The 125988-nt window shown below is 40.1% G+C and overlaps 4 protein-coding genes across 10 annotated transcripts in view; 3 read left to right on the forward strand and 1 right to left on the reverse strand.

Annotated features, from left to right (window-relative positions):
* The first annotated feature begins 15342 nt into the window (after window positions 1–15342).
* On the forward strand, window positions 15343–55258 carry KBTBD12 (kelch repeat and BTB domain containing 12). Of its 6 annotated transcripts, none has more exon segments than XM_085324406.1 (7): window positions 15343–15428; window positions 23524–23607; window positions 23725–24905; window positions 25854–26124; window positions 29402–29552; window positions 40952–41149; window positions 53288–55258. In XM_085324406.1, coding segments are annotated over 5 exon segments (1932 nt in total). In that variant the 5' UTR covers window positions 15343–15428; window positions 23524–23607; window positions 23725–23835; the 3' UTR covers window positions 53530–55258.
* A 16500-nt stretch (window positions 55259–71758) lies between these two features.
* On the forward strand, window positions 71759–84269 carry SEC61A1 (SEC61 translocon subunit alpha 1). The gene is made up of 12 exons (XM_085324443.1): window positions 71759–71890; window positions 73201–73268; window positions 73925–73990; window positions 74087–74165; window positions 75057–75188; window positions 76026–76135; window positions 76334–76487; window positions 77469–77629; window positions 78368–78565; window positions 79001–79192; window positions 80784–80860; window positions 81860–84269. The coding sequence occupies exons 1-12, from the start codon at window positions 71884–71886 to the stop codon at window positions 82044–82046; spliced, it is 1431 nt and encodes a 476-aa protein (XP_085180569.1). The 5' UTR covers window positions 71759–71883; the 3' UTR covers window positions 82047–84269.
* Window positions 84270–103564: 19295 nt separating this feature from the next.
* Window positions 103565–120901, reverse strand: RUVBL1 (RuvB like AAA ATPase 1). Its single transcript, XM_085324477.1, has 11 exons — window positions 120693–120901; window positions 120003–120089; window positions 119210–119342; window positions 114884–115035; window positions 113445–113534; window positions 112434–112583; window positions 111050–111113; window positions 109650–109848; window positions 107537–107639; window positions 104467–104558; window positions 103565–104154 (listed from the first exon to the last, which is right to left on the reverse strand). The coding sequence occupies exons 1-11, from the start codon at window positions 120831–120833 to the stop codon at window positions 103995–103997; spliced, it is 1371 nt and encodes a 456-aa protein (XP_085180603.1). The 5' UTR covers window positions 120834–120901; the 3' UTR covers window positions 103565–103994.
* A 353-nt stretch (window positions 120902–121254) lies between these two features.
* The window catches only part of EEFSEC (eukaryotic elongation factor, selenocysteine-tRNA specific), a 134439-nt gene continuing 129705 nt past the window's right edge, over window positions 121255–125988 (forward strand). The window contains exon 1 of one of the 2 annotated variants that reach the window (XM_085324457.1): window positions 121255–121483. In XM_085324457.1, coding sequence (XP_085180583.1) covers window positions 121453–121483 — 31 coding nt within the window. In that variant the 5' untranslated portion in view covers window positions 121255–121452. The remainder of the gene's footprint in view (window positions 121484–125988) is intronic. The other variant, XM_085324465.1, reaches the window with a different exon arrangement.

Genomic DNA, 125988 nt, shown 5'->3' on the forward strand with positions numbered 1-125988 from the left:
GGGGCCCCCGCCGGGCTGCCCCGCGCCGCGGAGCTGAAGCCGCCGACGGGGAGAGTCGGGAGCGGCGGCTCAGCCGAGCGGCGGCGGGCGCCGGGGCGCAGCCAGAGCCCCGACGTGCAGGGCGTCCCCCCCCCGCCGAGAAAGCGGCTCCCCCCCGTCTGCACCGCTCCTTGCAGGCCCCAAATCAAAACCTCCCTGTGCGGGTTTAGACGGGCAGCTCTTAAGACTTCGAAGCCACACCAAAAAGATGGAGTCTTTCAGCTACTAGTGCGGAGGAGCACCCCAATACCTTGATTTGCACTCTCACTCATGCTATAAAAAGACAAGTTAGAGTATATAATTCATACATATACACAATCTAATAGTGTGCGTGATCATCACAGACTATATACAATACCTATGTTGTTACTGTATAATTTTGAATGTATTTTACAGTATGTTATTTGCTTATGAGAATTGTCACAGTAAGGTTCCCTTGAAGTTAAAATACCTTCCCAGCTTTAAAGGATCCAGACACCGAACTTCGTCATTTAATTCTGGTAAATGCTTAGCATTTATCGAGTACTTTGAAGTACTCCCTATACTAAGAGCACGGATTCAGGCCTTTTATGTTTCATCATGATAATAGTATAAACTTTAATTTTTAGATGCCTACATGTGCACCAAGGTCTCAGGCTTTTTAAGGAAAAGCACCTATTTACAGTATTTTTTTAAAACCAGGCAATGGCTCAGTAAGTCCCAACCTGGGAACAAAGACTGAGGAAAGGAAAGAAATATATGATAATAACAATAACAATAAAGGCAAAACCTCTGAAATGATCCACATAAAAAAGGAAATCAAAAGCAGATTTTCCCCCTTTTAGTGTCATTTATATTAAATGCCTTAGAGGGTTTTTAGTTATAACCAGCAAAAGCAAGATTACATATTCCCATAACTGCTATAGTTAAAAAACCCCCAACATTTATAGCTCTTCATAACAAGCAAGATTTAGGTCAGATGGAGTCTTAAACAGAGCCCTGGGAACTGCACTTGAAGGTGTATGATTTGCTGGGCCAGCTACTGCCTAAACACTGATGGGTGGTATTAAAGAGCTATCACAAGCCAGCTCCAGAGCCTGGCGAAGTAAAGGCATGTATATTTATTGAAAGGATATAGATCAGATAATAACTGGATTAAAAGAATGAAAGAGAGAAAGAAGCTCCCTTCCCCTGCTCACACAATTTATCTGCTGGGAACACTACTACTTCTCTACAGTGATCTGTGAAACTGCCAGGAGCAATCTCCTCTTCTGCTATGAGGTTGGGAATAGCTGAGTTCCCAGCGCCACAGCTAGAGGAGGAGGAGATGAGGAAAATTCTCCTTCTAAAATCCAGGATAAAAATAGCTTCACAAAGAAAGTGACCTTTGCTGGGATACGAGGGCAAGATCCTATCTTGACGGACTGCCTTGGTCAGTCTGGACACAGATTCCCTTGATATCCAGTTAACCTCAGTGTAGTTAACATTCGAGTCAGCAGCCGTGTGTGCCAGGCCCAGAGTCTCACCGGCGCACAGGAGCTCGGCGTGGAGGAGTTGGAATCCCTCCTTCCTTGCTCCACAGCTCTCCAAGAGCCCCCAGGAATTTTGGACATTTCTTCTCATGGACATCCCTTCCCCTCACCCCAACACACACGTCTTGTAATTATTATTTCTTACAGAAAGGAATGAAAATCAAGTGACTAGTTACCTGATATTTTTATGGAGCTTAAGCTGTAAATGAAAAGCCACTTGAGAAAATTGTGTGGATTGGGACTGAAGGATTCACCCAGCCGATACCAAAGCAGCATACAGCTTCAGCAGGGCAATTATTGCATACCAGTCTCTCAGTGAGAAATCAAAGGGATGTCTGCGCATGCAGTATTTATGAGACTGTAACATCTTCTCTTTTCTCTGTGGAGTGAAATACATTTTGGAAATACAGTTTAAGCTAAATCAACTTCTTAATAAAGAACAGAAACACACTGGTGAATCTCTACACTAACTCAGCAAACGCTTAAGCCTTGTTGGGAAAGATATTTGTTTTTAATATTAAAGACTAAACCTTGCTTAATTTAAGCATCTCCAMTGACTCCTAAGGTACCCACAGGAGCACAGAGAAAAGGATTTAGCCCTCAAATAAGGCAAATTTTAGGAAAAGAATCAATTTCTCAGATAACAAAGAAAACATATATATAATGAAAAGCTGTTATCCCAGCAAGGGGAGAAAGAGAACAGGCTAGAGATGAAGGAAAGGAGAGAACAGGGTGGGTAGAAGAGAGCATGGCGGGCTGGACAGTAATTCTGATGATGTGGTAAGGGAATGACATATGATTTTCTTTGTCTGTGACTTTTATGMACAAAATACATTTTTAATGGATCATATCCTGTTGGTATGCAGAGGTGAATGGATTTTAGGAGATCCTTTTGCTCCAGTCAACAGTATCATGCCCCTAAACTGCAAAGTAGTACTTCCAGTTGAGAAGTGGATTTGATGGGGTATGTATGCTAAGCCATTTGTGGTTCTTCTCACTAGGACCATGAAGAGAACTTTTGGCTATGATGATGAGGAAAAAATAACAGAGAAGGAGGAAGCAAAAAGAAAATATCTARGAAGTATGTGGTTATAAAAAATCAGCTCCAACAGAAATATGCTTTAAGTTACAGTAGGCAGGGAGCAGCTGGAGAGAGAACAGATCACTGTAAGGCAGCAGAGCACATGGGAAACAATGAGAGATGAAGCATTAAAACCAAGTGAAAAGCAAAGAAGCCAGTGTCACTACTGCAGTCACTTTAGAGTCATTATTTCAGTTTTGCACTTCTCTCTATTTTTGTATTCATCCCTAACCACAGTCCAGTCACTCAGCTTTACTTTTTTGTGTAATCTGCCTTTGCTTGCCTGTTGGTATCACTGAATAAGACATGTATAGGGAGGAGATAGGAGTRGGGGCTAGGATTAACTGCTTTTGTTTCCCAATAACATATCTATTTTGATGCCTTCTAGACAAAAAATAAACACTGTGTCAGGCAAACTGGTTTGAGGAAGAAAATGATAAAGAACTTTTTTTTTTTTTTTTTTGATGAAGTTAAGCTAAAAATATCAGAAGAAATTATAACTAGGTTGGCACCAGTTTGCAGTTCTGCTATCTCGTGCACCTCTTCACAAGTTAGTGCCAAGGGGGATGTAGAAAGGTTGAAGGGTTAGAGCAGGGCTCTCAGCATCCCAGAAATTGTATGCAGGCTTCCGCTGATTTTCTGCCTATCGGTAATTATTTTTTTCTATTTTTGCTCTCCCTAATCACAGTGGGAATAGAACTATTAGATTAACATGCCAGTGCTTTAATACCTCTAGATGTAAACTACAGTCAAGCAACAAAGTATTTTTATTATGTAAATGAAAATAATTAGTGTTAAAAATACTCCTGTTTTTCTGTAGGCAATAAAGATTTGCAAATCTTGCTGTCATTAGAAGTCACTTGTAGAGCTGTGACTACAACAGTAGCTATATAAGTGAAGTGACTAGTATCTTGTCTGTGCTTCCCATTTAACAGGACCAAAAATACACACTTGAAAGTATGCTATTTGAATATAGGTTTCAGTCCTTTAAACTGATGTATAAAAGATAGCCCATCCTACATAATTGCTAATTTGAGAGCTGGTTGTTTTTAATTACAGAAGAAATACACATTTTTGTTTGAGTGCTTGTTTGCRTTTTTTTATTCATAAAACCCCTAGGCCATTGATACCAGATTATGAGACATTCCTCGTACAAAAAAATATAAAAGACACTCTCCAAAGGTAGGAAATTCAAAACCAMAGCCTGAAACTCTGTTCTAGAGTTTCGCCTACCTGGGGGGAAGTTGATAGAGTTATTCTGACAACACTCTGTTTCAGAATAAATATGAGATACTTTAAATTCTGGAATTTTGTAACCTTAGCAGTATCTCACAGAGGGAGATGATCCACACTAGGTCCTACAGAAAATAGCTCCCTGGTCAATTTTATCAAGTGCACAAGTCTCTGATTTTTAGAAATTGCAGTAGGTATTGCAATTCTCAGGCACTAGAGGGCACAGCAATAGCTTCTCTGTGCCCTTGGTGTATGTGGACACGAGAACCCTACCAAATTCTCTTTCCTCAAGAACTTTGTAAAAATTGTTTTTATCAGATCCCYCTTTATCATTAGCCCCCTTTTTCTTTAGACATATATCCCTTTTAATCTCTGTGACCTGTGCTGCTTTCTACACAGAAGTTTCCTGTGATGATCTATAATTAGTCCACTTTCCCACTGGATTCACTTACRTCACGAGAATAAAACTTCAGGGTTTTACACCTTAGACAAGCTGTAACACTTGAAGGGGAATCCCATCCCTGTCCTTATGAAGACAGGTTAATGAGTCTGTTATGGGATGGCATTTCCTATTCACTGTGACATGACTMTATATAGCCATATTTGATAAAATTTAGCTGCCTCTGTAGAAACAGCATTTTTATAGGAGAAAATGTAACTGGAAGATACCTTAAAGAAAAAGGTTCTAAACTTTGAATGTAAAAATGTTTAAAAATCAGGAATAAGATAATATTATCAATTTTCTCTCCATGGAATTACAGTCTCAATTTTGAGAAGTACCTGACCGTTCCTTTTCTCATTTTTATTACTGAGGATAACTGCATTATCTACTTTACAAGCCCAGCATAATTGTGTCAGGATTAAATACTACAGCAAAGAGATACAGCTATTCTGTGGCAGGTGGAGCGGTGCTTTACTTGCTTTACTTTGGTAGCCAAACTGGAAGCACTGACTAGAGAAGAGTTATTATTGTGCTGCCTGGTTTTCTTGCTGCTTTGCAGTTGACAAAGCATCATTTATCATGCTTTGCATTCCAATTTTTCTTTGCATGTTTTCCAGCTCATCATAACATAATTATGTTTCTGTTTCTTCCAGCCAGGGGCTGATACTTTCTTTTACTAAGACAACAGCTGCACTGCACAACCTTGATGAATCCCCATAAGGGTAAAATGTGTCTGTGGTGCTTGTTTCTGCCTTGGCAACCCAAATGTTCATGATCTCTCCTTTTTTTTTTTTTTTTTTTTTTTTGACAAATGCTGTTCTAAAATGCATCCAACCCTGATGCTTTCATAGCATTTCTCAGAATGAGACTTTATATTGTGATTTAGACTTGAAATATTAAACAGCCTGGCTGGTTTGTAATTTTTAAGGCTTCTTTTGTAACATTTCTTTTTATAATGTTTATAGGTTCATAAATACTGAGATGGAATTTTAAGAGGACCATGATTATTGATAGGGAAATTATTTTTTGAAACAGACGGACTTCATGTGCAAAAATCAGGACAATCTAGAGATCTGCTTTATGCTCTGAAAAGGCATCTTAAGGGAGATTTATTGGTACAGGTGAATTATTTCCTTCCTTGGTCTCAGTTTCTGCAGCTGCACTGTAAGGTAAAGGTAATTGTACTAACCTGTTCTATGAAGTGCTTTAACAGCTACTGATGGAAAATGCCATAAAAGACCCCTCATATTTTTATTATTATTTATTGAAATATTTCCTTTAACTCTTATTTTACCTCAGATTTAAAAGTACTTCAGAAAGGAAGAATAATACTTTTATTTTACAGGGGAAAAACTAGCGTAGAGGAAAGTAGGGCTCAATACTGGAGGCAAGCTGAGGGCAAAACTCATTCTTAATAGCTCCTGATTTTGTTTACCCAATTATGCAATTACTAATTCCTACCTCATCTCAAAATCTATCCATCAGTGCACTGTGAAAAACTCAAGCAGTAACTCTTGCAGTCATTATAGAGTCTCCAGCACTTTTGCAAGCACAGAGAGTTATGTGTCCTGGACAAAACCACAGCTTGGTTAACCACATTCTGCAGGACAGAAGACACCCCAGGGGGGTGTTTCATGGGTAAAAATTCATGTTCAGGGGTAAAAATTACAATAATTCTGCACAYAGAGGCAAGAGTTTTAACTTGTATGATTAATCCTATTTACACTTATGTGTGCAGTAATCGAAGGATACTTTGGGATCTTTGAGTATGAAAGTGTATGTAGCAATGTTTTAGTTCCTATCCATCATACTGATTACTGATGTAACTGGCTGAAAAGGCTCTTTGATTCTTGGTGGTAACTGTACCTGCTTAAACAGGGTTAAAGTGATCTTCCACCCATGAATTGTGACAAAGTTACTAGCAATTCTGCTGTTGCTAGAAAAGGTAGMAGGCTTGTTGCTTTGGATGTATGATGAATGTATGGATCACTAGAAGAGTTAGATACCAGGTTTTGTGCTGTTTCTTTCTTATAGCTCTATGGAAAATCCTGGTCATTGGAAATCTGCTCAGATATTTTTTAGCTTTTTCTCATTTGTCTTTGATTTCTTTACTCAGTCCACTTGCACATATTCAATGTATGGCTATGTAAGACATGCATTTTATTTCTGATTCATGTACAGTAATTACTTCCTAACATCTGCATAACAGATTTTGTAAGTAAAGTAACTCTGCAAATATTTAAAAAAAATCAATGTATGAAATCTTTGAAATCTCTATTACTGGGTTTTGTTATCCACAGCTGACTGGATCCATTCCCAGCCAGGAAGCTGGTTCAGCAAAACAGCTGCATTAGTTATTTAACTGGAGGCCTGATCCTACTTTTGCTCACACTGATGTAAATCAGGAGAGGTTCTAGAGAAAATAAAGAAGATCCAGAGTGTGAAATGCTTATTGGAGGAAAGTAAGCCTCATGATATGAAACAACTAGAAGAATTCTAGCAGATAATCTGTGATGCTGTCTTAAGATACTGCATTAGGTCAATCTTACAAAAGCCTACTACCAAATGCTTTGCTTACTCCTCAAAGTATTCTCTACTATATATACTGTGGTAGTACCAACTGGCCAACAAAATCAGGGCCCAGCTGTGCTCAGTGTTCTACCCTAGTAGTGCAAATTCACGTCACTTACTCTGTAGTAAACACCACACTCAATACTGTTTGCAGCTGGTTCATACATGTTCTTTTATTTATTTTTTACACTATTTATGATATACTACTTGTTACAATTGATAGCTTCTAAGGCACCAAACCACACTCACTGGTTTTCCTCCTATCCTGAATTAATGCATGTGCTAATAAACCCAGATATGCACTTGGAGAAAGGAGATGTTAAATGAGAAACATTACAGGGAAAAAGAGGACAGAGCATCCACAGGAGCTTTAAGTCTTTCATATATAAGATGACATTACTCTATCTTAAGACAAAAAAGRATTGTTACTGTAGCCTCATGTGCTTTAGAGATGGACATCTTCATACCTTYAACACTCTTCTTATTTGACCTTACTTGTAAATTAGCAGCAYGTGCTGGTTATTAACATCAAAAGTTGCAGTATGTAGGAGTACAACCCCCCTACACTATCAGCCTGTTTTCCTCAACATGAGATATCTCTTATATCTTGACYATAGTTTGTGATTCTCTTGTAGCAAAGGTACCTGTGGCTTTGTTTCTGCTGCAGGCTGATGCGTGCCRTTACAGATTCCTGTTACAGATCTACAGGTAAGGCTCCCTGAACTCTAAACACAGGAATCTTCAAATTCACAGTAGTATGCTTTGATGTCAGCATCTGTGTTCATTATTTTTACTTGTTGAGTTTTCCTGGTACATCATTGCATCCTCTCTGGAGCTGCAATAGCTTTTTATTACAAAGTCTAAGGTTTGGAGATATTACCTTGTTACATAGAAGAGAAAGCGCTAAGCTCCCGTATATAGATACACAGTAGCTGCATGAAACTCCATCATTCCCAGATCTTAGGGAGTTTTTCAGGAATAAGACTGCATAGGGAAGGCTGCAACATTTAGCATCTGAGCCTACAAGAAGAGAGTACAAAGCAGTTCTATCCCTGCTGTCTTGTGCAACGTGCACGAGACATGCTGAGCAATGCACGTGTGGCTCAGTCTCAGCCGGACACCTGTGCCTGCGGCCTCAGCTCCTGCAGTCATGTAATTACAGCAGCACCCATGCTTTAGTGAAAACAAAGATAAGCTTCTAGCTTTTGATGTTGTGGGGGTAAGCCTGAAATGAGACAGGAGTGAAACCAATCCAGCAATGCCTGCCTGAGTCCAAAACCTCCCTTTGCAGCCCAGTTCAGCCAGGTACCCCATACAGCACCCCGACAGTCCTAGGTCTCTGCCATGACSCAGCTGCTTCCACCTCTGCCCCCAGATCCTCAGGTTCTTCAGTGATACACGCTGCAATAAACACTGAATTCTGGGTCAACTTCAGTAATTTCAGAAARGTAGGTTTCTGCTTGATTTGAAATCTGTGAGCATGAATGATTCACTCAGCATAGTACCCCTTGGCCATTCATATCTATAYGGTGATAAAATATATTTTTAATTATTAGTCTGAGGTATTTTTTTTTTACTAGACAATACCCAACTGTATTGTAAGAGCTGTTGGGAGACAGCCAGAGAATTTGGCAGCAAGATATAGAACATTTGGACTCTCGACACTTAGGAACATATGGAAAGAGGTTTGGAATGCTGCCACATGAGGGTAACTTGGGAGATGCTGAATTTCTTCATCACTTTTTTGTGGACATAAGTAGAAGAGATTTTACTTTTTTGAAGGGTCCTAATTCCTGCTCATTTTCCATGATACCCTGCTGCTCTGGAATAAACCACTACATTCAGTAGAAAGATCCGAGTAAAAATAAGCTGGATGTTTATGGGGACATACAGATGGGTAATTCAAACGGTGACAATAYTGCAAATCTTCCCAAATTTTTACCTCCTAATTCTTAAGATGCCTCCTAGGTGAACTCATAAAGATACAGTCCGGCAAATCAGATCATGGGATGAAAGAGGTTGTACGGTGCTGGGCCTGAGACAAGATATGTGCCACTTACAGAGTCCTTGAGGTCCTAGAAAGTGGTACATGCTTCTTGTTCCCCCTGTGACCACCTGCCTCCCCATCATCTACACACATATGAATGGACAGGCAGTTCAAGCCAGCTGGCTGCCTCTGGGAYATAATTTAACTGTGTGGGTTGAAGATCCAGCACTAAACTACAAATGCCAGTCACGGTTGGAGCAGCAGGGAAATGTGAGAGAGGAACTATCTCCAGTTGAATGCTCAGGACTGACATATATGACACTGGTGTCATCTTCATGCCATTTTAGGGATAGTGCCTCATGCCCATGATATGGGAAGTTCAAACCTCTCAGTGATACTGCATCTGTTTGTCAGAAAAGTGACGCATAGTTATTTCATATTTGCTAATTCCTACATCATAACTGATGCTTGGGAAAGGGTTTTTTTATGCATTTTTTGTGATGCACTTGAGCAGCAGGTTGGGGGGCTGTGGCAAATGCAGAGTTTATTCGCATGCACAAACCTGTAAGTTCTGCTTAATTTGCACCACTGACACATGGATTTTGCAGCTTAGTGAATACTAATTAATCTCTCAGACTGCTAGGAAAGCATCATCATCCTCTTTTAGCGATGAGTGATGAAGGCCAGGAGAGATGAAGAGGCTTGCACTGAGTTACAGATAAAGCCATAGCAGTCAGAACTATGGTATTCTTTGGTGTCTGGAATAATACCTAGAATAAACCACCAAAGTGTGCTAAGACCATATCCAAACAGTAGGAAAGAAGCCGTTAAGGTCTTGCCCCTCAATCTCTGTCTCCAGTAGCTCAGATCAGGGCATACTGCAGCTCTCTTCCCACCTGAGTGATCAGGTTTCCTTTCCATGTGAAGGCAYAAGGCGGATGGGAGGGTGGCGTATGCCCAGATCTCACTTTAACATGGAGCTGGAAAGCAGCCAAGGTATGCATTCAGTTCTGAGAATTGGGAAGCACTCCCAGACCCTGAGTTTCGGTTATAGTCTGAATGTTTCTTGTCCACAAATTCACTGTGATTTTTTTACTTGACTTTTCATGTGACAGTTTGTTTCAATACAAGCAACCAAATAATGACTGAACTGGGGCAAGTTCTTGTTATTCCTTTGCTGACAACATACTGGGGTCACCAGGGTAGCTCTAGTTTATAAAAGGGATATGAGAAAGCTAAGAAGGTGACATCCAGGAATAGCAATTGTGAGTGAGGAGGAATTGGTGACTAGAATGGGGAAAAGAGCACCTCCTTCAAAGGAATGCAAAGGCCTGTCGCAATAGCTTTTGAGAATTAACCGTGTAAGTCAGGAGAACAAAAATGACAGGCAAACTCCAAATAGTTTGAATGGGATCTACTTTGGAATGAAACTTCTACTTCTCTGAATAAAATCTGGGAAAGATCTGTCGGGTTTGGAGCATTTTTTGCATCCTGTTACTGCCATATTTTTAAGCCAAGTAAAATCTGATTTGGAATGTTTACAGTATTTTRCCTCTTCTCACTCAACATGCTTTTAGAAACATTACAGTTACTTATTTTCTGTGCAGCCACAATGGACTCAACTTCTGCTATTCTGACTATGCATTTCCCTTTCTGAGTTTCAGTTTTGGTCTGCATCCGGAAATCTTCTTTTTGACCCTAGCACAGTTATAACCATTATTTTCTTAGAGACATTAAAAGCACTAAACTAATGTACAGAACAGTATTTCCACAAAACCGATGCAGTCACATGCTTCTTTGCATTTTCCTTCCTATCTCTACTGATCTAAAAGAAGAAAATTTTCTCTCCTATCTCATCAGCCCCTTCCTGGTGTCTGATTAACTTGCTGTTATCACAGGTCTTCCTTTGCACTATTACAGTTCCATTTCAAAAGAAAGAAACCTGATGTTAAGCTCCTGGATTGTGGCATCACAGCAAGAATCAGGTTTCTGTTTATCACAGGCTGGGCCTTCATTGAAAATCAGTGGATATTTTGCCTAAAAGCAGCAAGCAGTGCAGTATAAATCAGTAATAACTGCTTATCAGAGGACATCAGGAAGGAAACCCCAGAAAAAGACTGTAGATGACAGAAGCATGAGTGTATAATCGGTTTGGGAAGCTTTCTTTTGCATTTTTTAACGTTCGCCTGGATTTGAAAGAGACACTTTCTTTAAAAGATACAAAGACACCTACAAATTAAGCAACAGCTAGCTCCTAATGTGTGAAACTGCAATTTGCATACATCATGGCAGCTGCTGAGTTGGTCCTTATTACCTCTACTGGAGTGTTAATTCAGCCACAACTTTCTCATTTATTTAAATGAAAAAGCAGCAGGTGGCTGGCATGCCACATTATCTGCAAGGCAACCTGGGAATCAGGTTGGTAGAGCCAGAAGGAGGTTTCAGTTCAGAGGGACTGTGGGGGTGTTGGTGTTGTTCTCTGGACCAGGGGACACAGGTAAGTTCAAGATTTCTCTTGGTCTGCTCTAAAGGTCAAATGCTTAAAAGTGTAAAGACCCTTATGGGGGGAGGGGGGAATTGATGTTGTACTTTGACTGGAATAAGGAAATAGGTAATAGGATTAAGCTGGATTCACTGGTTAAGTAAGTCTCTGTTCTCACTCCCTCTATATGCAAACTGGCACTGTATATATGGGTGTGATAACCAAAATACCATTACTGGCTCTAACATAATGCAAGTAGAATAACATCTATTTGTAGAGCACCTAGCATAACATAGCCCCAAAATGCAATCAGGGTCTGAGCGCACTGCTSTTCTCCACACAGCCAGGTGGATGCTAAAGCCTTCTCGGTGTGCAGGAGTAGCTGTGCCACTGAGCAGCAACATTGTCATCCCTGCTGCAGCCAGCCTGAAGGCACTTAAACACATGACTTATGCTCCGTGGATGAACTGGCATCAGTAGAATTACTCACATGTTTAAAGTAAAGCAAATGTGAGACACTAGTCCCAAAGCCAGTCTCGCTCTCTGGGAGAAGAGAATAGCCCCTGTATCTGAAGGGATAGGATTAAGTCCTACAAACAAGGACATACTTGGTCATTCTGGGCCAATTCCAGGGACATATAGAGGGAGAGGTACTGGAGTAATTTAGACCTTCTTCTAATCTCTCCAGGGTATATGTTGCCTCAATGCGTATGTTTTCTCTTTTGTTTCTGTACTAACCCATCCCAGTATAATTCCCATGTGGCCCACATGATTYCACAGTTCAGGAGACCCAAGGAATTTCTGGGCTGGGATGATTAGAGAAGTGGACAAGTTAGGGAGTCATTCTTGGGCATGGAGTCAAACATGAGACATTGTTGTTCTAAGCTACAATTTTCTGCCACCACTTAGTGGAGCATCTGTATAAAATCATGTATTTGTCAGCAGGGAATGAGCCAGAACAAAACCTCAGAACAATGACAAGAGTGATAGAGGATATACATTGAAAGCAACATGCTAATCAGTGGCAGTAAGGAAAAAATGCATCCTGATAGCCATCGCGCACTATCCAGAATTTACCTAAGCTAMTGTAGATCTCTTCTCAATTATAACTCATTTTTGGCTTGTGTGTCAATTTATTACAAATGATGTAAAAGACTTTTTGTCTATGGACAGTTTCCATTTGTACTACATAATTGCCTGTCAAAACAGGTTTTCATTTTTTTGGATGAACTGTGTATCTCATATCTGTTCCCAAATTCTTTACTCATACAAACAGTCTTGGACGCTGGTATGACTTTTGCTTAAAAAGGAGGCATTTGTCCAATATCTTAATCACTAGAAGTGAAGGTTAGAAGGGAATTTATTTGTTCATGCAATGTCAAAGTGTACTGTATCAATGGCATGCAAAAATTGTACTAAAACATAAATTCAGCACATAGTCCATAACTGGTATATTTGCATCAAATGTGTCCCTTTTATCTCATACCTACTTCTCATCATTGTTTGAAAATACACTATGTTAAAAGATCATGTTTGTTATTATCACAGATTTTTTTTTTCCCCTCTGCTATTAATTTACTGAAGTTCAGCAAAAACTTTTGTCTTCGCCCACTTTGCAGCCAGTATTTTTATAATTAAAATCACCATGACAACAGGTAATGATATTGGAATGAAAGGCTTATGACTTAATTACATGAAGAAGGTGAAAACGGGCTTAGCTTACAGCAGTGAAAGCTTTAATTGTAGCAGAAATATCCTGGGCCTGATTCACTATTGTGTTACTCCATTTGTGTAATCATAAAATGCTACTGATAGCAGCGCAGCAGCTCCCCTGCTGTAAGATGGAGTGCCACAGTGCTGACTCAGATCTCAGGTTTAATTTCAGTGAAGTGCAAGAGAAACATTCAGAGTTCCCTAAACGATTGAAAGGAATTTGTTTTAAAAGCGCTAGTTAGTGTTTTTGTGAAACTGGCTCATTATACAAATTAGCTGAAGAAACACACCCATAGAGGAAACATGATTATTACGATGGTAGCAGAGTGGTTTCATATAAATAAAATTCATTCCCCAAGCACTCCGTGCTAACCATTGTGATACTATAAATTGTTCTATCTAACAGGAGAACAAGGCAATTCAGGTGATAGGGTTCACTTTTATCATAGCTGTTGCATTTTGTTAGTTGAATATTCTGTCTTGGGTTCTATGAAAACTATAGTATCAGATCAGATATTTTTATTTCTGGATAAAGCTGAACTTTTAATAAGAACAATCTGGGAGTTCAGGCTATATATCTTTGTAACCTGATATCAGAAAATTTCTGACAGGAATGAACTTTAATCATTTTTTTTTAATAGTTTCACTCACAAATTACAAGAAACGTGCCTTTAAAAATGATGTACATCTATATCTGTCACCTTAAACAATAAAATGTTATTAACAGTTGAACATTCCTGAATACTCCCTCCACTGTTTTTGAAAATATCACATAATAAAACCAGTAGAATAAAAATCTAGATAAGGAAACACTTTCCATTTTCAATTTTCTCAGGAGCTATTATGATCAATCAATCAATTAGTACAGCAAATAAATAAATTAATATCATTTAAAAAAACATTCTGAAAACCMCTTAATGTCTTTCTCAGCTAAAAGTATAGGYTTAACATTAATCAATTTTATAACCCTAATTTTTGCTTAATCTTTCTTCCATCTTTGCTTAAACATATGGAAATATAAATATATTATGGCCCTCTCTATTCCCCTCTAATTTAGAGTACAACACCATTGGAACAGATCTGCAGCTGATGTAAATCAGTGCAGCTCCATTATTCTGGACCAATTTAGGGGATCTGTTTCTGATTTACCTCAACATAAACAAGAAGATAATCAGACTTTATATCTGATTAAAAATATAAAGATAATATTTATATTCAGTCAGGAACCTTTTTTTTTTTTTTTCAAACTCTGCTCAGCCTTTGTACAAGGAAACGCTTATTTCCCTTAAAGTGTCATTTTCTGAACAACTTCAGCTGTTAGCAGCCCAGCAGAGCAGAAGAAAGAGTTGGGGGAAGCTCCTCTGAGACGCTCTGTACCTGAGGAGACAGTGGCCTCAATTCTGAGTGCAACGTGAACAGGACGGACTAGCAATGGCGCTGCCTCCTGTTCGGCACCCCGACTCGGTGATAAATAGGGGTCRCTCTGGCCATCGCCTAGGTGGGAACTGCTCCAGCTGCCAGAAACAACTGTAGCACAGAGATGGGCTCGGTKGTGTGCCCACGGCAAGGTCTCTGTGGGGGCGGGACAAAACTCTTTACGTGGTATCTGCGCTCGATTCCCAATCCGGTGAATTCCCAGGGGGATGGGCATAGCATCAAGCAGCGAGGACTGGGAGATGAGAGAAACAGAATCAGGGCTATTAGGGCCTGAAAGCACCTAGATGTCTGCRATATCAAAACCACACAGGGAGATGCTTCTTTTCCCACCTTGTGCTAATTGCACACAGAGCCAAATTGTCAACAGGTGAATCACGTCCAAGGGGGAAACTTAAGCTTTTGTTACTACAGGTTAAAATGGCCTAGATCCAAATAAATCCGTGCGGTGCAGGCCTATTCCTAGACTCAGGTTTGGGARAAATCCAACCCTCTCTTAGTAAAGGCAAAGCCTCTGTCTGTGTTTTCCCATAGGGAAAGTGGACCCTTGCGTATCCATATCCGCTGTCTCGTCTCCCACGTTAACCTCTGCCGATGACACGAAACAGTGGCTGCGCCGTTCCACAAGGATCTCACTGTTTTATAAGAGTTTAATTTGGCAGGTGGCAAGTACTCGGACAGTACGAGCAGGGGCAAGGAGAGCAACATCAGTGCCAACCCCAAGGCTTTCAGCTGAGTCCTAATGTGCCCTGCGCGTGACATTAAAACAGCTCCCTGTGACAGCCCGGAGCCCGGCTAGGTCTATTTATAGCCCCTGGCACCCCCACCGCGCACCAGAAGCTCCGTGCTGCTATACGAGATCTGTTTCCCTCCCTTTCAAACCCAGTCTCTCCCACACAGTCTCACAGACACCTGCTGCTCCGAGCGTCAGAAAGGTACATGTTAAATCTTTTCCCCACTCGGAGCAGGAAAGAGACGGGAGTTCGGTGTTGAGACAGATGRGCAATGTGGAAACATCAGGGCCAGGCTGCTTTGGATTTTGCTGGGTATATGCGAAATTTATGGGCAGGGGTCCCTAAATGTATGTCTCAGGGAACCCTTAAGGATGCCAGAGACGGGGCCTGTATACAGCTGTGCAAGACAGCTACGTGGTGGGGAGGCCGTCGGGTCCGTCATTTAATATCTGTCGATGCTGAAACGAGCCCTGACAGCTCTCTAGAGCGCCTGCCATCCCTTTCAAAAAGGAGATGGAAGAGATTCGTTGCAAACAAAGTTAGGACAATAAYCCCCAAAGAGTATCAAACCCAGGGTCTGTTTGTAGCTACGTGGGGTTTGCCAGTAGTGCGGAAATGGAATCTGCCTGCGGATGCAGAAATTTCGGCATGCGAGTTTTGCGTGCGGGGCAACTTTGCACCCTCCACAAGGCTGCAAACATCTAGACTTGTTTCCACCAAGAGGTTCTGAGAGACTCTTGCTKTCCTATCACGGTATCTGTAGGTGCTTGGGACTGGTTTTGACCATTAAGAAGCTGAAAATTTTTATCATGATGGTTCAGAGGGGCTTGCCGATTCAACGCATATTGATGCATGTTAGTGCAGGGGCCGTTTTGGATCTGCTGCTGTGTTGCAATGAGTTTGCTATGAATTTTCTTTTCTGTAGGTATGGACATACCCAGATATTTGCCTGGTAGTGATTGAAACTGAAAATAGAGAAATTTATGGGGAAGGCTGGCTTCAAACTGTAACTAATGGAATGCTGATGTCAAGTTATAGTCTGTAATATGTAATTTATTCTCATTTCACTGCTGAGTGACAGGGATATTAAAGCCTTCACACACTGGCATTTGCTAACCAAATGGATACATATTCTACAGTTTTACATAAATATTGGCAATTAAACTTCACAATCTTTTCTGGTACATATTAAAAAAAAAAAGGCAAACTGAATTTAGTTTGCACCAAATTTTTAAATTATGTTTCTTTTAATTGTGCTATAGTCCAATTTAAAAAACACAGTATGATCTAACAGCTCCAGAATGCCAGTCTTTCATATACTATCCAGTGTATCAAGCATGTTTAGATAAAAGCAAAAAGAGAAACCCTTAAGACCTCTGCCAGGTTGCTTAAAGAGCTAATGAAGTAAGTTTTAGAAATATAGTTTCTTTCTGCTGGCATCTATCATTGGATATGTAAAATACTTCTGCATGCTCCTTCTGCATATGAGCACTTTGCCATTTAAATTAGTTTTGATACGTAAGAAAATGATCTGCACATGGGAGCTGCAGAAGAAATGGGCTCTGTATATATTTAGCTTCTATTCTTCTTGTGCAATTAATGTACATAATCTGCTCGGACTGGGATTTGTTTATAGGAACTTGTTTGTGCACAAAGCCTCATCCATTTTCTACTGAGGTCAAAGGGATCTTTTTGACTAACACCACTTTGAATCAAACCAAGATTAAGGTCAGGTGAAGGCRTATTTGAAAAGGTGGCCCACAGGGTCTTTCATTTTCAGCTTTGATTTTTTTTTTAATGAATCTATCAYAGTTTAAAGAAGAAAAAATTGTATTTTCTGAGATAGAATCAATATTAATCCAATTCTACAGATAGGTCTCTGCCTTGGCAGTAAATGGAGCTCAAACTGTCAAATTTTTCCAGAATCATAAGCTACATAAACACTTTGAAAACTGATCAAAGCATCTTCAGGTCTCCAATGGTCAAACGTGCTCCCATACACTATTTCTGAAGCACTGCAGGCTGCTTAAAACACCATTGTTACGCGTCAAGTTTCTCCCAGCAGTAAGAGCAAAATGCTTTAAGACTCGCTTTTTCTTTGCTTTAAGCTAAAAGCAACAAAATTAGAAAGAAAAAATAAGCAACTGCAGAAAGGACACGTTATGTTACAGGTAACAACCTGAATGCAAGTGTCTTGCAGCCTCTGCCGACAGCACAAGGCTCCCAGCTGTAGGGATGCAAATAGGCTCTCATCAGCCAGTTGTCCATATGGTAACAGAGCGTGTGGGGTTACCTTTACTGCTTGTAGGCTGGCAGCTTGTCTTCCTGCATCGAAAGCTTCCATTTATACCACTTGCACRCTGTGACCCACTAAGAAAACTCTCATGAGTATGCCTAGCAACAAGCTTTTCAGCAGAAGCTGGTTCATGGGTGGATATCATGAGACCTTAGGTTGCCTTGATTCAGTTGTCTTGGTGTCAGATAGCATGTGAAAATAAATAGGTGCCACTGGGTTTGAAGGAGAAAAATAATTTAWATCACTCACAGAAGTATTTTCACACTATCTTATATATGCCAATGACAGAATTTGATTTGCGATGTTCACACTTTYGAAACTTTACATCCTCCTTCCTGTCCAGCAACAAATCAATTCAGATTATCTAAAACACACATGCTATAGGACTGATTCTGGCCCCACTTAAATCAGTAAGAGTTCTTTTTCTGACTTCAATGGGAAGGAGATCACTTCATCTGGTAAACTTTCCAAAACTGCCTAACTAATACAGGTACTAAGCTCTAATATATAAGGTGATGCAGACACCTCAGTTCTTAAACTGTGTGGTGAGCTGAAATAGGACTTGGGTTTGTTTGTGTGTGTTTGTTTTTAAACTTAGATGCCTTTGAAAAATCTGAAAATCCAAAATCTCTAAGTAAATAGCAAATAGAACTTGAAAACTTCCATAAAGGTTGCTTTGCTGATACTAATCATGGAGACAAATGGGATAAAAATAGTAAATGGATGTTTGTCACAGTGAAACATTTAAGACACGTATCCGTAYACCCTCTCAAACCACACAAATTTTATAAGAAAAAATGTCAATGTTCTCATACTTAAGTGCTCTGCCACAAATTTGTTATTTTATCTAGCCAAAAGGGATAAATATTTATTTCCTGAATTAATTTCAAGTCAAAGCAAGAAAGTAAGTTTTCCCTGAACCTGAGTGGTCTTTTCAGTATAGATCTCTAGACAAACACTAGAAATGCTTCCCAGTTTGACCACTGATAACTGTTATTTGAATGTGCTTTTTCAGACAGTTGGGCATCCAAYGTACACTGATTTAGTTGATTTAACCATGGTTTGTTTCTAATGATATCATGGGGGACTGTACCTACAACTTTACTCAAGACAAAGTATCTAATTTCTCCCCTATTAACTCTGAAAAAATGAAGAAAATCAGATTGAACTGACGCAATTTGTTCTTAATAAATAGGTGCTCTACCTGCTTTTATCACCTTATTGCCCTCTAAATTCTTATAATTTGGTTGTGTAATAATTTCTTCCAGCATCTTTGTAGGTATCAGATTATGCAAGCTGGTCTATAATTCCCTGGGACCTCCCTTTCTGTATCTTATTCTTATAACTTCTTTTTTTCTGATATCAAGATTAGTAKTATTATTTGCCTTTCTTGAGTAGTGCAGGATCTTTTTTATGGTTTAAATTCTTGATCTTAAATCCCAGTGCAGTCTGCATAATTAACCACCCAGATTATAACGTTATAATCATCTGGATTCTGATTTCTGCCTCACTGTGACTGTCAGCCAAATGCCATAATGCATACAATTACCAGATTTGCTTCTTAGCTTACTGGTCACAAAGGAAGCACAAATAATTCATAGGCAGAAGCTCCAGTTCTTTGATGTGACTGAACTATGATCCATTCAGCACCTGAAGGGAGGCAGGCTGCAGATAGGGTAACCTCATTAAGGGAAGGGGAGGAAGGAGGAGGAAGAGGAGGATGCAGGATCCTCTGTGCCAGAGCCCATGGCAGCAGCCCTGCTGCCCCATGCTGGGTCCTGTGACCTTGCCTGAGCCAGGTCCCTTAGCTCCCACCCTCCCGCCACRGCGCTGCGGAAGAGCAGATTCCTTACACTGCAGCTGGAGAGAAAGACGAGACAAAATTCAGACAAAATAATGTCTCTAATTACAAGGTAGCATTTTTTTAAGAGGTTAAGGGAAATTCCTGGTGAGATAGTTCCATCTGGTTTACAGTCCCTTTGCGCTGGGGCAGTTCAAAGAGGTTATAGTGTAACTGAGAAGTGCGGATAGCATTTATTTATAGTTTGATAGCCTCATAAAAGCTGTAGAGCTGAGCTCACAGCAGTGTACTTATTTATGTTTTAAACTGCTCATGTAGCACCCTACTGCCTTGCAGAGTGTGTGCCGTAGCTCCTGCATAAAATTATATATGACTCTTTATAAGATTCATGAAACAAAGGCAAAAAATATGAAATTAGACTAACAAAACAGATAGTATACAATAAAAGTAGCAGCCAGAACTACAGAAAAATAAACAGCACAGCTCTGAAATAAAGTAACATCAAGAAGATTTGCACCGGAATCTATTTTTCACAACAGAAGGAAAAAACCCCAAAACTCTTAAGAAGCAATAGCTCTGATTTCAGCTCCTGGTGACATTACAAAGGAGTCGAGTCTTGCACTGAAGGTTTTATAATGACAACCCAGCCTCTGGCACAATCTCAGTATAGYGTCTCACTGTAAATTATATTTGTATCACACTTATCCTTTCTCTTAATATCAATGTACCATCTTTTTCCTCTGTAACCCAGAGGGGAAGCAAAGCAGCACCATTTCATTATTACCCTTTAACAGTCTTTCCAGTGATATAAGGGGGAATATTAATATTCCTCCAGTGACCTCAGCTAAACACTACTAAAAGCCAGGAAGAGAGTGACAAGTGTGTAGCTAATGTATAGGGCTGAAATCCTGAACTTAAAGAAAAGATTTCAGCTCTGGGTTTCAATCTTGGTTTCTYTTTAACCTTTTAGCTTCACTTTCCTCAGCTGTAGAATGGGGAAAGCAGACTTACATAAAAGTTGACAGTGTGATTTTATTGAGTGGAGCTCAGTAAGGAGCCTGGAGTGTTTTCAAATTAAAGTGACTAAGGAGGTATATTCTTAAGAGGAAAGGCAAATATTGTGGGTTTTTTTTTTTAAAAAGCTTAAGGTAATCAAGCTCTGCCTATAGCTGTGACCCTGTATTTACTGACTGTGGAAGCAGTGTTGCTTTGCAGAATCAGATCAGGTGGGCAAAGAAGAGGTTGAAGGGGTACAAGGTGGAGACTCGTTGCATCGCTCAGCCCAGGGCTGAGGTGATGGTTGGGTATGGACCAGGTCCAGGTAAGAGGTGGCCACCATCCACCATTTGCAGGCCACACGTTACTCTTGATGCTGGGGAGGAGGCCTGGAGCGCTGCTCCTTCATAGCAGTCCTCCACTGGCTTTGTGGGCAGAAGGGTAGGAGACTACATCGCACGTGGCACAGATGGGCACTGCCCTCCATCTGAATGAAGGGTGTAGGATTTGTCCCTGTGACTTTTAATTACTCTACAAGATGATTTGTGCCTAAAATAGTATACAAACGGTGTAAGCTATACTGTGCTTTGAGATTCTTACTGTTAATGTCTTACTGAAGAAATTGAGGAAAAAAYGGCTATGAGCATGTTGTGCTAGATATCCTAATATCCTTAAATGAACACACAAAACTCTCAAATCTGCTGAGCAGTGTAATCAAAGTGTTGCTTTGGAAAAAAGCTAAATTAACAGTGAAAAGACACTTAAAGGTGACCAGCATAGGAAGCAAAACGGTAACACYGTTCTACACGCTGTTTCTTCCTGATATGTATAAAAATGTGGAAAGGATGACGGTGATTAATCATCTCACTTGTTTTTCACATTAGAAATGCACATTTTGTCCATCATGGAAAAGATGGAGGATGTGTGAAACTATGACATCACAGGAAAGAAAAGGAAGAAGTTGATCAGTTGGGAGGCAGAAGTCTGTTCAGTCAGATTGTTTTAAATGATTTGGGTCTTGTTTGTATTTAGTAACACTGGCATCAAGTTGGGGAATRAACAACCTGATAAAACCTTACAGCTCATCTGCTTGAGATGCGCAGTGTATTATAAGCACACACATGAGATAAGTATAGTTCCTTTATCAAAATGCAGGGAAGATGGAACATTACRAAGTAATAAAATAGCAAGAGGAGAAAACAACAAACTGGTCATCTAATTATCATAAAGAATTTGAAAAATAATAAAAAGAACAACTTCTTTTTCAAAAAAGGCTTCTACTGACTGATTGACAGTTGATGCAGGATTAAGACCTAGGTTTTCTCAAATTTCAGTGTAGCTAGCAAAAAAAAAAAAAAACTGTTCTGCATTTTGGAAATACCATCACTTTATTTTTGTACTGAAAGTACCATAAGAAGAGTTTAGAATTTAGCCCACATTCAGGCTATGAAGTTAATATTTTGTCTTCCAAATCCATTTTTACATTCTGGTAATAATCCAGATTCATTTCTCAGATGTGTTGCTTCTAGTCCCTGATTTGGAATGTGGAAAGAAATGATAAAATCAAGGAATTACTAGTCTTCAAGCATGCCTAGCTTTTAGTTTATCTCCCAAAGTGAAGAATCCATGTAATTTCCAAAGCAGAAGGATGACCATTTCCAAAAACAACTGAACAGCTAAAAGAGTAGGTCTGAGACTGATCCTATAGCTGTAGAATTCTTTTTCACCTGGGAGATAAACTATCAACATTTAAAAATTTTTCAGTCTATTTAGATCTGTAGAGAGATCTGGACTGTTTGTGAAAATGCCTTGAAGTGGATTTCAAAGAATGTCATATGTTCATTTTTTATGTTGATGCATATTTCTTCAATGAARCCAGAGCTACTCTTTGTGAACTGTTTTTTCTCAAGTCATACAAGAACCCGATCTTGCAAATATTTAAGCTGGTGAGGAGTGTTACTCATTTGAATAGTCCCATTAAGCAATTTACATCATGTTTAAAATCTGTATGAAGCGTGGTTATATCCTAGCTTTYGGACTTGTCTGTGTATCAGTGATTTGTGACGTGATTCCTTAATTCATTTCTGCAACAGAGCTGTCTCATTACCACGTTACAGACAAAAACTATGTTAAGGACCGATACTCCTCCAAGTGATAGGTAAACATTATTCTCCCATTAACAGATTTACCACTATACCTCCAATTCTCTGGCTAGTTAATTGGAAAGTGGACAAAATTCAGTAAATGGCCAAGAAATAAACAGCAATTGGATCATTGTATCTTTCATATTTTCCCCAGTAAATAAACACAGAGGCAGTAAGTAAATAATTATAATTTAGTTAAAATCCCATCTGATGTTATTGTAAGCAGAACTAAAACTTCATCGCTCTGTAGCACCTTACCATGCAGCAGCCTGCTGAAGGGCCGGAGGACAGCTGCCCCTTTTATGAATTCTTACCTCAAAATGATCAGTATCAGCTCCGTGGAAACCAGTGGTCTATACCTCGATGTGAAAGAGTGAAGAATGTGGCACATTATTTAGACCCAATTGCTTTCTGCCAATTATGCTGTGACACTCTAGGGGTAGAAGTTATTAACCCTACAGGTAGAGCRGCTTTGTGTTGAAGGAGTTTCTGTTGTATAAATTCCATAGTGAAGGCAGATTGGTAGGTGGTGGGGAGGCATGACCCAGAGGAGCCAGGGCACTGTAATTAAGTAGGTAGGTTTGACAGTAGCTATGTGGCTTCCCTCTTCCACCTCCCTCCTCCATATATAGTAAAAAAAAAAAATCTTTTGTACCTCATGCTCTCCCTTCCCTGCTCTCTGGGCCACATTCATCTCTCACCATTGCCTTCAATCTCTTTCCCAAACATGCTGGAGATCCAGCTCTTTTTCTTTGCACCCTAGAACTGCACTCAGTATTGGATCTGAAGTTGTCTCTCTCAAACATCTGCTTGACTAAATGTCTCTTTCAGCTTCAGGTGTGGAGAGAAAGCTACCAGCAAAGCAGGGAAGGATGGGGCAGAGTCAAATCTATTGCTACAATAAAGAGCTATAGAACTATACATTGCAGTTTAAGAACTTGGCTGCATATTCAAGATTTAAAAAGAAAACCCCTCATACTTCTGCAATCTGACTATTGAAAGATGTATCAGTTCCAGACTCAAAATAACTTAGAGTTCCAGACTCTCTTATTTGCTTAGGTACCAAAGCTGGAGTGAAAAAATACATACTGTTTCTACAGTTGGAAGCAAGCTACGTTGGAAAAGGAAATGTTATATGCTTTGGTATGTATTACTGATTTATATATCTCCCTATAGAATGACTATCTTTAGATACTAAGAGTAAAATTAATTTGCCCAAGAATTTGTTCTTATTAGACAATGTTATGTTTCTTCTTCTAGAAACATTCACAATGGAGACCTTATTTGAAAGCAACCTAGCATTCAAACAGCCCTTCCAAAAGTTAGACGAATTTTGAAGAGATTTTAAAACAGAAAGCTTGGAAATAAATCATGGATCCTAAGACTGARGAGAAAAGAAAGCAGCACCATAGCTTGACTTTACTGGAACAAGTAACAAGAATGAAAGACGCAGCAGAGATAATTGATGTTGTTCTAGTTGCAGAAGGCGAGAAATTCCCTTGCCATAAGGTGGTGCTGGCTGCATTCAGTCCGTACTTCAAAGCCATGTTTACCTGTGGCTTGGTTGAATGCACCCAAAGAGAAGTAATATTATATGACATTTCTGCGGAGAGTGTGTCCATAATACTCAATTACATGTACAGTGCAGATTTGTACCTCACTAATCAGAATGTGCAGACTGTTGCAGTTGCTGCGTATTTCATGCAGATGGAAGATGTCTTTAGTATATGTCAGAAGTACATGATGGACCATATGGATGCTTCAAATTGTGTGGGGATTTACTACTTTGCAAAGCACATTGGAGCAGAAGATCTATCTGATCAAGCAGGGAAATACTTATATCAGCATTTTGCAGAGGTGAGCTTACAGGAAGAAATATTAGAGATTGAAGTCCAGCAACTGTTGACACTTATAAAATCAGATGATCTGAATGTTTCCAGGGAGGAGAGCATTCTGGACCTTGTCATTAGATGGGTTAATCACAGCAGAAAATCACGTGTGGTACACCTTATTGAGCTCCTGAAGCAAGTGAGACTGGTACTTGTCAGCCCTTCTTTTTTAGYGGAAGCCCGGAAAAGGAACACAATGATCCTGTACAACTCAGAATGCAATGATATGTTTGAGGAAGCATTAGAAACCATCAGGATATCCAGACAGCCTTCTCTCAGTCTGCGATACGGCATGGAGACTACCGATCTTTTACTCTGCATTGGCAACAATTCTCTGGGCATTAGATCAAGACATGGTAGCTATGCAGATGCCAGTTTCTGTTATGCTCCAACAACACAGAAGACTTACTTCATTTCCTCTCCAAAGTATGGAGAGGGTTTAGGTTGTGTTTGCACTGGTGTTGTCACTGAGAATAAYGATATTATTGTGGCAGGAGAAGCAAGCGCCGTCAAAATGTCTAGACAAAAGACCAAGAACATCGAAATTTATAGGTGTGTACCTTCTGTCAGAAAACTTTTGATTTTTTTAGTCCAAATAATGTTTCTGGGGATAAGAAAAGGCCATTAGACAAAGCATTCTTTCCCTAGAAGCTTGCACAGAGATTTCAGTTACTCAAATCAGTTTGTCACAACTCAACTTCATGGCACGATGAAATTTTACACATACAATCAAATCCTGATGCCTTTTCTCATGAAAGAGTATTTACTGTGGTGGCATCCTTGTGTAAATAAGCTTGATTAGGTCCTCGATCAATGTATGTGGACTTTGTATTCTCCTAACTCAAATCAACATTTTGCTAGGGTTTTCTTTCCTAGGTCATTAGCAAAGGGTAGGAGTCAAGGGAATCAGCTGAGAAGTCCAGTAAGACAAGGATGATACTCTTCTATAAAATACTATGTTGATGATACCTCAGAGGTAAAATGATAATGGCTGACAACTTAAAACTCTCATTTTGTTTTCACTTGTGTCTTTTTCAGATGAACCCATTTTAAAGGAAATAGGAGCTTTTCTGGATTCAATTAAGTAAAAAAAAAAAAATAAATAAAAACAGCATTTTCAAATATAGGTGCCTAAATTTTATGAAGTAAATCCATATTGAGGCAGATGAAGGGGCCTTATTTTCAGCAGTGTTGAGCTCTCACTCTTCTCACTGACTTCAGTGGAAACTGGGAATGAACAGCACATGCAGAAATAAGGGACTCCTATATTAATTAAGGTCAAATATCTTCCAAAGGGTGCCTAAAATTAGGCTCCTTTGTACTAAAAATATTTGATCTTGCAAACATTRAGCTCAATTTTATAACTTTTCTGTGAAGAAGAAAGCTCCTCTTGTCATTGCATCACTGAATAAACAAAGAAGATCAAGAGGGTAACATTTGAAAACAAGCTGATATGACCTTGGTGAATCAGGGCATTCACAACTTTGGATTTTCCTACAGATACCACCGGCAAGGAAACCAGTGTTGGCGCAGTCTGTGCACCACTCAGTTCCGTGAACTCTATGCACTAGGCACTATCCATAACGATCTCTATGTAATAGGAGGGCAAATGAAAATGAAAAATCGCTATCTGGTCACAAACTGTGTGGAGAAGTATTCCATGGAGCAAGATACCTGGAGAAGCATAGCACCTCTTCCCTTGCCACTAGCCTGCCATGTGGTGGTAACGGTGAAGAATAAGCTCTACGTCATGGGTGGCTGGACACCACAGGTTAATAAAAGTGCTAGTTATTTTATTTTGTTTGTTTACTAACAACCAGAGCTATGCTTGGTTAATAATTTTATGGTGCTTCTTGCATAGGAAAATTACATCAGTGATATGAGAAGAATAAATTGCTCTCATTCCTCTGACATCTTTCATAGGAAAATCAATTAGGGTAAAGGCGAATAAAATCTGTATTATATCACCTTTACTCTAAAAGCCAATTTCTGGAAGGGCAGTTTTTTCATAGAGACTTTCACTGTAAGCAAGAATCCAAAATGTATCTCTTGTGTCAATATGAGTTCTATCTTAAACAGCTACTGAGTTAAATATTGAAGACTGAATTGAAATAATTGGGATGATATTTAAGTACTTATTTGGCAATTTTGTGTCATCACAGACTGGGAAAATGGATTAACTTCAGCCTTTCTGTATATATTGTCCTCTTAATTTTTCTAGATATCAGGAAATAATGGTCTTTAAATCACACAGAGACCTTTAACAAGCCCTATATTAAAAAGGCACATATAGAGGTGAATTTTGGGATCAGATTCATAGCAGACTCATATCTGAGTTCATCTCAATTTCTCAGAAAACCTTTTTAATTAACTAATGTTCCTTGTTTTTCATTATATCCTATTTTTAATGAAAAGTCAAAGCATTATTTGGAGAATAGACTCCTTTAATCCATGTATTTGTGTCAGTTGTGTTGCTTGGCCATGTAGAGTATTGATGGAAATTTTCAATGGGACCACAAATACCATCTTCARTAATACAAACAATATATAGAACTATGCTGCAAGGCAGATAGACGGCAGAAACAGTGCTTACCCTCTTTARTATGTCCAGTGTGAAAGATTTTTTTAAGAGTGTAGTCCATTTTTTACTTCCTGCTTGGTGCAGTATAATTTTAATCRATCAAGTTAGAGCCCTACATCTACCTGACAAAGACGAAGCGCATCTGTAATCTTTATTGCTGACTAGTATTTTCAGAGTATTATCGCATCTCATTGGTTTGTGATCTCTTGAAATTAACATTAAAGTATTTAAAAGTGAAAAGTATTCAGCAAAAAGTATTTCTACCTCTATGGATATTTTGAACACAGAAGTCCCCAAATGGAATCAACAGAAAGACCAGAGAGTATTCTGATACTAAAACAACTGAGCAAAGTACCTCTCTATTTCAAGAATTAAAATACGGGAACATCCTTAATGTAGAAACAGTTTGTCTGTAAAAAGCTTGAGCTTAAAGACTTGTTACATAACAAAGAGAGATTTTTAACTTAGACAACCATCTTTGTCTTGCTTAATAGTTCTCCAGAACAGATTGTAAGGGGGGAAAGCAGCTTGGAAACACTAGTCAAGAATATTGAGCCAAGAATCATTTACAAAAATATAAGCACCTGGAAAACACGTGAAGCTAAAACCTGCCAATCAGTTTGATCTGTAACAATACATGAGAGTCTGGTTTTACATGCAAAATGACAATACTAATTGACTAAAAACTATAGCTTTGTAACATGAGCACATACCTGAGCAGATCAGAACAAAATTTGCAAAAAAAAAAAAAAAAAAAAAAAAAAAAAAAAAAAAGTACTTTAAGACCAATGCTGCAGAGGGTGCTGAATTCTTCTAGTATCCTATATCTCCTCACATTCACCTTTTAGATGCTGCAATTGTATTTGCGAGGCTGTCACAGCTGCACTATGAAAGCATATTGGTTTGTCAGGTCAGGAGTTGCCTTTATATTCAAGCAGCACTGAATGTTCTGTCAATCCTTAACAAATACTAATGATGCAGCATTGATAGAGTGCTGTAAATGTATGTGTCCATTCACAGGACATAGATAAATACATGTTCCCTTCCCATTCAGACTTTGCAATTGAAATAAGACAAGACTAAGTCAAGCCAGGACATAAAATGACAGCTTAGGAGGGCAAAGACTTGACTCACCAGAGCACTGCTCCAGCTTAGCACTGGTCTATCTTCACTGACGCCAGTAGAGTTAAAAACCCAAGTGTACTGGCTGTGAATTAAGCCCTGGTAACTGGGGGCTCTTAAAATGGCATGAAGCATCTGCTGAGGGCTGAAGGGCAGGTTTCAGATCCTTGAGATAGAAGGGACATTTATTTTTTCTGTATATAAACAACACTGTGTATACTCTGAGATGGTTCACATTAAAGTTACCACAAAAATGAGGTAGGATGTGAACTTACATTACGTCAAATGGCATCTGCTCGTCAGCATACGCACTTACTTTATGGTAAAAATGACACGGCTTACCCCACTTCCAGTGAATACTGAATTTCAGTGTCTCWCACTTGCAGAGAAAGGGCACGCTCGTGGGCACTTACAGGACAGTAACCAAGGGATTATATATTTACTTCCTAGTTTTCCTCCTCCTATCATTTCCATCACATCAGTGTTGGAAAAGTTTTTTGGGATAGGAAAATAACAAGCAAAGCAAGAATACATATAGCATCTTCACTAGTAAGCAAAGTAGTTCTCTMCTTTTCATTATCTCTGCATGAAATCTTTCATCTGGAGATATTTCAGAGCCCTCCTCCACAGGTTATTGCTTGCATTCCAAGTTACCATATCAGAAAACACAATCTTAGTTCCTGTCCTATGCCAGAGAGGAAGAAAGAGGGAAAGAAGACTAGAAAGAAAAAGAGGAGTAGGAGTGAGTATAAAAAGTATATTATGGTAGCAATGATACARTGTAAGGTTAAGAGCTTATTATTAAAACTATCGAAGGAGAAGACATAGCAGTTGAACGATATTACACCGTTTAGGTTGACTAAATAAACATGCATGGTAGCTGAGAATAAGTTATATACATAAACAGGCCTGAGAAAGGCAGCTAAGTACTTCACTGAGACTCGCAGTACAATCTGAGTAACAACGTAAATAGAAATTCAACCTTTAGCAGTAATAAAAAATATCTTATAGWAGGTTTTCCTTTCATTATCAGGACTTCACAGGGGCCTTGTAAAAGAGGTATGTCCTGTCAGAGCTGGACCCATGAATGTTTTGTTATTATCCAAATCCTCAGCTTTATTGCTACAGAATATAAACGCCCTGTTATTCACTTGCCTTCTACAATGCACTTCCAGCCACAAGTCATGGTGCTGTTAAACTGTAGTGAGTATGAATCACTTCACAGCTAGAGTGGCTGTGTTGATGTTATTTATCTGCTCAGCTGTCTGCTGTGATTAATTGCATGCAGGCGTGTGCAGAGGGCTCCAAATGTTGTATTATTATATGGCTGTCATATTTCATACAGATGGATCTGCCTGACGATGAGCCGGATCGATTAAGTAACAGAATGTTTCGGTATGACCCGGGCCAAGACAAATGGACAGAGCGTGCACCAATGAAGTTCTCCAAATATCGCTTCAGCACAGCTGTAGTCAACAGCGAGATTTATGTCTTGGGTAAGAGGAAACAGATTTTTAACAGATAGCACAATGACTTTTTCTTTTTTCTAGCAATTTGCCTCAGTGAAGCGAAATATCTTACTTGTACCTTTGCTATGTACAGTAAGGCAGAGTATGTTGGACTAAACGGGTAGTATTTTCTGGAGCTATTTTTTTCCCACATAATTTCTTCCTTCCTTAATTCATGTCGATTAAATTAGTGACAGTTTAGTGCTTTGGATTAATGTAACAATGATACTTTGCTTTTTAAATCATTTTTCTTTGGAGTACCAGTGTGCTCTATAACTAATAATGAATTCAAAAAGATGGGTAGAGAAGCCTTGTTAGCATCATTTTACAGACRAGCAATGGAAAGCTGAAGTAACATACTCAGCGTCATAAAGGAATGGCACAGGAAAAAAGAGAATTTGGATCTCCCAGTCAAAACCAAAATGATTTGTGAATTCTGATAAAATTTAATGAATAACGATTCATTCTACCCGCCTCAGTGTAGATAAACCTTCTTTGATAAGTCTAAATCTTTCATTTCGTCATCTTTAAAGTGATAGAGTTTATGACAGAATTAGTATTTGCACGAACTCTGTTTCCAACTTCTCTCTAAACCAACAGAAAGAACACCACTTGTTTCAGAACACTAGCAAACATCTCAGAAAACCAAGACAAGCAAGGGATTTTTATGAAGAGAAAATGATTATATAAGGCAGGAAAGTGTGGATGGAAAGAAAGGCATTGTAAGTATTGGGCATGATATAGAGAAACCATTGAAGAGGCATCTTGGAAGGAGAATAGGAACCAGGAAGGTGACTAAGAATGAGAGAATTACATCTAGGAGTATGACTGGAAGGTGCTTACAGAGGTAGGAGAGAAGTTTGTATGATCAGCTAATCCACARATGGGCTGTGGGTAACTCACACTCTTCCATGCTCCAGGGTCCTGAGGGCATGAACAAGGCGGCAATTACATCGGCACCTTTTAATCCYTGCTGCTTCAAATTACTCCTTTCAAGCTTATCAAAGTGGGCACAATAAATATGGTCTTATCAAATTAATATATTTTTTATTTTAGAGATGTTTTTGTTTTGTCTGGGGTGTTATTTACCATGGATAATGGAGAGTGTAGTCCTGACACATAACACAGAAGGCATTTTGCAGAAGGCTTCCTGGAGATGTGCATCTACGAAAGGTGTCTTTGGAGGAGCAGAAGGGGAAGATGGTTTTAATACGGCATTTGTCTTCTTTTAGAGATGCTTCTTTCTCTACAGTGGCTTGAGCCAGACCCACAGGCACAGCCAGGAGAAAGAGTGAAAGAGGCACACATGCAAAAGAGAGTTTCACAAACAGAAAATTATTGTCAATAGTTACTAACAGGTGAAGTATGCAGTTCAATAAGGCAAGTGCTGGCTACTTAGGTTCSAAGGCGCTCTGAAAATGTGGAGGTTTAATACTCTTTAGAAGGTTAAATATATACCTTATTTATTTATACAGATAATGATGCTGTAACTGGGAAGCAGAAGCAGCAGTAACAGTTGGGAAGAGAAAAGCTCTATTCATGCATTTCAGTAACAAGCATTCTGAGATCAAGACCAAGAATTCTGTGATGACACAAAGGAGTCAGGGAGAAAAAAGGGACCTGTCTTCGGACGCTTGTGATAAAACAGGCTGACAGTTGTTTTCACAGTAACTCTGATACTGAAACATGGAAAAGCAGTGGCTAATAAGGAAACTGCATCCATTTTCTTCCCTCAAAATCCCACAGAGCAAGAAGCATATCTGAATGAATACAATAGTGAAATGTATAGATTGTACACAAAGCATAGTTTTAGTCTGAGAAGTGATTATTAAAATGGCATTAAGGAGTTCCAAGTGTATGTGTATCTTAGAGACTTTCACATGAGTTTCACTAACATAAAAAGCATCATTTTACTACGTATAGTTGCCAAACTGAATATTAACTTGAATTCTTTCTTATATGCCATTAACTACCAATACTAATTTTTTGGTGGGAAGATCTTTTTTAACAATTTTATTGGCAGATAGGCTGGAATATAATCTAATTCTGTTTCCCATCACCTTGTTGGTTCACATACCTTTCCATGAGCAATCCTTACTCGAGCAGTCCTAGGGGAATAAACGCAGTTAATCCTGTGATTAACAATCTGCTGCACTGGACCCTTTGCTCCTGTCACTAAATATGACTAAGCATATGCAAGAGTAGTGTCTGATCTTACCTTTAATAGTGTAAATTTGGGTAATTCTGCTGTAATGAACAGACTTGCTTATAATTTATACCAAAGATAACTGAACTCACAAGCTGCTCCAGGGAGTAGATTTTTGAGAAAGATTGTGCTATTTTTATGATGGCATTTCTGAATGTGCCTCTGTTCTAATGCTATGTCCACTGCAAGGTGTAACTGCAGCAAATGTAGACTGAGTTAACTTCAGGTAGCATGAGTATTGATTGTGGGAAGACATTTTACATAGGCTACAACACTAGGCTCCTTTTACAAACTCCTGATTGTCTATTTTCAGAAAACTTGTGAGGATTTTCCTATCTGTAAATCTGTAAAATTTGGTTGAAACTCACCAATAGGCTCAAAAGCTATTAGAGGGCAGACAAAATAATGCAAACAGACACAGATCACACACGTACCAAGCGCAAGTGTGTAATTCTTGTTTCCTTAGGAAATCATATAAAATTAGAGCTAATTTTTAAATCAAAAATCAAAGCTTATACAGAGCCAAAAATGATTTGTCAAAAAATTCTACCTTTGAATATGCTGTTTTAAATCCACCCTTAACTGCATGGGTGGAACTAAGAAGATTTAAGTATTGAAATTGAGAAGACAATTTGGGTGGGAAATTTTAACCAGCATCAACTGAAAATTCTGTAGAGGAGACTAAAGCATTTTCAAACACCTCTTATAATGATGAAGCAATTTTCAAAAGAATTCTGTCTGGAAACAGCTTTACAGTCACTAATACTGGCATCTCATTCTGCTGGTATCACACATGGTCTCATCTCCAGCTGTAAACTCACACATGCCAACTGTAATTAAAATCTTACACAGAAAAGATGCATTTCATGCTTTATTCATGGTGACAAGTTCTTGTTACCTTGTGAATTCTCAGACTGTTGGGCTGTGAAACGGGTACAGTTTTCCTTTGGAAACAATTGTGATGGTATTCCAGGCAGGGTGGACAGACAGTTCATGACATCGAAAGGAACATATTGAAAGCGCTCTTAATCTGGCTAATGTAGTACTTCATCATGCAGATGACATTCATGAGAGAAGGAGAATGGAAAGAATTGAAGTTGATATTGACAGACCAAAGAATAGCAACTGTCATGAGAATGGTAAAACCATTGCAGACTGTTCAAAGCTATGGATCCTTTGGAGTTTACACTGTTTCACAGGGAACATCGATGCTGTCAAGGCCAATTTGTTCAAAAAGACACATTCTGAAGAGGATCACAGCTCCGAGGTTGTCCTCACATACTGATCTTAGAGGTGGCTATACTCGGGCACCATAGCTAAGCTTTTTTGCTACAGACGAGATAGAGTTTTGTGGAGTTTCTACCATTGCCCTTTACACCCTCTCTGCCTCCAAACAGGGATTCCACACAGATGGGTTGTGTGTGTGTAGAACTTGAATAATCTAGCAGGCTTCCACAGAGTCTCAGTTGTGGACTGTGGACTGTGGACAGTCAGTGAAGTGGCAATTCAGAAGCACAGCAATGCTTTGATTCCCAAAAGAATCGCCCCGTTTTCAGATCTTACTTGTTCCTCATGTAGAGCAATGTCTCCATGTGTTTCTTGTAGCCTGCACTGATTTAAAAGGTCCACTGGGGAGTTCTGGGGACAGATGAAGGAGAGGAAGGGAGGAASGATAGAAGTAGGAAAATGAAAGATATTATCTGCATTCTATGAGGACCAAGTCTTGCTTCCCGGAAGTAAAAATATAAAKAAATACATAGCTGTAGCTGAGTACATAAAGTAGTATTGCAGAGAGACAAGACTTCTTTTGAGCAACTCTTGAAAAGTGACATATATCTTTAAAAAAGTAAGACCGTCATCTCTTTCATCGGTACAGTCTCTGTGGACAGTTTGTACAGTTCTCAGCACATGCAGGGTTAGTTGGAACTCCAGAGCACAATGAAAAATCACTGCACTAATTTCATCCTCTCCTCTTGTCTCTAAAATATGAATCTAAGTTCTATCACAATATAAGGCCAAAAACACAGGTGGATCACTAGCTTTGAATAAGATATCATAACAGATTCTTTGATATACAAGTCTAATTTTTACTCTCATCCATACAGGTGTAAATTTGCTGCAAGTCTGCTGATTTCAATTGTGTTGTGCCAGATTCATTTTGTTCTAACCAAGATCAGAATCTGACACTTAGCCTTTGAAGTGTTAATTTTTGAAGAGTCCCATTGGCACAGAACATAGAGTACATAGTCACTGTCCAAAACCCTTCCCAGTCTAATTGCCACCTCCAGCCTGTAAAACTCTAATGACCCAAATGGAATTATTCTAGAGTCTCACTGATGGAAAGAAAATGAGAAATAGATTAGAGTTTTTTGTCTGAGTAATAGCATTGTTCGGGAACCTGTACCACAAGTCCTTAATCAGCAATCCTGAAATATAATTGTCTGTTTGTTGTGTAATGTTCCTAGAGAATCTTTTGCTATTTATATGGTGTACATAATCCTTATAAGTAAATGAACAGCATTTCCTGAGGCTCAAAATCCTTTCTCCTATTCATTCTATTTGACTGGTCTTAGCTCTTTCTCTCCATATTTTCCCAGGAACATAACTATATTCGTTAGAAAGCCCAAGAAAGAGCAGTATTGTGTTCTTAATGACAGAGGCAATTGAGATACTTTTGGAAGAAAACCAGATGGGAGGGCTCTATTTAAGGTCATGCATTTTAATCTCTTGCTTAAAAAAAAAAAAAAAAGAACTTTGCAGCTGAGTCTCTGAAAACTCATTACAGCTGATGGATAAATTAGAAGAAGACCTGCCAAATGAATTAGCTTGTATTAAAAAAACATTCAACTACTGTCTCTGGAATACAGGTCACTAGTAAAAATATTGTATCACTATGACAGCTTTAACTATGTGTTGCTTTTATGTTACATAATACYTGTTTTATAAATAAGCACACACAGAAAGACTTAAATAAGAAATCCTATTAGTAAAGATCTAGGAATCAAAGAATTTTTGTTTATCCYCCTTAGTTTGGTATCCCACCTCACTAAAATCTGTTTTTTCCCTGARTTCTTGTTGAGAGCTTATTTTAAAAGTTTTAAGCAGTTAAATGAGGTTTAATACTGAATATCTCCATCAGAATATACTTATTTGAATATGGACTATGAGGTCTCTCTGGAATGGAAMACTTGTGTAGGAGGGACTGGAAGGAGACGTTTTAGCTTTCATACTTCAGTATTAACTGTGTTTGAGTAACATCCTCCTTTCAAAATAGACATGTCTGTAAATACGCTTTGGACTTCCAACAAGTGGCAGATAATGGGTCTGATTCTGCCCTGTTATACCTGAGCAACAGTCCTTGTAGTGCTAGTGTGCAGGGAGGAACCTAAGGCAAAACCTGGTCTGATACATGAGACAAGAAACGTTCMCTATTCATTTAAGGATTATCAACTGAAAGAAGAAGAAGGTATTACAGGAAAAAAGAAGGAGCTGGTACTGAAGTGCTGACTGTGTTTAGGAAGACAATCATTTGGTTTTCTCAGCCCTGCTTCTAATCAATCTTTTGATCTCATGTCTCCCTACAAGCTACATTACATCATCTGCTTTGCTCTGTGATAGTAAAGAATGACTGTGCTTCTCATTTTCATTTTCCTAAGTGCCTGCCAGGGCTAGCTTTATTGCTCCCTTATTTCTCCATGAAATCAGTTATATAGTCCTGCTTTAAAGAGAGTGAGAGAGTAATGTAAGTGCTGAGACTCTCAGCTTGAGTGCTGTTTAAGAGTAATGAAGGGAAATGTTACATAAAAGATTAGCRCTATTAAATCCATTGTGCATTCCAGAGATCAATTTAATAGTGAATTATTTTAYGGGAGGAGAAGGAGAGCAGGAGCTTACATTTCACTCGCTTATTGGCAAACTACTCCTTTTTTCACCCATCTTCAGTTTCCTTTAATAAAAATTCAAGCAGGYACTAGTAAGAATGCATCTTGCTCAGTATTGTGATCTGAGGGCTTAATCACATGGCAAAGAATTAGAGCATCAGGGCTCTGAGTGCACTAATAGGCCTTAATTACCCTGACCAGCCTTACCTGGGGCCTCCCACCCACAGCCTCTGCTCATGGGGTGAGGAGTGTCCATTTAAGCTAAGGCCTGGGCCTTCAGTCCCTGCTTTGTCGTCTTGGCTTTGCCTGGTGGCTCCTGGACTGCTGACCTACAGCCATCGCTGTGCAGCTCTGCTTGCCTGCCTCTGGTGCTGTGGATCTGCGCCCCGACAGAGAGGTCATTGTACGGCTCACCTTCTTTTAGGTAACAGCCTGCTCTTGCTGCTTCCTATCAYATTGCCCCAGCTGACAGATTGTAGGTTATCTCTAATTTTAGCTGTCTCTTTGTGGGAGGATCAAATTAAAATGTATAAAGACATTTAGAGTCYTTACTCTGAATCCTCATCTTCATTCCCCTCTAAGTGAAGTATGTAGGCTCTTTTCAGTCCTCTCTGGGTCATGAACAATCTTTTAAGTATCATTTTGGTAAGCTATCCTGTCTATGCATTGTGCGCTGAGCAATCTAGAGTTGGATTTGGACCGCTAACCTGAAAATTAAATTGTCCAGGTTGGACTCAGTTGCCTGGCACATCTAGCTGTGTGAGYGCTCAGTTCTTATGGTTCACTGTAGCTGTTTAGCACTAGTGTCCACTTCTACAAGTGTCAGTTCCAGTGATGCAAGCAAGGTCACTGGGCAAGTGCAGGTAGGAATATTACCTCTCTGTTTCAACCTGATTATATGTTAGTCCTCTCCTATAGATACATGTACACATATATATGGCACCTTTAAGGCACTTAGCCCCTTTGCATCAGCTGAACTATTACTMGGGATGTCATCTACCACTTCACAGGCATTCCCACTCTTCTGCTGAAAGGGTGTCCTGTTATTAGAACAGATGTGATTCAAATTGCATTTAGTCTTCTCAAGTAAGAATGGAAGAAGGGGGAGGCAGCTGACCTAAAGCAAAGCAATATGTTTTTCCTTCAGCCAGTTATGAACAGTGTGTGGGTATAGCAAGGCACAAGAGTATCTCATTGAAATTCTGAAGATGTAGTAATCACATCACCTATCTTGCTTTGCCTTCTTGCATCAAAGGCTTTTCTTTTTTTTATCCTAATTCCTTAATAAAGATCATATATTGTATTTATATATTTTACTAATGGAGCTTCATGTTAAATTTAAAACCCATTAGAACCACTGTTTTCAGAGTGCCCTTGAAAGTATGCTTGATTGTGGAATCATCCAAGCGTGATATGGAAAGCTCTCAAGCATTAATGGGCTTGGGAACACAAAGGTGGCTTCACTGGCTTATTTTAGTCTTTCAGTGGCATCTGAAATATCTCCCAGGGAAAGCAAATAACATAAAAAGCCTAACATGTTTAAAGGAWGTATTTGTAAAGGGGGCAACTGATTCTGGGATTAAATCCTCTTGTGTKATGAATGTGAAAATGACAGAAATGTTCAAAACTCCCAGTGAGAAATCCATCTCTCTCTGCAGAAAGGACATATAATTGGGCTATGTGCAGAGAACTAAACCAGGTGGTGTTGAATTCACCTAGTCTGTCTGTGATAACAGGGGAGAACACGGGTTAACAACGCGAGACCCTCCACAGGGTCCATTCCAGTTCTTAGCAATTTTGTCCTCCTGAACGCCTTTGGGGACTTCTGGGAGGTTGGGACCACAGCATTGATAGTTCTAGGTGGTTGAAGATACAATCACAAGTGCAAAATTCCAAATACACAAAAATGACCCCTTTTCCATGTACTTTTGGCAGATCACTTGGCACAAGAGTATCTCTCAAGCGACCTGCAACACTCTGCTCTTTTTACTGCTTTCTTTCTTAGCCCCTTCAAGGTCACCTCCATTTCATGCAGAGGCCCATTTAGGAACACACTCTCTTGTTCAACTGCTTTACCAGAGAAGATGAAATCAAATAAAGAGAATCTTCATGGTCTTAACTGTAATTTCATATGTCTACATTTGTACTTCTAATGGTTTCATAGATCTGTATAAAGAAAAAAGTAAGACAGGATGTTCTGGACCTTTGAGTGACTGAGTACAAAGCTTGGTGAACTGCCTGCCATGTGAAGTTTCTTTTTTTTTTTCTGCCAATTTGAAATCTTGTTTGGTAGACACATTGCAAATATGATGGATAGTCTGGCTAACATCAGAAACCTCCACCCAGTTGCAGATGTGGGCTGATTTAAGCTTGAGAAATTTTCTTGCTGATTTGTGTATTCTATTCTTTGGGAAAAGCCTTGAGTCCCCACAGAAAGGGGGAGGGGGGATAGAGTATTGCCTCACAGGAGGAATTCTGAACTACTGCATCTCGGAATACGGCAAAGCAATGCTGGTAGAATCGAATATTTTCAGATTCCTTTGTTGCTGATATTTCAATGTTAGCATTGTTTTAAAATAGGAGATTGAAATTCTTTTGTAAGTTTGATTTCTTCTTGTTTGGGATACTATTTTTTTTAAGCTTGAAAATTAATTGATTTGCTTCTCACTTTCTATTTGCCAAGAACTTAGTTTTGTGTTTATTGTAAAATTAACCTGAAATTGGATTTACTTCAAATGGCTGAGGGTGTAAATAAAGTGGAGATACTTTGTACCTTCAGGACTGTCTCTCTCTGAGTATAATAGTGTTAAAGCAATTAAACTACYGAATGAAGGTTTTGTAAATGCTTGAAAACATACAGCAGCTCTTAAGCTGTTGTAAAGAAGCTCCAAAAGTCACTAAAGATTATTTCTCTAATAATTATATAAGGTAAATATTTGAAGGCTGCTCCCCTGGGTTGCCAGCTGAATGCCTTCACTAATTGGTGATGGTTAGGACTTTTTCCAAAAGTTACTAACTGTGCTGTATCAGTACTATACCTGATTACCTGATTATTTCTATTCTTTCCTAAATTACTATGCCYCACAATTATTGAACTTTGAAAATAACAACCAAAATTCAATAAAATAAATAAAAATCAATTATGCCTCTAGAAAAGTTCTGAGGCATTTTGGCTACTGGTACCCATGAAATGATAAGGCATTCAGAAAAGCTGTTCAGTTGACTCTGATATGCTGTATGTGTGCCCTAGCTAGTACCATTCTTCCTCTAATTGAACAATATGTTCTTTCATTCTTCAGATGAAGRCTCTGTCTATGGGTGAGTGGATATTCTTCAGAGTAGTATAGTAACACCTGACGTAATTTTAAAAGAGCTAGCTTGATAAGAAGCAGCAGTCTGTCTTTGGCATCAAGGAGCTATCTTTTGAGCAGACTAAATTTATCTGTAGGGAGCTTTAATAACAATTTTCCCCATTTAACTGCCTTGGGTATCTCCTCCTAGGCTATGCTGCATTCTGTWGTCTGTACATACCCTGTTAGCAAATTAGCTTGCATGCTGTTGCCTACTACTGAGACTCTACCRAAGGATAATATAAAATCAAAAAGACTTTATGATAAGCAATCAATTATAGCCTTCTCGCTGAAGAATTTTTCTGATTAGCTCCTAAAACTTTCCTTGACAATGTTGTCCATCAAATTCYGAGCTGCAGGATAAGTATCTTGAAAGTCCCCAGCTGGGTTAGAAATAAATTTTCTGGGTGCCAGGGCTCTCAACTCATTATACTTTAGTTGATAACCTTCTTTGAGTGATAGTTAAACAGGGCTATCACCTACTAAATGAAGATGTTGACACTGGATGTCAAAGTAAGCACTATATGCACATATCAATTCAAAATTCAGATTTTGAATTAGATCAAACAYCAATAAGTTCAGCTGAAGGACGGCTTCCCACTGCTGATAATGGACACTGAGTTTGGTTCTAATCTTGCTGCCCTGATGCAGGCATGAGTGCTTTACCTGTCTCAAAAATACAGATCTGGAAAAGAGTGAAGGCAAATTCAGAGCATTATGGTCCCTATTTAAATGTTGCCTCTTGCAAATACCTTTGGAGGGTGCACAAAACGTTAAAAAAGAACACAATCCAAACAAAGGGGTAGATGGAAAACCATATGTGAGTATAACTTCAAGCACTAGGGGTTTGTTTATCTGATAGATAATCTTAATAGCACTGTGCTGGAGCAATGTATTTTAAAAGCAACCTCACCAACCCTGCACAGGTTATTTGCAGTCATTCCCTTTTCCATATGCAAAGGTACAATTACATGCAGTATCATCCATTTGGGATTTGCACAACTGAACGGTCCTACAAGTGTATCTGGAAAGCTMGCCCTTCATGCATACTGCTGTCGTTCTATATTTAAAAGTGGTCACATACACGCACATGCACAAAAGAACTGCTTTAGCATACCATTAGTGCTCATTACAGGGTATTGTATCCATTGGCACAGATGGAAAACCTGCTAGAATATGTCAGCATATTAATTCTGGAGAACTAAAGGCTGTGAATTCAAAACCTGGATTTGATCACTGGAAAGAATTTGAAAATGCAGTGTTTACACTATGCTTTCAGTGTACAGTGTTTGCAGTGTGCTCTGAGATTACAGGTGTATCTGCAGCCTGTTGCAGTATGTTYCAGCAAATGAAAACTGGGATCTGTTTCAATCCTGACAGACAGATTTCAGGCATTCTAATTAACCCTTCCACTATAGGATTTGTCACAAATGACTCARTTGGCACTCCTGCAAATTGGATGATTTTGTTTCTTGAAGCTGACTTCCCATGAGAAACGGATGAAATCTTTTTCTTGTGTTGAAAAAGATGCAAGTAAATCCGAACAATCATTGGTTAATAAGTTTGAAGGTCACACCCACTAACAACAGTAACAGAAACAATTTTTGATACACTGAAACTTAATGCTAGTGATTTGTCCAGCACACAGAAGAAGCAATTAAAAGAATTTCTACTGCATAATCAGAAAACAAGACAAAATACCTTTGCTTTTCGAAGACATGCTGCTTGTCCTTCTTTTGATACCAAGCTTCAGAAAGGTGCTTGCTTTAATGTCTGTAGATAATGTGCAGTGACTTCTGCTCTGAGTTTACTTTCTAGCAAGCTTTTGGAGCTGAAAAAGGCAAAAGCAATGCGATGAGGACATGTAAACAAAAAATGATGCAATCAGCAATGTATTTTTCAGTGAAAGYGTGTGGCTGCTATAGCTGAACTAGTTATCTTATTTTGCAGGAGGGATTGGTTGCCTCGGTCGTGACAGGGGACAGACACGGAAATGTCTTGATGCAGTGGAGATTTATAACCCTGATGGAGACTTTTGGAGGGATGGTCCTGCTATGCCTTCTCCTCTCCTCTCCTTACGAACAAACTCTACAAGTGCAGGCTCTGTGGAAGGGAAGCTGTACCTCTGTGGAGGCTTTCGTGGAGCAGGTACTGAAATGAATCTGAAGTTCTTTACATAGCTCAAATTTCACTGTGAAATTGTCATGAATTCATGACTTGTCATCAGGTGGTACAGGCATGCCCTGGAACCACAGAGCTGATTCAGCCCTTTGGACTGCTGACTCCTAGTGTCAACATGGATTGTTCCATACTGTTTGTCCTCCCCCCCATTACTAACAACAAAATTTAAGTTTGTGATCTATACTATAGCTGTCCACATCTATGGTCTCTATAGAATCAAGGATCTACATCCAGAGCTACTGAGATTAGAATCTTAGCCTATGTTAAAACATTAAGCATTTGGGCACATTCTTCTAAGTTTAAGGCATTATCCAGCTGCCTTTAGCCAAAGTATCTGATTCTGTTTATTTACTTGTATGATTTCCATTATTGTCATGTTGAAAGAACTCATATATCTAATGAGTTCTTTGGGTAGGGAACTGAGTTACAAAGAGACTAAAATTCCAGATCCAATGATTTCAAATAATCCTAGCTCTATGATCACCCTTCTAATTCTTCCAACTCCAACTGTGCCTGATTCCACTCTTTGTATTGCAGCTAACTGTACTTGTATAGGTTTGTGTGCGTAGTCTTTACTAACTAAATCTCCAGAATTCCTAATCATTATTGTTTTCACTATAAATGCAAAGAGTCTCTTAGACCATACACACTTATGCTCTCCTACTGTAGCACCTGCTGCCCTATCTCCTCTCTAGGAGAAAGCAGTAACACAGATATATTGYGATGGCTTATAAATGTCATGTCAGGCTCACTGTTGCCCAGAATTTCCATATGGTATCATTGGGTGACATATCCTTCATGTTACACTGACACTAGTTTCACTGACTTTTACTTTTATAACAAATTCTAAACTTAGAGCTGTTGTACACTAGAACGATGATTGCTTTCCTGTTGGTTCACAAATCGCCTTCCCTTTCCTTCATTTGTTTTTCTTTGAAGAAGTTGTTTCCTGAAAGCAACTGTATGGCTGCTAGCAAACAAAAATTGTGCCATCATATTTTTCTTTTTCTCAGAAGTATTTGGGGAAAAAAGCCTAAAGTTAGTGGGTATAAATCGCAAAAGGCTGATCACTTGCACTGGCAAGCGAAGTGATTTCATTCAGGATGACTAACAGATCAGTATGGAACCTTCTGAATAAGGTAGCTTCAAAGCCATAAAACATTCTCTACATAACATCAACTTGTTCTGTCATTGAGTCATGTGCAAAGAGTGGTAGTACTGGGAGAGGCTGAAAGTCCCCCTGTGGGTTTCAAGATGGCCATCTTCTTTATGTTTGTATAGTGCCAGCACGATAGAGCCCTGATTCCTGACTGCACTATTGCAAGTTACATAATTATGTGCAGAACTCCCCTGCACTAAGAGTATTGTTTAGATTGCAAATCAAAAAGTTAGAGTTAAAAAATGCCAGTTTTACAGTTACCCATGCAACCTATTCTGACATTTGTAAACAAGTTAGGAAATAGTATCTGATTGTCTTGTTAGACGCTGCTGTGATATCTATTAACAAGGGAGCCAATATAAGATTCTCACTAGCAACTGTAAATCAGATATATCCAAATGTTTAAGGAGCCTGACAGGAAGCTCTGCCTAAAAGAAAAGGTTCTTAATATGATTTTCAATTTATTAAAGGAAAAGGGATTTTAGAATCTTCTTCATAACAATCGCAACTTCCATTTACCATCATCAAAAAGGCTTGCACCCTAAGTTACATGCACTGGACAAAACATTTGCTGTTCCCATKACAGAAGTAATGTCCATTACTTACAATAGGAGATGATTAGCAAGCCAGAAGGAAAGATGGGTAGAGGTCATATTCTAAGCCTAAAGAGATCTAGCCTGCTTCTCTCCCTGGACCCTTCATTCCCTGTATGTTTGAAAGAGTGAAGGATGTGGGTGAAGGGTGGACTGAAGAACAGAGGATTATTGGTGTCATATGGGATCTCTGAGAGGATGGCTTTTTCACATTTAGTTCTTCAGCAACTTGAAGATATTCACAGAATAAATAGCATGTGCTGCTGTTTTAGCAGCAGATAGTTATTTTAGAATGTCCTTGTTGCTTGCTTTTAGTTTATTGGGTTTCTTGGCATGCCACTGAAGATTTTATGAGGGAGGCAACCAAGAGAGGATATTCCAGTTTTATAAAACATTGTAATTATTTTCAGCCAAGTGGTGATTTTGGAACAAGCTGGAGACACAGCTGTAGTCCAAGTTTTGTACCTGCTGAACTCTACAGGACCGCTGTGAACCCTGCAAGTGGGTTCACAAAAAAGTCTTATGCAACATATATGAGGGACAGCAACCAATTCTCCATACAATATCCATGCCCAAGTCTCTAGCTTCAACTTGCCTTTGCATTTACTTAAAGCCATTCTTGATTCAGCAGTGTGAAAGCTGGCCTACTAAGGAGGATGTGGCATTTTCATTTTACTCTTGTACGCTCCATGCTCTGTATGCATTTCTGTGTGAGTACTGACCCAAATGGATAATCAGAGACATTGCACACACACACGACGCTGAAAAGCTGCTCTCTACTGCCTGAAAGGTGTTAAATTTGAATGGAAAGACAAGCACTACTGCCCTCTCAGCTATCATAATTTCTGAGTGTCCCATATAACACTGCATGAAGTTTTATGATGGCAGGATTCCCCTCTCTCAAACCTTTAAGTCTGTTTGAAGGAGGACAGCTAGAGTAGCATTAATAGCATGCCCAGGAGCAGAGGAAGGAAAAACTGCAGCTACTTAGTCTGTTAAGGGGAAGCTACCTGGCCAGCTCAGAGTAGCATTTGAGTAATGCTAAACACAGCCTCTCAAAAGGATGAGTGTGCCCTAAAGTGTTCCCAAGCTTCATCAATGGAAAGCTTCCTCTGAATCACAAGGAATAGTGTTCAACATTAAGTTGTGTTGACGGACACAACTTGTGTCCACAGCTTGTGTCTCGCAGCTTGTGAGAACTCCTCTGCTGACGTTTCAAGTTTTAACCTTGTTYGAGGTCTGGCTGTGAAAGGGGAAAGCGAACTCATTCAGCTGCAGTTTAGACACTTATGAAGTGCCTGCGTTAGGAACTTGGTCACACTATTCCTGCGGCATATAGAGAAGCACAGACACTTCCAGACAGTGATTCAGGTCTTAATACCCTAAACCTGCTCTGAAAGACCAGAAAGCAATTCAGAACACTGATGGTCTGACTCATCTCTTGATTGTCAGTGTTTCTATGAGARTATGAGGGATCCTAAGTTGCCTTACCTAAAACAAACACACTTGGAGCTTGGTGACTATGGTTAGATGATAAAAACCACCGAAACTCGTGCGCTGTATTATTAACCAACAAATAATATATCTGTTATGATCATGACGAGTACCCCCAAATCCTATCTGTTTGCTTYGAATTCCAGTTTTCTGCTTTAACATGACTTGCAAAACTTCACCTTTCAGCCAGCAGTTTATACAAATTAGTATTTCAACTAAAACTATTATTAAGGAAAATTAATCTGCTTGTCTCTGACACTCAGCTTCAGTGCATGTAGCCCCACGTCATAAATGTTGCCTGTCATTTGTCAGCACTCAGCAAAATACTGAGAAACATTTAAAATGGTTATTTTTGTCTATTAGTTTATAGTTCCGCACAGAACACAAACGCTAATCACTGTTTGAATATTCAAAATGACAGAATAAGCAATAGCCAGCTAGTTTTCTACTAATTGTTAAAATACGTTGCTGCATTTACTGCCATAGCTATAGATTTTAAACTAGCCTTTGCAGATTAACTGCATAATGTTCTTGTGGACACGTTTTGCTTCGCCTTTACATAGAAGTAAAATCTGACACCTGCACAGGTTGACAGCTATTAATGTTAGTCTGTGTCTGGCAGAAGCCGTCTCATTAGTATGCCTCACTGAAGGATGTGGTAAGCAACTGTTAAGGTATGCAGCACCACACGTTTATAACATTCCTGCCAGACTGGCTCCCTTTTTCTTTGATTGTTTCTTTGAATTATAAATATTTTTATGGTTAAAATAATGAAGGCAATAGTGTGTGTCTGTGTTTGCTGGGACTGTTTTATTTGCTTTCTTTGTTAGCTTAACAGAGGCACAGGTCTGTTGACTTTGCCTTGTTGCACCAAAAATACGGATTTTGTGGACTGTTTCTGGAGACTGGAGGTATGTGAAAAATCACTGGGAATMTGATTTTTTGATTTTAGTTTTAGATTACAGACGTTGGGCCAACTGCCTGGCTCATAAATTTGAACCAATAAATCCAAATCTAGACTTAATTTTTGCCTTGAGGACTTAAATTAAAAGGCTCTTTACCATATAGCAATTGACATCAGCTGATGTGCAAAAGGACAACTACTTCATTTCAAATAATAAAATACTTAATAGGTCTTTGTTAGTGGTACATATTATTTAAAAGGCCTTATGATTTCATCAGCTAACTGTGCTTGATGCGGAACTGTCTCTCTGAAATGGCAATTATGCCATTTCCATCTCAAATACATTTTCTCTGCTGTAAACTGTATTTATAATTTCCCTACTATATACTGAARACTTCCATAATGTGTTTAGCATCACCATCTAGTCATATGTAGGACCAAAGCTGCTCAACCCAGTTCTGTTATTTACTTATTACTGACATAAAGCAGAAATTCATCTTTCACTCAGGTAGTGGTACAGGCAGTTAAAAAGTCAGAGAAAGGAAACAGGGAGGAAATATGTCTGAATTTTGAACATAAGAATCTATAATCTCTTTTGTCTTTGCAACTGTGTAAGACAAGATAGGTGATACTGTGACACTTGCAGAGTCCTAGCTGTGTGTTGTGATTCTACCAAAAAAAACAACAACAAAAAACAAACAAACAAACAAAACAAAACAAACAAAAAAAACACCAGAAGATATAAACTATCCCAGATGCATTTGCTGTCCTCTTCTTCATTTACATAAATTGCAATCCATACATTGCAATAGAAGCTAGCTTGCGGCTGTGCAGAACCATGTAGTAATTACTATATTCCAGCTGAGCTAATGAGTCTGTATCTCCATGTCATCCTCTCCCGGCAGTGGACTAGCTTAAKAGTTATTTATTTTGACTAATCTGCCATAAAGGTTGCTCTCCTCAGTCTCATCCATTATGCGATTTAGCTGGAGAATCATTGTTATTCTTTTTTTTATTATTATTTGTTATAATGGTTATGGTACATTACTGGAATCAAATTAATTTTAGAAATATTAAGGAGCTTGGCATAGTAAATACTGCACTTGTGAAGTTTGGGGGATGACAGGGAAAAAGCCTGTTTCTCAAGCACCTTGCTATGCTCCCTGTTAAATAAAGCAGAAGGGCAAACTCTTAGCTGCCTATTTGCAGCACCGTTTGTTTCTCTCAGAATTTACTGGGCAGTGATGAATAATTAAAGTTCCTCTGCCCACAGTTGTTACCATTTGAATAAATACTCCCATCAGTGAAAGCGACTCAGGGTCCTGTGTTTTGCTCAGCACAGAAGTCTGCTGCCGGCTGCCTGACGTGCCGCAGGCACTGCCCCGTCTCACCAGCCTACGTGCCGAATCCATCCGGAAAGCTGCCGGCCCGCCTTTCGCCCACTTCTCCCGGTGCCCCAGCGCAAGCCGCGAGCTTGGAAACTGGAGCGGCTCCCTGTTCCCAGGGAGGGCTGCCTGTTTGCCCGGCCCCCGTTAGCTAGAAACTTGCTGCAGTAAATAAGGCCAATGCAGGTCAGGATGAGCAGCACACGCTCACTTCAGATCTAAAGTTGACCCAATATCTGCCAGTGCTGTATTAGTAATTCAGTCACGCTTTTTACTAAGGCTCAGTTATAGCTTATAAAGGGTTAATAAATGATTAATAGATATTTTAATGCATTTTAATTAATTGCTGGAGAGGTCAATAGGTTGTTCAGAAACATGGCTTACAGCCATGTATGACATCTTCTATTGTGTTCATAACTGCCTGTCATGCATACTGTCTAAACATGCTTTATATAATCTATTAATAATTTATTAGCCCATTGTAAAGCATTTAGAAACAGTATCTTCGGATGGCCTGAACCAGTAATTCTTGTTTCGGTCTTGTAATCTTTACTCATATGAATGGTGCATTGACTTCAACAGCACTGATCTTGGTGCTACTGAAATCCAATTCTGCCATTGCCTTCAGTACAAGCAGGACCAGCCTCAGAAGACTGTCTGAGACAGGCCTGGTCTATAAGCTGTAGATAACTGGAAGAATTTTTAAAGATGCAAGAAAAACAGTTGAAATAATTGAATTAGAAGATCCTTTCTACATCACATTCTCCTTTTTAATTTCTTAAATTTTAATATATATTGATCTGAGTAAAGGAACCAACCATGACACTATGGTCCTGAAGAATTACACAACAGAGCAAGAGGATATAGGTCTGGTCTATGAGAGTATCTTACCTTACTCCCTGTAGGTGCTCTGAAAACAGTAAGCTGCCACAGTTGTAAATTCAAGTCCCAGCCTGACTTCCAGCTTTCCCTGTGTCTGATGGGATACAGTAGCTTGATACTTARGGCTGGCCAGCATGTTAAATAGTCAAGCCAAGTTCCCTCTCCTGTGTATTCCCTGTGTGTTTCTGCCCACAGGCATAGATGATGGATGTACTTGACCCGGCAAGGGGTGTTCTCTGTGCTGTGCTAGCAAGACTGGTGGAGTTAGGGGGTAGCTCACATACACAAATGGGATTGAAGGCCAGAGACTTGATGAACTTACTCTTTTTCGTACTGCAAGCAGGAACTAGTACATCTGGTGCTAATGATCTAAATGCACTTTTATCTCATTGGAACACAAACATGAATTCCCAAGTCACCTAACTTCACATCATGTAATTATGAAAGCAGCTATTAGTAGCAAGGAAGATAAGTAGCAGAGGCTTATCCCATCCACTTGAAATTGTTGTGTGCTCTCTGGTATAGATAATGGTATGTGAAAACAGATACAAACTAGCACTGGAGGCTGAGTTGCTTCAAGGCAGTTCCAGCATGGCTGCTAGATGACAAGGACTGGGGAAGCTACAGAAAGAAAAACCTGAGTAAACATTTTCTGGTCAGTTTGGGGATTTGACACTGGCAAGCACCTAGTGATGGCTGAGGGCTTTCTCAGTGGAAAGAGGAGAACAGGCAGTTAATAATTTAACTACTAGAGTTTTAGTGGCTTTTCTTTTTAAATTGATTTATAGTTAAAAAAGATAAGGCACATCAGGGACTGTGAAAGCTAGAAAGGTAATGATGCTAGGACAACCTGAGGAAAAATGCCAGAACTGGTATCAGCAGGAGCTTGGGGAAGTAGTCTATATGAGAATGTCTCAGGGCACAGAGTACAGGGACAGTGTGACAGCAAGACTGTACCAATATTACACAACAGGATTCCATGCAGAGGTACCTGGCCCTGCTCTAGATAAACTTGGTTATGTGCTGGCCGCCATACAACAATACGTCCATGTGGCTATGCTGCACCTGGCACCCAGGTGAACTTCCCGAAACTACTTTGGATACTTCTCCCTACGCTGATATACGCAGCGACTTCAGGATTTGTGACTTGCCAAAAGTCTCAGTATCTCCATAACTCTGTTTCCTCATCCATAAAATGGAGGAAACTATACTAGCTCACATCAATGGGCTACTATAAGAAATGATTAAATATTGACCACACTTCAGCAAACTTGCCACAAATTTAACCTCAGTGAACTGAAATTAAGCATAAGTTCTTTTTTTCTCTGTGAGTTCAATGSCCTGGACACTAAGCAGGCAACAGTAGTGTAAATTGCTTGGTACTGACTTAATAGTATAATAGCTGTATGGTTAATGGTCTAGATGGACCATAGATTTTCCACCTGCTTAATTCTTTTATGTCTGTCTCCCCGAAAAAAAAAGAAAGAAAGAAAGAAAAGAAAAAGAAAAAAAAAATCACTATTAATTGTATTGGAATGCTCAATTACAAACAGGAAACAGAAGAGAAAACCCAAAGAGATCAAAAGTCATAATAAATACTATATTCACAAGGGAAAATTGTCCCTCCTCCAATTATGTATGGAATGCAGTTTAAAAAAGAAAAAAAAGAAAAGAAAAAGCAGATCAAATATTTATAATGTTGCCTGCAGGCATACTGTGGGTCTTCCATGTATGGTCCATCCTGATTTATGGTCCACTCTGATTCAAACAGGATAAGAAAACATACAACGTAAAATAAAGTCTGGCCATATTTGGGGAGGGAAGGAAATTTGAAAATACACCTTTAAAAGGAAAACATAATTGTGTACATGGAGTGGAGGCAATYACTTTACTGAAAATTATTATCTGCACATTCAGAGAATATGTGTGGGGAAAACTGTTTTGTTTACAGACCAGTGTACAAATGAGAATTTAAAGACAAGACTCATATATTTTGCTTGCCAATCACTGTAATTGTACATATGAAATATGATTCTAACATTTATCAATTAAACACATTTTCAGGTCTAACTGAAGTTCTTTATTTCTAGTAAAAGACAGGTTTGTAGGTTCACTATTAGTCTTCAGACKCTACTTGTATTTTATAGAAGTATAACTGTACTAGCAGAGCTATGATTTTCTGTTAAAATATCACAATTTCAGGTRTGGATAGATTCATGCCAGAATAAATGTTCCTTATGATGATTTAGCCTTYTTGTGTTCTGAACAGGAACAGGCCATACTGCTATAAACACCATTACACTGTTTTAAAAGGGTCTGTATTATGTCTAGGTTTGTATTTTACTATCTGAGTGATTCCAATACAGCTACAGTGGTTTAACTCTTAGGCAGAAAAACATAATGAAAAAGTTTTAGAACTTGCCTTTATGGCTAAACAAGAATCTACAGAAAAACTCTACCTCATTATGAGGAAAACGTGAAAACATTTGGAAGTGAAAGCCTTTCATTAGGTAAGGTGGTTGTCTGGTAAGTGATACAGAATAATGCTATGTGTGACAGGGAATTCTATGAGGTGGCTTTTTAAAAGGATAATCTGTATAATAAAGACAATTTCTATTTGTAGATGACACCTTACTCTCCTTTAAGCAAAACTGGCTGCTAGGATACTGTCTCTTTTAAAAGAAAATTACAATTACAATAAGATGAACCACTGAGGCAGAACTTGAAATTATTTTCACCTAGGTAAGTTTTAGACTTAAAACTGAATGTTGGTATTAAAGCCCAAATACAGCATTAAAATTGGGAATCAAAGGTGACAATCTTCCAGAATTTCTCTTTGAAAAACCCTGCTTTTTCTCCTGCCCTGCCCAAGAAAAATAACAAAAATCAAAGGACTTCAGAGTTGAGCTGTTTTAACTCATTCTCTTTTAAAAAGAAAGAGAGGGGTTATTTTTGAAATATGACTGTATTGTGAGCAGTGCTTTTCCTTGCATGAACTTTCTGATCCAAAGGGTGCTGTTGCCTTTTAAATTAAACAAGATAAGACTAGAGGAATGATTGTTTCCCTTATTCCAACAACATAGACTCTTTTTATCTTCCAAGGGTTAAGAGTTAACCAGCACTCCACGTACTGGAAAGCAGAAATTGTAGAGAACAGTACAAAACCAGTTAAAACATCCCACAGAAAAAGGAAACAAAGGACCCTAAAGGTTATGAGTCACCAGTGTCAGGAAAAGACATAGCAAGGCTTGTAAGGAAGGGCTGCTGAACCTGCCTTTGATGTTTTAATTATAATTTTTTTTTCTGAAGTGTTCCAATCACCCACAGAATGTTTTAGACAGTTCCAGTGTTTTATTTGTTCCTCTGATTACCTCATTTTTGTCTTGATCTATGCCAAAGAAAATCCAGGCAAAATAATTTATTGCATAAAGGAGATGATCTAATAATAAATACAGGGACTGGAGCCTCCCATGGTCACATCTTATGTCTGTTTGTGTCTTTGTATTTGCCTTTTTAGAAAAAAATGTTCACTCTTGCAGGGTCATATAAAAATAAGATCTTTGCTGATATGTGCACACCATTTGTTTCCAATCTATCAGTTGTGCTTTCTCTCTCCATATGTTACTGAGTATTTCAGCAGTTTACTGTCTTCTTCTATGGATGAATGCTGTTTTCCTACCTACTATTCTCATTTTTTTAATGAATTACCCAAATTTGATAACCAAAACAGCACAATAACTTTTTTTTCACTTTCTGTGAACAGAAGAAAGGAATGGAGCAAGGACTATTCAGATGAGGCTAAATTCTGAAATCTTACTCAAATTTTACTCAAGGAAGTTCCCAGAAATTGATGTAAGTCATAGCGGTCAGGACTTGGACCAAAAAAAATTATGGATTATTTTCATTCACATTTATTTTGCCTTCTTCCACAAGTGAATGCCAGACAGCTGGGGGGGGGAGGAACAGGGGCTGAACTATAGGATAGAAACACTGCGTTATACTCCTTACTCAGGTGAGAGAGAGTGGTCAGAGCTGGTGATTGGTTGGTGAATCATCTCTTTTGATAGACAACTAACCAAAAAGAGCATATATTTGCATAAAACTAACTCAGACATCCACAATTCCCACACGTGYGCAGGACCTACAGTAAAGCAGAAATGACCCCAATTAGCTCAGTGAGGAAACAGACTCTGAGAACTCAAGAAGTCTTGTTTCCTTGTGATCTCCCCCATGCTAAAACTACTTGTAAAGGAGCCCTGGGAGCATTTTGAATCTCATGACACTGAGTCATAATAGCATCAATATTGATTTCGCACTGCACCTAAACAATAACGTTACCTTATAGGTAAGAGCAGTAGACCCCCAAGACAGTCGCCTTCTGGAAGAATCTGTGGCCTGTAAGAAATAAAATATACATCTCGTTTCTGTTCTGTATTTCAGTCCTCTCTCCTTTGTTCTTTTGCTGTCAGATCCACTGAGGGGTAGTGTCCAAACAATGAGATGCAATCACTAGTAGTAGAGGATATTTTTCGAGGTAATATTAAAAAAGAAAAAAAAAAGGATTGAGCATTCTAGAAGGAAGAGCTGAACAGGAATGCTAGTCTAGACTCTACAGTTCAGCCTGTCACTAACCTTTCAAGTCTCAATACACTGTTGAGTATTTAATGTTTCTCACTGTGACAGTGGTTCTCCTGTGGGCTGTGAAATGTCTCTGCTTGACAGTCTTTGAGACCTAGCTTCTAATAAAGCTATCCAGAGGTTCATCAGAAGGAAGGCAGGGAGACTGACAGTGAAACATATGCACGGCCTTTTCTCCAAGTAAGAAAAGTTTAGATTAAGGTTACTTGCTGTGAGAAAGCAACTTGGAAATGAAAAGAAAAARTGAGGCAAAAAGAAACTCACTTTTCATTTTCAGGAAAGAACTTGGCTTTGAGTAACAACTGCTGGAGAGTTCAGACTTGTGTTAGCAAAGAAAGGGTTTTCCTTTTTACGAGATGTTTAATAYAGCACTGCTGGCTGACATCACAGTTCTCCCCTGCATGGTGATTCTTTTGTTGTTTTGTTAGTTTCAGTAAAAAGCTTCTTTTCTTAAGATTGCCTGTGACTTAATAGCATTGTTCTAACTTGACTGTTCATGACAACTTCCTCAGCTCTTCAGAATAGCTAAAGTGTATGTAAGGCCCTGGAGATTTATTTCTGCTCTGTTCCTCTCCCAAATCACAGGATGTCCAAATTTTGCACCCAAGCAAAAAGCATTATAATGGCATGCTTCCAGGAGCCTGAGAGCTGCATTTTATTCAGGGGCAAAGAAAAGACAACATTCGRCATGTAGGCATACTCATCTTCATTAACAATAGGCAATGCTCCATCTTAATCTGAGCATTTGACAGTCAATCACACAATGAAATGCCACCTGCACACTTGTGCCAGGACGGAGCACTTCACGTTTTTGTCTCCTCAGCTGCACCTGCAGTTCAGAGCGTGAGGACTGAATACACTGCATAGATCTCCACCTGCACTATTTAGTTTGCTATACATTGACAAACTAGCATACTCCTTAAACGGTATAGCTGCTAATAGCACAAAAAAGTACCTCTTACAGAAAGATAGCAATTCTAACTGTGCAAACTTTTTTGATCCCGTTTGGCTTCACTTCTGATTCCTGCTGTTGTTCCTACTGTTTTTCAGCTCGTCACGAAGTTATTACCAAAGAGATCCTTGAGCTGGACACATGGGAGAACCAGTGGAATGTGGTGGCCATCAATGTCCTCATGCATGACAGTTATGACGTCTGCCTTGTTGCGAGACTGAACCCACGAGACCTTATCCCTCCTCCACCAGATTTAGTGGACCAATARAAAAGCAGTGACTCCCAGCACTTCCAGACTCTACAGACACTGAAGAATTTGGAGAAACACGTGCTGAAGTGACTCAGGATGATAGCTGCATCCCACGGAGAAAGACCTGCAACATGTGCTTAAGGAAAGAACTGCCTTTGAACTGCACTTCTCAGATAATGCTTAATTTGTCAGTGCAGRTACTCTCGATTTCTGTGCTTGAAAAGTCGGAGTTCTTCAACCTTTGTGTTTAGCCAAAGTGCACTGTCTCTTAACAGTATTCTATTCTGCTATGCAAGCTCTAGTGTTTGGTGTAGACTGGGCTTCTGGGAAGCTTTGCCTCACAGGCACAGTGGCAGCATTCCACAGTGCAACAGCACAGACGAAAGCAAGCTCTAGCCAGAGAAATTCTTCCTTTGCTGTATATCCCACTGAGTTGCACTGAACTACTGAGGGGACTAAAAAGTACCTGAGGTCAACTGATGAAAACTAATCCATTTGTCCCAGAAGGATATATTGTAATTGGTTGATCCAGGAGCAGAGGGAAAGCAAAGAAGAGACAAGGAGGACTCTGTCTTAAAAAAAAAAAAAATTAACAGTTCTGTTCAGAAGCCAAACACACCAGCTACTGAAAGCAGTATCTAACTCATGGACAGGACAGTCAGAGATCCTCTTTGTTGGCAGAGATGAGCCTGTTCTAGTAGAAAACAGTCTTCTGGGAGGTTTGCTAGTTTATCAATACCAAAGAACAGAAGAATTCTAAGTTTTGCATAGATCCTACCTGTCATGAAATCTGGTTTGATCAGAACCTAAAAGCTCAGTTAGAAAATCCTCTTCCTTTGAGAGAGATGGAAAAGGGGACAGAACTAAAAAGTAGTAATGAAACCGGTGTTATCAGCATACTAGCTCTGCAACCACAGAGAGAATACATGTGCTAAACGGTTAATGTTTATAGAAATGTAACTGTTGCTGTAAATGTAAATGTAGCTGTTTTTATAGAAGTTGCTTTAATGAAGTAACATAAAGTAAATCACCAACAATTTGGCAATAATCACGGGAAGAGTAGTAGTTTAAAAGACGTTTCTTAAGGCAGCATTATGTTTATAGGGCTAGATCACAGTGAGTTAGAGAAAAACTTAAGTGTTACTAGTACCTGTTATCCTATTTTAATTACTCATGACTATTCCTCATCTTTTCTAGTGCCTACCTTATAGTATATCCATGTTTCACTGCCTGGGCACTCCAAACGAGAGTCGGAAATCTCAGTTTTCTTGAGTCAAAACTGCTAATAATAGTATGCTGCAATAGACAGAATGAAAGTCAGAGGTAAACACTGTAAAAGTAAGCTATAATACAGCACAAGAATGATCAGTAATTCATTCTTAGCAAGAAGTTGCTTTTTATGGTTACAAAGCAGCAACAAAAATGGAAGGAAATAATTAGCAAAGAAAAGGGGGACTGTCAAGTAGTTTGTGCATAGTCACTTGTAGGATTTGCATTTTGGAGCATCTCCATTTTCTTTTTAAATCACATATTTGGCTGCAAAAATACTAGCAAAATACACACACACACACACACACACACACGCGTGTGTATATATATATATATATATATATATATATATATATATTTTGCCTGCAATGCTTATGGCTGAAAAAGATGATGACCCAAAAGCCCTTTCTCCTCTCTGGCTTCTTTGATTCATGAACTACTTTCTACAATATCCAGTGGGAATATTAAACTGTCTTATAAAAACAATTAGCAAGAAGGTCACTAAAGTTTGCCTGATAACTATAGCACCACACTGAGGATTGCTCAGGCAATAGGGAATTTGGGGGGGGGGGGAGAACTAAGGAAAACATGCAGGAAAAAAAGTAGGTCTGTGAACCTAATAACTAATCTCATCTCCCTTTACGTTCCAAAGGCAGAAAGAGTATAGTCTAAGCACATACTCCTGTGTTCCTACCATTTCTGTATTATCCATTCTTTTTTTCTTTCCTTTGTTGATACATAGGTCATCAACTCTTTAGGAAAGAACTGTGACAAACATGAACTTCAGTGGTACAAACTAGCAACCTGTTCTTAAAATCTTAATCACTCTGGTTGCTAAACGCTGTCTTAGGTATAAGATCAAGAAGGCAAAGAAAATCTGCATTAATATTACAAAAAAAAAATCAGTAGAGAGTTCTTCCAGTTAACCATGCAAAACTGGAAACACCCTTGTAAGTCTAATTGTCACTGCAAAGTAGAAGTAACCTTTGTTGTAAACCTTTGTTGCTCAAGTCAGCAGGAAGCAATGCTCTTCAGTGGCCACTCTCTTAGCCAAACAGCTAAGCGTTTTCTTGTGATTACCACAAACTCTGCAATAGCATCTACTGATTTTGTTTCTATCACCTTTTCTGTTTAAAAGTGTTTTTTTCTTTTTTTTTTTCCTTTTTTTTTTAACTTGGGTCTCTGCATTTTGGGCCTTTCCTGAGCTCTTCATTTTAAAACCTGAGTTAATCTACTGGATTTTGCCTTGTGAAAGACAGTCGACTTAGAATATTTCAAGGAGGAAAAGGAGATTTTTGCAGGCTTGCATTAGTCAAATAACAGTGGCATTATTTGAACATATGTGTGGAACATGGTTGAGCACCTCTATTATTTATTCCATTAGTGAACTGGCCACTTCTTTCACARTTTGTATGTCCTGGTTTTTAGGCTGACACTTTGTGACTTGGAGGAAAACTATGTAYTCTGTGAAGGTCTGCCTTGATAACCAAAGGAGAACAACGGCTTATGTTTTATACACTGACTTTGCTACCAGCTAGATTGAGCAGCAGTGGACAGAGGGTTTGGGTTTGTTTTGTTTTCATGAGCCACTGGAATGCCATCTGCCCCTGCACACACTGAGCACTGCTTCATGCTCTGCCCGCAAAGTCCAACAATTAGCAGGAATTCTTGTGTTTCAGTTTCTTTTTTTTTCCCATATCTGAATGTCTAGAGTTATATATCAGGGAACTGTTTTCTTCTGGATCAAATATCTAGAATGGGGGTAGAGACAAAGTAATTTAGGTACTAACTTCTTAATTCTATGGAGGCCCCATTTAGTTCATTGTTGGCCCTGGGGGTCACCACGATTTCTAAACTAATTCTTAGAAATGAATGCCTCACTGAGGAAGGAAGGAAAAAGGAGAAGGCATGCTTATTGAGAAATGTAGGTCTGAGCCAAAATCCTTCCTAGAGTATGTCAATTTTGCATGTCCACTGATATATTCATGGGTAATCTCACATTGCTGGGAAAGTCCTTATGAGTCTTCATTTTTTTTTCTATTACAAATCCCAGTGCAGAAAAAAAACCTATAGAATATGAATTCTCCAAGCATGTGACCTTCACTGAAGTAATAGTTTGCTTCAGCCACTTTCTATCTGAGGAATAGTTAGCTGAGCTTTTAATCAAAGCTGTGCTGACATCATCCATAATACCAAAATGCAAATAAAGCAGCCCTGGCAATCTATAGAACTACGTAAATGAATGGGAGGGTTGTTATGCAAAAGCATTCATTTAATTTKTCATTATTCGTGAAATATTGAAGTATATCACTAGTTGTCAAATATGAAGAAAAAGGTTGGAGAGGCAGCTGGTGATGTTGCACAAGGGAATAAAAAGAAAAATGAAATGCTATAAAAGGCTAATGGAGGTTCTCCACTTTTATCCTCAACTAATGCTTTATTTTGAAAATGTACGTGCATAACTGATTTCATGAGGATTCCCTTTGACCTCTAATCTCAGTTTTTGTACATGTGGTCATTGTAACTGCCCACACATGTAATCCATCAAGTATCTGACTACCCATTCTAACATACCACTATGGYGATTGCTTGTAGTTCACAGTCACTGCCCATACCAAGTAAACATACACATACATTTTGCACCTGGGAAATATTGAAGTTTATGGGCCAGATTCTGTATTGTGTTCCAGCTGTACTGGACCATTCACAAAGCCATGACTTGCTAGCCAAGAATTGCTTTGGTACGTACAAAGCTGTCAGAGATACCTTGTGCACCAGCTCTCCCAAGCACATCCCAAGCAAGAGGCAAAGGGAGCAGCAAAACTGCAACACCAGTAACATCAATCAGAATGTTCTGATACGCAGAGGAGCCTAGGTGGGGTGCAATGATCTTCCCCTTCTCTTCTAGGGTGAGTTCAGATGTAAAAGGACCCTGAAATGTGTAGTGAGATTCTTGAAGACCAGTGAAAATAAATGCTAGAAAAATACATGTATTTTAAATGTTAAAATTTATTAAATCTTTATTTTATTGCTTTTTTTGCTGATCTGAAAGACAATAACATTCTTTTAATAAGCTCTTTACCCAGTGATTGCTCTCTGAGCTATAGTGATGGTCTCTTTCACAGGCTCTTCTCTTAATGGAATATTGTAGCTCTTCTGAAAATTTGTTTCATGAATCACAGTGCTTTGAATCACCTGGTCAGAATTTCAGCTACTCTTTTGCAAATTTCTGTGTCTCTTCCTACAGCTTTTCAAGTGGACTCTAGCTGCAGCTTCAAAGAAAAGCTACTTCACCCCCAGTTGTGCTCAGCTGGAACTAGTGCATTTGCAATTTACTATCATTTGACATGTTGGGTTTGAAAGCAATGTATTGGAAATTGGCTGAAATACACAAAATAAATGTACTTCAGAAGTACACTTTCCTTCTTTTCTTGGCAAACGTCTCCTCTGTGTGTGTACCACCCTGTCTGGGTGTCTGATGGAATGATTTAATAATAACCCATGATTTCAGCCACAGTGAAGGTTGCACAGGGGGCAATGTAGTTATGCTGCCAGAGCAGACAGAATCAGCATGATAGAAAGCTGTGGCTCTGTAAAGACTGGCCAGCCTTGACCTAAGAAATTACCTTCAAACTAAAATGCATGTAAGTTTTCTAGGATGTATATTCATGTATTTTATATACATATGTATAACATTATTTTTAGAAGGTTTTTTTTACTAACAGTAGCAGGATTTTTTTTTAACACATACCTGGCAACTCTGCCTTCTGCAGAGCTCATCAGAGTACTTTTAAAAAGTGCTAGTCTTTAAATAGATGGAACTATTCCAGACTTCAGGTCGAACAGAGGCTTAAATTTTTGGCTGGACTAAGGAGCAAATGGGGAAATCTTTCAGTCCTTACCTATGCCTCCTTCATTCTCCAAATCTTAGCTTTTCAAAGCTTTGTACAAGCCTGCCCTGTATACCCAGAAGATGGGAACGGCTGCTCTGGGTGCTCAGCAGGCTTCAGACTTCGCAGGAGCCCATTAATCCAGAAACAAATCAAATCTGAARAACAGAAGGAAGGCCATACCAACTCCCCGGATTTCAGAACCCTTGTCTTTGGGCAGGTTCAGGCCCCAAACTAAATTTTGTGGTTCAATTTCACTGCAAATAAAGCCTGCCTACTTTGTAATGTTACTGGTCTTTTGGTTACAGCACAGGTTTAAAACCAGGTGATCTGTGTCCTGCTTAGTTTTGCAGCTCTCTCTCTGAATTATGCTGGTAAGTTTGACACTAAATGCCTTGCATACTGCTCGTGCCATATCTGTAATGACTGCGAGTGCAAACCACGATCATTATCTGTGATACCTGAATACTAGCTGTTCCGCAGACAGATTGAGGCACAGAGGGAGGCACCTCCATTTTTGCAATATAGATCAGGTCTTAAAGTCAGATATTCTCTTGCGGTTTCAGTCAGGGCAGGTTTCATTAAAGGACCTGGTCTCTTAATTTATCAGGTTTTAATACTGCTATTTTTTCTGGATTTTGTCCTTTTCCAGTCATTCTTTATAAAAATACAAGTGACTTTGCCAGCTTTTCTATGAAATGCATTATCCAAACTGGCCTCCTGAGGCTGTTGGCTTTTCATTATTAGGGTCGAAGTACAGCCACTAAAATGACAGTCAGCTGCACTAATTTATTTTCTGATTCAGCAACTTCATCCATACGTACAGTAATGTGAAAGGAAACCACTTCCCACATATACAAATTCCTGACTCATTCCTTTCAAATGTGGCTGAAACAACTACCAAATTCTAACAGAAAATGCTATGATACCCCTTAGAGCTAGACTCCTGGGCTTTCCCTTGTATCCAGAGGAGAATCACAGGGAGGCAGTGGTGTAACGAGGGCTCAGACTGGAAATCTGAACGTTTGGGTTTCATTTCCAGTTCAATCACTATCTCCTAATCTTGAGCAAACTGTTCTCTGCACTTAGGTGTATCCATGAGTAAAATAGCCATAACAACACAACTCTACCTTATTTTGGGTCTGCCTTACTATATTTCTAGATGAGATGGCTCACTGATGTCTTTATGTCAAAATTCAGAGATCAAAAAGCATAATAAAATAGCAGAACACTAACGTTATTGCACAACTGTCATCTATCTGCTTTTTGGTAATATGAGTGTCCAGGGCATTCAGAAACTGAGTCCTCCTGGAAAAGGAAAGACTTGATATTGCAACCATGATATTTTGTTCACGCTATCATAGGTAAACAACAAAGGATATCAAATCATGCAATATGTTAGGCAGAGGAAATCTAAGGCTTACCGCATGTGTTTCATACCTAGTCACACTTCTACACAGGCAGAACTAATCTCGGCAAATTGAGAGGTCACTGACTGAGGCTAAATTTGAGCAGTAGTAATTATAAGAAGGGGTGAACTGTATGTTTCTCAAAGCAGTTTTGATTTAGTAAACTATGCCATTTAGACAGCCACAATTGCTAACAGGCAAAAAAGAGAAGGTGTTTTATAGAAGTGTAGCAGATTTACTGGATAACTGAGACCTGAGCTGAATAYAGACGATCTACCACACATCTTTGATTAGGAAAGCAGCTGTTGGAAGTCTTCTGGGATTGCCATAAGGAACCTGGATGTGTAATGCATTTAACTGGCCACTAAAAGGCAGTGTTACATCCAAGAAATCACCTACAGAATACTCAGAAGRGGGTTTTAGGATTTTGCTGAAGTGTAAACAGTGTAGGATCTACTTGCTCAGTTACYGAATTTATACCAAGGATTATGTAGTCTTCCCCATCTGTGTGCACRTCCAACTAATCATAGTTGAACTGGTTGGTAATTTACAACACAGAAGTYGTGAGAGTCCAAAAATCTTTCAGGTTATGACAAGTTTTGTAGTGTACAGAATATTTGTTACTAAACAACCAGGGAGATGTATTGGTCCCACAATTAAAAAGCAGCAGCAAAACAAACACATGCAGTTGCTTGCAGGACAGAACTGATCTTAATCAGAAAACTACCTAATTTTTTTGTTTTCTTTTAATTTATTAGACTGAAAGCCTGTGTGTGACAGTTAACTGGCACCTTAAAAAATTAGTTTATAAGGAGTTACATGAATAAAAATAGGACATATCCCTCTTTCTCTCACAGTGGTGTAAATCACGTATAAATAATTTTAAGTCAATGCTGTAACAAAAATGGAAGTGAGACTCAGATTTAAGATCTATCTGAAAATCTCTCTCTACTCAAGGAGGCTCACTGTTAGAATCTCACCCTCTATGTTGAGGATGAAAAGGAAACAAAGCAAAAGATGAGATGTGAGAGACTGGTAATAGAGTACCAAACCTCTTCTTCTACTATGGGGCAAATCTAGTGCAAGTCAAGAATTCCCTATAGATGGCTGTCTACTGACCACTGCTAMACATATATGTATATAAACATACACATACAAATATACATATATGGCCTAACTTCCAGTGGACAGATAGTTCAACTACTGGAGAGGAAAACAAAACAAAACAAAACAAAAAAACAAACCTCCAAACACAGTCACGGCTGGTTGCTGTGCTGGGACACAGAAATACAAGGTCAGGGTCTGAATAACCTGCAAGATTCACCTTCCAATCGCCAAATGAACAGTCAAAAGAAGTTTGCATTATGTTTGTTTCTACCCATAACTGGAAGAGGAAAGGTTAAATGTCTTTCAAGAGTGCTTAACTCTCGCAAAGATGGAAAGGAAGAAGTCAAACTGGAGCAGTAGTAAAGAGAAGGGGAAGAGCTCTCAAACCTGTCTTTAAAATCATTTCAGATGTTTATTCCATCATTCTTCATTCTGCTCCTACCCTCCAGTTAATTCACTCAGAAATACCACATTAAAACAAGGGTGGAGTTCTTTACCTCAGGTCAGCTCATGTACTGTAATGTGAAAGGCCGTATTTAATCCAGGTCTCAAATGTCATATTGGACAATCCAGTCTTTATTATTTGTATATATTTTTCTAAATTCCTCCAGAATGACAGGCTAGATGCTTATACTGATAGCCTAACAAGCTTTCTCTGAGATAATGTGTTTCAGTTCTATTCCTGATTGCAATGACAGTCATCACCTACAATATGACAGTATCTACCTAACCATCTCCCTAAAAAAACAGATAATCTTTGCTTTTCCTGGAAATCAAACCAGTGGAAGGACTGATCTTGATAAGTATTATATGTAGAGATGRCTATTGCTATTCTAATACATAGAAAATAAAGACATACTTAAATCCATTGTCCTCTTAAATAGACAAAGATTAAAATTGCAATGGCAARTATTGTACTCTGTGACAGTTGGTGGCATGGCCTCTGTCTTCCTTTTTTGCCTTTACGAAGGATCACAAAGTAACACTGCATTGACCTTGTCCCAGTGAATCATATTAAACTGTATGCCTTTCGTAAGAGGTCTTTCCAGATTGCCGTGAAGTCTTCAACTATACCTTATATTCAGAAAATACAAAGGTCTAAGGATTCTTAACGTGCTTATTCCTTGCAGGTATTTTCAGTAAGGATGCTCTAAGGACAAATTTTTGCCTACTGGAATCAATGGCAAAATTCCCATCAATATTGGTATGACTAACTTTTGCCCTATGGTTATTTGAAATGTTTGCATAAGAATTACCTTGACTCATAGGATAAATTTAATGGTGGGTTAAAACGACATGACAGATGTGTAAGTTAATGTGATTGCCCATGTTACACTAATATTATTGTGTGATTCCCTCAAGAGTCTTCTACTCTCCTAAATTTACTTATTTATTAAGACACCTATCCACGTTCCATCCCTCTACAGTGCCTTTTAAGACTGTAACGCTTGCCTAACCACTAACGAGAGTCTACAACAGCACAAAGCACAACTCAAAAGGTAAGAAGATAAAAGTGTAAGAAGAAAAACGACTTTTAAAGGTGGCTGATACATTCCAGTTTCTCTCTTCTGTCAGCTGGGACACACTTGTACTTAAGTGTATGTTGATAATGAAGCTATAGCTGTATTGCAGTTGTGAGGTGTGATTTTAAACTGAATAGACGTACCCAACCCAGATCTAATGATTAGCAATGAAGATCCAATGGCCCAAGTGTCAGCTGCCCTAGCAGTTCTGTGTGATCTCCAGCTGGACTGAACAGCCCACGCTGAAGCCCGGGTTATTGTGTGTTCACTGCTCGTTACTTATCAGCCTCAATTAAAGCTAACTCAGGTACTCACTTACATTGCAGTCAGAACTCCTAAATGAGTATAAAAGAGAATAAGTATGTAGTCCAGCTTGCAGAATTTAAAAAAGATCTTTTCATTCAGATCATTTTGCAGTCCATGTTGCCATGAAGCTACAAAATTGCCTATGCTGGCAAAGCACAAAGAGAGGCATAGAGATGGGAACAAGCAGCTGCTAATGGGTGTGTGGTATGGCAGCTGCTTATGCCAGCACTAACACTTGAAAAGTCACTCAAACTGTGCCTTAATGTACTAGTATTCACCTCAGGTTTGAAGCTAGCCCACTGTAAATGCTGTTCATTGGAGTGCTTTCAGGAGACAAATAGTCAAAGACTACACAAAGATTGATAATTACCGCAGATTCTTGTCATGACTCACGCATTAATAGCCTACTGCTTGATACCTTCTCATGTTCTTATACAAAGATGCCAAATAGCACATAAAGAAAACCATGGGATAGGACGTTTACCCTATTTCCAGTATTAATAGCTGGTAAAACCTTCCTAAAGGTTTTAGTTAAAGGACTTTTCAAAACAAACTAAGAATTCACTCCTGCTCAGCACTGCAGCGTGAAGCAGTCATTTGACACACAAAATAATACTTATTTTGCCAGGAAATTTGCCATTTCCTTAAGCAGGTCATTCTTTAATCTGATTTTTTTGTTTCTTATTTTAGACAAGGTCCTGTAACAAAAATGTTCAGTGTAAACTGTTAGGCCGCTTCACATGTCTGTAAAGCTCAGGCATGTTAACTATTTCATTGCTCTTTTCAGTTGGCTTGGGTCTTTGCTCACTYGTGTTTAAGGACTTTAATATACTTGACCTACTGTGATATTGCACAGATCACCTTATAGTTTCTGCTTTATATACCTAGCTGAGCTAGATAAATCTTCATATGTAATTACATGGTTTACTTTTATAAGGAAAGTAAATCTTCATAAACACAAATTCAAAGGGAAGCCATAGCTTGGTTTTTCTGGAACCATCTGTGCACTGTGTATTTAAATCATATTTGTTGTGATCTACTTTACTGGATACATTGTATGCAATGCATTAGGAGATTCATGAGGATGTGATCCACTCAATGGACTTGACCTAGCTCCATTTAAATCTGCATCATTTTTAGCCAATAGAAAATAGGAGCAGGATCAAACCAAGAGTGTAATCCTGTTAGCATTTATAAAAGCCTTCTCTGAGATTAGGATATAAATAGTAATTAGAAGGCGATTAAGAAAAAGTGATATGCAATGAGTAATTTGTAACTAGTTTACACTGAAACTGTGATATTCTTAAAAGGAAAGATGGTATCAAGAAAAAAATGGCCAGCTACTGAAAGACACCGTTGCTCCACTGAAAATTACAGATGGATCATTTCTAGAGAAGGAACTAACTACTGAAGATGACAGTATAAAAATCACAACAAAATCCGCTGTGTAACCATCCACAAAGACTATCTGCTCTACTTAAATTATAGCAGGTTTTTGAGGCATACTTGTTTTTTAAAAAAAATTGGAACAAATTTGACGTCAACTAAACAGTCAAAACAAAACTGAAGTCCAATACCAGGGGAAATGTATCTTTCTGGGGAGCGCCCACAGTCAGAATGCAGAAGTGACGGTCACTGTGTTAAAGACATAGCGATTCCCTTTTGTAGGAAGCAGAAAGAAAATCYGTTAGAAATACCTACAGAGACCTCTAGCTCTATTGCCTAACATTTACAGTTGCCTACCGTACAGTGGTATGTTATGGAGATAAACAACCATGATAAAAATGCATATAATAAACTTTAGAAATATAAGACTGGAAATTCGATGCTGTTTTACTTACAAAATGTTTCTCATGCAAGTGTTCCCAGAAGCTGTTTTATAGTAAAGTTTGAATCAAATACAATAAAAATCAAATCAAATCTAAGCTCATTCATTCTAAAACAAACAAAACAGCTCAGGTTTCAATTTGGGTATGATAATGAGTGCATGCAAAAATATTCATGTATTACATATTTGATTTTCATGGAAAAGTCATAAATTTACAAGCAAACCTCAGCCACTACCTATGTGTATCACAACAGTACAGATTCATGTACAAATTAACAGTGTAGTTGTACATCATTGTGTGCATGAGGTTATTCAAATGCAGTATCTAAACACTGACCTGAACAGATTGCGTAAATGCAAAAGTCCTATGTTCATGGTATTACTAATTTTTGACTACTGTCAAAAAAATACCAGCTAGAGAGTAAAAGAATCAGGTATCATTTAAGGCTTGATAGCTTGAATATCAGCCACGCTCCTCTCATCAGTACTTTTCCATTCCCAAATATAGGTTCAATGTGTTTTTACCATGAAAGGTATTTTTGCTAACGCCTCAAAAAATTCTAGAGAAAATTAATGCCCCATGCCAAAAGCTTTCTCTGCAAAGGTGTAAAGGCTCTCTCAAAAGGTTATTTGCAATGATTTCTGTCCTAGCCAACCTCCACATGGCGAATATCACGATTAAGTCAGCAGTGACGCCCTATGTAAACGAGGTGATTATCAGAACTATATGTATCTGGTTACTAGACTGTAAGCACTTAGAGGAGACCGGCATCAATATTTCCAAGACAAGTACTTTTTCTCTTAGCATTCCAAATATTGATTTTTTTTACTATACAATGGTTTTACATCAACATTTTAAAGATTTTTAAAAAGCATATAAAAGAAAGCCAGTTCTTAATCTCTAGAAATATGAATATGTTCACATTACTTAGTTCTATTATCTTTTTACAAAATCCAATCAGAGAAGCCTTAGTAAAACAAGTAATAGGACAACAAAAAATAAGCTTTCTCTGTGGTAAACTTTTGACTTTTACATAAAAAGAGTATGTTAGTGACTTCAAAACCTCAAAAAAAAGTCAGAAAATAACATGTAGAAAGTGTGTAGATATTAATAAGAGACTTTAACCTTGCATTAGCTATTTCATTAAAATAATCTCTGCATTTGTTTGAACTGTGCTATGGACTTCCTGGTGTTTCTGAAATAGTCACCTCTTGGTTTATCATRAACTTATATAATTTGTAGACTGTCAGTTGAGAGCCAGCCATTATCAATCAAGTCTGGAACCCTGTTGCCAGCAACAGCCAATACTACATTTCGCAGTGAAAGGTGTGAAACTTCTTTGTCCTTCTTTCATATGTCTCTACTGCCTGTAGTGCACCTGCTGATGATTCAAGTATCTGTTTTACTTTATTTGCTAATCTGCATAACTCGATGATAATTTGTCATAATTTGAGCCCTTCATGGCACATTTCAGCAAACAAAAGTTAGGTTTATAACAGCTTTTTCTGAAGTAATAGCAGTGCTATCATTGCAAAACTACATGTTATGTTCTGTGTCTACATGAAATGTTGAGGCTTCACTTGAAGATAAGGGATAAAATGCTGGTCCCACTTAAGGGTCGCTACTGTTCTTTGACAACACCAAGGTTTAGCCATTGGTTCTTTGTGTTACACAAAGCGCATGTTATAAAGAAAGTCTGACTTATCAGAACCAGAAATCAGGATTGTATCTATTGAAAGGAATGCTGTTAATACYGCCACCTAAGAGCACAGCTGATGAAAGTTACAGTATTAGAAATATTAGAGATATCTTATTAAGTATTGCCATAAATGCACGGAATAAAGTGATGTTCCAGGAGTGCCTGGATGAACAAATTGGAGAAATACGGGTGTGAGTCATAGTAGGAGTTCAGGATTCAAAACATTTCATGCAAAGCTGTACAAAGACATGCAGTTAACCTCTCATGTCCTGATAATGATATTGGAAATTCTTTTGTGTGCTACAGTGTTGGACTTGTGCCTCATGGGGAAGCTAGACTTGGTTCTTCTGATGTATCTACGGCCATTCTTTTTAAATAGTGGCATAGTTATCTCATTTTAGACATCTAAATTGAAAATTTTTTGCAAATACAGTTCTGAAACACTCTATGATCCTAGGATAGGATCAAATTTTGCATTTCTTACCCATCTCCACTTAGGAGAGAGGATGGATTTCATCCCTTAAAACATTGCAGGTTTCATCTTTTGGAATGCATTTCCTGAACTGGAAATCAGCAGGGCTAGAGGGAATTTGCATTTTCAAATGTTCCTTTTACTAAGGAACCAGAGGGTTTGTTTGGCTAGAAAAAAATAGTATGTTTTTAAGTTTCAATTAAAAAGACAGTCAGCCGTTTCACACAGCATCTCTCATCACCATGTAATACTCTATAAAATAGAGTACAAGTACAAATTTATATAAGAAAACATAATTCATTGTTTCTTCAACTAGAAATGTGGCTCTCAACATCTGCTCACCACAAAGGATTCCTGTCTGCCTTTTGGCACATTGCTTCAGGTTTCACAGGCAAGCTGGGGAAGAATCTCCAGAGTAAGGACTCCATGGGAAATTCTAGCTCTGTTGAAATCAATTGAGTTTCACCATTAGCCTTAAAGAAGTTAGGAATTAACTCCCTTTTTAGGCTAGAAGGATAGTCTTTGTTCTAAAAATGGTGTTTGGTTAGGGTTCCCTGGAGGTCACTCTTAAGTCCAGTCTCACCTGCTGTGCAGACTATGAGCCTGTACTTGTGACATGAATTGTTTTACACGTGCTACAGCTTCCAGAATCCGTAAGAGCCCACGTACCTGCGCAGATRAATTGGTAAGGACATCTGACAAGTAACTGTCAAGCAGTCTGAAAGACAGTCATGTAGGTGGCAGGCAAAGGGAAGATAAAGCATGTCAAGCTTATGGTTACTCCTGGGAACATTCTGTCAGAGCATTATAGGTATAGCTGCTTTATCTAAGCCAGATATGCTAATCTTTTGCAGTTAAGGGATCTCTTATGGTGTTTCTGTACTATACAGAGAAACTTGCAGTTATTTTATAAGGTTCGCAGACCTGAGCACTGTGTGCATTACTGGGATCTSCCTGCAGTAAGTTCCTTGCAGGACTGTGGACTGTATCTATACTACCCTTAGCATGAGGAGTTCTGATCCCAAATATGACCCTTTGGCACTGATGTAACATAACTATTAAATAATGACAATCATAAAACTTGCCTACAGTGTGTGCRTATTTCATGCAAGCTTTGGCATCATAAGTAAAGCTGTTCTTCCACCTTGTGGTTAAATAGACTATTGCTTGCAGAGTTTGTGCATTAAAAATCAAGCACTGCATATGAATAATGCTATTAAACAGATACACTGCACAGAGCACTGTTGCTATCACAGAACCCCTCCTTCAGACCAGTGCTATGAATATTAACTWGCTGTATTTTGTATGGTGAACACTTGTGYGTACATGTATGTGTGTGTGTGCATGCCCACATGTGAGCGTGCAAATTAATAGAGTTAGGTTTCCCTCTAGTGGCCTCAGCYCACAGAAGTTTTGAGACTTGGTGTAACAATGACTAAAGTCTCCTTTAGTTTCTCCAGTAAAAAAAAACGTTATTCAGTGCTACATGCGAGCTTTGTCACATTGGTTTAAAAAAACAGAAAGACTTGGAAACAGAGTGCAAGTATGTCACAGACCAGAAAAAAAACGATYTCGTCAAATAGAGATTGTGGCCTGTTTCTGTGAGCAATGTCACTAGAACTAAAAGGAGTCATTTAGAGGCAGCGAAAAATTCATCTATGCTTTCTTCTCCATTTCCACTCTCTCCACCCCTATTTTCCACTTTTTACTTTCAGCTACTTAAGCAATCATACAGTCTTTGTCATTGCATCAGGGTGCAATTCAGCACAATTGGGTCCAGCATCCCCAGTCAGTCACCACACAGCAAAGCCCAACTTCAAAACCAGTAATTAAACATCAATTCTGTGCTAATGTAATAGAGGTAGCTTGAGATACATAATTTTGTAGTAAATGCAGAAGATCTGCACTGTGTGAAACACTGGAACACACTGGCTAACATACTTCAGAGCCAGTAAGTGAATATCAATGTTTTTAATGGTCCTAAATTACACTTCATTCCAAAGCAGGATTAGCTTGGTTATGTAAGAGGGACTGATTTGGTTCAAGGAAGAATAGGGAGGCATGAAAAGAACAAGCTGTTTAAAATCTATGCCTGCTTCTCAGATGTTGCTGTTCTCTAAAGAGTGGTTTATTAATTATGTGCCATCCTCCTCCTCATTATCATTCCAGTTCCACCAGCTGGCACTATTCTAAACTGATTCTCCTTGCATAGTAGGTGCTCCCCAAACACAGCGTAAAAATCAACCCTCATACATCACACTCCTTTTTTGTCACTCAATTTATAATTATGATCAGCAGTCAAAATGTTCCCAGAATAAACCGTCAAAGTCACTGAGGAACATCATTTTACCTAGAGCATCACATTGCAATCACTCCCCAATAACCAAACCTTCGTTTCTTTTGTTCATCTGATCAGTAGACTGACAGCTGATTATAAAAAGGAGCTGACCCTGGAGCCTCTCTGTTTTTTTGACTTCAGATGACAAAAAGGGAGATTTTCACTTTAAGACGCTAAGTAAACTAGTTTTGATCAATAATTTTTTATACCAAGAATTGAACTGCAGTGGCAAATTTCAGCTGTAGGACTGTACTCTCACTTCCCCTGAATGTGAAGTTTTTCAGATCCAGAATGGACAACATACAGAGGTAAGCAGAAATACTGAGTTCAGATATAAAGACAAATGCRGATTTCTGTTGAGTTCTAGTACTAGTTTGTAGATGTAAAGCTAGTGATTCAGTCTCCATGTCTAATTAGATGGATGCCACATCTAATTATAAGGTTCATTTTCTTACAGTAGCAAACCAAAGTACATTATTGTCTATAATTATTTTCAAAACAACAAGAATCCAAGAAATCTGGCAGTGGGCCCAGGCACAGATTAACAGTTTATTTTTTCACCTATCTTATATCACAGATAAAGGCTACCAGCATGAACAACAGGTGGGACTTTTACCCCATGACGCCAGTTTTTAGGAGYAGATATCACTGTGGAGGGGAAATGACGGAGACCAGTCAGGACTAGCCAACCACGCAGGTACAATGAGAACATGAAGTCAGTTGACAGTCCCACAGAAAAGGATCTGGACTTTTAGGGGCCTGCAAACTGAAACATTACTGTACATTGTCGTACTGCTGAAAAAAAAAAGAACAAACTGAGATAACACATCCTGGGATGTATGAACAGAATTAATACATATTAAGCAATTTTTATGCTCTTGAAGATTTTCCTGAGGTCTGGTTGGATTACTCTATCCTGTTTTGGACACTGTACTTAAAGAAAGATTCAGACCAATTAAAATCAAAATGAGAGTGAATAAAATTTGGAGTTTGGAAAAAAAAAACAATTATAAAAAAGATCAAAAGACAAATTACTTATAGACAAGGAAATCAAGGGAACATGGAGTGACAGTATCACACACATAAGTGATAGTAAAGAAAAAGAGAATAAATTACATGCCCACTATGGCTGGGACAAAAAGTAACCGCAAAATAAAGGAAGAGTTAGGTTAGATGTGAGGAACTATATTCCAATGAAAAGTACAGTGAAGTGTTGGAATAGGTTGCTCAAAGTAATTGTGGATTCCATCACTGAAGGTTTTTAAAAGTTGGTTAGACAAACATCTTCTAGAGACACCTAACCTACGGGCAGGAAGAACTGGATGACGTCCAGAGGTATCTTGAAGCCCTATTTTTCTAAGATTCTACTCTATGATGATAGTTTTACACCAAAAGACCATCACATCATCTTTTGTTGGAACAACCATTTTTACATAAATGAGATGCTCTTTAACCGACAATGGTATCATAGCAAGTCACGGGAGAAAACCTCTTATGCAGTATTTCCACACCTTCCTACCTGCTGGCATTTATTTTAGAAAACCTTCACCTACTCCTTGCCCCGACTCTTCACATCAGTCTACTGATGTTTACTTACAATGTAAAAATTTGCTCACAGGGTGAAAGGTCCCCTCTTGTACTTATTTTTGCAGATGCACTTCTATACAAAATCTATATATGAACTGTAATTGAGTTGTATTAACACCTCCATTTGTCCTTCTCCTTCCTCTGTTTACCTTAGTTTTCAGAGCAGTGGTAAGTCCCTCTCTAAATGCCAGGAAAAGAACACAGGACATCAAATTACTACCAGAAACAGCTCTTGTATAACATGCTGATATGTTAATGTACCAAGACTTGACACATGGCCCAGAGTTTCATATTTTCATCAGTGTTTCCTATTCTATTAGAAGCCAGCTAGATTTGGTATGTTAGGGCCTAGCCTGAAGCAGAAGGCCTCAGGTGCTATTTGCATGAGACCATCAGTGCCCATTTCGTGCGTGTGGTACACCTGCACAGGCGCTCACTGCAGAAAGAAAAGGCCATACCGTAAAGCTGTAAAAGCAGAAAATAAAGGATAAGTGTATTTATCTGTTAGATTCTCTTAAATCAGCGTCATGACTTCTGCTAGCAGAAACATGCGCGTCTCAAAACACTCCACTACCTCAACTCGTCCTYACAGGCCTTCCCCTGTGCCCGTCCTACACGGCTTTAAGATGGAGGCTCGGAAAAGGAGGACTACAGCTCCCAGCATGCCCCGCGTCATCGCCCCTCCCCCCAGTGGTGTCTTGATTGGCTGCATAGCCTCTGGGGAGCCAATAAGCATCAGAGACCCTCGGCGGGCCGCAGCGCTCCTTGGGGAGTGTAGTCCACTTTGGGGGGAGCGCAGGGCACGATGGGAGTTGTAGGCGCCTCGTCGGCGCGGCCGCGGAGGGCGGCGGTTGCTGGCGGCCGGCGGCGGCGGCGCCTGCGCAGTGGCGGCGGCGGCCGGCGGACGCGGCGCGTGGCAGGAAGCGGAAGGAGGCCGGCGGCGATCGATCCCTGACGTGTCTCTCGGAAGCCGCCGCCGCCGCCGCCTGCTCTTTGCACCCGTCGGGCGGCCGCCATGGGGAGTGAGTATCGGGGCGCCGGGCGGGCCGCGGGGGCTCGGCGGGCCGCGGCTGCCCTTCGCGCCCCCGAGACGGGCCCTCCGTGCGGGCTGCTGGCGGCTCGGGCGGCGGGGAGCCGTCTGCGGGGCCGCGCTGCCTCCCGCGGGGGCCTGGGGGCCCGCGGGCAGCCCTGCGCAGGCCGGGCTCCTCKCCCGACTTCTGACCGGGAGGGTCTCCCGGGGGGTTCCCCCCCTCTCACGGTGAAAGACTCTTCTTGTGGCCGGGACTGGCCACAGGTCGGAGCGTGCCCGTTGCCTTGCTGAGGCAGGGAGAGGTGCAGGACGCCAGGTTAAAAACCAGCGCAGTTACCGGGGTGAACCGCGCCTCCGGATCGCGGCGTTTAGAAGCTGGACAAATGAGTTACCGGTCTGCTCCCTCGAGGAGGAGCCTGATCGTCTCTTGAAAAGCATCTTAGTCGGTGTATACATTATAGTAGACGTAGGAGAGAGTCACAGCTTGATTCAAGTTAAAACCACAAAACAGCGTAACTTTTCTGGTAGCTACTAGTTTGAAATTAAACGAACAACTTCTGTGGTGTTGCCATAAAGTATTACAAAACGGACACTAAGCTTGTTGCCTTCCACAAAGAAGTAGTTTCAGTTCTCTTACACYGAAGGCTTCACCACTCGGATCAGTCCAAAACATGTGTTTGCAGTCTGAGATTTGTAGTGAGAGGTTTAGCGTTAACTTTCTTCCAAATCAGGCCTTTCAGTGTCTGTTCACAGGAGAATATGTGATTCTGTAGAGAGAACCTCCCCTTTTGTATGCTTTTTCTGAGACTGAGGCAACTTTGACTTTTCCTAATAAGCAGGTAAATCCTTTTAACTGGGAGATCATCACATGAAAAGTTTTGTAAAGTAACTTGARTTATTGCTCGTGAACTATATGTAGGAATTCTTCAGCTCTGTGGCCCAAAAGTAACCTCTGAATTAAACAAAAGCAGACTTGGGTATTGTATTTCTTAAATTTCAGATTAGAGAAGAAGCTATTATGAAATAAAAGTTCAATGATGTTGATAAACTCCTACAAAACAGCAGCAGGTTTTTTTTGTGCTGTTAGCCCTAATCAGTGAGATTAAAAAGATAGTAAATTTTTGTCGGTATCCAATCCATATTATACCTAGTAAGAGGTACTTGGAACAGATAAGAATAAAAAGAGTGCTTTGTTAATGGAGACTTTTAGAATTTAAAGTAGGTGTCCAGATCCTGTTTTCTTTGAGTTTTTCCATATGTTCTTTGTGTATTCACTGTGTCTTTCAACTAATTTTTTTACAGTTAAATTTCTTGAAGTAATCAAGCCCTTCTGTGTTATCTTACCTGAAATCCAAAAGCCAGAACGGAAGGTAATGAAAAGATTAATTAAATTTCCTTCATAGGACTGTATTTGTGTAACATAATTTGTTTACAGCTTAGTTTGCATTTATGTTTTTTTTCTGTTGGGATAATTTTCAGTATAGGTATGCTTATTTTTGATGGAGTGCTTGTCTAGTGTGTCTTGTAGCATGAATATGGTTGTAAAAGGGTATCTTTGTTGGTAAATACTCTTGGACAGGTATGGTTGTGTTTTAGCAGTGAACCATGAGTTGTTGAAAGCAGTAAATACTGGAGTGTGAACTATAGTAGTTTAAAATAGCAACCAGAACATCTTTGCTTCTTAAGTTCTAATCTAAGATTATTTGTTCAAATAAGCCTTCCCTTCCCCCCCCCCCCCCCCCCCCAATCAGCAACTGGTTCTCATGAAAATATAAGGGTTATTTCTGTGGAAGTACTAGAGTTACTTCTCACTTGTATAAGCTTGTTTATTTGGATTAAAGTTTCAGTAAAACTTGTCATTTTTCCTCAGCTTTATAAAATGTGAAAGGGATGAAAAGTTAGTTATTTTCTTCAATATGTCCTATACTTTGTCCTTTCAGAAGAGAATCAAATGAGCTTAAACTACTATGAAAGTTGACCAGTTATTGTTATCTTGACAGCCTTATTTGCTTTGTTTTTCCCTTAGATTCAGTTTAAAGAAAAAGTATTATGGACAGCTATCACACTCTTCATCTTCTTAGTATGTTGCCAGGTATGTTTCTTTCCCACGTTCTTAAGATGGAATGTTGAAAGGATGTTACAAAGTCTGTACTTTAATCCTGTTTCTCTCTGTTGTTTGAAAATTCAGATACCCTTGTTTGGCATCATGTCATCAGACTCAGCAGATCCTTTCTACTGGATGAGAGTGATTCTGGCTTCAAATAGAGGTATGGTCAGTAATGTGGAGTGAAATGCTTTGGGCTTGCTCTTACRTTACACTCCATTTTAATGAAACCAAATCAGTAAGGAGAGAAAAAGTTGTTTTATGTATTACATAATGATAAAAAATATGGACATTGAAAAAGGCACAACTTCGTTGGCAAAATGAGTTTATGGCTGGATGTATATAATTATTATTTAGGCCAAAAAATGAGGATTTTGGAAGAGGAGGTGTAAGGGTTAAGGGAAAGATGATTCCTGATTACTTGTATAGCTGCCATTACAATGTTCTGTATATTTTTCAAGATTTCTGATTCATCTTCGAAGCTATATGCTTCCATTGCAGTTTTCTGGATGACATCTTTGAGTCACAATATCTCACGATAGATTAAAATTCATAATAACTTATATAAATTGTTCAGTTTCTCACTGAGGCTTTTTACTGCAGTTGTAAGTTAAGAATTGTGACAGTTACCTGAATAAATATATCTTTTGGGATATCTATCAGTTTGTGCTGTGATGAGATCTATGTATATGCATACAACTTGAAGTAGTCACAAAAACAACTCTTTTCTTCTTTTTAAAATAATGAATAATATGAAGTATGATTGTCAAAGGCATAAAACAATGTAGGAGTTTCTTTTTTATGTGATACAGTTGTTCCAGACAGGAGCAGTCTTTCCTGCAAACAGAGTTCTTAAGGTACTGAGAAGTACTACATTGCTTAGCAGACTGACTTTAAGTAAATTCTATTTTCACTGAAAACCTTTATGGAGATTTGGAGTTTTATATTATCGCCATCACGATACAATGCCTGGAAAGTCCAACTTTGAACTTCARAGGTGGCTGGAAATATACAGTCTGTTATTTTCTTTCATTGTGCTTCCTGTGTCTGTCAGGTACGTTGATGGAGCTGGGTATTTCACCTATTGTGACTTCTGGCCTCATCATGCAGCTCTTGGCAGGCGCCAAGATAATTGAAGTTGGTGACACCCCAAAGGACAGAGCTCTTTTTAATGGAGCACAGAAATGTGAGTAACAGATGGTATTCGAGACTGAGAAAATGTTTTGGAGTATCTAACCCTAACCACAACAACCATAGACTTACCCTGCAGTTAGTCCTGAAGTCAGATGTACAGGTTTCTGTACATGTGAGCATGTGTTTACAATGCGCTAAAAATTTCTGTGTTTAAGCAGTCTTTTACTCACTGCTTTTAGCTCACTAGCTGTTAAGCTTTAGATTGGTTTGTAAAGGAAATGTATCTGTGCAATTGGTCTTGCTGCTGTAATCTCATCAGATAAGCTAAGTGATGTACAAACTATGGAGRCCCAACCTTTGAATGGTGTTCGTCAGTCTTAACACAAACAGGTTAATCTTAAGTTTGTTGTAGTTGTTCTTGCCTTGCAGTTACTTAGAATGGTTCTTTTTCAATAATAGGGGATGTGTATGCTCACTTGATAAATGCCTTTTAGATAAACTTGAATCTTCTCTAGCTATTTTTTGCTGCTCTGCAACACTTTCTGATCTGTTCATTGAAAAAAAAATCATAAATTGCTACGGTGATATCTTAATTCTGTCGGAGTTTTCAATACTTAAGGCTATCTTTGGTAATCCGAAATACTTGCGTCTGAGTGTATTTTTTTCTCTTTTTCTATTGGATTTCTTTCTATGTTGAAATGTTTGTGTTACTTATTTCCAGTGCCAGATTTTGGACAACAGATTTAAATTTGCCCTTGAATTTAAGTATCTGGTGACTTATTTTTATAGGAAGTTGGGAAGGAATACAAAAGTGCTTATATATGTCTTGATTTTGTCTGCTGGCATAAATCTGCAAAACAAATACCTTTTTTTTTTTTTTTTTCTACAGTATTTGGAATGATCATTACCATTGGTCAGTCTATTGTCTATGTAATGACTGGAATGTATGGAGACCCATCTGAGATGGGTGCTGGAATCTGCTTACTTATCACAATTCAGGTAATTTCTATTCCCATGTTATTATCCTTGCTCTGAAGGAGTAAAAAAAGCAGCCTACGGACTGTTGCCTGCCTCGYGTGTAGAGAAAAGAACTCAATGTGCCTGCTTCCTCATTTATAGTCTTTCCTTGTCTTATTAATACAAGCTTTGTAGCAAATCAAAAACGGATGTGAGTAATGCTGTGATTCTCTTCTGCAGCTTTTCGTTGCTGGATTGATAGTTCTGCTCCTGGATGAGCTCCTACAGAAAGGATATGGTCTTGGTTCTGGCATCTCTCTCTTCATTGCCACCAATATTTGTGAGACTATTGTATGGAAGGCTTTCAGCCCCACCACTGTGAACACAGGACGAGGTAATATGACATGTTCCGTTCCTTTTACTTGCATTAGGATTGAATTATTTTATGGCTTGRAGCATAATAAATCAAGTAGCTTCAAATTCACAGCCTTCATATTCTTTTATAATTCCAGCTCTTTACAGGCTTATGTAGAATGGTATAATGATCGCTTAAAAATAATTATTTCAGTTGCAGAAAGGTCTTTCTTTTTTCCATGAGAGCAAAAAACTTTTGTTTGTTTGTTTTTGTCAGCATGTTAACTTAAATGTTTCTGGCATCTTAGTTATGTAGATGCCATGCAGTGAATCTTGTTGATGTGGAAAGTGCTCCTATGCAGGCTACAAGTGCAGAGACAGTTTTGTTTTGTGGGGGTTTTTTTGTTAGTATCTCACAAGGTATTTTCTGAACTCTATTTCTTACAGTGTCTTCAGTACAACTTAATAGTGGTAGACTGCTATTATATTAAGGCTGCTGCCTAATTTACTGACAAATGTCACCTGTTTCTTTCTACTCTTTGCATTTCTTGCTCTTTGTCCTGAAGACCTTATTGTCTAAACCTAATAGGGGATTATGTTGTTTTAGGTACTATTAAGTAGAAGACAGAAGGGAGGTTGTTACATTTGCTGCAGTAAAAAATGAGTAATTCCCCAAGAATGATAGCATAAAGCATGTTGTCTCCATCTTTAAAAAATTTTTTTTCTTTCAATGACTTTGTGAATAACAGTGTTTCTGGATATCAGTGGTCATCTCATTTGATTTTTGGGTTCTGATTAGTTTCTAGGCCACTACAGTAGGATTTCCAAAAATTCCTGGTACTAATGTAACTGATATGAAAGAAGACAGTGGTAAACCTCAGAGCATGTTCACGATGAGAAAGGTTGCAGCAATCGCGTTCTGAATCCTGTATTTCAGAAATATGCCTAATAGGACAAAGCATTGAAGTTTGGAGACACCACAGCACACATAACTTGGGTTGTTCTTTTTTTCCATTCCAAGGTATGGAATTTGAGGGAGCCATCATTGCTCTGTTCCATCTTCTGGCTACTCGTACAGACAAAGTCAGAGCTCTTCGTGAGGCCTTTTACCGTCAGAACCTCCCCAACCTCATGAACCTGATTGCTACCATCTTTGTCTTTGCTATCGTAATCTATTTCCAGGTCAGTTGGTATCAAGACTTGTAAAACTATGTGATAGAATTAAATCTGTATTCTGCTTAACTATATGGGGAGTTACATATTTATCATCTAGTGCCTTCAGAAGATTTGCTTTTGGGCCTGCCACATATAGATGTTCATTTAGCACTAGCTTCTCCTAATCAGTTTCCATACTTACTGTAGCCACTCAAAGACTTAAGACCACCATGGGCTCTCTAAAAGAACAGATGAATGTGTATATATACCTTATAATTTATATATATACACCTTATAATCTATATAATATATATATAAATAAAATTATATTATAATAATGCCTTAGCCAAAATACTATGGCTTTTTGCTGGAAAATACCTTAAAACTAATCAAAACAGATTTGATATTCTTCAGCAGCTTGCTGAAATAAACACTAAGAAATTCAGACTTAAAGAATTTAATGTCTCTTTTTCTGGACACTATGCTCAGTCTTCTTACACCTTCAAATTTCTTCTAGTGTCTAGACATTTCATATCTTTTAAATGTGTGAATTTAGACAGCCCTTCAGGTTTCCAGGGCCTTGGCAAAACTGTTTAAGTGGATAGTTCCTCTAGGTATTGTATGTGATACTTGCTGGAAGTCATTGCGTTTTTTTATTTTATTTTATTTATTTTTATTGTTAAGGCCTTGCACTTGCAATTGACCTGTGGTGTATTTTCAGCTCATCAAGATACGATGAGATTTTTTCCTTGGAAAATTTTTCAGGGCTTCAGAGTGGATCTTCCTATCAAATCTGCTCGCTACCGTGGCCAGTACAACACCTACCCTATCAAGCTGTTCTACACTTCCAACATTCCCATTATTCTTCAGTCTGCCCTTGTGTCCAATTTGTATGTCATCTCCCAGATGCTTTCTGCTCGCTTCAGTGGCAACTTACTGGTTAGCCTACTGGGCACGTGGTCTGTGAGTATTTCCTTGTGTCTTTCATACAGCTTTGTAATAGTCATATTAAAATGCTTAGTTGAAGAAATGGTCTCTGTAAACATTGAAGTGCGTTACTGCAGGTGGTCTTGTACATTGAAACTCCTAGATTCGTAATTAGGAGTTATTACTCAATTTAAACTATGAGTGCTAGTTTAAATTGATAGAATATGAGACTAGTTGTGAAGAGTTTAGATGTTTTGTCTTTGTTTACCTTGGGCTCTTCTCTGCTGACGTGGGTATTTTTGCTTTTTGTTGCTGTATTCCATTTCCACGTTGGAAGCTGCTGAAAGTTGAATCTGTGTGTGTATCACTACAGCAGCAGACAGTGTACATAAAGCTGATAGATAAATCTAGACTTAGCTTAATGGCAAAGAAATAGTGAGAAAATTGGTGACCGCTTGCTTCCTTTTCTAGGATACGTCATCTGGAGGCCCAGCTCGTGCTTATCCAGTTGGTGGACTTTGCTATTATCTATCGCCTCCAGAGTCCTTTTCTTCAGTGTTAGAAGACCCTGTCCATGCAGTTGTTTATATTGTATTTATGTTGGGATCCTGTGCTTTCTTCTCCAAGACATGGATTGAAGTCTCTGGCTCCTCTGCCAAAGATGTAAGTTTACATATTAAAAAAAGAAAAAAAAAAGGTGGGGGGTGAGGAAAATACATGATAGAAACAGTGTTGTAAGAGAAGTAGGGACTTTTTTCTGAAATGGCTGTTGTGCTGATAATCTTGTTGTCGTCACTGGTATAAACAGACTTAGCTCTTTCTGATCCAGAGCCATTTAAAAATAAGAACTTTTGTCTTTTTTGGTAAGAGTAGAGATGGAGGATAGAATCAGGGTATTTTTGACCCATTTTCTTTATTCTTTTTTCGTAAGCAACAACAACAAAACTCCAAAAGACATAATTGCTTTCACTGGCATTAGGAAGCTTCTGGCGTTACTGCATGACGTCTGATCAATGTGAGAGAAGACAAATTTACATGAAAGTTGTAAACTTTTTTTAGTGACAAATGACAGCTGCATTGTGTGCAAGGCAGGTACCTCTTGAGGACTTGCTAGTCCTTACAGTCCCAATGGACATAGGTCTGGTATAAGGAGATCTTCGTTTCTTTTGGGGGAAGGTTAACTAGAAGTTACTTCTCTCTTGAGAGAGCAGATACTAGTGTACCTGTGCCTAGTCACTTAAAACTTTATTGAATATTTATTATTCAGCCAGTGTTTCATTCTGAAATTAGAATTGGAAAACAAGATGGAAAGTAGCTGTCATCATGAAGTTTCTTTTGTATTGTGTGGTTTGGTGTAGAAAATAGTTTGACAAGCCATATGGAATGGTTTTAGTCCATTCTTTAACAAATACGTAATAGCTGTTGCATGGTTACTGTAACAGCATGAGCACTCTTCTTTTGGACTTGCATCTAGTTGCTTTTTGTCAGAYGTGGAGGGAGGCACTCACAGCCATGTATAGCTAGGTTTTCTTTCGATATGAACCAAGAAACGTCTTTTAACCCTTAAATGCACTTTCCTGATGCTGAAGAAAAGGATTTTAAGTTCACATTAAACAATGTAAAAAACCGATAAATCATTGCTTAAATGTTCATAATGTAGTACCAAAATGGTAACTTAGCCATCTGGAAGTGCATGGTTACGCAGTACTTTGGATTCAAAGACAAGCAGCTTAAGAGGTTTCCCTGCTGGAGTTTCAGTACCCCTCAGATGATTATTCAAGTGTTTGCAGGGCTCTGTTGTAACTCTGTACAACTGTAGTAATCCAGTTTTAAAATAATGTTCCAAAAGCACTTTCTTTCTAAGTTGCATTGTTTCTGTGGCTTGATTTATAATGCAGCCCCTCAAATACCTGTTAGCTCAGCTGAACAGGTTTGCTAACATGTACTAAACCCTAACCAGTAGATGGTAGATGACAAAATAGGAATTGGCTTGTGTGTGTGAGAGTCTACCAATTTCCAGACTTTTCTTTTCACAGTAGGACAAGAATTACATAAAAGCTTTGCATAATTGGCAACGTGGAGAAGTGCCTGTGACTGCAGTCCATCCAGATGTAAAATATTGGATAAAGTCTAATTATTAATATAAGAAAAAGTTTTTACTGAAGTCCCTTGGTTACGTTTTCACATACTACTTGGTTTTATGGCTTTGACAAATGACACTAAGCTTACTTGTTCCATTTCTTGATTCTTGCAGGTTGCGAAACAGCTAAAAGAACAGCAAATGGTAATGCGAGGCCATAGAGAAACCTCCATGGTACATGAACTAAATAGGTGAGCTGCACATTTCACAAGCTGTGCAAAGTGTTACAGGGAAACAGTGCACATCTTGTTTAGACTTCCATTTTTTAGATGCTAAAACGTGGATATTCTTTAAGCTTCTGTATTATATGCATAAGATATAGTATACACTCTCTTGTTAATAGCTGGATTTACACAGTGCAGCCTGCTGTTGTCTTACAATTAAGGAATGTACCTTAAGCTCTGGGGCTTTTATTTTCCTCTTGTTTTTGTACTTTTTCACTTTTATACTTATTTTTACAGGATCGTTAATAGTGAAGCTTTAAATATAATTGACTACTTCAAACTGTTGCACAAGTATTTTTACAGTAATTTTTAATATGTTAATATGTCTTAAGAATTCTGTTTGCACACTGATCTTGCTTGAGAGAAAAGAAACAACAACAACAGCCAGCTTCTTAAATCTACTAGATGTAGAGTTAGGCAGGGATTTGTCTCTAAGTTTTTTAATTGCAGAGTAGGGCTCATGCAACCTTCATATTATCAAAGAATCACAACTTTAGATTTCATTCATTTGTGAATGACTTGGGGAGCTAGAAGCCATGCATCTCATCTTTGTGCTCAGTTTCATGGAAAACAGAAACATTTTCTTTTCTGCAGCTTAGTAGTTTTTCCCTCCAGTCGAGTTGAGTTTTTCTTTCCTTATCTAGTACATTGGCACTGTTATATGTTCTTTATCTTGGATTGTTGGACCTAGAATAGAAGAGGGTATTCTGCCATTGACTTTTTTTTCTGTTCAGCTAATAATTTTAAGATTTTTTTTTTCCAACCACTTGACGTTAATTACCTCTATAGTCCTCTTCGTGTTCTCAGTGGGGTTGGCTTTCTATATAAAAACCCAGCTTTTCCAAATTACGAATTTTTCATAGTTCCTGTATACCACCAACCACCACAAATGCACTACTAGTACATTTCTAAAATCCTGAGCAAGGTCTAATGGTGCTTTTTCTATTCTCATTATGTGTTTTACAGGTACATCCCTACAGCTGCTGCCTTTGGTGGTCTCTGTATTGGTGCCCTCTCTGTCTTGGCAGACTTCCTCGGGGCAATTGGGTCTGGAACTGGAATCTTGCTTGCCGTCACCATCATTTATCAGTACTTCGAAATTTTTGTAAAGGAACAGAGTGAAGTTGGAAGTATGGGAGCTCTTCTTTTCTAAATGTAGCTTCTCATGGACCCAGGAAGAGGGGAGGAACATTCTTGAAATATACAGTCAGGTGAAAAAAAGTAAACTTGAGTATGTCATTCTATAGGAACATGTATTTTAATAATGTTTCCAAAGCGCATTCCCTTATGTTCAAACTTTTCTAGCATACTGTTTGCATTTTATAAATTGCTGGGGGAAAAAGTGCAAAAAATTTTTTTGAAGAAAATTGTTTTTTAATTATGTGTTAGGAAAATGAGCTTTCTGAATTGGATTTAGTTCAGTCATTCTTCAGTTTTTGTTTCATCCCCTTTCAAAATGAGTGTACCTGAAGCCTTTTAAGGTTTTAATAAATAGTTATGGGGAAGATTGTTTGTTTGGAAGGGATTTTTTGCATTTAACTTGTGTTTGCAGCTCCTTTGCAGTAGCGGTGAGAAAAATCTCTCCCTCTAATGCTTGAGTTCCATAGTTATGGTTGTAAGCACAATGTTTAATATATTCAGTTTTGTGGGTTTTGTTCGAGTATAGCAGATTTAGGGAGGCAATTGTTTCTTTTTACTAAATTATATCTTTAATTCCAAACGTCTTGTCTTATAATTACTAAGCTAAGCCTTTTAACATGTTGAATATTGGCTTGAGACTGTCGTCAGCTTTCTTTAAAAGTCAGAATGTGTTTTTTTTCCCACCACCCCTGCTCCATAAACAGAAAGCTCAGGTCAATCTAGATTCTGACAGAGTCTGTGCCTAAGAGTTGCAACTCTGAAACTTGGTAATACAGGCAGCTTTGTTTTTGAAAAAGAAAAAAGTAAACAAACAAACAACAACAAAACCCTTTTAATTACAATTTTTGTTGCCGTTAGCCATAGCACTTCTAGTTCTGATACTAACTGACAGAAATGGATGTTACAGTTGTTTAGATGCAAATCTTGTACCCTTTTCTAAAGCTAAGTTTCTCTGATCAATAATAAATTCTGGACACGTAGCAATGAGAATATTATCTGGCTGGTCATATCTAGTGAATTTTGAGACTGTTGTCACAGAGGAGTACAGAAAGAATGTAGGTACTTGTCTCAGTTTTTTCTCTGTAATTCTAGATATGAGACCCTTTTCAGGTAACTCCTGTTATTGCTCATGTAGAAGACTTTACTGTCTTATAGCCTCATTGACTTGGATGGTGGATATAAAAATAATTTGCAGAAAGGCATCGGGGCTCCTTTTTTTCAGGGTCATGCCCTCAAATCGGAAAAGTTACAGTAAAAGGCTTTAATGGACCAGAATAATCCTTAATTTTCCATTTTAATTTAGATTGTCAATATTAATCAGGTACCTAGGACCAAATGCAAATATTTGTGTATGAGTCTTGTAAATACACTTTTCCTCAATCAGTATTGGACAACGTGGAAACCAGAATGAGAAGTGATAACAGTGGAATGTTTCTCTACACTGCGTCAATATGACTTCCTGTGCATTTTTTCACGTTGTGCTGACAATATATAAATTACTATTTCTGCCTGGATTGATGAGACTTTTTGTTACATTCCCCAAGATGACATCCAGAAGCCCTTGTTAATACACTGACTCAAATACCAAATGCATGAGAATTTTGTGAATCCTGTATGACATGCACCTATCAATAAAAATGAAACTCCTGGGTGAAGATCAGAATTGGAAAAGGAGCACAAGTGCCAGGAGAAAATAGCCATGAAGTGCTTGCTACCAAGTATTCGCTATTACTTCACACTACCTTCTGTAATTTTCCTTTGTCTTTTATAAAATAGCGTGCCACAGCACAATTCTGGATGTGAAATCAGAGGCAGTTCAAAAGTGACTTTAAGAGAGGGAAGGACTGTGGCGAGTTTCGTTCATTTGTTTGATTTGGCGGGGGGGTGGATCTTCCCCCCCCCCGCCCCCCCCAGGAAAACAAATCTTTTCAAAATGAAGAGGACTTCACTTCTGAGTGTGCAGTTCCRGCAGGGCTGGAGCTGTACTTGCATTTTTGGTCATATCATCAGTCTGAACAAGTTGCAGTTTAGACCATCGGTTCTTGAGTGTCTCAGCACTTTTTTTATGCATCTGTATTTTTTGCTGTCTAGTGCTGGAATCTGTCGATTATCAAGCAGCTATGTCCTCAAAGCAGGACCTGCTGATCAAGACGGATGTTCACAGTGGATGTTCACAAAAGAAATAATGCCTAAACAATCTGCTTTATAATGAAATAAAGTTCATCTTTGGAACTAAGGCTTGGCTTTCAGTGCTTTGAATATTGTTACAATTCTAACAGTTGTAGAACATTGTTACCAGGCTAAAAGACTGAAAGTTGATCCCTATTGAAACAGCAGTTTATGAGAATGTCAATATAAAAGAGAGAAAAATTGTGCTTGCTTCAGAGTCTTCTCTCAACAATAGGTTGTTAACACCTTCTGAATTTACCCAGTGCATTTGTATTCCAGAAGAGCCGCAATTCAAACAGTGCTGAAGATGTGCAAGTAAATAGTGGAAGAGTAAGGTAACAAAATGTCAGTGTGACAAGAAGAGTGACTGTATAAGTACAGTGCCAGCTGGCAATTTTTTTTTTTCTTGGGGGAGTAGCATGATAGTAATAACAAGATATTAAGTACATTAGTAAAACTTGAGGACTGATGATATCCCAACATTATTTCTGCCCTCTGAGTTTTTAAACTTAAGTTGGAGTAAGAAAAAATGATGCCTATTTCCAGAAGCAGATATCTAAAAACTAATTTCTGAAAATAAAGCTACTGTTTATATGGCCTAGACTTCTGGCATGTGTGAAATAATCCTAAATAACTGCTTCATTTCTGTAAGTTGAGACACTTTCTCTGCCCCCACCCCTTGCTGCATTTTTTTTCCTCAAAAAATTTGCATTAGTAATGAAGTGGTTGCTGTAGGGATATTTTGTAATTACTATAGATAGAGGAGTTATCCACAAGACAGTTAAAATAGTAACACCAAGGCAAAGTTTGAGACCCTCTTGCTGTTGATACCATTTCAAGTGAAATTCCATTCATAGCCTGATTTTCTGCACTGTAGCTTTCATGTGAAAGCTGGTTTGCACAGCCCTACTTGCGCTAAATACCTGGAAGTAGATAAAGATTTTAATTTGAAATATTTTAATGTCAATTACATAGACGAAATAGGCTTTATTTTGCTGCAGCCACTTAAACACATGAGCAGTTTTGACAGATACTTTTCTATTTTTAAGCTTAAATTTACTTTTCTCGGTGTGTAGGGAGAGGCACCTCCATTTGGTGGCAGAGCGTATGTGCGTTAGGTTTCCTTGTTTCCTCCCCTGTCCAGCTCTGCCTTTCCAGAATTACAGCTTGGAACCACAATTCTTATGCGACGGGTGGCGGATTTCTCACTGCCACTTAAAGTTCCCTTAGGTTTAGGCCGTAGGAATAACTGAATTGCTCTCCCCATGTTCATGCTATCTCCACCCACATCCATGCAGTGTTGAGAGGGGAAGGTCGTACTGTTTGCCAAGCTCCTCAAACATTTCATGTGGTGGTAGTGGGGTTGTGGTGGTGGTGGGGTGTTTTTTTTTTTGTTTGTTCATTTTTAAGCATTTTCCTTTTGGCTGCAGCAATCAAGACTTGTTTTACTCTGTGAGACGTTTCACAGCTGTATTCCTTTGACTGCTTCTGGGGATAACCTTGTCCCTCTAACTGAGATGATGATCTGTGCAATAGATTTATCAGTAAGCTTTCAATAACGGAGGAAGCCAAGTGACCTAGTAACTGTTTTTCCAAATTGTTCCCTCTTGCAGCCAGGATTGATAAGCTTTAGGTGGCCTTCAGTTTTATTCCAGCTTTAGGAAGCTGCATGCAGATTTGTGTATGCTGCTGTTTCCCTACCACCCGCGTGTCACCTAACTGACAGGTCTTCAATCAGCCCTCGCTGCCCGGAATACTAAAACCGTTTCCTGCTGCATCTGTGTGCGCCGACCGAGCAGCCGGGTCCTCCASGGCCGGCGCACGTCTTTGCGCGCGCGCCGCGTGGCTGCAGGCTCTTGTCGCCGATGAAGATGTGCCCCCCGRAAAGGGGAAAAGGGAGGGAGAGGGGTGACATTTCTGAAGCTCTCGCTTCGCCGGGCGCGCGGCTCAGCTGGCCTGCCGGCTCCGCATCTCCGGCCGTTCCCCCTGCCAGCTTTCCGCCACGCAGCCCCAGCCTTCGCCGCCTTCCCACCTGGAAAGGCCGCGCTCCGAGCGGCGGCCGGCGGCACCCGCCGAGCCGCAGCGCAGCGGCGCAGGTGCTCGAGCAAGGCGGGCTTGTGCGGGGCCCCCGGGCCGGGGCCGCTGCCCGCCTGGTGGCGGTGTGCCCCCGCCGCTCGCGCCCGCCCGCCGGTTTTCCCTTTGCCTAGGATGTGAAAAGTTGCAGACGGGCTCCAGCGCTCTCTACTTGCTGCTCTGAGGGGCAGGATGGCAGCCGCCCCGTGCCGAGAGCCGAGGTCTGAAACCGACCCCCTCTTCTCGGTGTTTGTAGCGTTTTCCAGGCTGCCGGGTGCCCAAGACTCGGCTGCTGTTCTGGCCGCTTATCTGCTGAATGCTGCTATGCAATTTAAGCCCAGACTGAGGCAGTCTATGGGACTGGGGAAAAGGCGAGAAAAGAGGCATTTAAAAACAAAAYCAATATTCTAAGCTGGAGGCCTAATTAGTCAGCTAGGCTTTAAGCTGCTGTTTCATGACATGAGACTGGATGGAGCTGCTAAAACTGAAACCTTTTTGTGGGCCAGGTCCTCATAATCCTCTGGCTATTGCTAATACGGCGGTAGCCAAACTGGCAGCCGCTGGCAGAGAGGAAATACCTGACAACTGGCACCTCCTTTGGCAGCTGAGCCGAGGCGCTGGAGCCTGAACGAGCACCGACACGATGCACTTTGTCATCGCGCAGCGGGCTGTCAAGGTCAGGCGCGAGGTGCCTGCTCTCAGATGTTTCTTGCTAGCGAAGACTGAGCCAGTGAATCTTCCAGCAATACCTATTCCTGAGAGCTTAAAATAGAAAGGACAAACAAAACAGCAGGGATACGGTTGGGAGATAAGTTTTTAAAAGCTATCCTTCAGATATTTTTGTATTGCCTTGGGCAAAATCAGGATCCATGGCATATATATTATCCCCAATTCCACTTCTATGTAATGAACTTTATTGTAGTTTAAATAGCTTTACTTCTTGGCAACAAGAGAACAAGGAATCATTGCTGTTGCTGAGCTCCAAAGGGCTGCAAAACTGTGCTTAGCGCGCCCAGAGCAAAGCTCACCCTGGCCACACCTGTGGTCATTTATGCAATGATTTGGGATGTTAGCGCTCAGCTGCAGAGCGTGAGTTGTGGGACGTGGTGAGGAACAGCAGCTCCAGGGAGGAACGGTGGGAAGAAGTAACATGATTGCTGAGGCAGTGGGAAGATGTGTCCTTGTGAAGCCAGTACGCTTTGGTGTGCCTGTGCCTAAATCTGGGTACATCTAAGCATGCTCTTGAGCTCTAGGATTGTGCTGACTACTGACAACAAACTGTGAGTGCATTGAGCTAATGGGGATTTTGATCAAGGTGGTGGAGGGACAGCTAGGTACCTTGCCTTTCCCCAGTAGGAGAAAGCCAAGAGCACCTGTGTACTGTAGGAGTTGATGTTTTGCCTGTCTGTGATATCCCAGAGGGACCTCGTGCTTCCTTTCTCCAAAGTTTCCTTCATTTTCTGCAGATGTAGAATGTGTAAGATCGGGAAATGTTGTCAGTTAAAGGTGCTCRGAAAAGAGGTTTATTTCTCTCAGGTTTTTGACTGGTTTTGCATGAGGCAGCCTGTTTTGGGGGGAACTGGCTGTAATTACACATGTGAGAGAGATGCTTGGCTCTGAAGATTGTATGGTCTAAACAAAAAGGTCAGGTAGGTGGAGGGAAAATGAAGCAATGCTGCGGAGAAGGATAGGGCTTGTCCCAGGTCATACTGCTGGTCACTGCAGAAGTCCTGACACAAATACAGTGTGTGGACCGTGCCGYGTCTGTACTAGACTTCTCTGTTCTATTGACATCTGTTCTTGAAGCACAAGAAGTATTCTTGAAGTATTTTGCAGGTTGTAAGTCTGTGGATGAGTCGAGTTTGAGCCTGCTGGAGGTTAAACACCTGTGGAAGGTTGTCTCTTCCTGTCTACCAGCATTAATCCGAGGCTGGTGTGTTCCTGTGTGCATGGGCTCTCCAAATTGGTGTCCTCCAGCACAAAGCCCATTCAAAAAGGGTACCACTGTTATCCGGGAAAACGCTATGTTGTCGCGTTACCCCGTGGAGCTGTTATTGTGGTGATGAAGTGCAGATCTGACAGGGTGGCTTTGCCTTTCTCGTAAATCCTCTGGCAGGAGACTGATGTGATTCCTGCCAAATGCCTCTTCGAGTGGTAGGAAGACCCAGGAGGGTTCAGGAGTAGGATGAATGCCCAGAGAGGTGGGCAAYGGAGGTTGGAGGTGGCCTGTCCTCGTTGTGCATCAGAGCTCTGTGCTCGCGCAGATGTCTGCCGAAGGCACCGGGGCCTGATTCCCCCTGGCAGGGAGCAGGAGCTTTGCGAGCTCATCTGACACGACCGTTTAAAGGATGCGARATGAGCTTCAGACAGCTCCTTTTTGTATTTTTCAACAACAGCAAGAGTAGTTGACTTCATGTAAAACTGTTTTGCTTTGTTTCTGCTGTGTACAGGTCTAAAACATACTTGGAGATTCCTGGATATACATTTTTATTTTCCTCTCCCTCCCCTATAAGGAAAATGTTCAGCGCATCTTTATTTTTAGCTACTGTTCAGTGACTGCGATTATCCTTCCCCAGCCTGGGTGGGATATTTTTCCCTGATTCTAGATGAGGGAGGGTATGTGGCATTTCTGAAGACTCGTGTTAATAATTCTGAATGCTTCTGGAAAGATCCGGCCTTCTGAATTGAGCAAAGTAAATTCACCCTCTGAAAAATCTATCCAGAAGGACAGGACTCTTTAGGAAAATATAGTTATCAGCCTCTGTAATCTTAGGTGCCGATCACGTGTATCCAAGTTAGTACAATACGGATGTCCAGACAGGCTGGAGTCATTCAATAAAGCTGCTGCTATAGTTCTTTACATTAATAGTGAGCTTGAGCACATCGCTCCTGCGGTCAGCGGTATGCAAAACTACATGTGGCCCTTGGGCTTGGAGAGCTTTTGGGGTGATAAAAGAAGGGATGAATGGAGGCAAGGCTCTGGGTCCCAGCGGTCCTAGTACCTGTGAAATGCTCGAGACCCGGAGAAACTATTACTCTGGTGCCGGAGGATCCTCACTAGCCCCCATGGCGGCGCTTGGCTTGGTAGGTCCCACCGCTACCTAGAAGTACGTTGGGTTGTTGGGGCCGCTGTTGTTCGTGATAAAGGTCCGTTGATTGGAGGTTCTTGGGATCCGTCTGCCCCCAAGACGGTGAGTTTGCAGCTGCAGTGATGCTGCAGTCGTTTCAGGACRTCAGGCTAACACAAACTGGGCTTTGTAGGGGCAGAAACAACATGACAGTGGTGAGTCCTGACTTGCCAAATCTTCTACTTTCTCACCATGTGAATATGGCGCAACGTATGTGACGGGGACTCGGCCGATGTGCTTTGCTCCAAGTTCAAAGCCAATGGTGAACGTATTCCTGTGTCTGTGTTCAGCAGTGAGCGATCTGCCAGGCGTGAATACACACAGSGTTCAGATCCTGCATGGGACACTACTGCAAAGAAATATGTTCAATTTTTAAAAATCTTGGATGCAACTGAGGAGTGGAGAGGATCTTGTTTCTGGAAGAAAATCTTTTTAAGGAAAAGTGAAGTATCTCCTTGACTTAGTTGTTACACAAACTAAATTTTATTTGCYTCTCTAAGGATGAAAAATTAGATATGATTAGACAGCACATGGAAAACACTGTTGGATGTTTGTGAAATAGTTGTTATTTTCTTTACCGTATCATAGTCAAAATGCGGCACATATTAGAAGTGGAACTGCACTGCATGCTAAGATTCTTGCACTGACAGATTAAAAAAAATATATATGTATATGTATATTTGACCCTAAAACAGGAGGGAATAAGATGTTGAAAATAGCAAGCATCAGTACTGCTAATGTGTATATAGAAAAGGTTATATCTTATAGCTCTGAAACAGAATGCAAAAAGGGACTTAATTCTGTGTTAGAGAACAGGCTGGGGGCAAAAAGAGGATGTGAGATCTCCATACAGATTGATTATAATGTGGTTAAGAGTGCAGTGCTAAGGACTGACAGCAAAACTGTCCTGCAATAAATGGGAATTACAGTTGCCTACCATTTTAATTTAAAACAAAATAACTCAAACTGAAATATTTATGCATTTTATAGAAAGCTTTCCCCCCCCATAAAGGAATGCAGAAGTAATGTTATCACTTTAAAAGACAACTTGTAGGAGAGGATGTTTTCCTCTTTTTCTCTGTGTTGGGCCTGCCCGGTGTTTTTGCACCTCCAGGTCTCACTGCTCCCCTTGGGGAGGGTGGACGGGGCTCTGCCGGGCCTCAGAGCTCCAAAAGCGTTTGGGAACTTGGGCGTGAATAGCACGGGGGGGGGGGACGGGAGCCACCCCGACGGAGAAACTGCCCGGCTTTTGGCTGCTACAATAACTGAGGCAAATAAGGTCGTCTGGGGAAAGAGCATGATAAAAGGGGGCGCAGGATGCGAGGTCCTGTGTGCGTGCTGGTTGGAAAGTGGATGGCTACGGAGGTCTCTCATGCAAGTTGGACACGTGATTTAGTTCATAACTAGAAGTAAAATTTCTGTCTGTGGTTTTGGTAGATCTGCTCCAGCACTTTGCTGTGGGGTTTGGTTTGGTTTTTYACTGGCCTCAAACTTCCTAGGAAGCGTGTGGTCAGGGAAGCCTGTTGTGTCCTCTCAGGGGTGCTTTTCTCTCTTCTGCTCCCTTCTCCATCGTGCCTTTCCTCTCCCTTCTCCRGCTGCCTCTTTCTTGCCTCTGGTCTCCTATAAAACGTAGCCTTCCTCCATGCGCCCCTCTGACCCTCGTCGCACGTCCAGGGCACAGAGGGCTTGTTCCTCCTCTCTGGCTGTGCTTTTTGGTCAGCCTGTTTCCACTTTTCCCCCTTTCATCCCTGTTCTCTAGATTTTTTTTTCTCCTTCCACATGCTTCTGTTTTCAGACCTTTCATCCATCTTCTCCAGCCTGCCATGCTCCCTCACCTTTTCTCTGCTCTTTGCCCCTTTCCTTCTGCCCCTTCCGCCTCCTTCCCATCCCTTCAGCGCTGGATTAAYGAGCGCGATGGCCCAGCCGAGGACAGAGCAAGCCACCGGCGCGTTCGCGCTGTTGCTCCATCGTAGGTCTCCTCTGCATGGCGCTGGGCTCTCTGCTCYGTCGGCAGCAGAGGACAACGGAGGTACCGCAGCCCGGCATGAYGGGCACATCGCTCCTGGCTCTGTGAGCTGGGCTGCCAACGGCGCCGGCTGCCACATGCCGGTCTTCAGATCGCCCCCGCAAACGAGCAGAGCAGTTGCCCATGTGCTGTTATCGGAAATTAAATCTCCTCTGCCAGCCTTCCCCTGGCGCTGGCGGAGGGGGGGTGGTATCTGCTCATCAGCCAGACTGCTTCCAGGTGGGAAAAGGGAACGCTGAGCCCTGCCAGGGCTGGGCTGGTGGAAGCAAGGACGCCGATGGATTTTGCGGGGCAGTCGGCAATCTTTCCACCTCCTCCTGCAGCCCAGACCTCATCACCCAAGAAACGCTGGTACCAACCAGAAGCTRGAAAGGAAACGTGCCGCGGATGCGGAGGTGCTGTAGTAGGGGATCAAGTTAAGGGCAGCCTTCCYGTTTCCCCGACGTGGAAAACGCTCCCCTGTAGCAGTGCGGGCTCTGCACCGCGAGAGGCACCGCGGATCAGCTGGGAGCCGAATCCGAGGCGCCAGCTGCCTCGGGCCGCTCAAAGCCTGGTGTCTCTTGCTGTAAGAGTGACCCTGGTGAAACTCCRTTCCTGATCATCCTGTTCTCTACTTTCTTTTCCAGACAGTTTTTTTTTTTCTTTTTTTCTCTCTTTTTCCTCCCTGGACTGTGCCGTGATGCTCTGCTCCGTTAGGCGGTTGCACCTCAGCCTGGAGATGGCTGCAGCTCGCTGACAGATGAAGTGGAATGGTTGAAGCAGTACTAGGCTGGGCCACTGTAAAATATTCTTTATCAAAAATAAGCATTGCAAGGAGTGCTGTAATTCTTTTGACCCTCCCCCCCTTTTTTTTCTCTAGCAATATTTCCGCTATTTAATTATTTTTTTTTTTCTTTTTAATATCTCTCTCTCCAGACTTTTTATTCCGGCCCCACTGCCTGCGGCTGCTGCGGGGTGAGGGGAGAGAGRCTGAGTGACAGGCTAATAACCTGCTCCGGCTCTCGCTCCGAGCCCAGTGGCAGGTGTCCCAGCGCCCCTATTGAATGCCACCATCCAAAAAAAAATATATAAAAAAAAAAGGAGAAAATTTATCAACAATCTTCCTTCAACAATGATTTATTATTGCCATAATTTGCCTTGGTACAATGAGCCGCCGAGCGTGTTCCTGCACCCGGCTGACAGGAACGTGATGGCTCCAGGTTCCCGTTTTATTTAGTCTCGAGCCGAATGTGATTTGGTTACCCCGGCCCTCTCCTCCCTCCCCACCCAACCTTTTCTCCCTCGGTTTTGTTTTCCCGGGGCGCGTGTTGCGCGTAACCCTGGGCCGGCTGACAGCGCTTGTAAAAACCGCGAGTCGATCTCGCGGCGGCTTTTCACCATTAATCAAGCTGCCTGGAATTGGAAAGTAACACTGACAGGCTTTTATCTTGGCGAGGAGGAGGATGGCAGACGTGTTTTATGGCGGATGAGCCTTCGCGGCTCCTATTAGGCCGGGCCTTCGGCGGCGCGAGGTGGCGCCGCGCGGGGAGGCGGCGGCGGGCGGCGAGGGGGAGGCGAAGCCGGGCAGCAGCCTCCAGATAAATAGATCCGTCAGTCAGGCGCTGCGGAGGTCTCCGGGCGGGCAGCCGCGGTGGGTGACAGAGAAGGCAATCAAAGACAAAACAAATCAAAAGGTACATCTTATCAGCAGCGGGCCAGCTGGACGCGCGCGGCGCTCCGGGGCCCCGCGGAGGGCAGGAGAAATTAATCGTGCTGTCGAGGCCGGAGAAATTGTCGCGGCGGAAGGTCCGAGCTGGGGCGAGCCGAGGTGGCCGGCGCCGGGGGAGCGGGAGGGAAGGGGCGGGGGGGCCCAGCCGCCGGCCCGCCGCCTCGCGGCCCCCTCCCCGGCCGCCTCGCGCGCCTGACGGGCGCATTCATCGCGCGATGATGGCTCGGCACCTGCGAGCGCTACCTTTAATAATATAGCCCTCGCTCAGCTGTCACCCTGAAAGAGCAATTTTTCCTCCCGCTTCCCCCGATGCGAAGATACATCCGTAATGAGAAGTGTGACAGAAAGCGGGAGCGCGGGGAGCCGAGCAAAGTTTGCGAGGACATTAATCAAAAAGTGAAGCCGGAGGCGACGCCGGCCGGCTCCTCCGGCCCCGCGCGGAGCTCCGGCTCGCGGAGCGCCCTGCCCGCCCCCGGGGAGTCGCTCCAGCCTCCTCGTCGCCTCCTGCCCCCGCTCCCGAGGCGGTGGCGCTTGGCGGGCGCCCTCGGAGCGGTGGCCGCGCCGCGTGGCCGCCCCGGGCCTGGCGGACGGGGGAGGCTCGGGCGCGGGTCGCCCCACCGCGGCGCAGACGCTGGAGGTGCCGCGCCGGGGCCGGAGGTCTGCGGGAGGTGCAGAGGGGGCTCGTGTTTACTGCGTTTGAGGAACGCATCTGCTTTAATTCGAGGGATAAGCAGCAACGTCCTCGAGCGCAGTTATCTGCTGTGGTTTTCAGCAGCGTTCCCAGCTCGGCTCTTGCGGCTTCGGTCCCTCCCCTCGGACGAAGCCCTTGGGCTTGAATTCTTCGGCGTTAGTGTTTGGCAGCCTGCTCCCTAATCCCGCRTGTTCCTTCTCTAGTACCTACAACGGATTTGCTAATGTGCATCTGTTTTTGTTTTTRACCTCATAAAAGTGGGGATTACAAGTAGATCTGGATCAAACGGGCTTGCCTGTGAAAGCCGGGGGTGCCGGTCTCGGCGGCTCAACGCCTGGGTCCCGCAGGCTCGTGAGAAGGCAGGGAGGGCTGGACGGCATCCTTGCAAGACGTGTTCTCTTCTCTTCACTCTCCAAAAACTGGTGATTACTTCATGCCTTCTCCRTGAAAGCAGGTAATTTTTGCAGAAGGTAGTTGGTGGATGTGCCCAAACCATATGGCTRGGAAATCTGATGGTAATAGGTGGTGGTAAGACCAGCCCTTGAGGAACCTTTCCCTCACACGTGCAGGAAAGGTGAACCCCAAAAGGGTAAATGCAGCCAAGGCAAGACAGCAGAGCTCTGGTTTTCATGCAGACCCCCTTAGAGAGAACGTGCAGAAAAGGAAACTGGACCCGGGAGCCCTTTATGTGCGTAACAGATGAGCCCTCCACACCTCCCCCCTGCAAAGATGATACAGAGCTGTTTTGCTGGTGTTAAAATGCGCAAACAACGTTTTATTTTTTTTGTCTGGTAATGTTTTCTGAAGTCCATAAGCTGGTGTCTTCAAGGCTTAGAGATGTAAGAACAAATGCTTGGGCCTATTTCGAAAATGAAACAACTGGTGCCTAAACTTCACTGAGACTTTGGCTCCTTCRGGAGGCTTAGATGCTCTGGAGCATCTCACTGCTACGTTCTTAAATTCCCACTAATCTTGTCAACTTCAGCAAAAGAAAACCTATCTTTATAGGTCCAAGGCTTGTTTTTTGCAGAGACACTGAACATTTCTAACTTTAAAATGCCCATGATCACTATAATATATATAAAAATAAGGTCCTGAAGTAGTAGGTGCTTGGAAACTCATCTAAGGGAGCAACTTGTTGAAAACTGCGGCATAAGTTGGGAATAGAGTCATGTCTGGAGAAATTGKAATGGGACTTCTGAGCTGGGCTCAGCTGTTGCCTCTGTTGAGCACGCAGCCCCATGGAGGTACACGCTGTGCATGAACAGGCACCTGCCCGGATACTTTTGGAGCTTGTTGTCGGGAATTAGCTGCATCTTTAAGGCTGCTACATCCACAGAGGCTCGCTGGCTGAGAGACAGCTGGTAGCAGCACACCCCTGCCAAGTGAGTGCGCTCACATTAGCAGGAGCCCCAGGAGYGAGCCCTCTTCCAGTGCAAGCAGCAGTGCTGAGCCACCTCTGTCCTTGCTGCCCAGGTTTCCAGGGGATGAACTTGCATTGCTGTGCCTCATAGCTGGCAACGCCACCTTCAAGAGCTGCAGTGGGGTTATAACACTGAGTTTTCTCTCCAGTTTTGGCACAAATATCATTCTTTTGGGGCTAGAAGAACAGGACTATTGGAGGATCCTGCAGCAGATGCAGGAGCATGCTATATGCTGCTATGAGAAATGGTGCCCCTTCACTGTTATGAATCAGTCCCCAAACTGAAGTCCCTCAAGATACGGTGGTGCTGGCAGATATATCATGCAGTGTAGCCCTTTGTGCTGTCTTCTGCTCATGTGTGGCCTCTCAGCAGGTCTCAGCTGCATGGACCCTGTAGTGCTGCTCAGGCAAAGTTAGGTGTCCTGTCGAGAAGCTGTTGTTAGTTAATGTTATAATACGCTGCTTGTGGCTTTGGCAGGTAAGGAAAAGCATGGGAGGCAGAGGCAGGCCCAACAGTCTGAGTCAGAAATGGACGAAATTGTATCATACAAAGTCGATCCTGGTATCTGTCTAGATCGACAGTACCCTCGGTGCAATCAGGACAGATTTTGTAACAGTACGGCTGAACTGAAGCTCAGGTCACAACATAAATCTATTAAGTCGTAAAACAAAACGGATTTCAAAGTACTTCTTTGCACCGTGGTTAATCTCCTGCAAACTCTATGACTCTAAAGCATTGCACAGACTGTGTGAAGTCTAACCAGAGAGGTGTACAGAGGCTGTCACCTTGGACCAGACACATCTAAACATGAGATGAGGTCATATTTACATTATATTTATGGCTATGGTACAACACGGATATGTTGCAGTATTTTGATTGCTTTTGCAGATGGGATCAAATTGTCTCTTAATCACATTTAAAGAAATCAGATTATGAGCTGACTGCTGTAGCACTGTTCTACTAAGATGATTATGAACAATTTGGTCCTGTCTGCAAACATCTTAATGAAACAGGGAAGCTACTCAACATAGCTGAATTTACACTGTAGAAATGACTCAGTCTTCAGTCTCCTGCTCTAATCACCAGACAATATTGACTCTCTGACTCTTGTGACTTCTTAAAGTGTTGAAGACCACAGCACAGTGAGCCCTGCCACTGCCATTGCTATGTGCTGAATAGAGCTCTTCCTCCCCACTCCCAAGCAGCAAGCAGAGCCCTTGAGCCTTTTCCTGTCTCCTGGACATCACTGGGGCTGAGGGACTCCAAAGTGATCATCTCTGCTCTTCTCTGGTTCTTGAGGTGGCAGGAGCTGAACGGCATGCAGGGTGTTTGCCAGCACCACTGCATTTGCAACCCCCTCATTGGGCATTGCTGATTCCTTTCCACCCCTTTTGCTGTATCTCTGCTGGAGAGGGGTGGTAATTCCCTGTGAGATGATGGGAAATAATTTCATTTTGATTTAATTTTTTCCTGGCTCAACCTGAAATGCTTCAGATGGCCGAAGCTCTCACCTCCTTTCCCTTCTTCAGCAAAAATTGGTACATGCTGTTCCAAATTCTTGCTGAAATGTTATATTCTCTAGTTTCAGAAGGCCCCATGCTGGAGCCTGGATAGACAGTCCCTAGGAATGTTCTGTGCTAACAGTGGTATTTGACACTAGTATCAACCGCCTGTCTTCTCTGTAAAGTCAGGAAGCTTTCAAAGACAAAGCTTGTCTCTTACTGAGTGCGTGCACATGTCCTGTGCCATGGAGCTGTGGCCCTGGCTGTAAACCTCCAGCCATAACCATGAAACAAGTCAGGGTGACAGCAGCACTTGGCTCGGGTCAGAATCCAGCCAGACGTAAGGCTTTGGGACAATCTTAAAAATCTTTTCTCATATGCTTTATATTTCTTGCACTAACCCAGGTCTCAGTTCAATTACTTAAACATAGGCCTCAAGGGCCAGAGAGGTGCCGTGGGGCCTCCAAGGCAACCGCATGGGGGTAGGTAGGAGCCATGGGGCCTCCAAGGCACCTGCAAGGGTTGGCAGCTGTGCCTCATGGGGACAACTAGAGTGACATCACGTTGGCACTGCATGCTTACAGGTGAACCCCAAGTTATCTGCTGTTGTTTTATATGTGRTTACTGCTGGGTTTGAGCAGTGCCTTTGCTTTTGTAAGAGAGTCCAGAGTGTTTTGTGATCTGCTTGGGTTGGTCTCGCTGTTCTTGACCATGGTGTTGAATCCAGTCAGGCTCCCCTGGAAGTTGCAGATTTCCCAGGCAATAAACCCCTCTTTGTCTTTTGGGAAGACRAGCACCCCCAATACTCGTGTTTACCACCACTGCTTTTGAAGGGGATAACAGCAGAGCAGGGAAAACTGCAARTGAGGCATCAAGGATGACTAAAGCACAGCTACGGTACTCACAAGCACTTCTACTGCCCTGCAGAAGGCAGTGGGTCACAGCCAAGGGAGCTCAGTGTGCCAGGGAATTAGCAGTGGCAGGGCCAGGTCTTTGGGGTCCGGCGTGCTCCAGGAGTGCTGCCATTGCTTTTGCTGGCACTTGCTTGACAGAGGCCTCTGAGAGGCCACCGACCTCCCTGTAGGAAGCAGAGCCACCAGCCATCTCCCTGCTCGCAGATCAACAGCCCCAAGGGCTGGGGAGCGATGCTGAGGTCTTGAGCAGTGGTTCCTACCCTGCAATCCCTGCTCCCCTTCCACTTCAGCTTGGCTTCCAATCTGAACCGACATGCAAATGCACTTGAGTCTCTCCTCTTCCTCCTCCTTAGCCTGGTTTTCGCAGAAAACCATCACAATCTTGGTCCTCAGCTAGTGGAGAGGGGCAGGGGCAGAGCTGATGGTGCTTGCACTGGGTTCACCTGCCACACAGCTACAAGCCAAAGCGAACACTTAAGTCCTGTCCTCTTTTGAAATCTTTAATTGACACCAAAAAAAGTTAGTTTATAGCAGAAATAAATTGGTTCTTATATTTTATTGTTTAAAGGTAAAAAGCATGCTCTTTCTCTGATCTGCTCACTTGATCAAAACCTTCCCACTGTGTAAATGCTGCCACTGCAGCCTTGTCCCCTCCCAGGCCATGAGTGCTGGCTCTTTGCGTGGGATTAATGACTTGGACATGTCCAATTAAAACACATAGGCTGAGGCAGAGGCTCCTAAGCTGCCTCTCTGCAGAGGAGTGCAGATGATGAACTGAGAGCACAAAGCGTGTTTATGCCCAGCTCCCAGCACTGGTGCTGAGCTGAACACTGGCATTTGTTCCTTCTGGATAAATAGTGATGCCAGGAAACACTGGGGCTTGTGTCTGGGCTCCTGGGTGCTGGCAGTCCTTGCCCAGCTGCCCCAACCTTCCTGCCCACCAACAGCAGAGCAGCAGAGGAGATCGTATCAGAAAGCTGGAGGTGTGTGGATTGATATGTGTGAACATCCCCTTTGGCCACTTTATGAGCATCTCCAGTTTCAGGAGATCAGCAGAGCTCACTGAAACAGGTTTGAAGGGGACCTGTGTAGTTTGGGTTTTGATTTTGTAACACTGTTTTTTAGTGACTGTGGCCAGTCTGCTTTTCCAGCAAACCTGGGTTTTGTTTTGCATTTGTGGGAAAAAAAGAAGAGGACCTAAAATTTTTTTCTCTACAAAGAAAGTGTGAATTTAATTTAAAAAGGAAAATATTTGATTGCTTAGTGGCTCAAAAGAAGTTAGTCTCTGTGAGGTTTAAAATAAAATCACTCCTGTGGGTTGTGACTTGCAAATACTGAGGCTTCCTTGCCAAAACAATGAATAAGCATCAYCGTCTCAACCTCTCTGAAGTTCTCCCCATCCTGAGTAGAGCTGGCGTGTTTCACACTTGGCATGTACAGGCATYGCTGCAGAGAAAGTGTTTCCCAAAGGGAGTATTTCGCTCATCCCAGCACAGCGCTAAGGATGCAGTGCCTAAACCAAGGTGCTGGCATCCCTCTGGTGTCCTCTGGGCACCATGTGTCCATAAGGAAAGGTTGTCTGCTYGACATGTGCCTTGTGTCCCTCCGTATGAACCCTTACCCAGCTGGCAGCATCTACGTGCTGCTGGGCACKGTTCTCCTTTCTGCGGTTGTCCTCAGTGCTAAGCTGGACGTGGTTTTGAGAAGGTTGTACTTACGGAYAGCTGCCCATCATGCTGCTTCCTGGAGAGGTAAAGCACAAGAAACAAGATTCTGTATTTCAGATAGATAGTTTTGTCCAGCTCACGTCTTGATAGGGCTCAGTTGGCCAGAAACCACCTGCCTCTGGCACAGGGTCTCTGAAGATGTCCCTGGTAGGGGATTAACAGGCTGGTGGGCCTGGTAGGTGTGGAGCAGCTTGTGTCTGTGCTCCCTTCCCTCCCACGTGGGCTGGCTGCTGGGATCAGCCCTAGTGATCTCTCGCACCCCTGCAGTCTCCGAGTCCAAACTAATGAGTTTGGACCAGCTTTTGAGATGGAAATTAGCTGGCATGTGGGTGGTCTTGTATTTTCTTGACGTTGGTGGTCTTCTAGCCAAGTCAGGCYAGTTTTCATGGTAGTTCCTGTTTTTCTCGTAAAGGCTAAGTGCGTTCTAGATCCTTCTAACTGCATAAAAGCTAAAGAAATTCCAGACTTTAATATGTATAAAGAGGGGAAGTCAACTTTCAGGTTCCTTTCCCARTGGTGAACATGCTGTGCCATTTGCATAGCAGGCACGTACACTGGATTTATGTGCGTCCACTTTCTCAGAGCAGGATTTGAGTGCGGCACTACTCGGTGCCTGAAAGAGAATTGCAGCTTATCCAGCTTATAATATTCAACTGGTTCCTATAACCCCCACCCATCCCAGGTTTAATATTAGAACTATTTTTCACGTTGAAACCGAAATAGTACAAAATATGGGCTTGCTGTAATTGTTGTTAGATTATGTGTCACCCTGATAAGATGTAACAAATATTTTCCTACACAGCTGGGCCTGTTTCCCTGCATGTAATGGATGGAGAAACTTCTCATAGTGTGCAGGCAATCGCTCGTAAAAACTTCGCTTAGAAGATTAATGCAATAAGTGCAACCTTTGTGGAAAATAGGAAGAAAAGAATTAAAATAATGGCCCATTTTTCCACATTTAATATTAATACTCAACCTTCTTTGGTGGGACTGTTCTTTGCTACATGTGCCTTCCTACCTCAAAGAGTGGTTTTGTGTCACTTAAGTATTTCTATTTTTAAAGAGCCTTCATCAATAGTTCCTGTATATGGTGTAGTTATTCTTGCAGGAGAACTATTTCTATCAGTAATATGAAAGACTATTTTCATGGGCAAAGCTTTGACACCAATAAGTCTGTTGGATGTCACTTAATAGGCTAGATAAACATTGGCTCGCCACTTAGCGTAGAAGGATTTTCCTTTTATATCACAGCTTTATGTCTTTTGTAGACACTTTATGGCTCTTAGAGAGATGTCACCCTAGGGAGAGCATTCTCCTGAACTGGTGCAGTCAGGGATGTGGTAGGTKTTTCTTTGGTGCTGCGCAAACACTAAACGCTCTCACATGCTGAACTGAAAATGGGAGTTRATTGGCACTAAATCCTTCAATAACATAACTGAAGATTTATTAGAAGAACATTAGTGGGTAATATTGATCATTCACAAGAATATTTTGTAGACCTAAGTCTACAGTTGCCCATTAAAAGGATTGTTGCCCSTTTCAGGGGGTTGTTTTCTACCATAGCTCAGTTGAAAGGATGACTTTACATGACAGAGTAGTGACTTTTAAATCACTCAAGCTTTAGGAAAAATACCAAATTGGATTGACTTCTGATGCTTTTTTTCTCCCTACATGTGTATTTTAAGATCCTGTTTAGTTGCAAAAGAACACTTGTACCTGAAGCCAATCTCTGGTGACAGGTACCATCAGTCATGCAAGTCAGCTGTGAAAACAGGGTCAGACACAAACTGCTAATTTTCAGTGGGCAAAAGGTTTGCTTCTTCCTAGGTCCTTCCCTGCTATCTGAGGTCTCAAAGTCTATCCAGCTGGAGTTTTATAGAGGAGCCATTACTTTACTACTCATAAGAAACAAGATTCTTCCCAATTTTACAGATTGAATTTTTACACAGAGCATTTTATAAGGAAATGATTGTTTTGCCAGAGAAGAAGCTGAGTTTTTGCCTTCTCCTGCAACGGTGGGGAGTGGGAACAGGGACCCCGAGATTTCAGGATTCTGGGAGACACCAGCCTCCACTGCCACAGCAGGTCTCTTGCTGCTGTGTGAGTAGAAAGCAGATTTATCAACAAAAGAGCCAATGCCATGAAACTCTAAGTGGGACTGGGAACAGCTCTGACATTCAGAATTATTTASGGCTTATTCAAACTTCTTTCTAAATTGATCAGCTGGATGTTTCAGAAAACTGAAAGAAAAATGCTACTTAWATTCTTAAATAACTATGTTCATCACTGCCAAGGACTTCCAAGCTGCAACAGCGGGGAAAAAAAAAGTTAACTTTTGACCATGCAGCAGCTTAATTCAGTGGGTCTCTTGCTATCATGCCACAGCACTGAAACAGAACGTACCAAACCTTGCAGAAGTAAAAATACATTTTAGAAATGCTGTGGATATTACTGTGATGATGTAACTACAATCTCTAATCATTCGAGGCAGTAGCAGAGCGCTTTTTAGGTTTGAAAGCAGGATTGCTCCTTGGCCAGAAATATTGAAAGATAACCCCCAAAAAATTATTTAAGCATCTCTGCCACTACTGTTTAGTTGCAGATGTAGAGAGGCTTATTTAAAAGTACAAAAGCTAYTTAGAGCTGCATGACAGAGTACTGAAATTTACTTTGAAGAACAGGACGGGTTTTTTACATGACTGAGATGGTGGAATGTGGTCAAAACATTCTTAAATCCAAATCATTCAGCTTCCTTCCAACTCCGCACCTTTCCCAGCAGACTCTGCTGGTCAGACTACAATTTTAGAGCTGAAAAATCATTAGCAATTATTTTCACAAACAGCACAAGCTTCTAGACCAARCAGGGGTGAGGACACAGCCCGTTAGCAGCTGGATTCCTATTCCTTCCCCAAGGAGACGATAACTGAGCTTATGCCTTGGTGTTTGCAACTCAGAATAAGACTTAACAAGGAAGCTTTGTTACAATTGATACATTGCAATTAAGCCACGTAAATGAAACGTATATAAACGTGCATGTTAGGACTCTGATTCTTTCAGTGTTTCTCACTACCAGAAACTCTTGATTAAAAAACTGTTAGGAAAGCGTGAGATGAGTAACAGAGGAGTTTTTGCACTTAAGGGGAAGTGGGAGGGGAAGCAATTGTCAGTATCTAAATAAATGTAATACTACTGAGACTTTTCCAGTATGAGCTCTAATGACTTTCAGTGAAGGATTCACAAAGGCTTAGTAGCCTTACATGTGATATTTGTTTAAAAGCTTCTCATTTATGAACATGGAATAGTTTTTTGAAGAGCTGTAAATACTGCTCTCTTATCCTCTCTTTGTAACTGCTGAAAAGGAAAAACATATGTACAAGCAGGCTCCTCTGGAGAGTTTTTTTTTTTTTTTTTCCTCTTTCCTCCAACATAACCTTTTGCATTAAGCTCATTTAAATAAGTGTACATAAGATGGTCTATATCACAGAAGGTTCTAATAAGAATTGCAGGTCAGTCATCTTCTAAAATTTCTATGCTTTTTTTTCCTAGTTTATCCACTTGTATTTCAATGTTAGAAGAATTAGAAATCTTTAAAACTTTCATGTTCACAGTGCTGAAGCAATCAAAGTATCAGTAACTGCTCTACAAAAGGAAATATGCTTCCTAGACACAAGAGTGAGACTAAATTCATACAGAACAGGATTTCAAACTTTAGTTATTAGGTTGTTGTTTTTATTACTTTTATTTTTGTATATGAATATTCATATATTTCTATTTTGCAAACTTTTTGATCTGGGGTGATCAAAAAAGTCAGGATAGAACATAGTGTGTGTGGTGGGGAAATGCTGACTGTGACCTAATGCAATTATTTAGTTTGCTTTATGAAAACTCAAGGAAGGGATAAGTTACTGGGGAAGAAAGGTTTTAAATAGGGTTAACAGAATTAGTATTACATATTCTGTGTTCTCCAGGGATGTCTCTAGGAATAAAAAACACAACCTATAAAAAAGTAAACACTTAGCTGTTTAGTCAGTAACAGGACCTTTCCTTTCTTTAGCTGTAGATCCATTTTCGTATTACAGATCCACTTTATTCATACTTTTGCTTTGTGATTTCCAACTTATTTTGACAGTTTCTTTAGGCATCCAGGACAAACACATGCAAGCTTCAGGTATTCTTGAAATATTTTATTTTAAAGCACTTCAGACAAACTTTGATTCAAAAAAAACCTTCTCATTTGTAAAATGAAACTATTTTAAAACAAAATTCATAAAGAAAATAGACTGTTCTTAAGCATCAAATTCAGTTAGCACTTTTGTATTGAAATCTAGAGACAAACAAAACTGATGGGTCCAGAGCTACATGCCTTATATATACACTCATAAAAGGGAGAGTAAGATGTTACAAACATCATGGAGCATCTTACTGTTGACTAAGATAGAGGGACACTTGATAGTTAACTCTGTCCTGACAAAGCAGTCCAACATTTAAATATTTTCGGTCCCAAAAGAGACAAACCATTAACATCTCTCATTCAGTTAATAAGCCAGCCTTGGGGAAAGGTTCAAGCCACTTCAAAGCATCTAACTTATGAATAGCTCTTCATTTCATGTACTTCTCCTGTTGATCAGCCAAGATTTTTGCTGAGGATTTGGCATCATAGAAAAGTTCATTTATTTCTTCAATATGCTCCTTTTCAATGCTGTCTTTCCCATTAATCTTGCCAAGTAGGTTAGCTGGCGTCAGTAACTGCACAGCATACCTGTGATCAAACGCAGATGAATGAATAGTTACAATTCAGTACATCTCAGTGACTTGAATATAGGTATAGTTAGGAGATACATTAGTATATATATGACTCTTTATCAGCAGTKTAAGGTCATCAAGACCCTCTACCAGACGTACTTTTTAAATGAGGAAATGAGAGGAATATTGCTATTTTAAATGATAACAGTTTTCACAGATCACACGTTACCATACAAGAAACACTTCCAAATGTGAATTAACCTACTGTGCTTCTAGACCCAGTCATACTTAACATACAATGGAGAAAATCCAGCTGGGCTCAACTTACCTTAAGGTTGTTTTTGTACCGATTTCCCCTAGGTGGTTTAGGGCTTCTTCGCTAATATTAATTCCTTCTGTCTGAGCACGAAGTTTAATGATCTGTTGGGATAAATGAGTAAATAAACCTGCAAAATTCAGGCAATAGCCCAAATAATTAGTATATTATACTACTTAGTTTAGTGGCTGGAAACTCCATCACSTTAGAAATGAGATATAAAATTAGAAGAGACAGAGTTATCCTCATGTAGTTTATCACCAAACTAAAGTAGACTTGTAGAATTTCAAGTCTTTGAATAGCTAATATATAATGTTGACAAACTGATTATTATACAAGGTGGGTGAAGTAGCGTGTCTGGACTGCTAACCTCTCATGATAATCCTGCATGGTTAGCTAAGTATGTCTACTAATGAGRAGCAGAGTATGGAAACTTACACAAGCAAATTGAAAGAGTCTGCAGGAAGCAACACTGGCAGCTGGAGTCCTGCAGGCAGAGCTGCATCAGTTTCCAGATCATGCTGTGCATCACCTCTGCTATACAGCACAGCCCTCCAGTAAGCCCTACAAAAAGCTATGCTCTTCCCTTAGCAGCTCACAACTTTTTATTCAGCTGACAAATAAGATGGTAAAATAAATCAAAAAGTTACTTTCTAAGATTCACCTGCCCCTGCAAGAAGAGGAAAAAAAAATCACTCGGAATAATCTAATCTTTAAAGAACAGTCTCAGGCTTGTACGAGTTTGAAGATCTTTACAAAGTTGGAGAGCAAGATATCACCAAAAACCTCGAGCGTATAAAGCTGTAACAAAAGTGGCACAAGTCTCTCGGTAGTCCGTATTACCAGCTGAGTGATAAGGGGCAGACTGGATAATGATGTTGTGTTGTAGTGCTGAGATAACTCTGGAACTGCAAGCCTCATATAATACAGGTATTTTTCACTTTGGCAGCTTTGTAAACAAGATATCAAGAAGCGCTCGTTTAAATTAAAGCTATAAAAATGCACCAGAGTAGGCAGGGTAGGGAGCAGAGAAAAAGAGGGGTGYGAAATGGCAGAAACTTGTGCTAAGATATTAGTAACAAACATGGTAAAATCTATTTCAAATTGTAATTTAARTTTGAAGATTTTTTTTGTCTTCTGTATCAACCAAACGTCACTCTCCAGTCATTCAGATGCTGCTACTTTGTGCTCACTTCTTGCTAGAAATAAGATACCTTCAATACTCCTTTTTCTTTTTTAAGGGCTTAAAATAATGTTAGTAACCTTTTATCTAGCAACTTCATAGCCCCCTGYAGAAGGGCAAGAGCCAAAGAGCAGTGAGCACTCAGACCAGTGCTACACAACATAATTTCTACATTATCAGTACAAAGTACTGGTTATGAACAAAGTTTCAGTAGGTATGYGGGCAGTTCTTGTGCTGAAAGTCAAATCAACTGTGAAATCCAGGCCTATGAGTCTCACTTACACAAAACATCAACAAGGAAAACTTCTCCTAGCATGAAAAAGAAATCTGAGCAAAAATATAAAAATAAGATRTCTATAAATTTATCTTTCTTTCTTTCCCCCATAGCTGTATTTAGTTACAAACTGAAGGGCAATAGCCCTTCCTCCCCTCCCAAGGGAAAAGTCATTTGAAAGCCTTAATTCAAGGGAGTATGACTATTATGGGACACAATGTCTGAAATATTTTTAGCTTTAAGAAAAGCTACTGTAAACAATTCCTTCCCCTCACTGGTAAAGAAGGGTAGAAATCACAACACTTACCTAGCTCRTTTGAAAGTGAACAGTTCAGAAACTAGCTCTTTAACAATCTATTATCTGGCACAGTAACACAGCATACTAGCTGATAAGTATTTTATGTATATGTACATATTTATACATACAAACAAAGTTTAACACAGTAAATCAGAGTACATACTCCTACTATGCTAACTACTCAAAATCCACATGCAGTTTGGGGAAGTCCAGACAACAGATCTTTAAAATCTCCAGGCTTTAAGTGAAAGTCACACTTAAAAACTGGTTTTGTATACAGACAAAACACAATCTTATTAAATCCCTTGGCTGCTTCCACTGTAATCTATCCCAGAGTGCTTTGAAGTATCCTTTCAGGTAMAGAAAAATAACTCCTGAGCATTGGTTCGCAACAGTAGTATGTGAAAAGMTCCTCAAATCAAGTGAAATGAAGCWTTGCCACTCCGTGTATATTCGATAAATGCCTCGGCTTCACCTTGGCACTTACCCAGCAGCAGGATACTATTATCTTGTGACAAGGCTCTCCTCCATTGACACTATCTCTTAAATAATACAAAGAATTGACATGATAAACCCTAATGGCGCCTGCATTGTGTCACTTCACAGCATTGAGACGCTAATGAGGGGGATCTTTGACTTGATGCATCATAATGGCACCCAAGCTTTATAATCGATACACAATACGTTGTGATGGCCCCACAGGAAAAGGTTCAGGCATTCAGAAGTGTATCTCTGCAAGGTTTACTGTGCTTGCATTTTCAAACTTGACTAGGAACATGAAATACATTTAACTTGCATTTTCAGGGAGACAGACTACACAGGTAAAAGCTATAATATAGAGAAGGGAGGCAAAAAATGCAGTGCATGAAGTTGTATTTCACAGCCCTTGTCTCTTATGTGGAGAAACAGCCTGAGGTCTGGGATCAAAGGCCCTAAACTGTAACASTTTGTTTCTTAACAACTGAAAAAGCAACCTGCAGACTCCATGGAAAGCATACCTGTATGAGAGAGAAGATAAGCTAACAATTCACACTGTTTCACACAAGTGAGATGTTGCTTCCAGCTCTAGACAAATTTACCAACATAACTCATCAGTGGGTGGAAATGAGACCTCAAAACAAATTGCACTCACAATTTTAAACAACTTGTTGTAAATAGTTACTAAAACACCATACATTTAGGAATTCRTAAGGTTCTGCGCACGAACCCTGCTGACACCACAGTCAAACAGCTCTAGAGTAACAGCATACAAAGAGATGTACTAGCTATCCCAAGACATTTGAACTCCAGGGAGTTTTTAAAAGCTCTTTTTAAGCGTTGTGCTTACCTGCTTCATTTCTTGGGGTGTATACAGCATGGTTCGGATAATCATCACTCTGTCCAGCAAATCCAGTGGTATTCCATGAGGAGATAATATATCCTCTGTGCCTCTAAAGGAGGAACCAAATAGAAAGAAATTAGATACTACTTTGAGTTCAGTACATTCATTTGACTAAGATCAGTAACAAGTGACTAACGCATCTGCTCTTTTACCATTCTTGTCTTCCCCTAGAGACACACTCCCCAAACACACAGCCAGGGAATATATCCTAGTTTGAAGTTCAAACTGGGCAGCATGAAGGAAACAAATGCTATTTCATATGCTCTTAAAGGCATCACTCAAAAGAATAGAGGTAGTGCTTGCTTGCTACTGTGTGCTTTCTTTCTCTTTTCTCTATATTGTATCTTACTATATATTTTATATAACATTCCAAAGTATCTTCCAGCAAGGAAAAAGTCATTCTTCCTAAGCTGTTTAGCAAAAATCAATAGAAATGATATGCAGTATCAGACATTTGGGAAAATAATTTGCTCGCTGAGCAAGCCATTACTCTGTTCAGTCCTCTTCCCATCCCCTCCAATGAATACTGCAGTGGTTTACTTTCCATACCGGTAATCTAGCAAGGTGAAAGGTGGAGATCTGTGCATGAAGGCTATAGCAGGATCTGACCTTCCCCCATTTTACTTGTTTGAAGTACAACACCTAACAGCAAAGGCTGCGGGCAAAACAACTCTTGTTTTTCCGAGACAACCAAGATTTGCTGGGAAGTCAGAGTGAACAATATGCAGATTCCATGGGATCTATTAAGATCTCAGATGAAAATGACAAAACACTAGTAGACAACTACGTTCCTAAAGTCAGCATTTAGGCACTTTTTTGGTCATAGTCTGCCATGGGAAATGAATCAGTGTCCTGCAATCACCTCTTGCTGTATTCTCCAGTAGATGGTGCTCTCTTTTCCAAAGAGATTGTTTCTCTTAATAGGTTACAGAACCAACTGTATTATACACAATTAATCTCTTCCCAAGCCTTTCAAGAGCCATCAGTAAGTAGCTAGATCAGAGCATCTCCAACTACTTGACAGAGTAGTATACAGTTAAGCATGTTGCTTTTGAAGGACTTAACTTACCAACATTAGATAGAACTACTGTATAAATATCATCCTTTCATAAATTACAGGTTTCACATAACAAGAACAGCAGTGAATCCACGATAGACATTTCACACATTGGCCAAGAGAGCACCACCATGTCCACCTTAAATATTTTTAAAGGACTTACACCTTGACTTCTAAGCAATGAAAACAGAGAAAGAYTAATACCAGAGGAGTCAGTAAAAGAAATTGCTGGTTACACAGCTGAGTTAAATCAATTTAAAGAGTAGCTATCTTTGCTAATGGCAGCTTATTTAGATGTAATTAGACCTAGACCACAAATTAGCAGTAGAAGTTAAGGAAGAAGCTGAAGGAGGTGAGTCCTTTTACTGAAAATGCAAGGAATGTATTGTCTGGGTGCAAAATGTTGAAGTGGGGGTATAAGCTGAAGTAAAGAACAAATTACTTAGCATGACCAGAAAAATAGAAAAAGACAGACTAACATAGTAGGAAAGAATGAAGAGTAAGAAGAGGCTAAATTGTGACAGCCTTTAACAGTGAGAATAAGCAGCTTAAGTCTGGTGCAAYAAAGATAGGAGATAGTGTAAGGACCCAGAAGAAGCAGGAAACTATGGTATTAGAAGTTWGTAACTGTAGTGCTTTGAATGTTCTTAACATGCAGACAAAAGGTGTTAAAGGTATCCAGAAAGAAGGGTAATTGTAGCAGAAAACCCAGGATATAAGATTGTTCAGAGGCTGTCAGAAGAAGGACATGTTGGTGCAAGTAAGAGGAGGAATTCCATTCTGCTCTAACTTGGCCACACTAGCACTAAATGCTTTTCCCATCACAAAGCTYGTAAGAAGCCTACAAGTACCGACACAGTTTGTTTAGCTATGCAGGAGATTACCACAGATAACAGCATCAAAGACAAAAAGCCTTCAAAAATTGTAACTTTTTTCTGTTGATACAGCTAACTAAGGTTTATCAACAATGCAAACTGAAAAATTGAACTTTAGACGTCTTACCTGATAATGCAGTTTCCTCGGTTGGAAGCAAAGATGACAATGGGGGAAATAGAAGATTCTAGTGCTCGGTGCAGGTATGTGAAACATTCAATATCCAGCATATGAACCTCATCTACAAAGAGTACACCTGGGACCAGCTCTGCGATGCCTTGATCAATGTATTTATTTACCACCTTATTTATCTCTCCTCGAAGTTTGTCTATCAGAACCAAAAGAAAGTAAGTATGTTAGTCGTTCTGCTAGTGAGCTATAGGCTTGTGTGAAAGACTTAAAGATGACAAAGTTTCCCCTAAATTTTCTCATGGATTAGTATCTTACTGCCTTACAAGGCAAGTCGCTGTAATGCTACAATTCAGTGGYACTTAAGACTGAACTAAGTAAGATCTATGGTTTCACTCTTGTATTGAGCAGACACCTGTGCAACAAAATATTCTCAAATCGAACTCCTAGCACTTAACTAGGATTATCTGTCCACTTGCATTGCTTGTGAAACAATGGTGGTGATGGTGGGAAAGTCAGTCAAAGATTAATTTAACAAAGTTTTCAAGCATGACTGAAAAGCAATATTTTATTCTTTCAGTCATGTTCTACTGTATTTCAGCAAAGCAGTTGTGTTCATTCAAAAAAAAAAAAAAAAGCCATATAAAAATTCTCTGAATGTATGCCATGCAAGATATTACATGGCTAAGTCTAACTTTAGAACAAGCGAAGTGACCTCTGGAACAGAAGAAATACTTCAAAACAGCACCATTCAACTTACGTATTGAAACAGACTTTGATCTGAATTTAGATTAGTCACTTATTGAAACATCTTTTCTTTCACAGCAAAAAGGAGAATAGATCTTTCTGTAGATCTTTTTTCCTCCAACGATCTGTAGGTATGCAGAGCAGCAGTATTTCGAGCTTTAAGTCAACAGGCAGCTGGTATAGAGGAGTCAATGCAAAACCAAACTAATACTGGAGCCTCTAGGAGCCATGTTTGTGTTCCACAGAAATACAGCACGGTTGCTTCATGTAAGAATGCAAAGGATTTGGGTTTTTTGTTTGTTTAGTTTAGCAAGTGGTAGGARATGTGAACCATGCACTCTCTGGCAGGAATATTTTGAGGAGGAAAGTGGCACTAGCATTCTGACTTCTTTCTCCTCAAGAAGCTGGATGCAGAGTACACATCAGCATACAGAGCATCACTACACATGTAAAACAATACTATGGTGTTACTGATTCTAGTTGCTGCAATTCAAGCAGCTAAATCACTGCTTTATGAAATTTGAATATTTATGAATAAATATTATGAAGGCATTCATTGTTAGAGATGCTGCATGAATAACTCCATTTTAATGCCCTTCTAATTGGCAAATATATAGGTTCTGTTGGACTAGAAATATGATTCAGATTCATACCAGTAATTTCAGTTTTCTTAGGCTTCATCAATTGTCCCATCATAGAAAGGATGTCTTGCCCACCCTATGAAAAGAAAGTTACAGTCCAGCTATGAGGTCTGATAGTGAAGACAAACAATCCAAACAAGGATTTTGTAACTCAAAGATTGATTAAAGAACCAGATGCTTTATTTCAAGCACAGGTTGATTACTTGTCAAAGGTTCAGTCACTTCACTGCAATGATATTCTAAACATAATCGTTTAATTAGCTACCTCCTCATCCTTTCTTTAGGCTTGCTCATTTGGAGAGCRTAAGAGACCAAACTGAGATACTCTCTTAAAAATTCATCTATTTTTGTCCCACAGAAGCTCACAAGAACTGACAGGGTCAGGGAAACAGACACTTGAGATTGCCTGCTTGCACTGTAACTGTTAAACCTGCCAACACAGGAACAATTATCCTTGATTTTATCACGTAAGTGATTTTGTTGAAAAAAAGGATGTTTATTTTGAAATGGAGTAGGTTAAGTGCTTGTGATATCATACTGGGGATGTCAGCCTTTGTTTAAAGATACTGTATTGTCATTGGCTTTTGTTTATGACAGAAGCAGAGTTCCCTCAATACTGGGTTTATTTTAAGGTACTGCAAGCAGTAATTCTCTTATTTTYGATTTCTTGCTGCGGTATGTGCAGAGCAATACTGCAAAAAATTACAAGGGAGTTTCATGAAAAGTTATGAAACACTTCTGAAAGATGCAGGGACATTAACAGAATCTACAGCAAAGTCAGAATTTAATGACCATTTATCAAAGTGCTTGCAGTTTCCTTTTTATGGCCACAAAACCAGAAATACAGAGCAGAGAAAGTTAATCTGCATTCGGAACTCCTGATAAATAAAATGATGCAGACCTGCTGGCTGTTACTAYCTCAGTGCTTAGGCATCTTTTCTTCAAAACAGAAAGCAAAGATCTCTTTTCCCAGTGGCAGCCTACACTACCGTTTTTTTGCAGGAGATGGTGTGGGAAGGAGAAAGGTAAGTCTAAATGATGCATTAACTGTGAAGGCAGTGGATCCCAAGTATCTGTGTGGAAACTCTTCTATAGATATAAGGCTGCTCTCTATGGTACGAAATGTGCTCTGACACACATTAAATGATGAGTCCTGAACCCTAATCTAGCAATGGCCTCTCTAATCTGTGTGGAAATGAGCTGCAACAGGTCCTCCACACAAACAGAGAGGGGAATCAGACTGGCTTTCAAGGTAAGACTTACTGCTTTTCCTACAGTAATGTCTTTGCAACGATTTAGGATATCTTGAAGCTTTCTGCATCTCCTCATTCTAACTCTCCATTGCATCTTTGTCAAAGAGTTCTTCTGTAGAGACTTAATCTGTGGAGTCAGATACCTGAGGTCGAGCATTGGCCACGTCCAAGTCATGCAGGGTGACATCCTGAATAATTTCCTTTTTCTTGTGCACRTCACCCTTTGGCAAGGGAACGTACTCTTCAGCTTCAAGGTCAAATTCCGTAGCATAGGTATCACACCTGCCTTGCCTCTGAGGAAAGGCAGAGAAGAGAAACCCAAGTATAGGAACAGATCCAAAGCAAAAACCTTGAAAGATACAAACTTGAGAAAGGACTTGGTTCACAGTTCTAGTACTGACAAGTTTCTGCTGACAGTTCAGATGCCCCACTCCCTGCTTAGCAACAGGCATATCCTATCTACTGATCAAAGCTCAAAAACCCTGTTGAAAAATACCTGACATTTTCAGTAGTAAGAATATTCCACTCTTCTCTCCCCTTCTTTTAACTGTATGCAATTCTTGCTAAAGGACAAATCCAGCAGATTAACTGGAGATTGGAAGAACTGTTCAAGACTCCTTTGTAGGTGGGTGATTTATTATATGATACAAAATATTATGCTCATCCATTAAACCACAAGTATTGCTGTACACAATATTTTAAATCAGATATAAAAAGAATACTAACTAATGCAGTATTCCTTTCTACATGTATATATCTTGTGGAGAAAATACTAGAAAGATAAAAGAAAGATTAAATACACTGCACATGTCAGCCTGAAAATGACTAAAGTTGCTTGTTTCTCCCCTCCCCCTCCCACCCCCATTCCCTTAAAGATGTYGTGATCTTACAGAAAAGAAAACTCATCCAGGCAGCATCAGTGATAGCTTCCTTGCCAGATGACCTTAATTGTGAACAAGATGACCACGTTCTTTTGGCACAAGAGAGATTTTTCTCTCCAGATAAGAAAAACATTGTGCTCTTTTTAAAACTTTCATGTAATCATTCCATGTCAATTAAGGTTCATAAATCAGAGAGCCTTCTGACAAAAGGAGAGAAAAATCTGCGAGAATACATCAACCTGCATGGAAGTGCAGAACCATTCTTGTTTTTACCTTGACAGCTCCACTGTTTGCTTCAATGTAAATAACATCACCTGTTTCCACTCGCTCCTTCTGCAAGCTTTCAAATATGCTTGGGTCCAGCTGGAGGCAAGTAAAATTCAAGATTAATCAGAATAGCGCCATATTATTATGGTAATAAAGGAAAAGAAATTCAGTCTAAAGGTTCCTTCCAAAGGTTCCTTCCATCAGACAAAATTAAAATGCAACTACCCCCAAAAACACATCTAGGATTTTATAAAGCTGTAACACTGAGTATCAATAGAGTAAAACTCACCATAACATGTGAAAGAAGATGCATAAAGCTTTTTTCTTACAAAAAATATCTGCTATCTGAAGGAGGTGACAWAAATGCCAAAAACTTAATGACACCTGTTCCTATCATAAAATASGCCATTGTATAATGTGGCAATATATTCATACATAAAATGTGGCACTTGCATTGCTTTCTAGCAAGTTTTATATATAAAAAAAAAATCTGGCTCTTGCTTCTAGAGCAGATCACGCAATCTCTTAAGAGTGAGTATCCCCTGTGGAGTTGTGTAAGGGAGAGCAACGTGATATGGAATATATTACATGCTTTTGCTTCTCTTAGTATCTGTTTATTCATTTCTGCTCTGCATTTTCTTGTTTTCAGAGTGAACAAATGCAAGTCGATACTTAACAGACAGGTACAGCTTTCAGTTCTCTCTCCATGTTGTTTAATTTTCCTGTCAGTAAAATGAGTACAAGATTTGTACAAGAAAACAATAGGAAAGTGGGTCTGAGCTGGCAACATACCAGCTCAATTTCTAGTTCTCCATCACGCATTCACTAGAACATATCTCCTCACACAGAAAGAAGGGATGTGACAGAAGGAACATTTTACACTGAAGCAGGCAAGATTTACTGAAACTATCCTCAAAAATTCAGGTGAGTATCAGAAAAATAAAACCAAATGCGCTTTCTTGTACAATTGTTATCATGAGCATAAAGCTATACTTGTGGTCAGTGCAAACATGTCACAGACTGAGACAGGTCATAGTTTAGCTTCTCATCTCAGGCCCTTTGTTCTATGGTGCTAGAAACGCTGTAGAACTATTCAGAATCTCTTCCTGCTTCGACTCTCCTTTGACTCACTGAAGATATACAAGTGTGTGCTGCCAAACAGGAAAATAAAAGGTACCACTGCCTTAACTTTGGAGTTATCCACAGTCCAATTAGTAGGAGAGAAGACTAACACCTAGATATTCTAGATAAAGTGAACGAACATACATGCTTAGAAGTAGGATAAAGTTGTCTAGCAAAAGAAACAGGCTCCTGGCATCCCCTTTCTACTGAGATGGATAGCAAGAGCTTAAAATGGAGATAAGAGCTGCTTTTTTTTTAAAAAAAAAAAAAAAAAAAAGCAAAGGATCATGCAGATCTGAAAAATTGGATTCTACCATACATACCTTCAACTGCTTAGTCCCCTTCGCAGTTTTGAGTCCTATAATTACATGGCTGATAGTTTTGCCATATCCCCCCATAGGATTTTCAGTCTCACAYGGAGTTAGCTCTGTGACTTCTCCTTCATAAACCTCCTTGGTCTCTTTAATCCTCAGCCCTGCAAGAAATTATTCAGGATAGTATCAGTACGCAAATCATTGGCCATGTATGTGCAATTATTCTTACTTAGAAGTCTGCTGCATTAATTCCATCAGAATGTAACATGTTACTAGGCTATATTACGTTCAGTGGTAATTCTTTACATTTTTAAAAGTAAAGAGACCAATTACTATTCCGTTCTAGGTAAGAATATTCATCCTAGGTCTTGAGAGGGAAAGCTGAGCCTAAGTTCTGACCTGCAAAGCAATTTATTAAGCTCTGAGAATTTGTTTTCTTTCTGTCCTCTATTATTAGTTCTTGAAGCAAATGTCAGTATCTCTACTTTTCTCCATCCCCCTAAAGAGATTTGCTTGATTTGCTCCCCCAAGAGGAGATTTGGCTGATTTGTTTAGATACACTAGAAAGAGAGAAGCTGTTCATCAAAATTCTGAAACTAAAATCAGTAACACTAATTTAACAGGGAATCTTATGCAATTCACCTACCCTCAGAAAAACTCTGACAAGTGGGGAACAAACAGCAGAAAAAAAATAACTTCACAAAAACTTAAATTTAATCAAGTAAGTTAAAAATAACAAAAATTGATTAACAGGTACTGTATTAGAACCTCTTTAKAAAAAGTTACTGTACCATTTAAAATATTCTTCTAGTTAATAGCAAAGRAAAAAAGGCTAGGAAAAGTTTAACAGACTCTGCTACAGTCCAAATATAAAACTACTTTTCAAAATAATTGACAGCAACATTTACTTTGTAGTTTTTGAGATGGTTGAGAAATCTAGTTATCTGAGTATTTTCTATGCTAGTCACAACTTCTGTAATTGACTAATAACTAAATAACTAAGTTATTTTAAATTGGTAAGCAATACAGAGCTGAAGAGTTATATGGTTACAATGTTCCAAAGAAAAACCACTGTCATCACCACCACCACTACAGTATGCAGACATTCTAACTGCAAGAAAGTTCAAAGAATCCACATCTGAAAGGACTTTATAAAGTCAGTATTTTATGAGACACTCATGCGGTACCAAAAATAATGAATGGGCTGTAACAAGATATAAGGAAGTCACCCTGCACAGTCTGAAGTTATTAGGACTTTATAAAACTTTCCTTGTTTCATAACTTGTCATTTTGCTTTGAAATAGATCAGACACTTCACCAGTAATCTTGAGTTGCTGATAGGAAAATATAAAGGACTGACAAATACGAGTCTGTCTCCCTCTACTGGACCCAAATTAAGAGTAGGATTTGAAATGTGAGAAACAGGTTAATTGTGAATAATACAACAGTTTCCTGATAAGAAATGTTTGCTTTTCCTTACCTAACACTACAGGAAAAGGTGTTATATAAATTAATTTCAGAAAATTTTAAAATGTTTCTCATATATGCCAAAACATCTGACCAAAAAAAAAAAAAANAAACACTCTGAGTTACAGAATTGACCTAGACAAAGCTGCATCATATAGGCTACATAAGCAAGGAGTGTGGAGCAATATATGAATCTGTACAGTAAAATGATTAGGGCYAAGAAGTGGATGTTCATAGGTTTGTTTTTATTTATTTCTTTTCCCCGACTCACCTTTTAAAACTTTGAGCCTCAGCTCTTTCCCAGTCCCATAGATTAGAAGCCCACTTGTGTTCGGAGTATATTTTGCATGTTTCTAAAGCACATCTTACAGTTTAATTTCATCTGAAAAGAATCTGGGTCACACACCATGACTCTGCTCTGCTCCGCAATGCAAACCAAAGCTGAGTCAGTAGGGCCAGCTTAGAGATTTGCTTCAGAAGCACAWTTCTGATCTGAACTAATCTGAACTAACGCACTCATGTAGATGCATCCATAGAAGACACTTACAGATGAACATGATCTGAATAAAGGTAATCAATACTGCTCCTTTATTTCAGATGAATCTACATGTATCAGCTATGAACTTCATTTCTGTAACTAACGAAGACATTTCTTTCTTAAAAATCAGAAGAACGAATCTAAGGAGAAAATTGTGGGATATTTCATGGTTTGGCTCAACAGCACTGTATGGAGTTAAACAGTGCTTGTCTGATGTACTGGCATTTACATCTTGGAGATACAGGGAACAGATAAGCTATTTAAGCGGCTATTCCAGTAGCTATTTTTTACTGCAACCGAACCCTAACGTTAGCTACTGTCAACATCCTTGCCAGCTGCTAATAAGCTACATACAGGATTAATCACTCTCTGCTAAAGTTTTTTTAACCTGTACGATAACTTCATCTTTTCACTCTTCATTCTCTTTTTTGTTTCTTACATACCATAAACTCTCTACTATACCCGAACAGTGCTTGACAGTTAGACTATGTCCAGTCCACTATTAGAAGATTCCCAACACCAATAATTCTGATAAAACAATTATTAAGCTGGCACTGAAAAACAAGCATGAAAGACGACAAATAATACTACAACTAGGATCCCTGTCTAGAGATTTACTGTTATCTTGGCCCAGAATTTTAGTAAACTGTGAGTCTCCCCTGTTTCCTTACACAACAAGGGGTCCAAACCAGTCAAACTCTGTTGTTTTCAAGGAAAAAGTTTTACATGAGAGACTGATGTTAGTACCTCAGATCGTATTTATAAATTGAGGTGGCTAAATCACCTGAAAGCAAAATGGATGATATGAGCAATAGATGATGAACATACAACCTGCTGATGAGGAATTATACAAAAAGATATATAAACTAATTCAATACATTAGGTACTGATTGACATGTGAGCTGAAGTTTCTCTTGCACCCAAGTTACTGTTGATGTTGCACAGTGCATACAGAATTTTTCAGAAAGTGTACTCTTTTAAATTGTTTATTTACCAGGCAATGAATTGAAACATAATTGTTAAATTTTAAAAATGATTTAAAATGTTTGATTACAAAAAAAAAGTGCTTACAAGTCTTCAAATATTTTGGAGATTTTTTTTTCTTCTTAATAAAGGTCGTGTTATGAAAATGTGACAGAGAATTCAGCAGAAAGGAATAAAAAGTTCCATCTTTCATTAACACCAATATTTGTTTAGTAGTTTCTCTCTACTGACATTCAGGGAATGCAGGGAACTAACAATGTAGTTGGCTGTTAACTACAGAGAGTTAAAATACCACTATCTCTAGAAATGACAACACAGATGGCATAAGTTTCATCTGTTGGTTCAAGTTTCAAAATCTCTGACAGGGAACTTCATCACATCAAGGAAATATTGCAGACTATTCAATCTCTAGCTTCCCTCCCCCAAGCCCTGCCAGATTCATGGTAACTAGGAGACCAGAGACTATTGAAAATTACTTTCTTATGAAAGTCAATTGAGTACTTTGGTTGCACCAACGAGAGATTTCTTCACCTTATTGCTACCAAATATTTGATGAGCAGGATGAAGTTTGAGGGGGAATCATAGTACAGAAGCTAACTAAAAAGATTAACTGTTAATATATGTTCAGTACTAAAATCAATTAGGCCATCTTTAGGCAATCCTCATAAAACAAGGCCCACTTCTAACTACATTTATCAGCTGTCAGCAGCAATTATTTAAGAGGTTTTAGATACTCAGTGAGGTTGTGTTGCAAATTTAACCAACTTACATTAAGTTTGTAATAGCCTTGTATCTTTCTCTAGAATCAAGGAAGATGTTATTTACTTTGCCAGCACTGAATTCTCTTTATGCTTACCTGAACARTAAGTCAGGCTGAACAGTGCCATTTGGGAGTCCCTGCTTAAGCCTGTTTGCTTAGTAGGGTGAAATCTTTAAAGGAAAAAAGGAGAGAGCATTTTGCTCTCTACCAATTTTTCTGTTAACACACAAAAAATAAAAGAGCTTTTCTTTCATCTTTTTTGAGACCCATAGGCAAAACTAAGAAATTAACTTAGAAGATAAGAGGAGAGTCTGGCGAAGAAGAATGAACCAAAATTACTACGGGATGACACAATGACTAAATTGTGTTTTATACGCAGAAAACCTTACACATTCCACAAGGTGTGGAAGAGGTTCATCCAATTGAAATGAACACTAAAAAGAAGAACAGACTGTGACCTGACACTCACTAAGGCCATTTAGAAGCTTCTCCTGTTTAGATTACTGGGTAAAAAAAAAACAACAAACAAAAAAACAGAATCACACAAATACTTAATTCTTTTGTTTTTTTTCCCCCTGAAACTTACCAATTGCTCTCCGAAAGTTTTCCATTAGGACTTCTGTTTTCTTGATCTCAGTGGAATAGACCTCACTTCCAACCATAGGACAAAAGGGAACTTTACTCCCCAGTTCCTGAGCAATAGCTAAAGCCAAAGCAGTCTTAAAAAAAAAAAAAAAAAAAAAAAAAAAAAAAAAAAAAAAAAAAAAAAAAAAAAAAAAAAAGCTTATTTTTTTCAAGAAAACAAAGGATTCTTTCTTCACAGCATTAACTTTATACATCACATCCTATTTAATTCAAACCATCGCTTTAATACTAAGCCTGTTCTGTCTAACTTGCAGACTTCTCATATATAACCTCCACACCATACCAAACAAATTCAGCATACATACAAAGTGTTTTTTATCATGGACTTGTAAAACACATTAAAGAAACAATACCAGGCATTTGAATTTGACATCTGGTGCAAAAGGCAGTAAGTCTTAAATAGCAAGAGGAAAACAAAACAAAAAAAACTTTCAAGGTCTTTAGTACTAAGTTAACTTTAAGACTTTTCTTCAGAATTCATGTTAAGTATGTGTTTGGTAATCTATATAAGATAGTTTCACACTAATGATACCTGAACAAACCACTGGATACTGTCATTGTTGATGACATGGCAAAAATCAAAACATAAAGCAAGAAACCATGGCAATACAATCATAAGAAAACTAGCAGCAGATGGAAATCTCATGCAACTACTGCCCTACAATGGTTTTGACAACAAGTTGAATTAAAATAATTTAGGGATGCTTTACTCTATATCAAAAGAAAAATATTACCTTGCCAGTTCCAGGAGGTCCTGCCAACAGCACAGCTCTGCCAGCCATTTTCTTGCTTTTGATTAATTCCACTATAACCCCACAAGCCTATAAATAAATATTTAAACTGTTAATAAATGTATTGCTACAGTATCTTTCATTCCAGTGTTATTTAAAGTATTCAGAAATACTAGGCTTTGCAAACCTACTAAAATTAAAGAGGATTTCAGTTTTATGCGTAAACAGGCGAAGAAAGATCAGGAAGACCTACTTCTCAGAATCACTGTATTTGCTGCAGAGATTAAGAAAAAAGTCACAAGCAACAACACTCAGATACAAGAGCAGAGACTTCTGCCAGTCCTAGGATTCCCCAGTCCCTCCCAGGATTACGCACACGCGCCAAGGTTTAAGAATAAAGCACGGAACGACCCCGGGGCTTTCAGAAAGACGGAAGGGCTAAAGCACGGGCCCGGGCCAGCCGCCAGACTGCAGCTCCGGGCACCAGACCGCACCTGCGGCCTGGGCCGGGCTTTATTGCCTCCGGTACCCCACCGTCCGCGCCTAAAGCGGACCTCCAAGAGCTGCGGCGCGCGGGACAGCCGCGATGCTGCTCCAGCCCCCGAGCAGGGACGGGCCCGCGGCAGCGGGGCCCACCAGGGGAAGGGGCGCCCGGCCCGGCCCGGCCCGGCCCGGCCCGCCGCCGCCGCTCACCTCCCGCGCGTTCTCCTGCCCCACGAGCCCGGCGCCCGCCGGCTTGGCCGTGCCGCTCTCATCCAGCCCCAGCCCCTTGACGTGGCTGTGCGCGGCGATGCGCTGCGTCTTCGAGGTGCTCTTCACCTCCTCGATCTTCATGGCGACACCGCCCCGAACCGCGCTCCCCGCACGCGGCCCGCGCGTTACCAAGGCTCCCGGCGCGCGGCCGCCCCGCCCCGCCGCCCCATTGGCCCCCGCGCAGCCGCTCCCGACGCTTATTGGGCGCGGCGCCTGCCTGTCGCCCCGGGCGGGTGCTTTTCTTTTAGAGTCCGTCCACCTACTTCCGCGCGCGGCGCTTCCAGAGGGCCCGGCCGGGTGCCGTCACCCTAGAAAGGCCGGGCCGGGCCGGGCAGGGCCGGCGCTAGAGCGGGCAGCGTCGCGCCTGGAGGAGAAACTCAGCTTTTTCGGTGCTCTAGCTCGGGCTGGAGCTGGTGCTTCTCTGTGCGCCATGGGGGCTCCGCAGGGCCCTATGCCCGGATGAGGGGCCCGAGGCCTTCCCCCAGGAGCGCTTTCTAGATGCTTGTTGAAGTAGCTGTTTGTCTGCTAGGTGCCTTTCACTGGGTGCTTTCAGCTCTCCGTGTAATTGAGAAATAGTTAYGTTTTTTTTCTGTATACCCAAAGCRTTTCTGTAAGCTACTGTGGTTTTAACTTGACTTCACAGCATAATGTGYTGTACCAAGACCTAAAATGCCATTTCTGGGGTTTATGATTTCCTGAAATGAGGAAAGAATGCTTCATCTTCTTAACAGGTAGCTGCAAAAACTTGCCCTTGTTTTGTTAGCTCTGCAAGGCTACAGCTTTTGTACCTTTATATTCCACTGCAGTAGTGATGCAGGTGGGGGTCTAGCAGTAATTGTGYTGCGTCTTTTATGTAGTGCTTAAATGCCTGAGGTGGTTGTTACTGAAGTTTGAGACACAGTCTTGGAACCTGTTACTCCAGTGACATACCAGTGTTTATCATCGCTATTTGTAAATACTGGTGCTACTATTAAAAACAAAGGGGGGGGGAAGAAAACCTCTTCTAGTGGTGAGTATGTTGCGGTTTGTGCATTTGATTATAAAATAGTGCCCGTGCTTGTAATCTTTAAGGCTAGTGGATGAACAGGGTGCGATGCTGGGTTGCTGTCTGGTGTGCCAAGGGGTAACAGCAGCTGGGCTCCTCTGTAGCCTGCCAGGGAGAGTTGCAAAAGCAGCTGTGTGACAGGATGAGGTAGGAGAATGGCTTCTAGGGACGGTGGGTTGTGCTTCAGTTTGCAGAAGCCTGGTGAATGCTTTCAGCTGTTCTCTTTTTGTCTAGGGGCTTCCACTGGTTGTCACTCAGTAAAGAAAAGACTTTGCTATTTGTTGCTTTCTTCTTCTGGTAACTTGTTCTATCAATTTATATTTACATAATTAGTTTAAATTGCAATTACAATATAATTGCACACACATGTAGTTCAACACATTTGTAAGGATATCCTCTTATATGAGTGCTTAGTTAACTTGTATTTGTTARGTTCAAGAGGAATTCTTATCTTGTACATAATTTAAAAAGTTTGGGGTTTTTATTGTTTTTTTTATTCCTTTTGGGGCTACCCTAGTCACGAAGTACAAATACCTTATATACTAAACTGCAGATTCTCTTTTGTAGAAGAGCAAATAAACAGCTTTGATTTTGCTAGTGCATTGAAATGCTGTAAGTATTGTGGATAAGTCTGGTCAGTTTTCAAGATTTGCTAGTCCTARGAAAGAAAATTAGCAAATTCCCCAAGAGTTATGCAGCACATGGTACACCTTTAAAAAAGGAAGGGCTAGTAGTAGGTGAAATACATAGCCATTGGTTAACTTAGACTGAAATTGTCCCTGCAATCCATGTTGTTTTCTTGTTTAAAGTTGTGGTGGGGCCCATTTCTGAGGCAAYGGTGTTTCAAAGTTTATTTGGTAATATTTACTTGTTTCTCTGCGGTGGAATTCTGAGTATAAAACTGTACAGGACAGAATTAGAGAATTACTGTTAACTTTCATTATAGTTTAGAGGAAGGAGAGGAATATTCCACGTATTTAAAGATCGAATATGCTTCATAAGAATCTTGAACTTCAGAAATACTAATGCAATTTACAGATTATTTGATAAAGATTGGTAGTGTASCCATTTAATGTGGAAGGAAACTGAAAAACAGAAGTGTTAAATGTTTGTTTAGTGCAACATGATGCCTCCAAAATAGAATTGGAATAGAGCCTAACAGTCAGGCTGCTAGTGRCCATCTCTATTCAGTAAATAAAAACCTAGTGCCATGATGAAGGCACAGCTCTAGTACTGACTGCAGAAACTGTTATGAAAATAATTTGAGTTTTTATCTGCAGTAAAAGCTGATATTTCAATACAAAAAGAACAAATAAACGTTTGTTTGGCAGAAGTAAGGCTGACTTCTCCCTCTTCCTTGCTAAAATTGGTATCACTTAAAAGAGGTTTTCTCTCATCCATAAACTATGAATGATTTGGCACATCTTACTGTATTGATTATTTAYTCATTCTATATGTTCTCTGAACACCGTACTGAAAATGCAGTTAAAGGGCAGAAAGGAGTACTTTTAGGTGAGGAAAAATAAACAATAATCCTTCAGACCACACAGGATTAATTGTTTATTCCTCAGAAAGAGCAGAGTACAACTGGAACTACTGGAAAGCTTAGAACTGAACTTAAATAGCTCAAGTGMTCCATTATAATTGATGTCTGATGTGTAGTTATGATGCATCAGCTTGAGAAATAGTGAACTTCAACCTAATGTGACTTTTATGATCTTGACTAGCTAACATGTTTATTAGAGACAGGGTGAGTGAATATAACTTTTGTAAGGCGTGAGTTGTCTTTCTCCTTTGTCTATGCCAACAAATGGAACATGAGTGGGCTGTGAGACTGTTCTGTCCATCTCACRTTATAGATGCTTTGAGCATAATTTAATATTTCACTAGCCAGTTAACCAGGAAAAATAATACCTGTCGCTAACAGTCTGAGCTATTATTCCCCCGGTTTAATCAACTCATTTTACCAACGTTTCTCTTGCCCCCCCCCCGTTTGAGGTCTCTTACTTGGCACAGACGTCATGTGATACCCGATGTGGGAGCTGGAGACTTGAGAGCTGTTTTCCTAGACTAAATGTTTGAGGTTACAGGACATGGCCTAGTTTCACATAAGCTTTCAAATTTCAATGGGACATGCTGAATCCTGAAACTGTCAAATAGTGTATTATTTTTAGAGTGAGAGAATATGTGTGCGTGAGTGTGTGAATGACCTTTACATTTTTACCCTATCCCAAAAGCCTGACTTCCTGCCCTTTCTCCCCTGAGTCCTTGAAAACGTTAGCAATTAAAATGAACTCTTTTAAGGAAGAAATTCAGTATAGGAGAGAAGAACTGAAAATGGGGGAAAATGGCAACTGCTACAAACTCATTGTTTCATGACAGATGCAGGAAGATGTGGAAGAGTTGGGATTCTTTCACTTTTTGCCATGTTCCCCTCAGTCTTAGTAATATCAAGATGTGTGCGATTTCCTTCCCTGCCCCACAAAAGGAGATGGAAGCTTTTTCTACTTTTCATCAAAGCAGTGGGAGTGAATCTTAACAAACACTCTCTCTCAACTCCCAAATTTGTAACTAATTCTAAAATTCTAAGCTAACAGAATGAAACTGTCTAAACACACAAAAGTGCTCATGTATTTATCAAATTTCTCCTCCTTGATTTTGGTGATGTGAGTGTTCCTTTTGGTGATGTGAGTGTTCCTTTTGGTGATGTGAGTGTTCATTTTATAGGTGCCACGTGGATCTTGATGTTGCAAAGATGGTATTTCACAAAATCAGATCCAGAGACAGTAAATTCCTTGACAGAGGTGTTTTGAGTGGCATCAACAAAACTGGTCACTGTGGCACACTTAGCTAAAGTGTAAGTTATTTAAATAATAATTTCCCTTCCACACAAGAACAATTGCCGTATATAGAGACTTTCAGTTCTCTTCTGTATCAAAAGGAAGAGAAATAAGAACAAGTCCATATTCCCACTTTACACCCCTCCTTCTTGCAGGTCAGTTTTAAGAGTATAAGGCTGTTAAAGAAATGCAGCTGACCTTGAGCAGTAAAGTTAAATTGACTTTCCCATGGATTTGTCTTCCTTCCTTACTCACCCTTAACAAAAACAATTTTATTTATTGCACATGAGTATCTGTCTCTCTAGTTGGCTGGGCAAAAAGCAGCTCTTGCTCTGCTTCCCTGGTAAGCTGGTACCCCAAGTAAAACGGGTAATACCCGAACTCATGTTGTAGCCTTTTGTACTGTGTGAGCCGTTGAACGGGTCCCTGCCTTTACCTGATTGCCAGTGTTYACAAGACAGGTATTCGTCGTCAGAGCTTGTTTGAACGTAGCCAGTGTTTTAGATGTGCTGGGAGGACTGACGGGTAATGCATCAGCCTTTTGCTTAGGAATTGGACCAAAATGTTGCCTTTTTTTGATCTTTTGTGTTAAATGAGTTCAGAACAATCTAATAATTAATGCAAAAAAATTAGACAATGTTTCTTGTATGAATGCGATGTAATATGATATAGTGGTATCTATGTGGATTATAACTGTATAGGGCCTTTTCTTATGGGAATAAATGCATACTTTTCCTTAACTTTGCAAGTATGCATTGATATAACAGATTGAGACGTTCAGGGCAGTGAAGTGCTCATGAGCTATGAAGCCTGATGATTTAACAGGAAACTATTCAAAGCCTGGGAACTTGGTTTGAAAAGTGACATTACGGTTAATTCAGCTCCCATGACAGAACTCCCATCAAGCTGAAGTGTTCTGCTAAAGAAACTGCGTAACGAGGCTAGCTCAACCCACTGGCAGAGGCCTTCGAGTTCCTTTCTCTCCTTTAGGGAGATCGCTGCCTCGCAAAACAGCACTGGGAGCTAAGGAAGGCTGCTGCTGTGGGGGGTTTCTCCTCTCCCCYCCTTCCCTCTGCCGCTGAACCGCTGACTGTGGCATCTCGACTTCTTGGTGTTTGGCAAGGAGGAATTAGTTTGTACYCAGTTTTAAAGCTCTCTGAATTCTTTCATATTGAAAGTGCTGTTATATGAGGCAACTTTGTAACAAAAAGCCTGGGATGTGGAGTCAAAGCCGAAGTTAAATCCGTGGCACTGAGAACAACCCTTACGTTTTAGGGTCAGCTCCTTCATTAGTTATTGATATGTGAATGCTAAATACTATTAGCAATGTATATTACTGTACATAGGGAAC

The sequence above is a fragment of the Rhea americana genome, unplaced genomic scaffold (assembly GCF_003343005.1).
Source record: "Rhea americana isolate MKP2758 unplaced genomic scaffold, rheAme1 scaffold_120, whole genome shotgun sequence".
NCBI classification, from domain to species: Eukaryota; Metazoa; Chordata; class Aves; order Rheiformes; family Rheidae; genus Rhea; species Rhea americana.

Coding starts and splice junctions, on each gene's coding strand:
- SEC61A1 (XM_085324443.1), top strand. Junction 77,630..78,367: donor CTATCGTAATCTATTTCCAG/GTCAGTTGGTAT, acceptor AAAATTTTTCAG/GGCTTCAGAGTGGATCTTCC. Junction 79,193..80,783: donor CTGGCTCCTCTGCCAAAGAT/GTAAGTTTACAT, acceptor TGATTCTTGCAG/GTTGCGAAACAGCTAAAAGA.